Raw genomic sequence first — 111,118 nt, 5'->3', positions numbered from 1 at the left:
AACACTAAAAAATAATGTTATTATCAAAAATAAAGACCTAGAAAGCAAACTGATCTGATTGCGCATATGAGGTATTAATATTTTCAGAGTCAAAATGGAGAGCGAATATAGCCGTGTTATTTTTTCTCTTTTTAACTCCACACTACTGGATAGCTGTTGAATCTTGCTACATCTTATGTCACCTATTTTGCTCCTCAGTATGCATTAATTTCATTTGCCTTTGGTAGTTCTTTTTTCTTCTTAAATCAGGGGCAATATAACTACAGGTTTTGAAAATAAGTGCATGCTCCTTTTACGTAAAATTTAAATTATCTATAGATGTATAGATAGGTACAAAACAAAATATATATATTTATATATATTTATATATGTATATTTTAAATATTTGCATGGTCCCACCTCTGTCTTAGTAAAGGGGAGGGAGGTCCAACAGGACGTACCGCACCACCTAGTCAACAGAACAGGGAACTAAAAGTAGCCAGGGGCCTAACATACCATCCTGTGTGCGTGTGTGTTTGTGTGTGTGTTTAGTAAGATTTTGTGCCAAAGTGCAAATTCTAAGCTCATGGATTTTCGCATTTCAATTCCCCCACAAAGCTTCATCGTCGGGGGGAACACTAGACGATGAGTTCAGAGCTGTGTGCTGTGAAGAAAGTCCCATGTGTTTGATGGTATCACTTCTGCCTTTTTTTTATCATGAGGTGTTTGTGGGATGCAGGGTGGATGGATGGGGCTTTGGGGAGGAGGGTTCCAGCGCTGTCCCAGGCTGCAGGAGGATTTTTTGGGGGCAGGTTGGCGTGGGTTCACTGGGGAGGAGGGGCGGGGGGTTAGGCAGGGCTGGCTCTTGGACTCAACCAACTCCCTCAGCTCCAGCGGAAGGACACGTGTCGAGGGCGGTCGCCCCCTTCCTTCACCAGTGGCTTGTGAAACTCTCGGCCGGCTCGTGAGTGGATGCTGGCCCAGCAGTACTCGCAGTAGTACTGCAGGCAGGTGACGTTGGCACAGAAGAAGGGGGCGAACTTGCCCCCACAGCGTGCCCCCTGGCACTCGTCGCACATCTGGTCGTCCAAGACGTACGGCTTGACCTCCACCTGGCAAAAAAAAAAAAAAAAAATCTAAACAAAACCGCATTTTAGGTTATCATATCCAAAAAACACAGATTGAAGTGGCGTACGCTCAGATTCATAAAAAATTCACTTCCTGTTCAAGTAAACAGTCTTTGAAACAAAGGGCTCAGTAATACTGTATTCACGGCGACTGCTGCCATAATCTGTCAGCCTCAACAATGTTTTAAAGAAAAAGAAACCAGCTAATGCAATCGTGTTCACTGTGAATGAGAACAGATATTTTTAGATATGAAATGACAGACAAATCAAGGAAACCTGATAAAACAGATCAGCTGCAGCTGCCTCCCCGTCAACGAGCAACGAGAAACGGAAGCCCGGTTCAGTGAAACTACCATGTCCTCTGGGTGTCATTGCATGATAATCAAAAAATAGGGCTGCTATGAGTCACTGATGGATTTTAAGCAATCAATAAATAACTCCAGGCTACATCCACGATCCTTTCCACAGGTGTGGGGTCAAACAATTGGTACAGATCTACCGTTGCCATTAAACAGTCTGCATCGATTCCCAGTATAAAAGATGGGTGTATCCATCATGGCATCTCCCACTGGTTCATGAAACCACATGAGACTAATGAAAGGTGGATCAGTTAATTAATGTCGTGTTTTATTCAGTGATTCAGTAAAAGTAGTGATTGAGCCCATAAAGTCAGGAAAATGTTTACCAAGGTAACAGAGCAAAGATTCAAGGGCCATTTTAGCATGGACTGCTGTACTATCAGGTCTTTTTGCAACCAAAGAAGGCGCCCTCTACTGGCCATTAAAAATAAAGTATGCGAGCTGCAGGTTTTTTTTCCCCATTTCCTCCAGTTTTTTGTTGTTGTTGTGTATATATGTGATTTGCACAGTAACTGTGCTAGAATAACAGCTGGTTTTCTCCAGATGTGTTGCCCATTTAAGTCATAGTCCAGAACCCCCGTTCATTGTGATCCGTTTGACAATTTCTAAAATAAAACAGGACAGGTATCCACCCATCCACCAATATAATGAAGCCAGGAGACAAGAAATGAGAGCTCAGTCACCATGGAGACGCCTCAGCATACAAGCAGGCAGAGGTGGATGTTAACCTTGTTATAGTGTGGCCACAAAATGAAAGGTTATCAAATCCTTCAGCAGTGGGAGACTGTGCTTAGCCAAACTCTGCAGCAGCTACAGTGCTGAGAGCAACGAGCTCACGGAAGACAAAAAAGCAAGAAAGCCAGAAAGAAACGGCCAAGCTGCCAGGCCATTAAACACCAATTTCATCTCGGTGGACACAGAGCTGACCAGAGGTAATTAGCTCACATGTGCTATCATCAAGAGCCATTTACAGTTAAGTGAGTCACAGACAATGAAGGCGAGAAGAAGGACGAAGAGAAAATGGCACCAGCTGGCATCCTAGTTTCTCACCACAACTGAACATGAATTTCAAGAATGCGCTCCACTGTCTGTGGTCTGCAGTGAATATAAATCCTTTCAAAACTCTTAATTCTTTCAACTTGAATCCTTTTGTTGCAGCCTAATGCCTAAAACAACAAAACAAATGTAAGATGGACATCTATTTACCGCATAAAAGGAAGTTCAAAGACATGAAAATAAATATTTTGTTGTGTGAATGTTTTTGATGCTGTAAAGTGGTGTTTTCGGCAAACAGTCCAAGTCATAATAAAGACACCATAAACCCCCGACTGAAGATAGATGGTGATAGCTGAGGTGGGTTGGACAGCCCCGCCCTGCAGAGGCTCAGCTTCCTGGCTGACAACCAGTCTCCCTCGGTCACGATCTGTCCCGCTGCAATTGGCCGGCGTGCCTAAAATAACCACCCAGCAGCACAGCTCCAGTGAATATACATGTATAGGGAACTACTATAATTAAACCATCCCTATGTGTCGGGACTCAGCCAAAGGCCATAGTCATTACACATCCAGGCATGGCCTTTCGTTATTGTAGGCTATGTTGGGTAGCTGGCTGAAATCCCTGCTATAATGAAAACTCTGATACATGGAGGACTCAAGCAGAGTTCAGCTCCACAGCTCGCCATAGGAATGACTGTGAAAACCTCACTTGTGGTCGAGACGCTGCTCTCTTTCAGAAGAGGGATCGCTGTGAACGAAGCTCACGAAGCTCACAAACTCACTCACCCTTTTGTCGATGTCATTGTGCTGCAGCTGAACGAAGCGAGCGCTGATGGCAGCGATGTAGCTCTGCTGATTGGAGAAGGCCACGCGGCCGGCTCCCTTTGGGTATTTGAGCTCTGGGTCCGTGTCGATGCCAGCATAGCAAACACCTCCGTACAGCCTGTCCATGATCATAGCCAGCTCCACTGCGGAGAAAGGAAGGGAAGAGAGGTGGGGGTGGGGAGAGAGATGATTAGTGCCACAAACTCCTCTCGGGAGTTTCTGTGAGTTTGCAAGTTCTGAGTTTAGTTTGTTCTTCAAATTGAAAGCCTTCAGTTACGCTTGAAAAAGCAAAAGAAGTGTCCGACATAAAAATCTGCCCTGCTACACTACGCATCAGAGCAGCAGTCTCAACTCAAACTGCTGGTGTAATTAGCAGGGGGTCACATTGCAGACAAGCCAGCAATGTTTAGCCCAAGAAAAGAAAGACTGAGCCTTCCATTACACCATGAATTCTTAACGTGATGACCACTTGGCCTCCGTCCTGGAAACCCAAGTAGAGGATTGTTTTCTCACAGGAAGAACTTTCATTATAGCCTCCAGCCTCTGAGCTCCATGCCAGCCAATGTTATAAAGGCAATTTAGAGGCTCTGGGAGCTTGCTGGGGAAAAAAAAAAGATGTCCTCTCATTCATATTTCTGACTTACCTGCACGCAGGGGCCGTGGCACCCCCCCAACAAAGATGGTCTTGCGGGGATCCAGAGGCTGGGAGCCATCCATGACAAAGTCACTGTCGCTCAGGTTCCAGGGACGGATCTGGACCTTTGTGTAAAAGAAAAATGAAATGTTCCCACTTAGAAGTCATTGTGTGGTAAGCTGGTTGTGCATTTGGTTTTAACTAGATAGCAGTGTGGTATCAATCAATTATGTTAACTATACATTAGTTTAATCCAGAGTAAATTAGAAAGATAGTAGCCCACAATCTTCTACAAATCAATGGTCCACAGACATTGTCTGAACAACACACCACACAGTTTATCTCAATACAAGTAAACTATATCTACATATATCTCCATCTCTCTCTCTCATATATATGTAGATGTAGATGTATAGATGGATAGATGGATAGATATATATCTCTATCTTAATGTTACACAACTTATATGATTTCCATATAGAATGTACACAACTTAATGTTAGAAGCCTTAGAGTCTGTGCTAAAATAAGAAGGTTAACCAGCTAAACTTAAAAACATAAACATGCTGGAATTGGCACTGAGAGCCAGACAGCATGCTAATTTTAGCAGTTGGCTCAAAGCACTACTGTTAACCTCACAGGCCACTAGCATGGCACTTGAATTTTTTTTTGGTGATCAACTGGACCCAGCACCAAATTTGGATTCAGGAGACAAACACCCTCTCTACTTTTAAGGTTGTGCTGAAATTTTATAAATATTAAAAAAAAAGAAAAAAAAAGAAAAAAGAGGGCTGCATCAGGTGACCCTGAACATTCCCTTAGTTATTTATTCTTTTCACTCTCTGAATTTGAATAAAAGACAGTGTGTCTTTTATTCTGTAAAGGGAGTTTTTCCTTGCCACTGTCACCAAGAGCTTTCTAACAGGGTCTAAGGCATCATTTGATTGTTCAGGCTTTTTGTATATTTTAGAGTCTTTACCTTACAATATAAAGCACCGTTACACACTTGTTCTTGTGATTTGGCACTATATGAATAAAACAGAATCAACTTTTTTTTTAAGAACCGTGGGCATACTGTCTGGGCAATTTAAATAAGTGAACTCTCATTAATTCAAGAAAACACATGTACCCCAAGAAAATATGGAGGGAAATGTGGTAGCCATGTCAAAGTATGTTGCACCATTTCAAGAACTTTGTCTTAAACTTACTGGTTTGTCTTTGATTGTGGGACTGGATACACACAGGTAGAGTTTTCCATCTTCCTCAATGCAGGCATCAATCAGGGCCTGAACAGAAGATTCTTCCTGGAAAAGCAGGAAGGCATAGCCTAAAAAGGAAAAACAAAAACAGGGATTTTACAGTAAAGAGAGAAAAAAAGAGTTTCCACAGAAACTACATTTCCTGTGTTTAATAGTCACAACCTTGTGGCCATGACACTTTAAAGTCTGTCTTCAAGGCAAGAATTCATGGATATCAGACTTTATTTTTTAAATACAGTGTCACAATCCCATGACTAAGCCCCACACTGTTTTCCTTTGAACTATTCATAGATTCAGACAAGCAGGGCTCCAAGTGCACAGATGACCTTGCAGCCTGTTCTTCCATACTCATCAGCCTTGCATTCATATACGAGACATTCAGATGTTCCAGGCACCTTGCCGCCTGCACAGCCTCAGATTAAATGGCACGGAGTGCTTCACTCCTAAAGGAACCATGCAAAATTGATCAGCCTAACGCACTGCAGATCTTCCAGAGTCAGGTAGAGAGAGTTTGGTGATGTCTTTGAGAGGCAGAAAGAAAGAATGAGCAATTCAGACAGTCACTCTGTACTACTGAATTATTTAGCACGGAGAGCAGAGACCTCATCCAAGGTCAGAGCTATTAAGCCACTTCAGGCACCCAATTCAATAGGGTACATCCATCACGCGGTGCTACGGGGATAACGAGCAACAAAGATCTGATTTATAGGCTGAGCATCATGAGCGCCATATATTGAGAAAAGACAAAAAAAGAAAACTTTTTTGACAGATGGATAATGAATACAGGATGCATGTCTGAAACTGATAAAGGTAAATATCCAGTGCAGCACATCAGTCAAAAAAAGGCAGGAGATAATGCCACACAGTCACCTCTGAATAACACTAACCTATTCATTTATTGCTCTATTTATGCCAGAAAGGACCCGGCAACACCTGTGGCACCCATGAGTCAGAGGATTACGAGCTGCTGTCTGAGGAGTTTGAGTGGGTTTCTACCGGAGGACACTCCGACTCCAGTCACTTCACCTATTGCGTATCTCTAAAGGCCATTTGTTCCAGTGAGAACCCAATTATCTTTGACATCGTATCACCCTAACAAATGCAAAACCCAGTGACACACACTGACATGGACAAATGCACGAGTGGCAATGCGACTTTGATGTTTTAACATTTCTGAGTAGAGTTGCTACAGTTTAGATAAGCAGAAACTGGAGGAGCAAAAAAAAAAAAAAAAGGTCTGACTCAGCAGACCCCGTGGTGTGTAGATGCATCTGCGTGCATGTATTAGGGAAGGGGGGATAAAAGCAATGCAAGAAAGAAAACTGCCGCCAGTCTCAAAGGTAAGCTGAAAAAAAAAGCAGGTGCGTAAGCAGATGCGGGTTTGTCCTTAGGAGAAAGGGTTTTTGTCCGACTGCGACTGAACGTGAGGCATGTGCCCTGATGCATGTGACGCGTCTCGCCATCGCAGTGATGTGGCACTGCTCTCCCTCTAGCAGTGGTGACTACTGCATCTTCCTGACATCGGCATCTACAGCAGCAGAAAACACTGCAGCAGATTTCCATGCAGTGTATGAAGCTTCAGGATTGTGATCTGATGACTCTGAAGAGCGAGAAAACTGCGACTGCGCAGAAAATACTGAAAAGAACCCAAAAGCAGCATTTTTGCAGAAGCCACCAAACACAAAACTGTGTTGGAACTTAAACTGGTCAGTAGATGGGAAGAAAAGTAGTCCTTCCCTGAACGCCACACTCAGGATCTGCAATACAGCATGTCTACCACTTTCGTGGTGAAAACCTGAGTGTGTTTAAGAATTCACCTCGTACTTTGTAGAGCTACCTTTTGAAGCAGTTAGACTTGCAAGGTTCTCCGGGCACGTCTCTTTCAGTTTAAAACATCTGGCAACTGGGATTTTCGCCGGTTCTCCAAGGTGAAACTGCTCCGGCTCTTTCAAGTCAGATGAGTCGTACTGGTGTAAAGCAGCATCTTCAAGTAATGCCACAGATTCTCAATTGCACTAAAGTTTGAGCTTTACCTTTAAACCACTCCAATGTGGGATTAGAGTTGTGTTTAAGGCCATTGTCCTGCTGATAACAGACACTCTTGGCCTTTCTGGCAGACTGAAACTGAAAAGTTATGCTTTATTGGGGATTTATGAATCAGTGGCTACAACGTAACGTCAGACCCACCTGAAACCCTACGCTATGATCTACAGCTATTTGATGTGCACCTCCCCACACGAGTCTAAATCAGCTCTTAGTTTTGTCTGATCAGCAAACTTTTTTGGAAAATCTGCCACTTACCCTTTCCAACTCCAAATGTTTTTTACGTACTGGCAACCTTTCCATATAGATCCACTCCATGAAATGGACAGTTTAATGCTGATCTATGGACCGATACTCCCATCTCCACTGTGGAACTTTGCCACTATATCAGTATTACCTTTCGTATCCACATTAAATCTCTGAGATATGGGTGAGATATTCTTTCCATGTTCTTTTAATAAAAGAGTCATTTGGCGCCGGTTTATACTACTAATCCACGTGACCTCTGAAGTTAACTTGTTGGCATTGCATCTTATTTAGGGATTTACAAAGTAAATCAGATGAATCCATTAAGATTTATTTGTTCAATTCCAGGTTCATTTCACTTTGAAATTCATCACTAAATGATGGTAGGTGGGGGGGAGAGTTTTCCAAGACACCCCAGATGATTTTTTTTTCATTTCGTCTTCTGACAAATTCTTAAAAATGAGATATGTATTAACAGTATGTCAATTAGATAAATATCAGATTTTGCTAGCACAGCAGCAGTACACAACATTAAGTCTCTGTATGCATCTAAGCTTTATGCAAATAACCCCAGGGGACCTCACTAATTAAAGGGTTTTAGCTGTTGGTTTTGCAGGCTAATAAGCTCAGCGGGGCTATGATGTGTTCCCCAACAACAAACTGTACCACTGTGAGCAAAACAATAATATCCACAATGCAAAACTAATTAAAATCAGCTGCTTGAAGCGACCAACTAATCTCTGCCTTTTTTGTAACTGGTCCTTACAGAGCTAACCCCCGTCCGCACCACACACAGGAAATGCACAATCAGACATGACATAAAGAGGATTTTTGTGCATCACCATCTTCCTGCACGTGCCTCATCATCACCCGACATAAGACCCCCTGTCTCTGGGTTGCAGGCTTACATAAAGAGGGTTTGTCATTGGGAGAAATCATGTGGCTTAGTGCTGACATTCCCCCTCGGAAGAGAGAGAAAAAAAAGGCAACTGCAGTCGTGCACAAGAGGGGGGGAGGCATGAAAAGGCAGAGCTAGCCAGCAGCTCATACAGTCTGAAGGAGGGAACAACGTGTTCCATGACCCAGGACAGAAGAGAGAGGCGGAGAGGGAGAAGGAGGAGGGGGAGAGGAGCAAGAGAGAAGTTTTTTTTTTTTAAAAGTGAGAAAAGGTAGGAAGAGAAGGGAGAGAGGGTGCATGAATGGCTGCCTTACAAACGGAGTTTTAAAATAGCAGAGGCGGCTGAGGCGAATGGGAAGCTCCTGCTTTAATGTACCCGGTTAGGAAGTTGTAGAGTTGATGCAAAAGACCTAAAAGTGATGCAGTCATTTCTATTTGCTACACCCCACTTTGCACTCCAACCAATACGTGAACTCCTGTCACAGCATTACACCTGTCGGAGGGGAAAATCTCTCAGCAAACATCCCGTTAATACAAACAAAAAAAAACTTTATACAGTCCTAAACTAGACTTCCGTGGTTGGACAGCTTCACCAGAATAAGAGCCTCATAATTCTACATGTCACGATCAAAATAATACTTCAGCCAAGGCTGCTTGTTAAAGTGGCCTGCGCAGATTCCTCTGGCCACTCTGTCCCCCTCCAACGCTCAGACATCTGAATGGTGCTGAGGATTTCTCTCTTTTTCCATCATCCTTGCGCAGTGCAGAGGCTTATGCCGCGGGAGGAGAGCACAGATCTGCATTGGCTCATGCCTGAGATTTATAGGGCTTTGCTGCTGAGCTCCGAGCACTGTCTAGCGAGCGGGCTGGGGGTGGGTGGGGGGTGAGAATATGTACACCAGCAGTATTTCTTTCCTCCTATAGAGCGCAGTTAACAGACAAACAAAAGGCCCCCTCTTGGACAAACCGATGACTTCACGCAGGACCGAGTCTTTCCAGCAAAGGAGGCCAGCTGATTGACTCATGTGGAGAGAAAGTGTCACGTCAGTGGCAACAGGATGACATTTTGTGGAGTAAAACAAAAGACGTGAGCTGCTAGTTTGACCTTTTTGGGAGATCAGGTGGGAAGACTGATAACAATTTCATGTCTGCACAGCTAATATGAATACACTAAAGTGCTGAGAAGTAGTTGGAACCTTTAGTAAAGTCACAACAGTCGTTGTTTTCAGCCGTCGATAGAAAACGAATGCCGACATCTCTCTTATTTTTAAAAGAATGGCTCCATAATGACTGCTCTCTGAACTAGTTTCTACTCGATCTGCTTTCGTATCTTTGAATTTGATAGCGTGAGCTTGGACTTTAAGCAGTGCGCCAACATCTTTCCACTGCTACATCAAAGTCATACAGTGCAATCCTATTCTGCCCATTATCTCATCAATTCAAAGTTATGTTGACTTTGCTGAAATCCAATCCGCAATGGCTAGATAAGCTGAGCGAGCGTGGTCACAGTGTGCACCTCTCTGGCTTTAATGGGGACATTTAAATCCAGAGCTTATCATTAATACTCTCACAAACAGTGCTCTTGTGCACATACTTCAAAGACCTGGATGAGATGCAAAGGATAGAAGATACTAAACCTCCATGTATGCTATATGTGCTGTGAGAGAGGAAAGGCTGCGACTCTGACACAAAATGTAACGAGACAGGCCGCTGACAGCAAGAGGAGGAGGAGAAGAATAAGTAGGGAGAGGAGGAGGAGGAGGGCTTGGCTGGATGGATGAAGGGGGACACAAACATCTGCTCTCCTAAAAACAAATACAGGCCCCTGAGGCTCTGAAGCAATTGCAGAGTAGTCGGCGGTAGAGCAGAGGAGCGGCGAAGTGAAGCGTCACTAATCATCTCAATTTGAGGAAGTCACTCACTGGATATAATCCCCACACGAGTGCGAGAAGATAAATCAAGCCCTGAGTATTGGCGTGCCTCTGCAGCACTTCTCTGCTGCCATTATTTCAGCCTTTCAGCATTTAGATAAAGAGGGGGATGTAGATGACATTCAAACAAGTCTGGCACAAGGTAACTACAGGATGCAGAGCAGTATGTTTGCAGTGCTCAGGCTATGCCATGCAAACAACAACCACCTTCCTCCTCCTCCTCCTCCCTGGTCACAGACAGAAATAGCTCCCTAACATTTGACGCTCATTGCCAACAATAGTGATGACAGTGTTTAGGCGACAGGAGAGGGTGTGAGCGGCAGCCCCGCACTGACCAGAGCTTACTGTTCACACCCCCTCCCACAAACATCAAATAGGGATGTTCCATTTAGTTCATAAAAGCAAAATACCAGTATCATATAAAGCTGTAAGAGCTTGCACGCTTAAGGGCATCAGAAACACAAACATCTACCTTTTATCTATTTAAAACTGTTATGTGGAACATCAGGCATGCAGCTAACTCAGTGCACCATTTGCGATGGTTTGGGGTCTTGTGTCTGGCCACCTGATAAATGCAAGTGTAACTGTTAAGGAAGGTATGTCTGTCTTTAAAGAACCAGATACTGCACTATAGTAACCAGTAGGTAAATGTGTCCTCTGGTACTGAGGATAGCATCCTAGAGATCAGTGTATAAATGATCTCCAGAATAAGGTGATAATTGAACAAACTAAAAAGGCCTCTTTAACATACCGTATTTTCTGCACTGTAAGGCGCACTTAAAATCCTTTATGATCAGCGTTGCTGCTTTACCATGTGTAATAATTACGTTTAACATCCAGGCATCCATGAAAACAGAATTTATTAAATTTAACGGAGTTAGAAGTTAGCAGGAAGTTAGCTCGCTAGTTTCCACCTAAACATGATATAGCATGTTCTGACTGAGAGATTTCTGAAAAAATTAAAACATACGGCTCTGCTATCACTCCCAAAATAAATAAAGACAGAAAATTAAACAGCAGTGACGTTTGTAGGGTTACTGAAGTTGGGCTAGCTGGTATAGAGTGATGTGCTACGTGATCGCTAGCGACATAACATAAACAGTGAAGCTAGAGGATGAATGCTAACGTTTTTCGACGCGATAAAAGTTAGCGTGAGGGTTCCCGATGGTTAGGGACAAATGCAATCGCATGGCAGGATGCTGTAAACGGACCAAGCTTCAGTTACGAGAACAACTGAGATAATCCATCCACAATACGAGGTTAGTCATTAATATACTGCAACAACATGGGAATAGAGCAGCTGCAAGAGAATTCAACGTTAATGAATCAATGGTACGGAAGTGGAGGAAGCAAGTTTTGTTTCCCTTAATGCACCTTATAATCCGGTGCGCCTTATCGTCCAAAAAATACGGTGAGTCTTTGAATCCACTGTAACTACAACAATATTCCTTCTCCATAAAAGTGCCATGAGAATAACATGGCAGTCAAAGTAATTTCAAACTCTTTAAGCATTTTGGATCAGATTTGATTCTATACATGCAGTTCGTTTGTTTTTTTTTCTCTGGTGACCAAAGAAACTAAAAATTAAATTAAACTCTAAAATCAAAAACAGAGAGGCCAATAATAGACCCGTTACAGCATAGGAACAAAGAGCACAGCTAGTTCATGTTTGTCCTTACTCCAACCCTCTCCTTGCACCAAGAGAGTATTACCCAGCCCCTAAATTCAGTCTCGGCCACAATATGAGTCATCCCTGAACCAAAACGCTTTCATAACTGTAGTCACATACTCCCGGCAGTTAAATGTGAATCAAGGCGGAAAGTGACAGCCATCTTCCATTCGGTCAAGCTTGGAAGGACGTTTAACACGGGGAAAAAGGCAGATGACCTCTTGATGCCAATCCCACATTTGTAAATCATTCGTCGCACAGCGAGATGCACACACACACACATACACAAGTGTGTGTTCTTACTCTCACGCCCGGAGCTATTAGTGCTAAAATCTCTGTCACCAGGCATGTGTCCAAGCTCCCTCTGCCAGTTAATACAGAGAGTGTGATATAAACAGAATATTTTAGCGGTTTCTCTCTGAGTTTTGGGAGTGTGGTTTAAAATTAGAGCAAGAGATGAATTCCCTCTACTTACTGATGAATTCTACACAGATCCCCAGTCCTACATGTCTCCTCCCCTTACATGGCGGCATCCTAAGCTCATTCATTCCCCTAAAAGGATGCTGCATTTTTTCCCCCCGTGGTTTTGGATATTAGTAGACCCAAGCCTATTCAAAATAATCCTCCCAAGCTAAAAAAGAGAGGGGGATGTTGAAAAATGGGAGTGGGGGATAAATTGGCAGAGATTTTTGCAGGTCCTCCAGATGCAGTGTATTACCATCTGCCTATGGAATGTCAGTTATTTCCAGAGCGTCTTTAATAGCTTCCCTAATATGACACACTGTAGCTCCCAGGCCAGAGGGAGTGATGTAGAGGCTTTGAGGAGGGAGGCGCGACTCTGATCCGCTGCCAGAAAATGACACCCGAGAGCCTGTGCAGAAAGGCGAAAAACTTTCACACTCCTCAGGTGCTCACTCGAGCAAACACTTCTGGGGTTAAAACTCTTGGTGGCCAGTTATAGAGTCATTACACGCTGTATGTGTCTCTCTGTGCGATGCCTAAAGGTGGTTGCTAACATAAACAAACACCTCTGAGGTTGCCCAGCATGATCTGTGGATTCTGCGTAATACGAATCTTTGCAAAACTCCAAAATGGCGATGCACCTGAGGTGATATTTATTGGTCTACACTTTGATGTCTGATGGGAAAATAGAGATTATGGCATGAGAACCTACTATTACCTTTAGGGGGGAAGTAGGATTTGCTCTCAGCTTTGTGGGGCCAGTCTACCACCAGGTGCCCATAGCGACGGAAACTGTTGGTGATTTCATCTGCGAAAATAAAGAAAAGACAAGAAGGAAACATGAAATTGAAAGATTCTCTCATGGTTGTTCATGTAAAATGTATGTAAAGGAGTGTATGCAGAGCTGCTTTCTATTTTTTGCGCTATTCCTTCTGCAGTAGTCGCTACTGCATTAAACGGGAACAGAAGCCGAGCACATCCAGTGTGCACTGGAAACTCATGCATTTTTCATTCTGGTTAGGGCAAAGTATTGTGCAACAACTCAGTAGCACATATGCTTGTTCACTATATGGACACAGACGAAAGAAAAAAAAAAAAGACACAAAATGGATACATATAAGTAAATATCCCAAATTAATGACAGGTTGTTGTTAGGTCATAGATGTTAAAACATAGAAATCACCATCATTAAAAGAGAAACTTGGGACTAAGAGACTAAAAAAATGAAATCAAAATCAAAAGTAGATTAGCTCAAATATGATAAGGATTGCAGTGTCCCCCACCTCTTCCCTATAGAGCCAATCTGTAGCCGAACTGCAAAACATAACTAGTCGTTTTGTTGCAGTGATGCATGTGCACAACCGAGGCTGATGGTGACAAGGGTATCTAGGTTTTATTATGGTAAACATAAAGGTAAGTGCACCTGCTGTTTTTCTTGGTAAAAGCCCAAAGCCTTTAACCAAGATGGCTGCCAAGTGGTGAGACTCATGCTAAACCTGTTAAATGCTAGAGGCTAAACTAGCTTCACTAATGTTTAGCATTTGATCATGAAACAATATTTTCACTTCGACTTTGATAAATTGGTAAGATTCCTTTTCTTTTTTTTTCCTTTTTTCTAAAAAAAAAAAAAAAAAAAAAGTGATTTATTGGGTCTAAATATACGGCAAATTTAATTCTGCATTTTTACTGAACAGGGGCTAAAATTCATACACTTAGCAGGTACTTTCTACGGGTCCATAAAATAATACATTGCGGGAAATGCATTCATTCATTTTCTCACAGGGAGCTTGATAGAAAGAGTGTGTGTACAATAAATATGATGATATGACTGGAAGCTAGTTAGCTTAGCTTAGCACAAAGACTAAAAACAAATGACAAATGTTAGCCTTGCTGAATTCATTGTCTTTCTAGTCTCTTTGCTAAACTAGTTTTACAAACTGCTGGCGTTCGCTTAATATTTTCTGAGCACTTTATATGTTTTTATAAAAAACCAAAACAATAAGAGCATTTCTCGGTATGTGCTATGATTAGGGAATGGTTAAGTGTGACAGTGTCAAATTGTAGAAATTGTAAAAGTTTTAATAGTAGAAGTTCAAACTGGCGGTGTGTAAATTATAATCCTCAACAAGGAGTGTCAAATTGCCCTCAAGTACGACTCGCATATGCCAGTTTAACTTTCAATGGCAAACAGCCAAAAACACAGTCTGCAGTTTGTGAAACTTGGAAGTTTTAATATATCACAGAGTGGTGCTGACACACAAAGAAAAAAAAAAAAAAAAAGAACCTGTCATTAAAGGATTGTGTTTCTATAAATGAAAAATAATTCTTCCTCTACCTTCGTCTATGTCAGGAGGGAGGCCTCCAACAAAGACCTTCCTGGAGTAGCGCTCCATCCTCTCTCCGTTCTGACCACGGGTTGGCGAGTTCAGGCCTGGAGTTAAGGAGGGATCACCATGGCCGTCGTCAAGAAAGCCATCTTCATAGGGAAAAAGACAGGAACGACCTGGGAGAAGAGGAAGAGAAGAAGGACACCAGGAAGACGGACGGGGGAAAACACAGGAAGATGGAAACGTAAGAGAGAGTGTTAAATACGAAAAAACAGAGGGAGGATGTGAGAGATGTGGTTTGTAGTAGCAGCAGCAATTTTAATATTGGAGATTACCACCATAATTCTGACTATAAGCTCTGTCTGCCGGGCAGTTTTCTTCCACCTCTTATTACGTCCACTCTGACTCTTATGTGATAAAGACGTTATATAAACATGCAGATTTATATCTGAACTATCAGAAATTCTGCAAAAGTCTCAGATTCTGCTGTAGTGTTACCTAAAAGGCTAATTGTAGCTTTTTGGAGAATTTAGGCAGACATATATGGACAACCATGCTAATGGTCTTCAACATCACCATATGGTTATAATGTCTGTGTGTCCACATACTTTTGGAAACAGTTTCCAAATCATGTTGTCACAATGTTATGCTAATCATTATTACAATCAGGTTTGCTAGCGTTCAGACACCACACTGCACGGCTGATAATGAGAATAGGTGGAGCTGGAACTGGTGCATTACTTTAGAGTATTGTTTTAAATTGTGGCATTCAGGAGAACCGTTCGCAGCGCATTATCAGACCTTTATTTGCGTCCATGTCTGTACTTAGGGAACAATTACAAAGCAATTTTATTCAGGCATGATTCACTGCATGTCACTGGCTTCACCATGCTAATGCTATAACCTATAATCCCCAAGCCCTGTGCTGCAGTGACCTTACAAATGTCACACAGTAGCTTTCCTTTTTACTCTAGAAGAAAGACAGAATTGGTTAAAATGCACATCAAATCAGAAATGAACCCTGCTGAAAGCACCCATCTTTGCCATCACGATGATTGGGTTACTTCTGAGTCAGTGTACTCTGTAAGGAAACCCTTAAAATCGATTTTGGAAGCACTTCAGCCAAACATGCTGGAAGATTGTTTGATTTGAATGATACCAAAGCAAAAACTGCTGATACTTTTCTTTTAAGATTTGAATGCATTTGCATACAACACCAATAATTTCACTACAGATCATATCGTAAATATTAAAGATGGAAATCTGACTCAGAATAGAGAGAGAAAAGAAAATTGTCGGATAGATTTTTTTTTTCCTCTCACCATCAAGCAAAATAAGAGTCATACAGAGAGATTTGATGGACCCCTGCACCCCTTCCTAATTAAATGCACAACATGGAAAACACTGTGTTGAAATTAATATGATTTCATTCCATCACAGCACAGGTGAAAAGCAGATAGTGACACCACACTAAGACCCCCCTCAGCCTCGGAGAAAGAACACGGCCGACATGGCAAGCAGAACCCCCAGAGAAAATGCCACACGTTACCTCTTCTTCGGCCATAGCTCCGGGCTGCTTGTCAGCACAGTGGGGGAAGGGGAGAAACACAAGGAGAGACAGAGGGTTGGGGCAGGAACAAGGATAGGAAAGAGATATAGAGACATGGGTATTGTAAAAGAAGAAGGAAAAAAAAAAACTAGGAACATCTCTAAGGCAACAGTGAAACCACAGATGGCCACACCTAAGCTTCAGCAATGGGACGGGAGTGATTATTACAGCCTGGCACCAGCCTTCAGTAAACCTGCTGCACCTGCCTTTGCAACAGACAGATACTGCACGGCAGGCAGGGAAGGCGATAGGTGAGGTTTGGCTACGGAAATGACCGAGATACCCGACAGCATAATGTAACGCCCCAGAGCTGGCGATTGTAATCTTGGCTTAATAAACCCGCAGTGGCGTGAGTCCGTCCTAATCTTCTGTGAATATTCACAAATGAGGCCATAAAGTGGAGTGCATGCAGAACAGCAGGTAAAGCAGGTTAGTCATTATCATGGCCTTGGTAAAATATTAAAAGGTGTTCTTAGGTCTGGGCTTGCAGACCAGGTCCAAGTGGAAACTTCCCACAGGATAAGAAGAGTGTACGGACGAGGTCGGCAGCGTTGGGGTTCTGAAAAGGATGGCATGCAGACGGGAGCAGTGGAAAGCAGGCTGTGATGTCACAGCTCAATTGATCCAAATATACAGAGGCCAAAGTACAGCACTGTGATCAGCTAGATCCCCAGCTAGACACGTGCGCCAGCTTTTAAACTGACCTCAGTTATTGTTTTTTTACATTTTACTGCTCATTTTACTGCCATGAAATGATAAGCTGTAAAAATATAGATAATGGAGGATATTAACAGAATTTGCTCACGTTTAGCCTTTAACAAACTGAATTAAGAATAAATTCATTATTAGAGTCAGAAGGGAGGGGTATTCAGGATATGTTCACTCACTAATGTCAATCACAAATGGTCAGCCTGTGAGTGTTTTCAGTCTTTGATTTGACAGCCACCCGTCGTTCGTCACAGAGTTTTAAAACACCAAGACTGTAACAAAATTGGCATCTTCTGTCCTACTTCTAACCATTTTAAAATTCTTTACTGATCAGAGGTCATGTGATAATGTCTCCATCAACCAAACCTATTAAATGTGGAACTAACTAACTTTTAATGAAACAGTCGTTGTCTTTACGTGTGTTCTGTGGTTGAGTTTGTAGACATTTGTAGCATTTTCTATTATATGTTGTCAGACATTTGAAAATGTGAAAAAATTTTGGCATTGGTACAAATGCCACTTAACAGTGTTGCTTCTAAGTCTACAACCTGCTGTGTTTGATTTTCATTCACCATACAAGTCTGTAGTTTACATACTGGCCATACTGAAGATAAAGATGCTGAGACACAGTGACAATAAAGCTACCAAGTAGATCTAAGGGAGGAGAGCCACTGACTTATAATACTGTATCTGAGGCCAAAAATTAACTTTCATGCTTCATATCGTTAGCTTCATAGCATAAGGGCCTAAGTCATTGACTTAGTCAAATGACTTAGGCAATTATGCTATGAAGCTAACGATATGCTTCATAAGTTTTGAATGCAAGAAAAAAAATATCATTTCAGGACTTAATCTCTGAAAAGTTCCCACAAACAATTTAGCTTTCAATCTCGCTGTGATCCAAACTGAAGCCACAAAGCACAAAGTAGGCAAAATGCGGTGCAAATGCCAACAAACAGCAGGACACCCTCCTGCCCCTCTAAACTCATCAGTCACAAAGCAGACCTCAAAAACCAATATGGGCCTTTGCATTGTGAGAGCCCCATTATGCGACTTGCCCCTCTGGCTCCTCTCAGGGAGTATATATTGTCTCTGAGCCTCTTCTTCCTCGCTATGTTTTCATTAAGAAAAGATCTGGCTCACCAATCCAAAAAACCTGGGCAGTGTCTCTACAGCTTTGCCCTCTCACCGTCTGGCCTTGGCAGAAACAAAGTCACCTAGCAACCAGGGCAAAATGAAAAAAACGTTGTGCTGGGAAACCGTCAGATGCCTCTCTGAGAGAGAATACAGCCAAGGAGGGAGAGGAGGAAGGAGAGGAGTGAGGGGTTAAGAATACGTACAAACTTCAAAATGTGTGGTATCTGAGAGAGAGAGAGCAAATGCTTGACAGGAAACTCTTTGTTTCCTCTGGGCATGATGAGTTTGATGCATCCTTCTCTACTCTGCTTCAAAAGCCTCAGAGACACTTCTGCTAAGCTGTCAAGTGAACAACACCAATAAATCCGGAAGGAGGACCTACAGTCATCACTTTCCCATCTTTTGTTTTTCACTTCAAGTTCCAACGCCATCTGCAGAAAGCAGAACCCTTGCAGGTTTTTACAGCCTGAAGCCTCAAAGCTAATGGGATGAAATGAAGGAGAAACACAGAGTGAAACTCTCAAAGTTGAAACCAAAGCTTCCCCTGTCTACACCGATCACAGGCTGCGGAGTCAGCTGACAGACGAGGAAGATATGGACAGATCTGTGCTCGCCTGAGCGTTATCCCATGACACAACAGTTTAACATCAAACCGAGGCATGTTCTCCAAGAATAGAGATGATGAAAAGAAGAAAATGGGGAAGGAGCATCGGCGTTGTCAAGATGCGACAGTAAAAACTGCTTAGCTGAGAAATTTCCTTCTGCCTTTGCCCATTTCTGCACCCTGTAGGCTGACTGAAAATATCCAGAGAGGAAACCAAGGCTTCTCGGATTTGTTCTGATTACCAGTCATGAGAGAGATCCTGTATTTTTATTTTTTTTACTGAGGTTTGTACCCAAAAATGGAAAAAAAAAATAGATACTAATGATAATGATAAAGAAATATATCTTTAATAATCCAGGAAATCTCATCCCAGATCTCATCAAACAAAGACCATTTAGAAGGAAAGACCTCGGCTGAAAAATTCTGTGGTATTCAAGTAGCTGCATATGAGATAAAGAGTTGATTTTCCTCACTGTCTCATCTCCCGTCACTGTTGGGTCATCTGCCATCTGTTGGGACACTGAATCTAGCCTTTCGGGGTATTTTTGGATGTGTTTTGAGTGGTTAGTAAATAGCACTTCCTACAGTGTTAAAAGGTTTGTCTTAGGTTTATGGTGTCAGGGAATCCAGGGCTTCGTAGAGGGTGGGCAGGTGTACCCAGCTCATACTGTCAGTGGCCCCTGTGGCGAGGTCATATGTTTAACATGGAGGTATCAAACAGCGTGCCTCCCACTGTTGGTTATTTTTGAGCACAGAGGACAAAAAAAGCAATGGTGACATTTATTTTGAGCAATAATGATCAGCCCCTACAATGAAAATGTGACTTACTGTTCAATGACATTATGTGGTCCGCCCCAGGATGATGAAAGTTGAGGCCCATACGTCCTGCCAAAGAAAAAGAAAAAAGAAAAAAAAAAAAGCACGCTTTTTACAAAGAAGGGAAAACGTGGAATTTTCTGATAAAAAGTCAGCCTGTCGACAGACATTCATTTTGATCTTCCACTGTACTGTGTGCAATGGGAAAATGCCAGCCAGGATGAGCATGACACAAACAGCAGACACATTTACACAACTTGGTAGAATGGCATAAAAGACAAACACAGACAACAGATGCGGGAAAACGAGGTTGAGACACACATCCTTTTGTTGTCACATATCTCATATGCACACATGCTCGAGCAAACAAAACCAGCTACAAGGCTAAGAATTCATCAAAGCTGCTATGGTTACAGTGTGCGCATGTTACAAGAACCATCTATCTTTGCTTTCTTGGAAGTAAGGTGTCTAAATGAAAGACTTCCTGGTTATCGTCCTTCTTGTACAAAAAACAAACGACAAAATGCACTACCTAAAGAACCTACCCATTTTAAATAATAAAATGTTACCTTACAGCCAATGTCATTCACAGTGACAGCCACAGAAACTCAAAAATATCAGCTCTATATTTTAGCAACAACTAAAGAAAAAGGGAAAAATAAAGCAACATATTCACAAACTTACATTTCACACATTAATATTAAGAAAATACCCTTTTGGTCCTTTATTGTTCACCTATGCAAAGTGTTATTTCAGTCACTTCAGCGACAATTTGCAAAGTGCTGGGGTTGGAGGGAACAACTATGTCCCTATAGGTTAAGTGAACTTTGACTTGCTTACACCATAGCCAGTCTCTTAAACGCTTCAAAATGTGCCCACAAAAGACAGATACTGGGGACAGCGAGGGGGGACTTTTCCTGGCTCGTGAAGAAGAGTGGAAGACGCAGATAGACCTGGTTGAAAACCAGAGAGGCAGGCTGGAGGGAAGGATAAGGGGGAGGCCACCCTGTAGCTTCACAGATGTGCATTTCCAAACTCCTCAAACCCAGTCAGAATCCAGCAGACATTAGGAGCTTGGAGACAAACAAAGCCAGTGCATTCACATTCAAGTGTCAGTAACCAATGATCATGAAGAGGTAAACACTAAAAAAAAACTAGTATGTGTCCCTACAGTGGGGGGTGTTTTTGTTTTCCAACTCTTGACAAAGTTCTCTGATCATCCACTACGTTCTCTATCTCCCTACCCACAGTCAAGTCAGGCTGTCATCAAAGTTCAACAGCCCCAAGGGATAGCTGCACAGAATCATGTATCGGTAAACGTGTGGGTGGTCTATTTGTTAGTTCTTCGACCAAATTACAGGGTTTAAACCCAAATGTCTCGCTGACTAAAGTGTGCTTGAGAGGATCCAGTTCTACTTTCTAGCAGGCCGTGCACTTTAACCTAGTAATACTGCCAAGAAGATCAAAAAATACACACTAGATACTGGAGACTAGAGCGCGCGCGCACACACACACACAGAATACAGAAACAATAAAATGTTGCTGATTGGAGGGCAAATGTTGCAACAGGTCCTGAGGGCTCTTGCCTTTCTGCCGAGATTAGTCATTTTGGGTGACATGGGGGTACAGTTACCCTTCTGAAGCCTTAAAATAACTCTGGGCAGGTGCCATCTGTTTCCCCTAGGAGAAGAGTGGCAGGGCCAGAGGGGCCCCTGAGTTGCTGCTGCTGCCACTGCTGTTCTGGTGACATTTCCTCACAGAGAGCTATTCTCGATCCGTCTCTCCCAGCCGCTCGGGAGAGATCCACTACATTAGGCACGGCTCCAAAAGCACCTCCAATTCCCTCGCCTGACCTGATCCGCAAAATGGAAAATTACCTCACATCGACCACTTAGGTAGAAATGGATAAAGAGTGGGCTGTGGATAGATCATCAAAAAGCAAGTTGGCATCAATTTAGTATATGGCATCTCTGTCTAAGCAGAGCCATCGTGTTTAAAGTCGGTGAGAAACCTAGAAAATTTTGGTTAACAGTAAAGTAACAGCTATCATTGCTGAAACTACAAGAATCCTGTTCTGCAAGTTTTCACTAGAGTCCACGTGGCTCATCACCACATGTCTCACATGTCAACTGCTTTGCTAATGTTTTGCTTGTTCGTCTACCTTATAGCACATTTTTAACTGTGTGTAAGCGATATGTTTTTCCCCCAGTTGCCAAGACATTTACTTAGCAGGAGGGTGCCCCAAATCTACACTTCTTGCTGACTAATGCCAAAAAAATACAATTACCAGTACTAAAAAGGGAGTAAAACACTTTGGGGGAAAAAAATGCATTGACTTAACAGATGACTCAAAAGACGAGAGGAGTGGATGTTTTTCTTAGAAAACCTAGTCAGAGTTATTTTGTGTCTCTGTCAGAATAACCTACTTCTTCCCCTTCACACCAGCTCAAGCTGACACTAACAATCCACAAGATGATTGCAACAGGGTCAAAGTTCCTTTAACTATCACGCCATAATGTTCAAAAAGAAAATGGTGAGAACGTGTTTCTAGTGGTTAAACCCAGTGAGTCAAAACTGCTCCCCACTGTCATTAATGTCTCATAAAATTAATAGCCATAAAACCATGATATACCTTTCCAGCAATAACAGAGGATTTCCAGAATCCAGTTAACTATGATGCTCTACTTGTCTGAGGAATTAAAGCTTTCAACACCATTTCATAGTTTGTGAGATCTGGGCAAACCATGATTTTAATAAACTAAACAAGCCCAGGCTTGTTTTGTTGCCTAGGCAGGATTAGCTCAGTCATGCTTGCTGGAGTCATGAATTTTCCACCACAACAAAACATAACACTCTGACAGTGCAATTTATTGGAAGCAAGGTGTGATCTAACCTTTAACACAACCAATAAATACATCATCTTATCTCTATAGAGTCACCACTGTCTGTTTAAAGTACAGGGTTGTGCCTTTTAAGTTGAAATCATCTGGTGTGTTACGAAGGGTTGAAAGTTTAAGGGGTCAGAACAAACAGTTGCCCAACAAAGCAAAGTCCTTTAACCTTGGGTTAATTTGGTTCAACCCCTACCTCCGAACCCAAACCAAAGGAAGATTCTCATACATGACGGTTTCATACCAGTGTGATATTAAGTAAGAACAAACTTTTATCTTTCCTGGGGTCCTTCAAAGTAAATTTTCCCCTTATATAGGAAACAAAGTCCAACATTTAGGCTCAACCTTTAGAGGCTTTCAAGAAAAGTAGGAGAAAGGGTGGGTGGGTCTCCTGCTTTTCTTCAGTTAAGTGAAGAAGTGCACAATTAGATTGTTAGTCATCTCATTTGTATTATGTTTCCACTTTGTGTTTTCCATTACACAGCCCACAAAGTCAAACAGCACTAGTGTTTGCTATCCCTCGATTACTTTCTCCACTTGACTAAGTCTTAAGTCAAGATTTCAACGAAATGGTGCCAAAATAATGAAGGACCAGCATTAGGGTTCAACGTTGATTCAGTGAAGTTAAAGTTGACACAGCGATGTTGACTGAACATCGTTCCAGTGATTGTTTACTATCCGGTTTATAATCAATCAACCATCATAACATAGACAGTACTAAAACACAAAACTGTCTATAAAACCTCAGTGGCAAACTGCTCGCAGTCTAAACTAGTTTTTTCTTTAGGACAAATGCTCAAGAAAACATTTCAAATGTGCAAATTAGCTGATCATTTAAATAGTCTAAGAACATCCAAACATACTGTAGCAACACGTAACCCCACCTCCCACTCTATGCAAAATCACAATTACCTGATAATATAGCTGGTAGTTTTTACGTTTCCAAAGCCCAGACTCATCAGGGGTGAAAATGGTGACACAGACTGGACCTTACTAACGTAGCCCAGGATCACCCTCCTCTCCCTATAACTAATGTAAGCGACTAACTACAGGGGTAGTGATTGATCTCCTGTCTCTTCTATTCCAAGCCACACTACACATGTATAATAAGGGGGATCTGTTCAGGATATGGCAACAAAGAGTGCCGAAATGGACCCAGAACGTACATTGTATCGGCTATTCAATAGAGTTCAAACAAAACAAGAACACAATAAACACAAAAACTGACTAATCTTATCATTTTATCGGTATGCATGAACAACCTTATGGTCTATGCTCTTTACAGCTATTGCAACTGCAAGACTGGGCTTAGACACGATGCTTTAAATGCCTACAACAATGCAAAAGCAATTTTTTTAAATTAATTGTGGTATCGATAGCATTAGCCTTCCGAGGATGAAGAAAACCAAACTATTAGCAGTGAAATCACATTCACCCAGGACCTTATAGTTATTGGCAAAAATCGTAGCTGTAATGTAGCATAATCCCAGAGCTAGCTTATCTTAAACTCTGTGGAAATAATGCTAAACCGACAATGTGATACTTTTACCCCCACCCACCCCACAGTCACTGTCTGTGTTTGCTTGTAATGCATGCCCCCATAGGGATCTTTCCTTTGAACGCAGTTTAGTCTAACTTCAAGCACCTAAAGATACATCTAAGTTATGTTCGCTACCATTTATTAAATCAAAAAAACTCAACAAACCTCAGAAACTGACCTTTCAGAGATGGCCCTCTTCAGTTTTTTGTACCAGGGCAGAGGTCAGGGGCTTTTTTGAGGGTTGTTTTTGAGAAATCAGAAAGCACGGTTTTATGTTTTCATAAATATAAGTATTTTTTTTTAAACTCTTCAAAACTATAGAAACACCACAAATTTGGGATTCTGAACAGTTCTCCCCCGTCATAAGGTGATAGATTTGTAACCATAATGCTAAACTAGAGCAAACTACAGCAGCTGTTTCAATAGCAGAGCCTATCTTCTAATTGAAGTCTCAGAGGTGAATAAAGCCAGCACATTTAGCAAATGCTGAACCAACCCTTTAAATACACAACTGAAATAGTACCTCGTTATGAAAATAAACTACTTCCAGTCTTCTAAAGGCTGCTCTCACACACTGAAACTGATGCAAATTGTAACTGATGCAAGATCGTGTGATTCAGACCAGCTGAGGCAATGTGTGTGCGTGTGCATTAGGAGAGACACATTGTGGGTGGGGTGGGATCTACACAGCGCTTCCACGAGGGTTATAAGGACTTTCGAGCATCTCAACTCATTAGTGACAACATCTAGAAGTGTGTGTCTGTGTGTGTTTTTAAGGAGTGGCTGCAGTCACACCATCACACCTCTTGAGCTGTCTGATCCATAGACAGGAATAAGTGACAGCTCAACAGAAGAGTATATGAGGTGAGAGTGCTTTGCATGGAATGCCAGAGCTGATTTACATGTCAGCAAGAATTTGAAAGTGTGTTTCCTTCGTGTGTGCATGCACGTGTGTGTGCATGTGTGCATCAAATGCTACCACTGGCAGCAGAGGTAGTGGTTGTTGTCAGAGTGGTGGTGTTTTTCCAGCACATGTGTGTGTGTTTGTGTGAGTCTTTAGTCCTCCACACATGAGCTCAGCTGACCTGTGTGTGTGTGTGTGTGTGTGTGTGTGTCTGCAAAAAGGGTTCGTTTTTTCAGATGTCCCTGTGGCCCTGCTCCCCTCAACCAGGAGTAAAGAGCTTTTAGAAAGTTTAAAACATTGACTGTAATGGAGCGTGTCTTTGAAGCAGAAACTTCTCAAAACAAGAGCTCAGAAGAAACAAAATGAGGTGGTCCCACCCCTGTCTTTAAAGGGTGTGTGGATGAGGTCACCTCACTGATTCACACATCACAATACTGAGTACTTTTTCTTCTTAAGAAAGAGAAGGCGGCGCAGGGACTCATAAAACACTCAAGGAAAAACAGCTATTCCAGGCACAATGAGAACTATGTGAGAAATGTCTTTGATGGGATTGATGTGGGCGGTACCCATTCGGTTGGGAATGCAAAACTGAGCCTACTGGGTTAATTTGTTTTGACTGGTGGCTTTCAGCTGGTGAAGAGTCTCCCTAAAGTAAGATGTTGGAGTCGCTACAGCAGTAACTTGCCTGTGAAACAACAATAAGTGTACATTCAGTTAAGATTTACTGATCAGATATGTGGATTCTTAAGTAATGACAATGTTGTCGTGGATATTTTTTTCTAGTTTTTCAGAGATACTCTCGTTCTGAGTGTCAGAAAGTTTGATCAGGTTCGACAGGTCAGGCCTCAGTGCCTCTGGAACAAAACCTCCTGTTCCTATTGCCATTCATGCTAGCCTGGCACTACCCAAATGTGAAAGATGATCTTAATCCACAGACTAATAAAACTTAAAAAAAAAAAAAAAAAAAGCAACTGCACCGTTTACAGCGCACAAACACACAAACTTTCACAAATTTAGAAAGTTACATATAAAAATGAAATTTTCTTCCTCCACTCAGAAATGATCAACCAATCAGATTTGAACAGTCAGGGTTAGGATCTTCTACCTACATGGCTAATTTTCTAGGTAGCCTTAATCAAGGCATAAGCTGCTTTTAATTTCTAGTAATGTCTAGTTGGGGTATTTTCTCAACGTTATTCTTGATCACATATTGCACTCAGCAGAAAACAAACAAGTTTGCCATTTAAAATATTCAGTATGGTTTCAGCCATGGAAGGCAGCCCACATTTTGCCCACTTGCCAATAAGGATCTGCGGGACTAGTCTACTACATGTTTAAATGTTGCTGCCCTTAATAGTCAGTGACAGAAGAGTAGTCTGTTAAATGTATTTCCCCATTTCCTCCTTAACAGGTAGGCCAATCTGAATGAAACATTGCACAAACATTGTGTAGGTTAGCTTTGTCAGAATAAATTGGAATAAAACCAAGCAACTGTGTAAACATATTTTGTGCTGACACGAAATAAACCAAGGCTATTGCTGCTAACACTGGTAAGATTAGCCAAACTCTGCAAGCTAACCAAACAGAAAGTATTACATGCAGATTTTAACATGTGAGCCAGGAAGTTAACAACTAGCTAATGTCTGACATGAGTACATCTTTGTTGGCTGGTGTCCAGAAAAGATATGCAAAACCTTAAAGTTGTAGCAAAATTTAGAAAATTTCGTTACAACTTCATTGTTAACTAAAAATGATATTTCTGGGCTAGATACATTTTCTTGCAACCAACCAGTCAAAACCAAACAAAAAACAGAACAAAAACAGAAAATCAGCTAACATGAGGTTTTTAAACAGAGGAAAAACAAAACTGCAATCTGTCAACTTGTCACGCTAACCTGAACATGACCCCATATTTGGAGCACGTACCAAGTGATGCTTTCAAAATTTATGAGCCAAAGTTACATTTTTGCAACATTTCTTCAATTACTGGAATTTTGCTCGTCAACCCATTTGGGAAATCCTGCCTCTTACCCTGTTCCCTCTGGACCTTACACTTCTGCTTGCAACAAATGCTGCACATGACCACAGACGCAGAATTTCTTAATGAATTACTTTTGAAAATGTCACAACTGAAAGATTTACACAACTAAATGGCCCTGAATTATCAACACATTATATTGCAAAAAGGTTTCTTTACATAATGTGGTTGTATTAGTGTTACTTCAATACTAATTCAGCATTGTCAGGAAGATTTCAATCTAGGATTACACGGGTCAGATAATTGGAGTTAAAATACCTTCTGAGCCAGAAAAAAAAAAAAAAAAAAAGCACCAGCAACAGATTATTCAGCAGACAGGGCCGGGGCACAGGGCCCTTTTCAAACAGTGAGAAGGTACGCTAGCAGGGTGGAGCTGCTCTGTGGTTGGCACCGCAGTTTACTACAGCCCCGTGCTGTCTACATGACAAAGTGAGGGGTAAACAAGCCAGGAGAGAATCAGGAACACACACACACCCATTTTCATGATCCACCCGCCCTACTTTGCTCATATCTCCTACGTGTCCGTTGTGCTTTCACAAACAATCCCAAGAGAAGCCCTGCAGGACATTACGACACCTTTCCAGTAAAGTTAAGCCGGGGATGTGATGAGCGCGCAACAATGCTCGCTCAGCACAAGATTAGGAAAACAGACTTTATGCATGGGAAAATGACATTCTCCGCTCATTATGTACCCCTCCCACCAACCTTTCCATTGTTAAGATAGGAGGACAGAGAGGGTATAAAAAAATTAAAAAAAAAACCTACACCCAACCTGACAGGGCCCCATCTGGGAAACAGGAGTTTTTACAATTGACACGTGACTGGTGCTACAAAAATATTGACTCAGAAGACCTGACCTACACCACACGGCCCAAGAATTCTACGAAGAGGAATTTTTAACCTTGATTTCACAATCTGACAACACTTTTGAGAAATGCAATTGTATTTTTTAAAAAATACATGTTAGTCTAAATTCATCTTTGTGTTGTGTTTCAAATCATCTGATATGCTATGTCTCTATTTCATCTATGACACATGTAAGTCCAAAATTACAGGCAAATAAAACATTAACCACAAATACACTCAATTGCGCAACACGTTTACCAAACAAAATACGAGTCTTGTGACATTATCTCTTTATCCATTGATTGTTATCACCATATACAGGAGGCAACAAAGACAAAAAGAGGAAGTAAAAGAAAACAACAAAACATTTGTACAAAGGACCACTAGGTTCACCTCTGGTTTAGAGTGCACACACAGACACAGACACACAAAACATATGTGAGGTTTTGCAGGTAAGGTTCATAATGATTCAGATTCACTTTAATTTTAAACAGAGTGTAATGATTCATACTGGATTGGTTAAGAGATCGGCAAATAGAGCAAATGAAAAACAGATGTATCCAGAGATGACATATGCCCAAGCGCAAAAATTAAAATTAAAAAAAAAAATTAAGCAACCTAAAAACTGCAAGCATGGACGTATGAATATTCCTAACCTGCAAAATGATTCCTCCATATAATATCAGCGATAGTCATTGGTGGGCCACCGGCAGGGTGTGGTTTACCTTTGTCATGGTCAGTCCTTATCATATCCATTAAGGAATTCTCCAAAGAGTGCAAGCTAAAAGCATCAAAGGGCCGATTCCGGTCCTGCAACACAGCAAAACAGGAAGAGCGTTCGCATTAGAGTCATCACAGTAGATCGCACGCAAAACAAAGATGGGAAAGTATCCTGTAATGCTACAATGGGAGCAGAACCGGTACTGTACTACCTGTTTAACACACATTTGAAAATGATAAGACAGTAAAATTATAAACCTGAAAAAAAAGGACAAATCAAAAAACTATGATTTGAGGTGACAATTTTTAAAAATGTACTGAAGATTTAGATCTTGCAGATAGTTATTTAGAATAAAACTTGAAATAAAAAAAAAAAAAAAAAAATATATATATATATATATATATATATATATATATATATATATATATATATATATATATATATATATATATATATATATATATATATATATATATATATATATATACACACACACACACTCTGAAGAGGGACGATAGGTTTCTATTTCTGCCTCGTCATCATTGTGGGAACAGCCCTGCATTCCAGTCGTGATCTGCTTTACCTTCTTCAAAACGTGGCAAACTTTAACTGGCATGTTTAGCTGTTGAATTTCTGGTTAGGTACCCTGCTCAAGGGCACATCGCTAGCAACGACTTGCATCTGTCGGCAACTCCCTTTTTTGTGTGTTAAAAAGAAAGAACATTCTTGCTTTCCCCATTCAAATGCAGCGTGTCTTCTGAGTCACAGGACTAATGGAAATAAGGGATCCAGACTTGAACTTAAGTAGGTGAAGTAGGCCCTGGAGATGCCAGTAAACAGGTGATACTAAGCAATGATCTATGAGTCAGTTGCTGGGCTATCCTGAAAGCATTTTAGTATTTCACATTTACTGTTTTCAGCCTATGGTTTCCAGTGTAGAAAAATAAAATGTCACTATTGTGTTGTTGAGATGTTCCTTCATTTTAATAGTCTATTGCTTGTTTGCACAAGGTGACACATGCACATCTTCTAGTCTTTTTCACTTTCACAACCAATTAGGAAATCAGTCAACGCTTGACTCAGCTCTTGATTCAACAAACAGGATCATCCGTGAACAGATTCAGACCTGGTGCTGGGATAAGATCCAACTTTCAACCTTTCACTTTCATACTAGAGTGACACTTTTTTGGATACCATATACTGAAGAACTGTGAAGTTGTTTCTCTGTTTATGAAGCTAATGAAGCCAATAAATCTAAATAATAAATCAAGCATACAAGGATTTAAAACAGTCTAAAACTGAACCCCAGATTATTATGTAAAGGTTATAAAAGCTGTCCCTTCTCGTCAAGTCAATCAGACAGGAACTCAGCTTCACTTGAGAAAACTGGTTTTGAAACCTCCCTCAATAGTTAAAGTTAGATGCTGCAGCTGTCATGAGGTACTGAGAACTTTTGTTTGTGTGTCCTTTGGTATGCATTTCTGCCTGACTGTTCACGAAACCTCTCAAACTTTCAGATCTTGTAAGGCAGGTCGTTCTACTACATCCCAAACAGTCGGATTAGTACTATATCAGACACCTCAAGGTTAAACAGCTCCCTGCTGATGAAGTGCATGTATTCCTGTTAGGTGTGAATGAATTCATGAGAACAACATGTGTGCCAAAGGTAAGGCCTGAAAGCGCCCAACCGGAGCTAGAGTGGCGCGGCCTTGGCAGCTGTGTCCTGTGTCCGCCGCCTGAGCTGGGCCTACATTGTTTGCAAACCACAGCTATTGTTGCCCATTCGGCTGAGCATTCAAAAGTGTTATTCCCCTCACTCTGGACCTGACAGCGCCACACAGATAAAAATCTGCCCACTTGGTACAAACCGTAAACACTTAAAACGCTGAGCTTTTAGTTTCCTCTCCCACCCCTCCTTTCTGACACATATGGATGGACGCGGTGATGGGTAGCAGGTCGGAGAACTCGCAACAGTGAGATATTATGCACTATAAATCGCAGACAGAGCTCATTCTTGAACTCTTTATGCGAGTTCCCAGAGCGTGGAATGCAGGGTCGACTTCATCTAGCTTGACTATGCTGCAGCTCATCTTTCCTTGTGATCCACACATAAGACATAAGAGCATTTATCGGGGAGATCAAGATAAGAAAAAAGCCAAGCATGAGTATCTGTTTGTAATAAATGAAGGGTGCTCATAAGGTAGAGGGCTGGCAGATTTATCATTAATATATTTTTTATAAGTTATGCATTATTGTGACCTTCACAACGTCTTCTCTATAGCGCAAGAAAGCGATCGATGAGAAAAGTCCCAAAGGTAACAAGAGAGCATAATCGTTATGATTAAATTACAGGCTCCTGTTTCTCTTGAACAGCATTATAATGAGCCTTCCTAATACTGAATTAAGAATGATTAAATTCAATATGTGCTTTCCACTGAGCAACATATTTTACATAGGCACAATAAATTCATGAACTAAATGTCTGCAGCACATGCAGCAGAGTAGCATCACATTTATGCAAGTGGATCTGCTGAGTCATGATGTCATCATGATAAGCAGCTTTCTAGTTTATGCAATACACTACTGGAAAGTTAAACAATGACTCAAATATTTCCCCTTTTCAGCAAAACTTTACTGTGTATATATACTTGGTACACTGTAAGTATACTGTATACAAGTATACACACACACGCGCTATAATAGACAAAACTAAAGTGAAGTGTACACATTACACCTGTAGGAGCTGCTTGGCTGTGGAAACCAATACCATGAAGCTCCCAGTGCAGTTTTTGTGCTGATGTTATTGACAGGGGTGGTTTGGAGCTCTGCAGTTATTGAGTCAGCAGAGCGTTGGTGACTTTAATGCACTGTGCGCCGCAGCACTCGGTGACCCCACTCTGTAACTTTACGTGGTCAGACACTTCGTGGCTGAGCTGCTGTGGTTCCTAAATGCTTCCACTTTACAATAACACCACTTACAGACGATCACAGAATGTCAAGCAGGGAAGAAATATCAAGAACTGACTTGTTGCAGTCATGGCATCCTGTTACACCATGCTGCTCAAAATTCGATGAGTCTTTTAGGATGAGCCATTCTTTCACAAGTCTGTCTGGCATATGAAAAGGGAACACTTGTTTTTACATGCCATGTGTGCGCACAGCTATACCCCATCATAAATTAATCTGTTGTGCGGTTTGTTCTACAATTCTTTTGATTTGATTGTTGAATTTAAGACAGAATAAAATAAAATCAAGCAAATACCGATCTATCAAAACGTTTGATTACTCAAAAGAATGAAGTTTTGAGAAGATACTTTGATTTCCCCCAGAAATTTAGACCCTAGTCCTTTTGGTCGAAGCACAAAGTTGCTTTAAAGGTTCTTAATCTCGGAGGAAAGTTCCTAGGGTGGAGGCCTTGGAGTTGTCAGTTAACAAACGGCATGAACCTTTTATCTGGCTCAAGCTGCCATGGGGAAAAGAAAAAAAAAAAAAAAAAAAAAAAAAGGAAAACTCCATGCCAGCTATACCTTTTTAGATGCATTTGAATACAAGAGTCCACCTGTCCGTCTGTCTACTAACACCCTTCTGAATCTGTATGTGATTACAATCACAGAAGGCCAGGGTATCGCCCTGGACGATCATGTGAATGTGTGTGTCAGGGTTCACACTGACATATTAAAGTGAATTCCACACATTCTTCTGCCTTCCGAGCAGCAGCCAGTGTCAGGCGCACATGTGACTGAACCTTCAGCCTGCGCTACATCGGGAGCATGTGAGTAATACCGAGGGAGAGCTAAACTATGACAGCAAGCACACCTGTCACCAGCTGTCCGCGTGGTTACCACAGGGTGTGTACCCTGCCTGCTGCTCATGCAGCAATTTCCCTGAGTTTCACTTCGGTAAACAGGCCAGTCGACATGTGGCATTCTGACCTTGCATCCTGGTGATAACTCCTCTCCAATTATGACGTTATTGCCAAACAGCTAAGTGTGAACAAAACACACGAAAGAGCAATGAGCCTGTCTGACTAAGAAATTCTTAAAATAGCTTAAAAACAACATTACTGGTGCAATAAAAGTCACTGCCACAGGAGCTGTGAGTTGTAAACATTTTTTGTTTTGTTTCCTGAAGAGAAACCTTGATCATAATGACCAGATATCACAATACATAATATAACAAAAAACGAACTAGAATCAGCTGACTGTATTTAAGTCACTACCCTAATTATTCATCTGGCACCACATGAAAGCACAAGGCTGCTGTACTTCATCTCTGCGGTCTGCCTGAGTTTCACTTCAGTAAACAGACCACTCCATACAGCGTGACATGTGGCCCCCTGACCTTGTCTCCTGGTGATAAGTCCAGCTGTAATCCAGCCAAGTCAAGAAAGCTCAGGCAGAGGCTCTCGGTCAAGGGAACCGAGTAAAAAAGCCTAAAGAGTCGGACTGACAAACACAATCACTATCTCCTGAAAGGCCTATACATTTCAAGCCGGCTGGAATTTCACCCCGTGTCGAGTCACATTTCATCTGTCCTCTCTGTTCATCTGCATGTACCACTCAGGTCACATGCATCTGCGGCTACTTATCTGAAATAAGCGGTCATAATGTGCAAATACTCATGACTCACGACTTTGTGTCTTTGAGCTTATTGCCAAGTTGCAACTTGAGTAAAATTTCAAATCTTTTGTAACCCTATAACAGAGACCAAATAAATGTTTGCTGCTCATAATTAGGCATGTCATTTATTTGATCACAGGCCGGACTGTAGTACCGGTAGTTTCCGGCGTTTATCTGTCTTTTCCCGTGTTTAATATCCTTGCCTGGATTTAAAAACTAGGGTGTAATGAATTAATGTTTCACGACTCCTTAGCGTGCACCATCTGCATCATTACCAGACACACAATTTATACAAGTGTGCAAACTCCGGCATAGTTGTCACACTGTATTAATTGCTCTGGTATTTACATACAGGAGTTTGCAGGTTTTATAATACATGGTTAACATTACTGAAACTGTCTCCTATCCAAACCATGATCGTATGTTAAACCTACCCAGGTAGGTGTTTTTTGTTTATTTTAAACAGCTTCAGTACAAATTGGTTACGTGATTGAGGATGTATAGACCTCCTGTTAAGCTAACTCTTGTGTACGGTCTGTGAGAATCTCCAAATATCCCACATTTTATGAAAGATGTGAGTCGTAGAAGTGTAATATAGAAATTGGATGACTGGGAAATATGTACAGTGAGTCCAGTTACAGTTATATTGATGCAGCTTAAGCCAAAACAATGTAATATATATACACAAATTGAGCTTGGGTCCTTCAAGCTCGGGTCCTCTACCAGAGGCCTGGGAGCTGTAGGGTCCTTACAGACAATATCTGATCACATTTTAAGTTGGCTTACTTGGAAAAGAACAAACAAGGCAGACACGTGATTACCCATTTGAGAAGGTAATGCAGTATTTGGCAATGTCTCGTCTTCCAACAGACAAGTTAATGAAGGACGGCTCAAAGAGACCCTGCTCTCTAGTTTTCACACATACAATCTTAAGTATGGGCCAAGCGACGGGAAATAACACTGCTAACATGCCAGTGCGGAACATTTCACTTTAAAGCCAGATATACAGTCTTTATGTGGATGTTTATGCCCCTGATACCTTTACCCGTTTATCTGTTACCGTTACTGTGGCTGATGCTGGTGGTATTAATCTACAGCCTCAAGTAGTAGTGGTACGTTGTATTTGGACTTTTTAAAATAACAATTACTGACAGTTTTCTGTCTTAACATAAGAACTAATTCATTTGTTTAACCCGCCCCGCCCGTGCGGATTTTTTGACCCTGAATAACACTCTTGCTATCTTCCGGGTTGGACCTGTGAGTCATTTTCATACCGCCTACTTTTCCATCACAGGCCAATCAAATCCTTGTATGTTACTTTCAAGTACTGTGAAAAATGTTTGCAATAATGACGAAAGCTTACATTAAAACGAAGACGGTACTGATACATATTTTCTCAAACATAATGCAGCCTTCAGTTGCCAGCATTAGTTACGACATATTATTTACTGACTTAAACACAACATGTCACTTATTCAGTGATCAAGCGGACACGACCCCGCCGCACTGAAAGTCTATAGCGCTGCCGTAAATATGAGAATATAGAGGATAACGAGGAGCACTTGAATGCATCGTGGGTCCTTTAAACCCCACTGAGCGTGAGCTGGCGCAGGAAAATTAACTATTAAGTCCAATGAATCGTGTCTATTTCTAGCACTGATTTGGCATGTTTCTTTTCGACTGCATAAACAATCCGTGATTAATACTTAAAGGTCACTGTTGTATTTGACTGTGAATTGACCTAAACAAACACAATCTCCCGGCACATACAAGCCACATAACGCTGACAGCTACCGGCAAAACCCGACTTTCAAGTAAACCGCATTAAGTCGCTGCTTAGAAACTGTCCGCATTTAACGTAAACGTTGAAATTGATATGGGAGTCAGTTTTTTTTAAACCAACAACAACAAAACCCACAGACATTTGACCACGTTTATGATGCATGTGGGGAAGTAATTTGAATAACTAAAAAACATTCACCGTACGCTGATAAATAGACCTGTAAGGACTTCGTGGTGCTGCTGAGCTCAGGGTGATCTAACTTTTCTGTAGTTCTATCTCAGGCACTGGTGGCTTATTTACATAGACATATATTTATATATATAAATTGACCCTCACATGGCACTTATAGTGCCAGGGAGAGCAATCAGACTGAAACATAAAGCCTGGGCCTATACTGGGCCTTCTCTTACACCAGGGGAAGTGTTTACCTGGAAAGGCAGTATGCTGTTGCTGTTGTCAGTCCTGAATGCGCCGTCCTCCACCCAGGGTTTGGGGCCGAGTGGACCGGGTCGTGGGAATTTTGGGGGTGCTATAACATTGCTGCTATAGGGCTTTTTCATTGGGGAGATTGGGTTCAGGGGTGACGGCACTCCGACACCAACTCCAACCCCGACCCCTACCCCGACACCCACCGCTCTGCGTGGGTCCCTGCCTGGCTGCAGCCCGCTCCAGGGGTTCGAGGCTGTGCTCCACGCCGCGTTTTGGTGATTATTCCAAGCGGACGACGAAGGAGAAGACGACGACGAGGTCCCCTTGCTGTTATTCATGATGGTCTGATAAGCGTTTCTCTGTGGGAACGGCCCTTGGTTGGGGCTGACGGGGGATCTCCTCTGCTGGGGCTGCTGCTGCTGCTGCTGGGCTTGCTGCTGATGCTGTTGCGACTGGGGAGCCAGACCGATCTGCGGAGAGAAATTACCCCCGAATACCGGGTTGACGTGGTGGGGGAAGTTCTGGAAAAGCATCGTCCCGTTCACCGAGGGTATTCCCTGGAAAAAGCTATCGTCCACGGCATTTGTGGTTCCAGTGGACCAAGTGCTCCCAAACGATGACGGAGGGGAGGAAAGGGGGCCGCCGGTCTCCTGCGGCTGGTGGTGGAAGCTCAAGCCGGGTAGGATCGGCGACTCCATCGGCGCTTTGTCCTTGCTGCCGCTGCTCAGCGCTGAAGCCGCTTGGTTGTTCCCGGTCGACGGACTCTCCGACTCGGATGAAGAAGAAGCGTGCTCCGATGACGGGGTCGGTGTGGAGGGAGGAGGGTCTGCTTGTGTCGGATCTTGCTGATGGTGAGGCTGGGCTTTGTTTTTGTCCATCAGTAAATCATCCTGCATGGTTTGCTGAGCTGCAACAGGGGGAAAAAGATACGAGGAGTTATTATTATTATTGTTGTTGTAACTCAGGAGCTCATGCACCGGGCTTGCCGGGCTTCTGTAGAATCTGATGAACTGGGACAACTCCGAGAAGGATATGATGTTAGAGGGACCAGCCAGCTGCAAAGCGAATGCGTGATCACCCATTTAGACGAAAAGGAGAAGAAGGAGAAGAAGACGAGGACGAGGAAAAAGCCCCACTTCCCAAGACCAGAATGATTCAGAAATCCCGCAAATTATACACGGAGCATAGTATGGCAGCAGATATTCACCAGATTTCGCCACGTCTCGTTTTTCCCTTCCACACAGGAACTCCGGAGCTGCAACGTGAAACTGATTCAGTGTGTGTGCCTGTGTGCGTGTTTTTGCCCAAGAACCTCCCCTATATTCATTTACATACGTCAGTAAATACAGCTGTCCTTCAGCAAGGTTAAAGCCACTTCTACCTTGACCTACACACACACACACACACACACACGACCACAGAGGGTTTTTATTTTTAATTTATTTTTTAAATAATATCCAAAAAGACGCACACGGTCTTTTTTACGCATCAGAAATTAGGTGACGCACCTGAACCAATTGAATCGGTTGTCATAAAAAATAAAATGTCCCTAGAATAAAAAACAAAGTGGATATACAATAATTTAATAAAGACGACGAAGTTTACTGAGCAAATTCGATCATAAAGAAATAATAGCTTCTGCTTTAGACTCCTAGAAGGGATTTAATAGAGCGCAAAGAGAGACTCTGCCCGAGGTCCGCATTGACACAGCCACGGGTTGGCATTTACATAGTACAATATGTACCTTGCATTTGCAGTCAATAACTTTTAAACTAGGGCTGGAATTTAACTGAAAGTCTACTCTGTCTAAAGTAAGAGGCTTTACCTTTCATGCAAAATCATCCCCTCTTTGCATTTGGAGACAACGCCTTGGAAAAGCCCAATTAACATACACGACCTGCACTATTATCCCGTCAGCAAATTTACATTTAGAATTACATTAAGTGCCAAACACGCCTGGTAATCTCAACAATGAGCAGGCAGGGCAAGCAGAAATGTCAAACACAGCAAGATACTCTGATCAGGGAAACGAAATTAAGCAGCTGAGTATATATTCTGCCAGCTGGAGCAAAAGGCACAACTATGAGATATGACACTTTGGTGTCAAATCATTGTCAGACTCATCTGGTCTGTTGATCGGAAACTGTCTCCAGAGAGCTAACATACAACCTACACACAGGCCTTTCAATAGTAGTCTCTAGACTGACATAACAGATCATTTCAGTGCTATAATGACAGCAACACAAGTAAGAATTTCATATTTAATCGCAACAGCATTCGTTACACATACACTCTCACCCACCCCACCAGTTAATCCGTGTTTTCTCCTCCAGGATCTCCCGATTCCAAGGTCATCAAAGAAGCACAATCAGTAGGCTGTACAGTGGCTCACCTCACCGGCTCTTTACCACACACACAAGGCAAAACCTGACCCTTCAGCTGCCTGTTTATCGCGCTGATCGAGGCACCCGATATACATTTCATCAAGCTGTCTTGTCTTGAAATCCCTCTGTATAATCCACATGCTCCCCCTCCCTCCACAAAAACGACAAAACAGCATGCACACACAGCCTGGTTTTCTCTTTGCCTAACATGAAGTTTGAATTTACCTTTATCGTTCACCTTTTGGGGACTCTGTAAATAAAGATATTTCTTGTTTGCCTCGTCTGGGTTTAGATATGACAAACGAGCTACCCTTGTGCCGAGGTAGTCAGCAGTTGCTTGAACAGCTGATTGACTGCGGCGCATGGACGCTGGCGAGTAGCCTGCTGGGAGTTGTAGTTTCAAACGATAAAGTGGCCGGTAAGCAAAGGTGTCTGTCTTTCTGTCTGTCAGTTCCATTGAATTTAGTGTAACTTATACTGTATACTTTTTTTAAACAGGCACATTATAGGAAAACAAACGAGCACAAAGGATAGAAAAACATTATATTTTAAAAATATGTTCTCACATTCACAGATTGTCTTCTAAATATGTATAATCAGTTCTCACGCAATCACATTATGGATGAGGTTTCCTCTCTGAGATTATTGGACCGTATTTGTCACATTATTGCATTTGTCGTGGTTCACACTCGCGTACACGCATGTGCGTACGGGAATAACTACATTCGCAGTGCGTACTAGTGATGGCTATACACCTCTAATAGTCTTTCTTGACAACTCTGGAGATGATTCAGAGCTTTTATTTGGGCATTCGGCGAAGAGATAAAGAAAGCGAGAGGAGAGAGAGAGAGGGACATTGTGAAACTACATTTCCCATGCTCGCCTTTGCGGCGCTTGCTTTGTTTTGATTACGTAGATGCGCACCGACGTGGTGTCTTTGCGTTACCTCAGAGACAGCCTGTCAATGGAGTCAAACGGTCACGCCAAACGAGGCCGTGGCAGATGTAAAGAAGAATTTTGCCCGAAATAGCCTATCGAACGCATATAAGTGTTACGTAGACTGCGGCGGCGGAGGAGGAATATCTTTTTGATTAAAAAAAATACCGGTTCGTTTGCGGGTGTTGCGCCGCATCTCGACGAAGGCCTATGTAGCTTGTTAGCATTAGTTCAACAGCTAACTTGCTAGCAGGTGTTTTTTGTTTTTTTGTGGGGGGTTTTCTACGTCGACTTTAGCTGCAACAAATTAACGAGTACTAAATTTCGAATGTTTTACCTGTAACGCAATTAATTTCCTCCAAGAAGACAGCATCTGAACCTTTTTGGCCTCTACGACAATGGCGGAACAGAACGCAGTTGGCATGCAGCAGAATTTGGACAGGTGAGTTCAAGTTTGGGGCTAGCATGCTAATGGCAGCCACATAGCTAAACTTCAAAACAAAACAGTCGTCAAGAAAAATTGTGGGATGGTATTGTCAGAATACCGTCCCCCAATTTAGGCTTTAAGTGAGACACTATCATTTTTTAACAGGACACGAACTTTCAACTCAGCTCTGGATATCATTAAGTTTGCCTGGCCAGGGTATTTTTAGTTTACAAAGGAAGTCCTGGACTCCTAGCTCTGCCAATGAATTGGTGGATATTGTGTTAAGTAATCACTCTAACTTTCTATGGCCAGTTCTTTTGTGTTCTCAAACTGGATACAATTCATAAGGCCATGGAGAAATGTCCAAATATTTGGCTTATTAACTATTGACCCTTAGGCAGGACCCCGCGTCCAGTAAAATACCTGAAAATGTCACGTTCATAGTTCAGAACAAACCTGCTTATCTGTGTTACATCAGACACTGAATGTAATTTCTGTGGCAGCTGAAACGTTGATTAATTTCGAGGAGAATCTTTTCTTTAGTAAGATGTCTGAACAAAGTTTGTTTTTACGTACTTGTACAAAAGCGAAAATCAGATACAGGGTGCTCTAAAATGTTTGCGGTCAAGTAGAACAAAAGGAGAACACGTGAATGTAACTGAGGAGCAAGATCAGAACTCCACAAGTTCATATACTATATACACTCATATAAAAGAAAAGAATACAAAACACTTACATCATGGGGAATCATTTTATGTTGTACAATCAGCGTCAACAGACGCAAACGTAATTGGAAGCAGATATAAATGGTAAACGGTAAATGGCCTGTATTTATATAGCGCTTTACTAGTCCCTAAGGACCCCAAAGCGCTTTACATATCCAGTCATCCACCCATTCACACACACATTCACACACTGGTGATGGTAAGCTACATTGTAGCCACAGCCACCCTGGGGGCACTGATGAGAAGCTGTTTCTGTAGCCAGCAGCAAAGCAAGTCTGCTTAAACATATTTTCATCAATGCTTTATCGCCATGTCATAGCTGGGATATTTCACAACAGAAAGAAGAAGTTCAACCATGGATTCTGTCAGGCAGCATTCTGGTCAAAAAGGGTCTCCTTTCACTTTCATCATGACAGAGTCGAAGTTTATCAACAGGCCGAACTTCAGTGGCATTATGGAGTGTAAAGCCACAGAATAGAAAGCTTTTAGTTCACTTGAAGCTGTATGAGGTCTACACTTTATCAAAGGTACTTTTATTCTCTAGTATAGACACAGCTTCCCTATAGTTTGCCTTCAGATCCTCACCTTGAAGGCATTTTCAATATTTGTGATCTGCCAAACTCCTGCAACGACAAGTTAATTCCTTTTCAGGAAAGAATTAATCAGCTTGTGTTCAACTTTGTTTTTTTTTTTTTATCTTACTTTCAGCATTTCGAATTGCTTTTAGTCATTGCTTATAAAGGATTAAGAGAAAAGATAACTTTACGTGGCAAAGTGTAATTCATGATGCAATTCTTAAAACAGAAGTTAAACAATTTCCCTGTCAAAGCAGCTATACTTTTGCTTTGCAAATACCTACCATATTGTAGTTTAAGTAATGAGGTTAAAGCTTAACTCGCCTAACAGGTTTATATACTGTAAGACTACCTTCACACTACAGGTCTTAATGCTCAGTTCCGATTTTTTGATCAAATCCGATTTTTTTATTTATTTTTTTTGTCTGCTTGTTCACACTACAAATAAAATGTAACAGCAAACACGCTCTAGTGTGAACCCTCAAAGCAGCCCGCATGCGCAAAAGAAGACGTCACACTCTGTTTAGACCCAGAGCAAACAGTATTGACTGATGGCCCTTAATATAAAGACTTGTTTCGGACTTTACGTTTCCCAATTTTGCTTTAAGTTATAAAGTTATTTTGGTATTTACATATGGCCTAATAATTATCGTTATTGCTGTTTTAGAGAGGAGTAGTGCTTCAAAGGATAGTTGCAGATTTCTGTCAGAATCTGCAGATTATACAGTACAAATAAAATGTTCACGTTTCTCCAACATTGTCTTCCCAACAGTTTCACTGACATCTACACTGGATGGCCAGGAAGCGTTCACGATGTCTTCTTGGGCGCTGATAATTGGCGTCTGTCTTGTGTCAGTGACGTAAAAGACGGATTTCATGCGACATGACCATTCAAACAGCAGTCGCTTTCTAAAACACCAGCTATGTATCGGATTCAGTACCACATACAAAAGTGACCCAGGTCGGATTTGAAAATATCGGATTTGTGCTGATGATCGGATATGGATCGCATAGGGTCAAAAAAGTCGGATTTGATGCGTTTTCACCTGCAGTGTGAACGTAGCCTAAGAGACATTTAATGAGACACAAAAGAAGTATAAATTTTGCATGTGTTTGGAGCATTGTGTTGGTGGCCGTGGGTTGATGTGATGTCGTGTAGGTTTGGCTCCTGCTGCCAGATAAACTTTCTCATTTGCAGTGATTTCTTACATCACCAAGTTTTTAGTTAAAAACCCCTGCATATGTACAATAGGGAAAACTCTATTTTAGTTTACTGACTTGGTGGCCTTTATTCGTACTGTACTCAATTCAACAATTCTAGTAAAAATTTAATCAGCTGAACAAACCTGAGTGGGTAGTTGGCGTCTCGCGGCCATCAGTTAAATCACCTTTTCAGAGTTGGGATCTCATCTGCCCAGAAAGATCGGTCAACAACAGCACTTGCTTTGTGATATGTTTTGAAATACAAAGTAATCCAAGTCAGAGATTTGTAGGAGTGTTTTGTTAGGGTTACAAAATGTCTGTGAAAAAGGCCAAGTCATGCAAGTCTGTAAAAGACTTGGCACACAAGTAACGCAGCAATATTGAGTCAATATTGAACATTGGACTTTGAAATCATTTCCCAGGAACATAGTACAGTGGCAGAAAGAAAGGAAGGGCCCATGATCATTGTGAAACGTGCTTTAGCTGTGTGCTGCTGGTGCGTAGCAGAGGCAATAACCCGTGCAATGTTTGAGTAGCCAAAGGCAGGAAGATGTATGTCATGTCTGCTTACTCCTAGACAGTTGTGTACCCAGCCTCTATCACTGACAAACATGAGGCTCCAGAGGCTCTTATCTGGACCTGCCACAAACAGCCAGCTGCCTCTGCAATGCAGTGTTTCACAAATGGAAGTAGGAAGCACATTTTAATCCACATTTATTTATTTATACAGAACCTACATGTTTTATTCTTTTCTTGCTGACCCCATTGATCTCTGCGTGAATGGGTCGATAAATATGTGCTGTGCGTGCGCTAAGAACAACTGACCTTACAGTCATGATTTTGCAGTTTTAATATGGAACATTGTCAGCTTCTGCAGGCTCTTTTTCGACCTTTTCAAACGGTTGAGTGATGATTTGATTTTTTTTTCCTTTTAATGGAAAACAACTGCAGAGACTTTGTTATTTTGTTTGCATGGAGTAGATTAATGACATGTTCCAAGAAACAAATCAGTGGCTGGTCAGCATGTCTTTCCTTGGTAACCCACAGTTTGCATAAATAAGCTGTATTAGCCAGCATTAATGCCAGTGGAAGCTCATGCCACATTTTAAGATAGCTGGTTTAGATAACAGGCAGAGTTATTTAAATCACAAACTAGAGCTGGGCGATATGAGATTTTTTTCATATCACGATATGTTTTTTTCATTTCAGGCGATAACGATATATATCACGATATAAGCCAAATAACTATATTTGTAAGATTTAAATGTGCCGTTGCTCACAAGTAAAATGTGAAATAATCAGCAGCTTGTTTTGATTTAAATATTTATTTCCCATAATAAGTTCAACAGGGTAGATGTACTTAAGGAACATGAGACTTTTTCAGATAAATAAAGGCAAATATTGCAAACTACACAAAAGGCAGCCGCTAAAGCGTTTAAGTTTCAAAATAGAACAAACAAAACAGACTACCGGTACTAAATTGTCAGTTCCACTTAGAAACAAAATATTAATTCTAGAAATAAATATTAGTTTGTTTTACAGAAGAACAGACAGAATTGACTAACTTTTGTCAATATCAAATAAACTGAGAACTAAAAGGAAATTCTCAATCTCTCCTTGTTGTATATAGGGCTGCCACAAACGATTATTTTGATAGTCGACTAGTCACCGATTATTTTTGCGATTAGTCGACTAATCAGATCATCATCCATTGGACGTACAGCGTACAGCTTATTGCACCAGCAGCATCTGGTCTTATATAACTATCATTAGCTTACAGCTTGAAGTGTTTGTGCTAACTAAAAATAAAGAAAAGATGGTAGTTTATTAATTTTTAATGAAATTTGCAGATTGTTTCGGTGAAGTTTAATAAACTCCTTGCTTTCTAAAATATAACAGGACACCGGAGTATATTCTCCAGCGTCTCACACTTCTGATAATCAGCTGTCTGCTTGACAGTTTTAGCTGTGCAAAAACTATAACTTTAATCTCAGCCAAACCGATTTACTCAGGAACAAATAAAATACTAAATGTAACAAGTGTCACCTGGCAGTTTGTTGCTCTCTGCCAGGTGATTGGCTGAAGAGCTGTGAAAAGGTAGTGGGTGTGTGGGGTGAAGTCAGCGCTCTTCTGTGGAAAAAACCAGAGGCAATTAATTCACTCAGGTGCGAGTGGGTATACTGTCGGTAAGAGACTTTTGCCATTTTTTTGTTTGGATCTTTTGCTATTGCATGTGCCTATTTTTAATGTGTCATTGGACTTTTTTAGTGTGACCACGAATTTTAATAGAAGAATTGATCAAGCCCTAGATCGACTGCACGCAGGGAAACTGATCAATATTGTAGGTATATTGAGTGTTTGTTTTAGTTTCATGATTTTGAATGGTTTTATAAAATTGCTATTTTATTGGGTAATATTTTAATTGATAATGTTGTTTGTTTTTCAGCTGTGCTGTCTCTGCTGTCCTTTTTTTATTTTAATTGTTTGTGCCACTTCCCTTTATCTCTCAGATCACAGGCCATACATAGCACTGATTCCCAGCTGCGCTGAGACCCGAATTGTTTGCAGTGTGTGCCACGATTGCAGTGTCACTAAGCGGGGTGTGACGGGTTGTAGTGTTATTTCGCACAGTTTGTGTGGTAAGTCTCATGTGCAGCTGGGATATCAGCAGGATGTGTTGTAAGTCCTGTCTGGAAACGACTGGGAATTTGTATGTTTAACTCATGTAATAAATAAATGATCAATTATTTCTTTGCCCCGTTTACTCATCCCTTGTCCTCGGTTACATAAAGAAAGCCAAACAATAACATTTTTAAGTTATCTAAGTGACTTATATATATGTTTAACCTGACTAGCGAAAGACGGCGGTGGGTTTGAAAACGATTTGCCGGGAGTCCGGTGTTCTCACGGCTCTAGTTAGCCTTGCCCCCGCCTAGCTAACGAGCTAGTGGGTAACAGACGTCTCCGAAAACGTGGGAGCGCTTTTGAAAATATGTGGTGTCTTGATAAACTGAGCAGATATTTGAGGTTTACACAGCTACATTCTCGCCTGAAAATATGTTAAACGTTTATTTTGTGACCCAGAAAGAATAATAGGAGTAAAGTTAAAACTAACTAGCTGCCGCCATTGTTGACAACTGCGCTGGGCTGCGCTATGAATTCTGGGACACAGCTTCTTCTTCTTCGGGGTTTAACGGCAGCTGGCATCCTTGTACATGCAGTGCTGCCATCTTCTGTTTCAGTCCGTTATTACACTCTTAAATCCTACTACTCATTCCTGCGTCTTTTGTGATCTTACAAAGCTTCAAACGATGCGTCGACTATTAAATTAGTCGTCGACGATTTTAATAGTCGACATAATCGTGACTAGTCGACTAATCGTGGCAGCCCTAGTTGTATAGCTGAGCTTTTCAAACCGTTTTAACAGTTACTTTAGTCTGACAAAAGCCAAATGACGAATTAGCGCTTCCAGTCAGAGATTGAGCATGCACCGGTTTATTGTATTTCCAGACTTGCTTTCAGCACAATTTACAGTGAACGCTACTCTGTTTTTTTCAGACTTGAAATAGCCGAAATACCTTCACACTACAGAACTTCTATGGCTCTCCCGTTCGACAATCTCTCCAGCATTGGAACCATCATCTGTTTTCTCTTCGGTCACGCTCGGTTGATTTTTCTCTAGTCGGCACACTCATTTCCTCCATTACCCGGGCGGCACGGCAGCTGGCTGCTTCCCAAAACAAATACACATGTGCGGCATGGCACTTGTGCTGTACGTAACAAGTTACGTGACGTGACACTGCGGCTGTGATTGGTTCGGCTTTGCACTACTTAATTTGGATTGGCTGTTTTTTTTTTTTTTTAAAGAGGACAAGAGCGGCGAGGTCTATCGCAATAGTTTAATTTTTCTATCAAGAAAAATTTATTTCGCAATACATATCGTTATCGTTCTATCGCCCAGCTCTATCACAAACTAACGAGAATATCCTGTATATGTTGTTTGCCCCAAAGCAATGCTTTCTCAGTGCTGTTTGAGCCTTCATAGCTTTTTATGTACCATCAAAAATTACATTTAAACATTGAATCTGTGGCACGTCACTGCAAAAGGTTTTTATTAATAAAGTGGAGTAATTCACCACTTGGCTTTTTTTTTTTTGTGTGTGTGTTAACTTTAAGCCACTCAAAGGCTATTTAAAGCATGAAGTCCTTTTGCTTTGTCGTACACCACAGATCACAGTGCTTTGTGGCGATACTAAAAGCACATGCATTTTTTTCTTAGGTAGTGCCCTCAGTTTGTAATAGTTTCTTTGTTTGATATTTCATTGAAGTGAACTTTGCTTAAATTTGAGATTCTGCTGTGTTTCATGTCAGACTCTTACACACTGGACATTAATATAAATAAGCCCCAGACTAATAAAATATCTGTAATGATTGAAATGTTTTTCCAGAGACTGTCATTGAAGTGTTGATTGGTATTGGTATTTTTAGAAGCTGAAATTGCTACATTCAGTTGCACAATATTGAAAGGAGGACACTGTGTTATGTTATCAGACTTGTTTATTAAAGACCCATCACTCTAAAACCATGGAGACTTTTAGAGTCATTATTCCAGCTAATGACTTGTTTAACCCTCTGGCGTCCAGGGTTTAATTGGCTATTTTTCACTACTTTTGATAGTACATTTATATTTCACCTTTAAAAGTATTTACGCGGCCTTGTTTGATATTATTCTTTTCAGCACAACCTTACATGTGTGAAGTTACCCTTATGTTTTTTTTCGTTTTGGTATACTGCATTAACACAGTTGGTCTAAAATCGCAAAGAACTCAACCACAAACATGTTTAACATATCGTTTTCATAACTTGGAATGCAAATATAAATTTAAAAGATAAATTTAAGAGCACATGAAAGGCCTAAAACCTGAAGACCTGACAACACACCTCGTGTTTTTTCTCCTGGAAACAGCGTTTACATTGCGATCTGCCTTTGGTGGCTTTTTGGCTGGAAAGTAGTGCCCTCATTGTTTTGACACTCAAACAACCGCAATACACTGAATACACAAGACAACAAAACACACAAGCAATATTCCAAACACACCAAACGTCACAAATCTCTCTCGTCTTAAAAATCGCTATCCAAATCCCTCACTCTCTCACTCGCTCTCTCACTGCCATCACTCTTCCTAAACAACCAAATGTCACGTGTCACCTTATTATTTTTTTGATTGGTTGACATTGTAAATTTTTCCACAAATGGAAAAGAGGCGTCATGTGTGTTTTTGTTTTGTTTTTCTCGCAAGAACTCGCTGTCCTTACAAAATGCCGTATTTACCGTTGCGATAGTATTCAGAAAAAAGCATTTTATACATACAGAATTTAAAAACTAGCATGTAGTTTGAAGTCTGCACTTTCAACACAAGTTGAAATGGAGACTTGGCGTGCATCTTGTTGCTATGGAATTTTAAATTGGGTATGTGATTTGGACATACTGGCTCGTCTATTGACCCCAGAGGGTTAACTTGATACTGACACACAAAGTTTTTGAGCTGTTATTTGACCAGCTTGGACAAGACAACATTGTGATTTCCCACAGCCACATGATCATTGCTGAGTTAAAGGAGCCTTTGTGGGGTGGCTTATGCTCTTCTTGAGGACAGGAGCCTGGCTTGTGAGACGATGAGAAAGTCACACTTAATACTAATATTAAGAGTGGCCTTAATATCTCAGTGTCAATCACATCATGGCCATGTCTGTGTCATCTTGGAGCTTTCTTCTATTATCAGAATAAAATCCACAGCTGAGGTGAAACACGTGACAGTGTCCACAGTGCCTCTGTGCTGCACATTCTTTTGATCCCGCGAGCTTGAAGGGTTTTCAAAATAACTGCCGAAATAAAAATGATAATATGCATTGCTGCTTGCCTGCCCTTGAAGTTTCAAAGCAGTCTCTGTGCATTAGGTGGATTAAAGCTTTATTGTAAAAACAGCAGAGACCCACATGAGTTTGCCTGTTTAACATGTAAATAACTTGGTGATACAGGAGGTCACCTTCCTTCAGTGGATTTCAGGCACGTCGCCATCATCGAGTCTCTATGTTCTTGAAAGTCCTTCAGCAACTTTATTAGCAATAATTCAGCATGTCAATCTGCAGATTTTACATCATCGTTTCAACATTTAAAATTGATCTTTTCATTGCATATCGGGTTAACATATTTAGAAAATTGTTGCATTCTGATATACAAGCCTGTTTTGTTTTTTTTTGTTTTTTTGTTTTGTTTTTTTTAATATATCAGACTGCACAGGATTTCTCAGTATGCAGTCGTCATTTTGGCTTATCTGGCTGACTGTTCTGTTAAACAGGGCTGAGGCGACGGCAAGCCAGAGATTAAGGTTTCGCACAGAAGATAGTGTTTCACTGCTGTTGTAATAGGTTCTGTCATGCTCTGGGGCTGGGTTACAGGAACAAGAGCCAGTGAATCTAAGGTAGAGATGGGTTTTGTTCTCCGCTGTCGTGTTTCTGTGGAGACGTCTGTCCACCGTTCTACTCGGCGTCTCATCATCGCTTTTTTTTTTTTTTTTTTTTTTTTTTTTTTATTTTAAACGGCAGCCTCATTTTCAGTCTGCAGTGTCTTTGAAGATCCCGTGGTGTCGCACATAAATTCCTATGATGCATTTTTTATATTTGTTTTTTTCAGTTTTGCATTGCAGATCAATGCGAGAACCCTATTTGAATTAAATTGAGTAGTGTGATGCCAGTACACATACATAGGGAGGGGTCAGCTATAGGGTGAACCGCAGTAAAGACTGTAGATATGATCTTGAATGGGGGGTGATGTTTCCATCACACCACACATTCTCACTGACATGTCATCTGATCACCTCGACCTGGACTGTCCTCTCCTGCGTTGTCATATTTTATTCAACACCAGGGGGGTATTGACAAATAATTCATTGGAGGTAGCTACCTGAGCAAATAATTCAAATGTTGGTCATGCTGTCTTTGACAGAGGACCCCCCCCCCCCCCCCCCCCCCCCCTACTCTGCTGTGGCCCCAGTAATGGAGCACATCTAGCTCTCAGTATGGTGGTGGGAGTCCACAGATTTGGCATCCATTATGGTGTTACATAGGGATATGCTGAGTGTTGCTAGTGGTGGTCAACAAGGAAAATGTCGCTCTAAGCTAACCAGTTTTACTTTCCCCCTCTCTTGACTAAAGTTAAGGAAAGTCACAATTGTTTCCATGCTTCATCCCTGCAATGCATGCAATGACGTTCTTTTTTAAAAAAATAGTACTTCTGCATGCCATGAAGGGATTCAACAAATGGAGCTGAGGTGGGGGGGGTGTTTCTAAAATTCCTGGTGTAAGAAACATTTTTTACTTCCTTGTGAGAGTAAACAGGTTTTCCCTGTTCCTGTTATACCTGTGGTTTAAAAACAGGAAATGGAAGAGTAAACTGCAGCTACAGCTTATCAGGTCAGACACAGGCACCTTCTTTTGCAGTGTGCTTTGGTTAGGTGTCTTACTGTTGGGTTGACCTTTGGAAAGTAATCTGCTAGAATTCTGAGCACAAATAATTCATAATGTGAATGATACCAAAATTAGATCATCACAAACTATGGGTGGGAAGGGGGCGTTCTTAATCAGTGTTTTGTATGCCAGAGATTTATGGGAGGTGTGTGTAGACTAATCATTTTTTCATTCATCCAGTGAAATGCCAGCTGTTCAAGGTTCAGAGTAATTATGAAAATGAGATCATAAATCTCACACACAAATGGGTCACAGGCAGCAGTCAGCTACCAAACCAGTGGATCACCTGGCAACAGGCTAGTTTAAAAAAAACCTAAACATTTTCCAGTTTTTAAAACCACATTTTAAGTGGTTTTCATTCATTTCTGCAAACTGCCAAATAGAAGTCTTTGTCTATCTGTTAGCTCTGCGACAGACTGGCAACCTGTCCTGGATGTACCCTGCCTCTCGCCCTAAGACAGCTGGAATAGACTCAGGCCTCCTGCGACCCTGAAAAGGATAAGCGGAAGTGGATGGATGGATGATTAGAAAACCATAATCGGTATATTTTGATGATATGATATGTACCCCAGACAGTATCAATAAGAGGAATAATTTGGAAGGACCCCCCCTCTCGCCGATAAACAAATCCACGAGAGCTGATTATTTTGGGATATCTAAAGTAATTGCACTCTGCTTTTAGGTTCTTTTCAGGCGGACAGCGCAGATCGGTGGCATCAGCCTTGTTTCTTGCTGACATTTCTCCTCCGGATGTGCATGTGTGGCGCAAGTTGTTTGACAGGTTGTCAATGAGGAAAGGAGATGCGCACAGCAAGATACTGTTCATAGGCAAATGTTCATGGTATGATAGCCATCAAGTTTCATATCATGTTAATACTTGAAAACCAGTATACTGTTGCAACCGGAGAACCAGTAGAACTCCCTTGAGCTTGGCGGAGTCGAGACTCTAGACATGCTGTTGATTTACTTACATCAATTATTCAGATCTAACCTGTGAAGGTTTTCATGAGTTGATGGCAGCTGAAGTAAGGTTCTGCGGATTCTCAAACTGAGCTATATGCAGTGAGACACCCTGGCGGTGACCCATCCAGCCAGTCGCACGTTGCTGATTAATTATGGAAATGCAATATGTCACACTAGGTGATGTGCTTTGTTAAGGTCAGGGAAGTTCGATATCAAATTGTCTTGCACATGTTGCGTTGCTTTGCAGTGGAGGAGGGTAAGGTTGTAAAAGACCGGCAGAACCTTCCTAAGAGGTAAAGAGAAGGTTTACTCCCATCTCTGTATGTAAGGGAACAGAGAAGGAAGATGTCACGGTATAAAATGTGGTTTGGCTTGAATTACGTTGTCATAGTTTTCATCAATTACTTTTTTTTTCTCACAACAACAACAAGACAAGCTTGGGGAGGAAGAGAAGAGTGGAGATATACCCACATTTCACATTTGAAGTCAAGGAAAATAAGATGCTTTGTAAACTGTGTGGATTCACTCTCACCAGTAAAAACACAACAAGCTTTCACACTTTATATTTTAGTCAACTGAATCACTTTAGATTTAGGATAATAATACTATAGTTTGAGTAAAACTAAAAAGAATTCAAATAAAATCAGCTGTCAAAATGAACACTGACCTGTTGATTCAGTGTATGAGTAGCATTGTGAATAATACTGGCGTCAAAGTCAGAAATGTGTAGCTATGGCTAGGATCAACGGAAGTAGAGAATCGGTATATGTGGAGCATAGGTTGCTTCTTTTACCAATGCTTGTTAGAAAAGGGAGCTGACACTGATGTGATCTGAAATGCAATCCTTTGGAAATTGTCTTGTATTCTAATGGCAGGGTGAAGGGCCTGTTTGTTTGAGCTGCTGTGTGTCCATTGAACACTTCTTGTCAGATATGCTTGATTCAGTCAGCATTGCAGCTTGTTTGCCTATAGGGTTTATGTATTGATCGGCTGATTTCTGATTACTGGTAAAGAGCTAGCAGGAGTCCTTCATCAAAGCACTTTGTAGCTGCTCCATCATCTGCCGTTTGTTTTACACAGAGAAAAATCTGCACCAAGTCTCCAGAAGCTGTATTAAAATATGCAGATGAACTGATAACTTGGTCTGATAGCATGTTTAAATGATACAGCTTAATGAAGGCTGACAGCAGCCATCCTATTTTACATGAGATACCTGCAGCAAACAGGGGTGAGTCTAAAGGGGGGCACAGGGTGTACTAGACTATATTAATTTCAAGACTTTTGTAACATTTTTCAGATTAAAAATGAAATATTATAAAACATTATATTCATTAAATTGCATTAATATTTAAAAATATAAAAACACCAACGTTTTTTTCACAAGCCAAAAAACCCCCAAACCATTAGCCATTAAACTCTGAGCCACTGACCTGAGGGTTGTTAGATTGGACACTGAATTATTAGATTATAAGATTACTCGATTACTAAAATAATCAATATTTGCAGCTCTATTTACAACCATGTCTTTCTTTTACCCTTCAGCTGTACAAGGCTGATGGGGCGCAGAGAATGAGGTGATGTAGGAGATTCGAATTGATACCATAGGTGTATCTACTAAAAATCTCACACGAGTTCAAACCTCAGTGACCTTCACCTCAAGGTCAGAGTAAGTTTTCTGAAAATCTTGTGAATGCGATAACTTCAGAACAAGGTGACGTACGATTTTGAAATTAATGGCATAAGTGTGTCTACTAGGAGACTGAGGGGTACAGCTGGTGGCTGCTAGTATTTTTATTTATTTTTTGCAGCCATGTTTGTTTCAGTGTCTCATCCTGAATTTGGGCATGTGTGTTTGTTTTAGGAGCTGCTGGGTGTGCTTTGCCACGGACGAAGATGACCGCACGGCAGAGTGGGTTCGCCCGTGTCGCTGCCGCGGCTCCACCAAGTGGGTTCACCAGACCTGCCTGCAACGCTGGGTGGACGAGAAACAGCGAGGCAACAGCACAGCACGCGTAGCCTGCCCACAGTGCAATGCAGAATACCTCATTGTCTTTCCCAAACTGGGTGGGTTGCATTTCTCTGAAAATAAAACCTTGTGGAAGCGTGATGAGATGGCCTCGAAATGTCACTAGCTTTTGTTGTCTTGTTGGGCTGAGAGGATTCTGTGCTTGAGGAAATTAAGAGGATAATTATTCCTTCAGCTATGTTTTTCAAGGTCTACTGCAAAACTTTGAGTGATTGCAGTACTCCAGTCTTTGAAGCTATGTGTGATTTATGTCTGTGGCATAGATTTTCAAAATGAGGATCAGGTATATTCAGGATCATTTAAAATTGAAAGGCTTTAGATCCTATAGAGTAGTGTGTGATGTACAGCATGGTTAAAATATAAGGATCGTTAACTTATAGCCCCACGCCATGCTGAGAAGCTGAGATAAATTTCTTGTTCACAAATCTAAATTTAATATAGTGTATTGCTGAGCTCTCATACAGCCTTTCTGGCAGTTGTCAACATCAAAGCAGAATTACAGAGAAAATTTCCATGTAAATAAACTCCTGTTTGAGTCACTGCCTGCAACTGTATCCAAACTTTGGGAACTGTTGAGTTTGTCTTGCCTCAGTTTATTTACTCGAGATCCAGCATAAGTTCTGTGGCGATCTGGGTAAATGTTTCATTTCATTGTGACAACGAACAGGGGCGTGCTCGCTGACTGACCAGCAGCGGCTGCCTCAATTAGCTCGACACGTCAGAGTGGCGAGGGCTTCGATTGTTCTCAAAAGCTATGACTCAACCAGTGAAGATACAGCACGCAGAGCTGTGCTTATTTGGACACAAGCTGCTCACAGCTCACTTTCTCAGATCTCTTCATAACTTTCTAAGACAGTGAATGACTCTCACAGAACACACTGCAGTTGCATCACAGGAAAGTTGGTTTTATCTGTTAGATGTTTTGCTGCTGGATGTGAAGACTTGGGCATATTTGAAGTTGTATACTTGTCACTTGGTTACCCATCAGCCTCTGGCCCATTGCCATTTCATAGAGAGTGAGACGTTGAAATTTGAGACAGAAGCAAACATAGTGTTAGCCTGCAACAGGTTGGGCCCAACTGGTAAACAGGTTCATGTATATTTATAGTGACCAATGCTGTGCTGTCACTCACTTTGGTGCTTTAAGCTGAGCTTCTGTGCATGCTTCTCCAACCTCAAGTGTTTGTCTGACCTCTATCTACGAGCTCATTATTGGAATGTGGTTGCTGGGTATATGTGAATGTGTCTACAGCCCTTTTGTATTTGTATTGACTCAATTCCTAGAAGCACAGTTAATCAGTACTTGGAAGTAAAAAAACCCCCAAAAACATTCAGTAGCACAAAGTTTTATGGACCAAGTTTTATTTATTCACAAATTTGAAACATTTCTGCAGACAACAAAAGCATGCAGCCAATATGGGGCAATTTCTACCAAGGTTGGTTGTGAAATTGGTAGAAATTGTGACAAAATAATCAGTGGATAACAAACAAGTTTGATCCCCTTCCCTCAGGAATATTTATTTTTGTAAAATATGTGAACGGGGAAAGAATGGCCAAGAATGGCATCTTTGCAAAACCATTGTTAAACCAGTTAAATTCTCAATCCTTTTTGCAGCTTCTTGGCCACTGCTGTTGAGGTTCAGTTGGAAATTGTTCATTTTCCTGTTACTAGATTTATGGGGAGCCACATTAGACAGAGGAGGAAATCGCCACAGGTTTGAGACCCCTGCCCCAAAGCATAAAAAGAATACAGATAGAAATGGATATCATAGTTTAGCTTTCACTGGGGCTCTGACGTGGTAACGTCTTGTCCATGTGCAGCATGTGTAGCAGCTGAGTTAAAGTGAAACAAAATATCCATACAGTAAGTTATAAAGTCAACTTCTCATAGTGTTTCAGTTCTCTTTAAACAATCTTTAGGATTGTTGGCTGTAACAGGCCCTGCTCGTTCTGTTTGTGAAATCAGAATTGTCCTAATGGATCTGTTTGATCTGAATTTGCTGTTTATTGAAATTTTGTATATATAAGTATGTTTGTTATCTAATGTTAGTGTCTCACATGTTCTGGCTTTGAGGCACTTTATGAATTGAGCCTCTGTTGTACAGTGCGCCAGTGGAATTTACACTTTAGACTGACTGCATCAGTGTTTCTCACACTGCCGTATTATTATGATGGCTTTGCGGCTTGTTATTTTTGGACAGCTCTTTATAAAAAAGTCAGTCATAGAAGTGACTTGTGGCTAAATGTTTACCCTCAGTCTCCTGATGCCCACTCCACAGTTTGTTTTTTAGTCATGTGTTCAAATACTGAAGTGGTTTAGAGCATGGTGATGGATAGGCCAGCGGTTTATTTTGAAAGAGCTTCCTCGTTTCTGATCTGCTGGGTGACGTTGCCCTCGGAGAATGACACAGAAACAGCGTGCCACCATCACTCTTCATTTGCTGAGGTTGGTGTTGCCTTTGATGTAACTTTCTTTGGTTTCCCTTCAGTTTAGATGACAGACTGTGAGGATGTGTGGTGGAGTTTTAGCCTCAGGATGTTTTGGGAAGATTTCTGCAGACGAAGTAGCCTAAACTTTGTTTTGCCACTTATTCCAATTTCTGGTTGAGAGTTGGAAGTGAATTAATAGGCTGCAGTTAGCACACTGTCCACCACAGCGCGTGTGTGTGTGTGTGTGTGTGTGTGTGTGTGTGTGTGTGTGTGATAAGACGTTTTTTTCCTGCAATGTACTATAGCAGCAGGCAAATGTGTTTTTAGGGGTTTTGTTTTTTCACTTTTGCATTTTTTTAAATGCTGAAAGTGTTTGAATAGGAAATGGATAGTAGAGTAGTGGTTGGTTATGTGCACAGTGTTTGTTGAGTTTACCTCACCCCCACCCACCCACCGACCCCCAAATCCCTTTAGTGAGGGTCAGACGGAGGTGGTGTGCGGGGATGTTGGATGTGTCTGGATGAGAGGGGTGGGAGTGAAATTGGGTCACGGAAAGAGCAAACAGAGCAGCTCATCAAAGGCCCACAGCGACAGAGGAGATGAGCAGAGCTGCTGATGGATTCATGAAATCACAGCGTTTCTAGGTGATGAGGAGAGGATGTACCTCCATGTTGTCCTTTCCAGCAGGGCAGCACATGCAAACATTAAGTGGCGATTCACGGATTTGCATTCGTGGCACCGCGTGACGTCAGACTTGGGTCAGACTGAATTTGCAAAGCATTTGGATTTGTTACGCAGGGTTTTTACTGACACGACTGCTTTGTCAGGCTTTGAATTTCCATGAGATTTTTCTTTGTTCTGACTGAGGACTTGAGACGCTGGCTGCAGGATACGCTGGGCATTAGTCCACTTCAAAGCAAGGCGGAGGAGTACAGCGCTTTTGGTTTTGCTGCATCATTGCTGCAGTGTTCCTCTCACATAATTTTTATTCTAGCCTCGTTCTCTTTATTATACAACGCCATGTCTAGTACAGAGACCCAGTATCTTTGGTCACCTAATGCACAAAAACTGTTAAAGCTTAGATGCACTCCTTTTTTGCGGTGTTTGCTCTGGTTTTAATGAACCCAATGAATACTATCAGTTTTCCAGCCCAGCAATAACAGCATTCAGTCTGGGCGGATGGAGTTAAATCTGTGGACGGGTAGAGATGGGGAGCACTGACCGGTCACTGAGGCCAGCTCATTTCTAGAGGCTGGATAGGGTTTGGTCACAGTATTGCTCTCTGCGCGGGGACCCCTGCCTGCTCTTGGAGCAAATGAGTGGGTGGATTCTGAGATACACATCATTTTTTTCTCTTAACTCAGGTCTTGATTGTTTTTCACTTGCTTACAGCCCCGGAGGGGGGGGGGCAGAGTCATTTTTCAGCCTTCAAAGAGCAGGGCAGCTATATGCTGTTCTGGCTGCACTCCCACCAGCAGCTGCTGCAGAGCCAAAGCTAGCCCATCATGCTAATTTGGCTCGCTATATAACTCCTGAGGACGGCGTGTCCTTGCTGCTCCTTTTCTGACACTCAGCCCAGAGAGTAAACAAGTGAGCTGGAACAGCGTGCCAATGTGCGTGCCCACTACCGAGGTATTGCAGTTGCACGGGGCCCCCTCCTAACTTTCCTCTCCCTCCCTCCTTTTTTAATAATCTTAATTATGGAATCTGCTACCAGCAGCCATTAAGGGCAGTCTAGTCCCCTTTGCCCGGGATGGCGTAATGCTTAGGCACGGAGAAAGCGGAAGAGATCCCAGTGCTGTCATCAAAATATGGCATATTAATGCTCTCGAGCATTGTGAGGTCAGTCCCAAAGGCAAACACGGGTGCAGTAACAGGAGGCCTGAAAGCATCAAATGGCTGCTGGCAGATAAGAGACAGCTGCTGCATTAAAAACTGTCTCAGACTCAGATACTCTTTAGAAGTGATAAATGCACCTCGCTCACTTTGAGCTCTTTCCTCAACAAGTGGACTGCAGCGCTGCAGTAAAGACATTTAGCACAGACCAGCACAGTGAATGCACTCAGCTGTAGAAATACGTGCACTGCTAACAGTGGATGGATTGTATGCCGCGTGTGGCAGGTACTTACGGGCACCAGCCTCATAGTGGCCAGGCTGCACAAACAATTTAATGAAGCCAGTCCAGAAACTGTAAAACTCCTCACGGCACCCCTGGAGTTATTTCAGGAAGCCGAGTCCTTTTACTCTAAGCTCATGTTGTTAAGGTTGTAGTTAGAGATGTGTCACCACTTTCCCTTCCTTCAAAAATGTATCTGCTCAGGTGTTTGTTTGAAATCTGTCCTTGTGTCTGACTGGGCCCTGGCAGTAATCCTTTTCCCAGTAACGGCCTGTAACCCACCGCCCCAGCTGTCCTTAACTCTAAGTGATGGCAGCTTTCTGTGCTATAAGGTCAATCAGGCTCTTTTTACTTGCTGTGCAATATATTTATCAGTGAGCTGCTGACATGGCCTGAGGAAAGGTGTTCTTGAACAAAGTCCTGCTTTCATAATGAGCAGTGACTCAGCACTGTTTCTGAAACAACTTGACTGCTTCATTTCTAAACTAGAGAAGAGATGCAGTGGTATCTCTGTCTGAAGTAGGATTTCAGTCACCGTCTGCTGGAAATAAGAACCGTGCATGTGTAACACTGATATTATAGTAAGGTGTTTGAGAGTGTAGGCTTTTCAGAGCCTGGAAGCCCAAACTGCTGTGCTCTGTGGATCTAATTTTGCAGTTTACCAAGTGCCAAAGCAGCACGCACACAGAGGCCCAGCACTGTCTTGCGCTCAGTCCCTCTGGCAGCCTCCCCGCTCCCCTCCCACTGACTCCTGGGCTAGTTATTAATAGGATGTGGATGGCTCTGTCTGGGTGAGGAAATCAGGTTGCCTTCCTGTAAATATTTCATGATTTCCCTCGAGTGGGCCCAGAATGCAAGAGACGGGAATGCAGCAGAGATGTTTTTTAAGGTCCTGCTCCTGGTGTCAGACAGGGATGTCACTACTCCAAAGGCAAGTTTGAACTTCAGATTAATTTCTTATTACATGCTGGTCGAGAGGCATCCCAGTTCTTTTTAATCTCAGTGGGCCCTGCCCTTGAAGCTCCTCCTTAAGTGTCAATAAACCTGCAAAACAAGGCGTGCACCTTACACAGCCTGCTTTAAACTTAGGAAAAGTCTGAGGAAGAAAGTTTGCTTTTGATGTCACTGCACTGTCGTAATGTGCCTCCAAGCATAGCACACCCAGTAACCCTGTTTCTGTAGAGGGGAGAGAGATGCATCTAATTGGTTGGAAATGAGGATATTTTGACAACTTGAGCTGTCAGGGAAAATAATGAGGGACATTTTCCTGACCTTTTGATGCACAAAATGATCATTACATTAGGAGGATTATCAGATCAGTGGATAATAATCCCTGAAGTTCAGATTCTCAGTCAGAAGTACGCAGTAATGGTTGAAGTAGCTCTCTAAAACTACGGATAACAGTTATATTTATGTTAGCCAACAGTTTTACGTGTTATAGGTAAATATATTTCTCTTAGTTGTGACTTAAGTCTGGTGATGCCTCCATCAGGTCCTGTGGTTTATGTGCTGGACCTGGCTGACCGCCTCATCTCCAAGGCTGGCCCCTTTGCTGCAGCTGGCATCATGGTGGGCTCCATCTACTGGACCGCTGTCACATATGGAGCAGTCACTGTCATGCAGGTAAAGATATACTAGATAAATCTAGTATATACTTGTGTGCAGCTGTTTGCCACTCTGACCATCTCCTGTGCCTCCTCCAGGTCGTCGGCCATAAGGAGGGCCTGGATGTTATGGAGCGGGCTGATCCTCTGTTCCTTCTCATCGGGCTGCCCACCATTCCTGTCATGCTGATCCTCGGCAAGATGATCCGCTGGGAAGACTACGTCCTGCGCCTGTGGAGGAAGTACTCTAACAAACTGCAGATCCTCAACAGCATCTTCCCCGGTCAGGACACACTCCTTACGTTTGATCCTGAGAATGTGGATCTGTGTTTATATTGTGTTTGTTACGTGTATGCTGCACTGTGTGAGTCTAACCTTACTCAGGTGTAACTGTCAGTATGAAACGATGATGCTCTAATGTCTGCTGCTGCTAAAGAACAGCCATCACTGCTGGACAGACAGGATGTCTTTTCAAAGGACAATAATATAAAACCATGTAAGGAGCTGAGTCAGAAACTTGATTATCATAACCTGATGATAGCAGAAAAGTTTCAGACAAAAACAAATAATATGGAGAGTTACTAACACCTCAAACACCGTCTCCTCATCCATCACAGAAATCCTCACTGCAGCTGGTCGGTGTTCACTTCATCACAGCCACAAAACAGATAAATAAATCAATCCTCAGCCTCTGAAACTCAACTGTGTCAGCAGCTGCGCCCTCAGGTTTACACAGGAATAAAACTAATACTTGTGTGTGTGCAGGGATCGGCTGTCCAGTTCCTCGGATCCCCGCAGAGGCCAGCCCCTTGGCAGACCATGTGTCAGCCACACGGATCCTGTGCGGCGCCCTGGTCTTCCCCACCATTGCCACCATCGTGGGGAAGCTCATGTTCAGCAGCGTCAACTCGAACCTGCAGAGGACCATCCTGGTGGGTCCAACCAGACTCGCCGTATGACTCACCTGACGGTAGCAATAGTTCTGCAGGGGATTCGATGAGCAGAGTACAAACAACTAGTATATCCACCCCCTTGTTTTAGCCCTACTATTGAGTAAACGACCTCCTCTAATTTGGCCTAATTGTGCATCGTATGAGCCATTTAGACATAAGAGAAACCTTAAATGGGAGGACAGAAAGGTAACCAGAGCGGCTCATGCGATCTGGGCTGCACTGATACTGCTGAACACTCTGTCCTCACCTAGCAAACCTGCAGGAAGGAGAGCGAACAGATGAGCTGCATCATCAGTCAAACCTTTATTTGTTCTCGGCGTGATCGATCACTGTGAGACAAAAAAGAAAAACACACCACTGTAAATAATTAACTTTTAAAGCGCAATTAATGAATATTCCCACAAGATGGTGCTTCGTTCCTTTTGTGTTGAGCCAGAGTGGCGACGACTGAAACTTCACATCAGTATTTATCACATGCTGTATTAGTCAAAGTGCCAGTGTGGACGCCTCTGTTTACTTTTCCGACACACTTGAGTTAGTAAGTTAGCCCATGTTTGTTTAGTTTTACACAATCACAACCACTGACAGCTTGGACACTCCTGCCTAATCTAAAGGCCCTCAGCTCGGCGGGTTTGGATGGTTAGTATTGAGGTCAGGATTCAAAAAATTGTTTCCACTTTTCTTCTTCTAAATAGATTTTTGTAGTTTAAATTCAGTCTTAGCTTTTAAATTTTCAACAGTAAATACTGTTTATTTAGAGTAAACGATCACTATAAGCATTCATTTTTATTGCTTTTTAGTCTGTTATTAACCGTGTACTCGAGAAATTGTGAAAGTGCCCCTAGCAGTCCAGCCATAAGATCACAACTAATATAAAACAAAGTGAAGGAAGATTTTCAGGCTTCCTGTGACGATTAATGAGTCATCACATTTGCTGATTGAATGGATTCATTTTTTGTTTGCGCTCAAAGGCACATACTGGAAGAACAGCCCCGGCTTGAATATTATTTAGATACACTGTAATATTCATTCAGGTTGGCCGTTCAGACATCCACACACCTTTGTTCAGACAGACTGCCATAAATGAGCCAGTTTCCTGTTTGGGTTGGAAGGCTTCACTCTCCAGAAACCTCCACCTTTACTCTTGAATGATCCTTTTTAACCAAAATATCTGTAAGTGCTCTAGCATTCCTGGTCACAGCTGAGCAGGAAACAGACAGGAATCATCTGCATGTTTGTTTATGAGATGCAGTCGTGTGTGTGATAGTCGGTGTGAAATTAAAGTAAATCCTCCTAGAGTCCGCTGTGGGGGGAGAGCTTTGATGTGTTGAGCTGAATCTGTCTTTAAGTCCACTTTCAACACCATTTTGCTTTCCTCCACCTACAGGGAGGTATCGCCTTTGTGGCCATCAAGGGGGCGTTTAAGGTGTACTTCAAACAGCAGCAGTACCTGAGGCAAGCTCACCGCAAGATCCTCAACTTCCCCGAGCAGGAAGAGGCCTAAAGGAGGCCGTCAGAAGGGAGGACAGATGGATGGAGGAACTACACGCCTCCGCTTGAGGGGGTGGATGGGATGAAAGCTCAGTGAGCAGGAAGTGCTGGTGAAACAGACTTTTGATCGTGTCATCCTCATTACCACCTCTTCCTCCTCCCCACACCTCGCCCCTCTCACCGCCCCGGTGTGACTCTTCGCTGACATTTTGTGACGCTGGCTTAAAGTGAAGATGGAGACGTGCGGACTGGAGCATGTTAGCAGTTGATGTGCAGTTACAGTCACACAGTCTCACACACACACACACACACACACACACACACACACACACACACACACCTGTTTCCTGAGTACGACTGCAGGGTGGATGAGCTTCAGCAATCACGTTAACTATTGTAAACCTACTATATTTTAAACAATTAAAACGTGGGGCATGTGTAATTAGTTTTATAAAAATGCAAATTGTTTTATATTGTTTATTTCGCAGCACCCCATTGGCTGATGATAGTGGCTTATGTTCAAAGAAGACTAATGTTGAGCATAAGGAATGTACTCGTGAGCAAACAGTAAAATGATGTGAATCCTGACGCAGAACAGAAAACTAGCCTCGCCACGTCATTGTGCCACTGCAGCTGATTATCTAACGGCGAACACGCCGAGCGCAGATCAGAAGCTGATACACAGCTGTTTACTTTGTTCACGTGCTTCGTCCAGTATTCCTCATCTCTACTTTTCAAAACGCTGTCATGTGATGTGTCTTGAAGCCTTGTCACCCGTCACAGTGCAGGTGAGCACTGTGCCGTGATGTGTGGATAATACATATATTAGAAAACCTTGGTGCCTGACTCAACATTCAGTGCAGCGCTTACAGGAGACGGACACTTGAGTTAAAGCCGTTGCCTCCAGATTTTAGAGGCAGTTCATACCCTCCACCCCCTCGGCCTGCCATGATGGGACTTCAGTTGCCTGAGCTTGGACCAGCTCAGGTCAGACTCAGGTACTTCTCTCTGAATGACCTCGGACACTGGTAACTAAAGATGACTCACTGCAGCAGCCAGCACTTCTGAATGGAAATTAAAGGGTCAGTTCACTCAAATACCGAGCCCTATTGTCCTGCCCAAGTGGTGTACAGACACTTTGATTTTTAGTCTTCAAGTAGGATTTTATTGGTTTGAAACGGTGGAAAAGATATAGGGAGATGTTCAAGTTTATCCACAATTTCTGGCAAATGTATTGAAATGTTGAGATATTAGGACGGATGAATATAGAGCTCTGATTTGAGTGAACTGACCAAAACAGTTTGGTTTATAAGACGTGAAGCCTAATGTATCAAACTCCTTTGTTCATGTGTAAATAACGTGGCTTTGAATTAACAAGTTATTGCTGAGATGAGAATCTGAGTGAGAGAGCCTGTTTAACACACTGTATAACCAACCACCTGGAATATTTAACCTGCACATGTCAACTTCTGTACAGGTGTTCTGAGATCTGCAGACTAAACCTTTCCCATCAGATCTCCTCTCTGCCGAGAGGCTGAACTGTTGTGCACACGATGCTTCTAACGTTAGACTTCTACAGTATGAGCTCTGTAAATAAATGTATTTTCCAAATGTTGACGTGCACGTGTTGAGACTGGAAAAGTGGGACAGACGAGCTTCCATTCAGCTGTTTATTAATTAGAAACACACAAGAAACATAAAAAGACCAAACTCAGCACTCTTCACCTGCCCATGACCCCCACCAGCCAATCACAGTCATTCAATACATCCAGAAATTAATAATCTGATTTTCTAAATGAAAACCACTCACTAGGTACTTGAAGTTAAACAGTGCTCGGCCCGCCCAAGCCTGATATGTAACATTGATTTCATCTAGAACGCTGTGTGAAAACTGCTTTATCACCGGCTCTCCTGAGACGCTGTGGAGCTACATGCTGTGTAAATAATAGACTAAGGCATGCTTCTGCTGCTGGTTCTTTGGATCTTCCAGGGTTGTGCCTCACATCAGACCAGGTTACAAACTAATGTGAAGGTAGCAGCTGCAGAAAGTCTCTCATGCAGAGTGAACGGATCCTGACGACCTCCCCAAAGCTTTGGGAGAGAAACAAAAATGTCTCTACAGCCGTTACTTTTCAGTTTTCAGAAACCGATCACACTGTAAATTGAATAACATACTGATGTAGATGACAGACTAAATGTTTTTATTTTAATTACTAATAAAATTGAATAATAATAAAAGGCAAAACAGCATGGACATACCCCTGAGATGTCTGAGTGACATACTACTGTGAAACGCATTAAAAAAGAAGAAATGTACGGGCATGGTTTAGTGGTTAGCAATTTAAAAACAGCTCCTCATAGGATCCCAATATTTTAGCAGTTTACAGGCAAACACGTTAAAATTCAGAAATTTGACTTAAAAGATTTCATTTTCCCGAGTGCATCTTCTGGGATTTCTCCCCCCCAGGAGAGCTGTGGTTCCTCTCAGAGAGTTACAAACACACCAGTCCAAACAAATAAAAGCAAAGACCTTCATGGAGCTACTGTCTTTAACCTCAACAGCTCATCACAATAAACCCACAATCCATCCTCAAAGCAGGATGTCTCTGAATAATCCAAATAAAAAGCCTCCTACTGTGAAGCTTCTGCAGTACACTTGAACTCATTAAAGGGTCCTGGCCCTCAGCTTTTTTCTTTTTTTTGTCGTTTTACTTCTTTTTCGTCTACAGCAGCCTACACAGTGCTGTGAAGCGTGAGCTTACGTCTCCTATTAGAGACGTTACATGAGGTGATTCTGGTGTTACCTCTATAATTATCACAGCTACGTCAACAACTTTGTGATTCTTTTGTTTCCTCTTTGAGTGGCTCCTCCCTGCTACACATGCACACACCCGCAGTCAACATGCATCCACGCAAACAAACACACTCATGCAGGTCTTCCTGATGGCAGGAGCCACCCTCCGTGCCTCCCTGCTGTGTCGACCTGCCGGCTTCGCTCACAGTTTGGCTGCCCTGAGGTTGATGTGAGGTTTGACCAGAGGGAACAGAGGCAGACTCCTCTTGAACTCCGTCATGTCCTGAATCACTGTGGGCTGCAAAGAAGAAAAAGATCAGAGGGAGGCTGACAAATGTAAAGACCCCTCTACAAATCAAGTTCAACATAGCTGGACTTTGTATAAGTTAGCTGGCTCAACCTATCACAGCGTAATGGATATGAACGTCTGAGAGTGGGTTGAACGTTCTTATTTAACCCAGGCTTCTTCTGTATGCCTTCACATAACTGGGGCTTTTAACACATCGTTTTCAAAACAAAATGAACCAATTAGGAGCTGCCTACTTTGGTCACATGAACAGATCATAGAAAATTATAAGAGCATAGAATTATGAAAGTCAAATGTAACACACACACACACTGCACATGAGCCAAAAAAGCAGGATGGTGTGTGTGACACTGAAGAAATTACACATAAACTCACTTTAAAGGTTTGATTCACAAACATATTTTTAAGGTTTTTGAGTTGAGTGACAGGTTCATTATTTGTTGTTTTGTTTGTATGAGAAACAGGCCTCCCATTCCAGTCAGTTATTGGTTAGACGTATTGGGATATCCTGGTTATTGTCACCGTTTCAGGTCCTTTGGGTTTTCACCTTCACCGTTTCACATTTAAGCTGCGCATTTATAGTAATGTTAAAATCTGACTGAATATCAGCAGCTGGGGAATCTGTCAGGTTTACAAATAAAAATAAAAGTTTGATCCTTACCTGTGGCAGGGAAGGAGCAGGAGCCAGGTTGACATCATTCTGAGCGGGGAACTCTCCCACTACTGGACCTGATGTACACACAGACAGGTCAGACTGTCAGTGAGCGACCTCAGTGGGTGTCTAAATGAAGCCCATGTTATCATCTTGTGTCTACAGATACTCACAGGTGTCCATCTCCCTGGACAGCACGTGCACCGACACTTTGTGTCTCTTTGGGGCTTCGACCGTCAGTCGCTCCTGGATAGACAGACAGACAGGTGAGGATGATACATGGAGGTTGTCAGGGAACATCATCACCAGAAACTATTCCCTCCATTAATGGAATGACTCATCACTTTTGGGAAAGAGCTTTGCTACCACAGAAAAGAAACCCAGCACAGACAGGATGGCTGTGTGTGTTTCCCCACTGAGTGTGTGATCAGTTGTGACAGCCCTGTGGAGATTTAGCGACACAGTCGGGCTTCATCTCCGACTCTGGATGGAGGATTATATTAGACTGAACATTTGGCTCATCTGCAGTCAGACGGCGTCAACTGTGGCAACCAGAAATTAAATAATAAAAAAAGAAAAAGAAAAGACGCAGCTTGTGCGATTGCTGCTGATATGACATTAGAAATGCATTAGGTTTATTCTGCATGGGGGCTGTAATGGTTTCTGCAGGGCTCCGATAATGCCAATTCTTTCTGGGGCCAGGTGTCCTTGGGCTCTTTATCCCCCCGAAACAAGCCGGCTGGCTGTCATTATTGCCGCTGATATGCTGTGAGCGTCCTGTGTCAGTGTCACCTCCACAGCTATGAATAGAAGCAGGAGGCTGGATGAGATGAAAGCTAGGAGGGCAGAATGAATGCAGCGGATCTGTGTATGTGTGGACACACAAACAGAGTAGGTGGTGCTGAGAGCAATTTTTATCCTTATTTTACACCATAATTTTCTTGTTAGATAAGATAACCTCACAAATTCAGATTTGTCTGACATTTATCATTTCAGCGCTGCAACATGCGGGGTCGAGTATATCCAGTTTTACTAGAAACACTGCAAGTTCCTGCCACTTGAGGCATCTCAATCCCCCATACAGTCCCATGTTAAAAAAGCCCGTTGAGAACAGGATGGGTAGGGTGAATTTTTTCATGACACTTTCTTGATCAAGGCTTACAGTGAGTGACAGGTATGCTGATCGAGGAACTGCAGATAGAAGCTCCTTGATCTGAAGTGATCCTCATCTGTGTTTGTGCTTTTGAGCTTTTGGTCTGCAGTGAGGTACGGCCCATCCAAGAAGTCGAGGTCTAATATTTTATTAGCATGTTGCAATTTAGAGATCCAAGTCTGCGTGATGCACTCATACAGTGCACAAATGCTTCCAGCTAAACAAGCCTGCTAGAATTAGCCATAACATAGGCTCCTACGAAAGTGGTCACTTATGGCTCCCCCCCCCCAAAAAAAATGTCAGCAGCCAAATTGCTAAAGTTCAAAATGTTCAAGTCTATCTTTTACATATAGTCTTTGATTATGAGTTTCCATAGTTACCATTGTCTTGTGCTGTTAAACGTCTACGAAACGTATTCCAGTGAAGAGGCATCATGAGACATAAAGCTGTACTACTTACTCTGTAAAACTCCATTATGTTTTCTTTTGTCAGAGTCTTCAGATACACCACTTCAATGTTGTCTGCAAAACAGCAGGAAAAATTATTTAGTAAATTATTTAGAAACTTTTTAAAGAGTGCAGCCAGCATCCTAAATACTGCAGCACCAAACCAAAAATTCAAGAGTGACCCATCACGGTGAAAGTCAGCTACTTGTGTCAGTTATTACTACAGCACTTGGATGTTTAAAATTGAGTTCAGTCTTTTGCCTGTGCAACATATTGATATCAAACATAATGAAACTCAAATGAGCAACTTTTGGCCCAAATGTTCATGATTACATTTCACTGGAAACATGAAACTAACAGCCACTCTTCTGCGCTTCCATGAAGCAGACCTTGTGTAAGCTCTTATTCATAAATTGTGTTGCATGTTTCTCTGAGCTCTTGGTATTAAGCCTGTTAGCATGTTCTCCCGACACCCCCGTCTCCTCTAACACAGCTAGTATCACCACTCCCTTGGCAGCACTACAGTGTTGCCGTCACTCGGGGCTTTAGGCAGATTACTAGTGAATCAGGCCCATTACAATCCATTACACTCAGCAGAGTGCTGGATGGGAGAGGTGTGCTGTGGCTGCAGATTATTTCAGGCTTTAATCAATCTCAGGTTGTGCTTGTCGAAGTAACATCCCACTCACCTCGGGGAGTGTCTGAAATATACTGAAATATAAGAACTTGTACTTAAACACTTAGGCAAGCAATCAGGAAAAACCCATTTGGCCTGCAAACTAAACATAATTAAGAGTTATTCAGGAGGTGAAGAGGACTGCTGGGAAGCCTCACCTCTATCAAAATTGTACTGCTGAGAGATGATCTCTCCCCAGTATTTAGCACACTCAGCAGACAGCTTCTTCGGTTTGTCCAGGCGGCGGATGGCCAGGGCTTGGATGTGTTTCTGGAAGGCTTCCTCGCTCATCTCCTCCACAGCTTTCTCCATAGTACACAGGAAAGCTTCCACTCGGCTCTCCAGGTAGTGGGGCGCCTTCTCCGACTGGATGAGGAAGTAGAGACCTTGCACTCCGTTAGCCCGACGTGGCCCACTATGCACGCTGTAGCCTTTTAGGGGATTAAGAGAAAAAGTATGTAAGAGCTTAGGAAATGGAGTCACAGTGCAGAAAAACTACATTTATATTATCATTAATAATAATACGCATGCACACAAAAACACGAATAAGGATGAGTACAATAGGTCTACTTTTTTATTGCTTTTTATAACTCTCATTACAGTGATACTTAAGATGTGGTTAAGAGGTGCAACCCATTCATTCTCAAAGTTAATAAACATTCCCACAGCTGACAGCACTTTGCAAATTTCATTGCACTGTAATTCTCAATAAAATGCATAAATATTAAAAGGAATAAAACATCTAATTTAGCAAACTTAATACAGCTGCCACATTTTTTCTGTCTGTATAAACACTCCATCTCTGGAAAATGGTACCCATGTTATATAATGGCAATATTGCCTTATTGTCTGTGTTTTGCAGCCTCACCCAGCTGTTCTTTGGTTCTCAGTGTACTATAGCAGGGCTCAGAGATGATCTGAGCGAACAGCTCCAGCAGCATGTTGTCGTGTGTACTCTGCATGTCTATTTGGTAGTAGATATCGATGCCACAATCATTGTGCACCTCGTTCTTTTGCTGGTAAACATACCAGCCACCTGCAATCATGAAAAACAGAAGCACATCCACAGTGAGAGAGGAAGAAAGGGCCGGGTTGCTTCATGTGGCCTTTAACCCCATGTACTCACCTTGTTTTTGTACTTGTGCAGTTATATGTAATATTAAAAAGACTAAAAACAGGAAAGAGAAAGACTAGATGTAAAAATATGAGCACCTGTAATTCTTCTGGCTTTGCTTTTTGGTCTGTGAAGGTTCAACAGGACCTCACTGAGATACGCTGAGAACTAAACTTGGCATGTGAGTGAGCAAAACCATCTGAAGTCATTTAAAGCACAATCCTTTTCATTAACCCAAAATCCACTGACTCATGAACTCTGATAAGCTTAGAAATGAATTTCACCAGCTGTGCTGTACAACTTAATACAATCCATCCCTGCACACTTAATCAGGTCTTTCAGTGCTGCATTAGAAACTTGCACAAGCAATTCCTACAAAAAGCACATGAGCTGTTTCATTGTAGTTTTACAGCTGAACTTCAGTACACTGCTTGAGCCATAGATAAGTACTGTACAGTAAAACCAGCACAGTTCAGATAGAGGACAGGGGACACTTCAATAAGACAGAAACAGCCCGTTGAATGCCAACAGCAATAACTCTAGTTTGTTTAAATCCACTGTGATCAAGTCTGCTCTGAATGCAGGACGAGTGCAGGCTGAGTAATGCAGGTGTCTTTATGCACATGCTGACTGAGCACTCTGGACCTGACACTCCCTGTCAAAAGTTCTACTCAGCAGCACTAGTGTAACTCACTGGGTTGAGCAGGCAACCCATATGCGCAAGGTTAAGAGTGCCCCCCAGAGGGAATGTGAAAACTCCAAACAGAATATGTGTATATTTAGCTGTTTTCTAGTCTTAGTCCATCAGTGTAAAAGTGACAGCTGTCTGAATTTTAAACAATGTGCTATCTTTGCTTATCTGCATTTAAATTACACAGTACCACTACCAGTGATGGATGTCTGACTGGCCACATTTATGACAACTTTCTGTTTGAAGCTTTGTTTGAAGCCTGTATGTCCTCTTGCTCTGCGTCTTAATGGCAGTCTGGAGCCCAGCCTGGAAAGTCCCTCAGAGAGACACAGGATTTCTCCAGGTGGCCTCGCACAGCTCTGCTTTTCGCCTCCACATCATTCAGCTTTCCTAATGTGATCTGAAAGGCAGTGCAGGTTTGCCTGTGTGTGTTCATTGTCTGAGCTGCTGACAGTGAGGTGTGTATGTATTGTAGCCAATGACGTCCATTTCCACTCAGTGACCATTATGTTCCTTTGAGGTAAATGTGGGATGCTGAATTCAATCAGGTCTTTTCTCAACAAACGCATGATGGTGCCACTGATGACGAGGGCGAGAGCGTTGGACAAAAACCCATCTGCACGGTCGCCGTGGAGACAGTCATGACTGGCAGATGAAGATTTAGAGAGCTTAACCTGTGTGTGTGTGTGTGTGTGTGTGTGTGTGTGTGTGTGTGTGTGTGTGTGTGTGTGTGTCTGTGTTCGTGTGTGTGGTTTGGAGGAGTAGAGAGGACCTACCGTCTGGAACCTGCACCTGTCTGTAGCGAATCAGCTGGCTCGGGAGGAGAGGCTTTGTGTGAGCATGCTCAGTGAGCGTGTCCTCCACCATTTGCATCATGCCAAGAGCAGACTAGAGGAGTGACAGATGGAAATGAAATTCAAACATTTCAGTCCACAAACTCTTGAGTAACACCAGCTGAACTCTCAGAAAAACATTTTGTAGAGATCTAAGAATTTAAAATTTTTCTATGTACATTACTTAGAATAACCCAACTGGCTCTGTCCAAACTGGACCCATTTATACAACCAATTTCCAGTGATGGCAGATGTATATAACATTGATTTTTCCATGACCACCCCCGAACCAGTCAGTACTGTAGTTCGATGATGATCATTAGTCGAAGGGATCATTGGTCTATTTTATGAGTCTAATTCTCCCTCCAGCAGACTGTGACACTGTCATTACATGATAATGTTGGAGCTGTATAACAAAAAGTGCAACTGGATCACAGGATCTTATATGAGACAAAAATCCTCTGAGATATGAACAGAGGACCAAATAAATGTTGCGAAGGCATAAAAAGTGTAGTTTGTCCCACAGAGACAAATTCTTACACATCACTAAAGCAGGCATGAAAGGAAAGCTGCATTATTACAAACGTAGACGCCACAGATTTAGGAAACTTTTAACTTTAAACTGGTAGTAAAATAATAAAGTAGTGACTCCAAACACCAACTAACCTCCTTGGTGATGTTGCCATGAAGAAGGACTTTGATATGTAACCGCGACAACAGCTGAGGTATGAAGATGTTAAGGCGTGGGAGAGTTACATCTGCAATACAGATCACAGGCAAAAGCAATCAATCAAAGAGTAATTTTCCAAAGCTGGTAACAGACTGATTAAAAGAATGACTGCTGAGTGTGGTGACAGTTGGACAGTCTTCCTGCCACTAAGAAATCAGCACATCACATTTCATGGTGGTAAAAATCATACTTAAAGATTCAGTTACATGTGCATAAAAGTTTAAGCAACTGGTGGATGGGCTAAATCAGCACACAAACACTGATTATTTGCCTGTAGCAGCACCAACACAGCAGGAAGCAGGAGACTCGCAGCGTCTCAGAGATGAGAGGAGGACGGCGGGCTAAAGGGACTGATAACAAAAACGAGCTGTGCTAATTGGAGGCCCAGGTGACTGAGCTCCAGGTCCTGACCCAGCAGGTTAATTGAGTCTCGTGTGAATCTGAGGATACTCTGTGTAAGCTCTGTGGTTAAAAATATAACAAGCTGCCCTGCAGGCTCCAGACTGGCACTGTGCATTGGAAAGACTGCAGCTAGGGAAGCAACTGCTAGAGGACAGCTTCAGCATTTAAAGGAGAAAAACTGAAAAGAAAAGACCCAAGGTGAGAGGAGAGGCCTCTACTGTGTGCAGAAACCTGAAAACTTCAGTGATAGTTTTACATTTTTCACTGCAGCTATTATGTTAACCTCATGCAATTAATTCAAGCCTCACTTTTCATTTCCTCAGCTCTGGCCTGAAGTAAAGCTTAGCTATGTGTTTATTCTGTGTTTTAATTAACTCTGTTTGGTCCACAGATGAAAAAGCAGCCAGTAAGCATTCCTGCTGAGACAGAAGAGAAACATTAAGAGTCTCACCATCTAGAGCCTCTCTGAGCTCATCTTTGGTCCAAACAACCTCGGTCATTAGAAGATGGAGGTAGTACATAGCATGATAGTTAGGCCTCTCAGCTCTGAAGTTATTCAAAGACCTCATGTACTGCAGAAAGAAAGAAGGCAGAATCAGATCACCATTAAAACTGAGACTGGAAGCTAAACTATTACTGAGTCAGTGAGTCTGAACTTACAGCTTCCTTGATGATGTCAAAGCGCTTCTCGTCTATCTCAAAAGTGGCCATCTTCTCGATGATCTTCTTCAGCAGGATGTGCTGTTTGTCACTGTAGCCTTTAACAGACAGCTGCAGCACACAGTGACAGGAGACAGGCGGCACATCATCACAAACAAAAGGATACATTAAGCTTATTAGCATAACAGTTAACATTTGTTGTTATGAAGGTTTTGCATTCATTTGCTACCATGAATACATGAATGTGTTCTCCATTTAATTCAATCGTGGGCTGGCCAAACTATTGTGAAGAAAATCTTTCCAGATTAGACCGACTCCTCATGGTGAAGAATAATCTGAATCTCTAGAGACTCAAAAACAAAAAGAATGTCAATGTTCTGCCTGAGTTCACTGCACGTGCTTGGGCATAAATGAATTTTCCTGCATCACGCACACCTAATGGCCCTTCAGGATTCAGCATAACCTCCCAGGGCTTCGCTGTCACAGCTCACCTCACCTTGTGGCCAAGCCCCTGCAGTGACACCTGTTAAAAGTAATCTCTCCAAACATCGTTAACCTTGACAAACGGCCAGCATCCACACTAACACTGCTGACTCAGATCAATTACTTGCAGCCCATCACACAGCTATACAGCCCTCTGTAAGGACACACCACAGTCATGAATTCACAGGTGAGAAGGGAGCTAATGAATGCAGGGTAGTTGGTCATTATGACAGCTGAAGAGTTGTTAGAAGTCAGCAGGTTTTAAAGAACAGTGGAGAGACAACACCACAACAAACCAGCAAATATCACTTGAAAAAACAACAAACAAACAAACAAACAAACAGGGTATCTGCATCAACTGACCTTATCCCTTATATCCTGTGGCACAGATGCCTTCTCATTCACTGTCTGGTATTACATTTACAATAAAAGTGCCAAAAAATAAGAAATAAAAATAGATGGCTACTTTTGCCTGCTCTGTTATTCACAAGGGGCCTCCCTCTGGGTACCTCCGTTTCATTTAGGGAACTTTTGCTTGTTAGGCAAACGTGTAGATAACCGTAATAATGGCAGCAAAAGGCACTAAACAGAATTACATAGGCAGAGTTTTGCATACTATTAAAGTCTGCACAAAACTTGACATTTTATTATCAGTATACTTTTTTAAAATAAAGATGTTGGCACGCCATAGAAATGTTAAAAAATGAAAAGAAAGAAGTCAAAGATTTATCCTTAGATGATAATATGAAGATAATATGCCAGTACGGGGCTTTACAGCAGTGGCCCCCAACCTTTTTTGCACCACGGATGGGTTTAATGTCAGACAATATTTTCACGGACCGGCCTTTAAGGTATCGCAGATAAATACAACAAAATAAAATGATACGGCCAAGACAAAAACTGTGGTACTTTTGTAAATATAATAATAAATGAGAATTCACTGTGTAATTGTGTAACTTTATTAGCAGCGTCCTCCTGAAATGCCCCAACAACAATTAGAGTAACATCCTCCTCTCTGCCCCTTAATGCTCTCTGGTTGCTATGGTAACGCATAAATATAAGACACACAACTACAACACGGGAAAAGACCCAGGGAAACCGAGTTAACAATAAAATCCCAGAAAACCATAAATTTCACAGCGGAGCCTCAACTCTTGCGGCCCGGTACCAAACGACTCACTGACCGATACCGGTCCGTGGCCCAGGGGTTGGGGACCGCTGGGTTAAAAGGTTTTCTGAAGTGATATAAAACACACGCAGGTTCAAAATCTCTACAAAACAGTCTCTAATGATCAAGTATGTCAAACAATAAAAAACTTTCAATATACGGCAGTTTCCTGTTATTGTAACTTGCAGTCTGGCCACAGACGCGGTCAGATTGGAAGGTTAAAGTCGCCCATCAACCCAGGCCTGCCTGAGCCATTGTAGCCCCGTCTGAGGATAATAAAGGGAAGAGAGCATGAGGTCGGAGACGGGAAGGGGTTATGAATACTTACATGCATTCCATAGGCGGTATTTTGGAGTTCATAGTTCAAGCCAGCTAGCTCAGCTGCATATGCATACTCGTTGAGGGAGTCCTTGAGGAGCTCCAGGTATAAATATGCCATGTTACAATGCAATGGGTCCACGTACGCAAACGGGCTGTAGAGAAAATGCCACACAAAGCATACAAATAAAGCTGCATGAGCTGATGCAAACTGCAACTACTGTATAGCATGTTTCACAATTTATGAACATATAATTAATTGTAGCTATCAGGAGTGTAACAGTGGAATTACTTACAGACTAATACTGTCTAATTTCAGCAGGGATTGGCTGTAAAATGTTGGAAAATATGGCTAAAAGCTGATCTAAGCTAATCCAACCTATCCTCTGAGGTGGCAAAAGTACAACAGTACAACTCTATTTGCTGTTGCCTAAATTTTAGATGGGGGGCTTTGCCTCTACACCAAACAGATAAATGAGTATAGCCAAGGGCTAAAGTGGGATTCAGCTCTTGGGGTAACCCTAAAATTGGCTGTAGTGGGGCAGTGTGGGGAAAAGAAATGCTTGCACCAAATATAAGCGGATATCAAACAAGCAATCATGCCAGATTTCCCACCACTAGGTTTCAAATGTCTAATTAGCATTATCACCTTGAATTACTTTGATGTCTGCTACCCCTGATGTAAACTAACATTCACTATTAACACCACAGCCACTCTGGACCAGTCCAACACAGTGCATTACTGTAATCGTCACCACAGCACCGCAAACTGACCAGTGTAGCCTGCACCTAGTTGTTGAGTACTTTCATCAAACCAGTAACCAGTATGTTTTGCGACATATTTCACAATACGAAAAAAATATAACTTCAACACTTCATGTATAGATTAAACATCTGTAAAACAAAACAAAACGAAATCTCTCTTCTTCCTCGCTTTCTTCTTTACTTCCTATGCCTTTCTCCACATCTAAAGTTATCTATCAGTATTTTCTCTCTCTGGGAAATAGAACAGCTGTACATGCACAATTATTAGAGGCTTTTTGCATATTTCATCTCTTCATGTGTAACAAGCACTGGCACTGGTTATTATTCCATTTAGGTTTGAATTGGATTCATATCAGCTACAGGGGTTGCTGATTTACAAACCCGATAACACTCATGCATAATTCGATATTTATTTTTGCACTTTGTTATCTGATTACTTTAAAACTTATTATGCACTGTTGTAGCAGCAGTACATTTATGATTTCTCATTATTGAGTTAATCTTAAGAGTCACAATTTACTTGGTAAGAATTTGTGTCCACACTCCAGCTGCAGAACAAATCCTCTATATTTACTACTCACCTGAAGAACTCAAAGTTCAGGCAAGCCTTGGGGAGGAAGAATTTGTCATCCTGCTTGAACCACACCTTGCTCATAGCAGTGTCCTGGAAGAAATGAAAACCAAACTTAATTTCATATTCATGGGAAGTCTTAACAAAGTAAAGCATTGAAATGCAAGCAGAAGGTAAACTGTACAAGCAGACGACGCTCATTTAATCACAGAAATCTAACAGTGTTACTTTGATAGGTCTCTTAGCAACAAACAACAAAAGCCATACTAACTTTTATTCAGTTGTTCCAACAGAGATGGGAAATGTAAGCTTTTATTAGCTGCTTAGTTCCTCTGATCCTGACACAACAACAACTAATGCTTGATGTCTAAATCACAATACCACATTTCCATATGAAAGCATAAGAGACTTAAGAAGAAGCAGGTAAGCAGGGACCGTCCAACGCAGTCAGACAATGAAAAGTGACAACACTTTGATGGAGCTGTGCAGAGAAAACACTTGCCTTGATTAAAGTGGGAACTGACGGAGAGTCTTTCTCAAGAGGGTAGATCTCGAAGTTGGTAGGGATGAACTCATTTTTCATTGGCAATTTGAATTTGCCGTTGAGGTCTGCATTTGCCCATTTCTACAACAGAAAAAGATAAACAATCAGAGCCTTATATAACTGATGTAGTGGTTATACGCTGATTACACAGCAGAAAAACTGGACACAATCATTCACCTTGATGGTCTCCTCAGAGATGGCCTCCTGTTTGTACTGCGTGCCGTACCACTCTTCTGTTATGTCTGTTTGTCCTTCAAATGATTTTGACACAACTATAACTCTGGAAAAGTAAGAAGACAACAGGTCACATTATAGATCTATACAAAAAGCCCTCTGTGCTACTTAGTGCCTGTTAGCTGCACAAGATGTGAGTGCTTTTCCATTTCGATCATGTTTCAGGTGGTGCACAGCCATTGACACATCGTTTGGCTGGAGCTGTCAGAGTGCAGGTTTTTCCTAAGTTTGAACATTTATCCCATCAGTATGTTTTAGTTAAACAAAGTTCAAGGACTCAGTGTAAAAGGAAATGGTGTTTCTCTGTAAGTTCTCTTGTAGCTGGAATGAGATGGATAAATAAAGAAGCATTCGTTCATGAATTTAAAGCAGTTTTGGCAGAAGCCCAGAATTAAATGGCCACTTCAGTAAAGGAAGAGACTGGCATGCAAACTGTCAGGGTCAACCAATGACTGCATGCTGTCGTCTCCTTAATACACATTAAGAAATGGACCGGTTACAAGTCTGGACTTTGCTTGGCACAGCAGCTGCAACCCAGTAAATGAATTAAAGCTACACCAGGCCCACTTTTATTTCAGTCCAGTTATCCAAGTGGGACTGCAGCTGTAAAGTTTAGCTTAAAGTTTATCACACCATGTGCCCACATCTTCCTCTGAGAGGTACTTCATACTTGGTAACAGAAAAAGCAAGGTGAGCCTGACTACACATCACCAAGTCACACTGACCTGACGTGTTCTGGTCTCAGCTTATCCAGCACCATCTCAATTAGATCTGGCTTGAAGTCTTCCAAGAAGTACTCTGCTGATAGAACTTCTTCAAGAGGGTAGTGCTGCAACACCCAAAGAAACTTGTTAGCACTGTACTGCTTGAAAACACAAATCTTCAATTCTGAAATTTTTCTAAAGACCTCCATAAATCGAATCTTCAGTTTCAACTGGACACCTGATAAATTGGCTGTTGGACCTACCTGTAGTAAACCTGCTATTTTGGAAGTGTAGTCACGAGGGCGCTCCTTGTCTTTAAACCTGAAAGCAACTTTTTTTAAATCCTGCAGAGAGAGGCAGAACGGTTGATGGTATAACAGCTAAAGTAACAAAACATACAATTGTTACATTCAGTTTGTACCCTTAATAGAACTCAATCAATAATCCATCTATATTCTATTCTAATTTTTATGACTTTTTAAACTAGTTTTTACAGTGAGGAATAGAAAATAAGTTTATACTGCCCTCCAGAAACAGTATTACTGAACTGACAACATAAATCACCTTGTACTCGTTAAACACCCACTCTTGAGGCCCTTCAGAACGGAGTTTCTGGATGTACTGGAACATGTGGAAGATTATGTCCTCAATGTTCACTGCAATGACACACAGATCATGCCCCAAGATTTAATATTCACGTATTTCTTGTTGCTTTATTTCTTTTACTTGTGCATAGTGAGGAATGATCATAATCACATGCAAAACACACAAACTAGATACAATACATGTAAAGTAGTGGGATGCATGACTTACAGAGGCCCTCCTCAGTCAAGTCCATCTTGATGTTGAAGAACATGAATCCTCTGGCTCCCTCTTTGTGTCCTCCAAGGATTGTGTCCACCCAGCCTTAGAAAGTAATTACCGTTACAATTTAGTAATGTGTTTCTTTTATTTTTATGATGACAGAAACCATTACTGTGAATGTTTCTGTACTAAAAGAAAATTAACTTCTATCCCAATCACTAAATTAGAGGCACACCGCTCTGCTGGGTAATGTTGTGTTACATTTTATGGTCGCAAAACACATAATTAAGTAACCTCTGAGGCAATAAACAACACTGAGTCAATTATATATTTTAGGATATGGTGTTACTATGTGTATCTCTTTCTCCTTATAATATTTGTCACCAGCTTGCAGTCTGCTACCTTTAGATTTTAGCTCAGAAAACAAACTTCCAGGTCCTTCATGACCAATCAGATGTCCCAGATAACGTCCTGGCTTCGATTTGTAGTACTTCTGTAGATCTGGGATGGGGAAAGTCACATAAAGTTTCCTAATGTCTTTGACAGGAACCACTTTGTAGAATTGCTGTAATAAACAGAAGCGTGTGTGATTCCCACAGTAACATGATAAAAAACGTTGACAGTCATTTTGCAATGCAAAAAAATGTAAAGGAGTGATAGGTAAGCAGCTCACTTTAAGGTGTTCTTCTTGTAAAGGGTGTTCAGGGAATTCTGGAATAGGCACATTCTTGTTTTCCACTTCTCCAAATAACTTAACCACCATGGCCGTCAACTCATCCAACGACTCTGTCAGCAAAGGGTTAAAAAAAGCAGTAAGGATGTGCTGTTCAAAGAAAAGCTTTAAGGATGTCAGTACTCATCATAATTACCCACAGTGCCCTGGTCCTTGGCTGGTAAGCAAGCTAGTAAATATATAAAACATGTTGTGATGCTACTAAGAATCTGTAAAATCTTATTTAAAATAAAATTAAAACTTAAAATGTATTATTTTTATTTATTATATTGTCCAAAAGCAATTTTGAGTCATATTTACTATTCGTTTAAAGTGTTTTAAGAATTTTTAAAAGAGTTGTTTCTGGCAGTAAATTACATTACGCCGTTTCTTAGTAGGTTTTAATACTAATCACCGTTACTCTACCGAGTGGAGGCAACAACATTTTTAACTCATTTACCATTTATCAATTCATTGGTTAGTATGGTAGGCATTAAGAAGCCAGGACCTCACCCATAACAACATCCTCTTTAATAGTATCCAGTTACTCGCTGCATAGGTTGGGTGTAACCATCACCCATGTGAACAATGACATCTTACCTCTTCCTAACACACACAGTCCCATGAGGTTGGATGAGTAATACGTGGAGTGGAACTTCAGGAGCTCCTGACGGATATCAATCCCCTCTTCAGATGGTCTTGTCTCTAGTGTCATTTTATTACCTATAAGAAAAAGTTATCCCTTTTATTAAGCACACACATTTTCCAATTGTACAGTTAACTAATGATTCAATTCAATTCAATTCAATTTTATTTATATAGCGCCAAATCACAACAAAAGTCGCCTCAAGGCGCTTCATAGATACAGAGAAAAACCCAACAATCATATGACCCCCTATGAGCAAGCACTTTGGCGACAGTGGGAAGGAAAAACTCCCTTTTAACAGGAAGAAACCTCCGGCAGAACCAGGCTCAGGGAGGGGCGGCCATCTGCTGCGACCGGTTGGGGTGAGAGAAGGAAGACAGGATAAAGACATGCTGTGGAAGAGAGACAGAGGTTAATAACAGATATGATTCAATGCAGAGAGGTCTATTAATACATAGTGAGTGAGAAAGGTGACTGGAAAGGAAAAACTCAATGCATCATGGGAATCCCCCGGCAGCCTACATCTATTGCAGCATAACAAAGGGAGGATTCAGGGTCACCTGGTCCAGCCCTAACTATATGCTTTAGAAAAAAGGAAAGTTTTAAGCCTAATCTTAAAAGTAGAGATAGTGTCTGTCTCCCGAATCCAAACTGGAAGCTGGTTCCACAGAAGAGGGGCCTGAAAACTGAAGGCTCTCCCTCCCATTCTACTTTTAAATACTCTAGGAACAACAAGTAGGCCTGCAGAGCGAGAGCGGAGCGCTCTAATAGGGTGATATGGTACTACAAGGTCATTAAGATAAGATGGGGCCTGATTATTTAAGACCTTGTATGTGAGGAGCAGGATTTTGAATTCAATTCTGGATTTAACAGGAAGCCAATGAAGGGAAGCCAAAACAGGAGAAATATGCTGTTATAGTTTTTCAAAGAGTCTAAATGAAATTGCCAGCAAACAAATATTTGTGTTAAATTCTTCAAAGTTGTAGTAAAAATTGCTTATTAACTACAAGCTAAAGCGTATGTAAATAAACTTGATTACAGTCTACATGTAGCACTGTATTTGTTAACACAGACACCATCAAAGCAGCAGTCAGAAGAAGCTTATGTTAGTCTGCTGAGTGCACTGCTTTCAGGTCTGTTTGATCCTCTCCTGTTCTTAATGGGAATACAGACGGTATAATTCAAGACTGCCATCAGGTGGCTATTTTGAGCTCACAGCTGCTCTGAGTATACCTCACTTTATTCTGTTAAAGTCATCCCAGATTAAACTCTTTTCTCAAAAAAACTTGACTAATGGCATGTTCATGTTTTTAAAACCAAAGCCATTAAGAAGTCTTTCTGGGCTAAAACAGCTGTCTCATAATAAGTAGGCTGCATGAATGTAAACCTCATTTAATCAAATATTAGCCTGCTCCAGTAATTTCTCTGACCCCTTAACATTAACATATGTGACTGGATTCTGCTCTAGATTAGTAGTCTAATACAAAATCTAAAACACATCATATCGACCCTATGAAGGGAATCCTTGCTTAAATATTCTGTGCAGGGCGGTTTTGCTCTCCAGTCAAAATATTCTGCTATAACAACTGAAATGTGATGCACTAAGCAGTCAGAATGAATGATGTAATGATATAGTTTCAAAGTGAAGTCTGGCAAGAACAGTTTCTACCTGTTCCAAATTTACTGAAAGGGTGTTTTGGGTTGCCAGTGGCCTTTTCCAACTGAAACAGCCTCCAGGTATCATTCTTCAGGTTCTTCTCGTACTCAGAGTCCACAGCGTTCACCTCGCGGTCCTTGCAGCTCTCGTCAAACAATGGGCACAGAAAGAACTGGGCAAACCTACAAAGGTCAGAAGTTGCTGTTATAAATGAGTACATTTCAGCATGTAGAAAAACCACAGGGTGTGATAATAGTTATGACCTAGCCGGTGGCTCAGTATTGTAAAATGCATAATCTTGTTTATTTTAAATAAAGATTATACACTACAAACATAGAGGGAGAAATTCAAATAAAAAGCAGTCTGCCATGATTACAAAAAATTAGGCACACAGATATTATGAAAAGAGATAAGAGAATAAGGCTAACTAATCGACACATATGATCCTTTCATTTTCCAGAAAGGAATCATCATCAATAATTCAGATCACTCCTCACAGTTCTTTCCTACCACTGAAGCCCAGGTGGCCTTCACGATTCAGTGGTGGAAGGGAACAATTAGCCTATGCGACAGAAACAGATGCTTGCTAGAACCATCATTCATTTCTAATTAGGTAAGCCTACACTGTAGGTTAATTTCCGACCACCAGAACGTCCTTTCCAAACCTTGAGTCCCAAGGGCTACACTTTATACTGATAACTAGATATTTAGACACCTCCCATAATTTGAAAAACACAGGTAACTATCAGTGCTATCCCTCAGCCTTTAAGTAGACACACCTGTGGTATCACTTTACAAATCCTGTGTTGCCTTATTCTCAAGTTATCACATTCAGATGATTTTCAGAAAAATTATTTTGTCACTGAGATTCAAACTCATCTGAGATTTTTAGTAGATGCAGCTATGGTACCAATTTGAAAATCCTAAGTGACTTTCTTCTTGAGTTATCGCATTCACAAGATTTTTTAGAAAACTTGACCTTGACATTGAGGCTGAGGTAACTCAGATTCAAATTACTCTGAGATTTTTAGTAGATTCATCTGAGATTGATACCTACAGTATCAATTTAAAACACCTACATCGCCTCGTTCTCAAGTTATCACATTCACAAATGTAGATGTCCACGGCACTCACCCCCCTGTCCGGCATTGCAACAACATAATACCCCATCAGCTTTTTACAGCTAAGGGGTGAAAAGGCAACCTAAACACAAACAACCCTGAGCTTTTAATAGTGCATTCTCTATCACTTTGAAGTTTCTGCCAAAATTAATACTATCAAATGAACATCAAAGTACCTATCTAATGCTCCTTTCAAGTGCTCATGGGAAACATCAAAGTAATAGTTGGTATGTTCTCTGCTGGTGAAGGCATTGGAACTGCCTGCGTGCTCACTGAGGAACTGGCTGTACTCGTTCTCCTTGGGGTACTTCTCTGTTCCCAGGAACAGCATGTGTTCACAAAAGTGTGCCAGCCCTGAGATGTTTGGTGGGTCAGACAGAGAACCTGCAAATTAAGAGAAATTCCCAGAGAAATGTAGTTAATGGTGCTGCTTCTCTTTGATCAGAGAAATTTGTTCAATGCAACAGTTGTGACTTTTAAAGTTTGCCAGGTGAGAAAAACAGATCTGTAACGGCACCAGAACAGGAGGATTTATAAGCAATGAGATGCACGCTGGTAAGCTGGTCATCATTTTCAATTAAACACAGAAACTATTTCACACGAATTCACATTCTTCACGCACTCAAAGTATCTGTCTAATGCTTAATAGAACTGCCAAGGAGGTTATTTTTGACCCCTAATCCCATCCCGCCATCTAATATTGATGAATTTTCCTAAATCTGGTTTATTCATTAGACAGTGAATTTTGCAGCACGAGGAATAAAAAATTTTTTAAAAAATAAACAAAACAAGACTTGTACCACAGAACTGCTGAGGGAGTCATTTCAATCCCATAGAAATCAATGTAAAACATTTCTAGCATAGCTGGTTGCTTCGCAGCATGTATTGTTTACAAACATTTTGATATGAAGACTGCTATAACACGACCAAGCGCTAGCTAGATGTGATCAACTGATAAATATATAGGAGACTGTGGTTTGATAAAAGAATAAGTACTGCAGAGCTGAATGGCTCAGAGATGGTATGTTGAGCCACAGCAGATCAGAGATGATCAGACAGTTTTATTGCAAAATGAGATCAATGGCTTAGTGAGCTATGTCAGGCAGTTTTCTGCATTCACCAAACTTGCTCTCTTTTCACCACAATAACTTATGCTGAACATAATCTGGTCAGTGGCAGGTTATGTTCCAAATTTCTTTTTTGCAGGCATACGGATCATTTTGTGCAAAAGAAGAGTCATAAAACCTGAAGCCCGAAGCACAAAGCCCTGCTCAACAGAGAAAGATGATAATCAGTCAAGAAACCAGTTATCTTGAACTGGAGTTTTAGGGAAGTTAAACCTGGAGTTAAACCAGCTAAGCCAAAGAAAGCCTGACTGTGTTGAGCTTTGCCCTCGGGGCAGACTATGAGACCAGACGAGTGAATTGGACAGGTTTCTGGCTGTGCTGAGCGGCTGAACTGAAGAGTGTAGTGTCCTATTTCAAGCAAATAACGAATGAAAACTGGAGGAGAACAAGTGATTCAGACAGTCTCAGATCTGAGGAGAGGCCCTGCAGACTGAGGCAGAGCTGTGAGGCTGAAGGTTTGGTGAAATGGAGGAGATGATGATGTATTCAATTCAATTCAATTTTATTTATATAGCGCCAAATCACAACAAAAGTCGCCTCAATTATAAACTTCTTAAAATGTGTTTCTTATTTGCTTTAGCAAAGTGTGAGGGCAGTTTTAAAATGTAGCCAATGACTGATTCAATCTGCTTCACAGTGCTTTTTATACCTTCTTTACTTTAGGCAAATACCACAGGTATTCACTGGTAACTTTTCCATAATGCTCCTCATCTGTTATTATTAAAGTTACTGCATTACATGTGGTGTTGTTTGTACCTGCTGTTTACTAGTATCTGAAACTAGAACTGAACTATGTTACATTTACACACTGTAATGAAATAAGGTTTCCAAACTGGTAGGGACTCACTGTTTGAGAAGTGCAGTTTGCAGATTTAAGTATGAGCATATAATAATATACTTGCTATTATAAACAGAAATACCAGATAATACAAAAAAAATACCCATCCAAAGCTTAAAGGAAGTTTGGCAACTGAGCATCTCTATGAATGGAATTATCCTGTTCGGCAAAGCACAGTTAGAGTATGATGGGGAAAATTTCTTCCTTTTCCATTTGTTTTCCAGATGTTCTTTGTGTAGAAAGCAACATAAAAAAAGGAAGTCATGATCACCTGGCAGGACAACAGCAATGAATGCCTAATTACCTATGTGGACATCCAAAGCAGCTGAAGATTTGTCTGTGGTCGGGTCACTGATGAGCATTGCCTTCAGGCCATTGGTAAACTCCAGGCCCCTGTACTCCCGCTTGTCCTCAGGTGAGCGAATGACATCACTAACTACCCTCCTCACAACCTGGCCGGTCATTCTGAGTGACAAGGATGACACCAGCCTGCAAGCAAAGAAAACCAACTCTTGGAGTTTATTATATTCTGATTTAACGTGACATAATGGCCAAAGGGGATTTTAGTACTAAACATGCCTCGAAATGCTGGCATACTACACTGTGGAAGCACATTATCAGCCGACTCTTTCCTATTATTTTTTCAAGTAGTAGTCCTCGCGGACTTCCGTGTGCCTCTCAGTTTATTGAATAGAAATTATTTACTTTGCCGTCCAGCTAACCGCAATAATATGATCAAGGTCTAACACCTGTAGTGCTTTATAAAACGTGAACTGAAGCACAGTCTTTCTATACAGCCTACAAAGTAATTTAAAAAGCAGTTATTATATTATCATGGCTCCCCGGGTGTAGATGCTACTTAAAAAAAAAAAATCTAAGTACAGTAATTGAAACAGCAAAAACAGGTAAAGGCAGTCAAGACGAGGGGAAAAAATCCCGCTGAACAAGAAAAACAACACACCTGCCAGCGATTAGCTACAGTAACTGACTAGGGGACATTAATTAATTCAACAAAGAAACTTTATTTTATCGTATTAAAGACAAAAGCTTCAGAAAGGTTCGCAATGTTGAAAAGTGTAATTGTTAATGTGAGCTTCTAGCCTCCACATAAGGTAGGCACGGCTAACAGTATCGCTTTAGCGAGGTTAGCTGGCTAACGGCACGAGCTGCTAGGATTAGTTTGGTGTAAAAAAAAAAAAAAACCAACCCGCTTATTTTTAAATAAAAGTAACAATTATTATCTGATAGGGCTTACCTAACAGTTCGGTTAAAACAGAAGAGGTAGCCTGCTGACTCTTGTTGACTGGCGCTTTTGGTAAATGCACCTATACACACTTTGAAGCCTGAGACAGTATGAAAACAGTTTTGAACTGTTTGGATTTATGCATATAGAAAACGAAACCTTAATGTCTGTAGCGTCATCGTTTAACAGACGCAAGCAATCGATAGCAGAAGAGCGAGCGCCTCACTAGGGCAGGATGTCACATTTCTGTAAATGTGTCTTCAGTAAATTCTGACACTTACATCCTGGTATAGTTGAAGGTGAAACAGACGGGAAGCATCAGATCCTACAGAGTAGTAGTTCATAATATTGCGCACTGTCAGTGAATCTGACATCGATTACACTGCCGGGGTGAGGAGTTCAGCGTTTTGTATGGGTGAAAATGAAAAGTTGCGGAAAAATAACGGGAAAACAAACAAACAAACAACCACTCTCTTTTCAGTGATTGTGAGCTCATGTGCGCACAACTTTGTTTGTGTTTATATGCATGCTTGTGCACATACAGAAAGGCACACCAGCAGGCACAAACAAATAGCCGAGAACAGAACTCAGGTGGCCCATTTTCTGTAACCCGTTAAGGTTAATACATAATGAGCACTGTTACTTTGTTTTTTAAACATAATAATAATAATAATAATAATAATTATGTTTAATGTTCCGGGATTTTGGAATCATTCTTATCTGTGATCACGCAATCGCTTTGCAGCTGGCTGGTCCCTCTAACATCATATCCAAGTTCATCAGATACTACAGCAGTCCAGGAATCCCGGTGCACGAGTTCCTGAAATACCACAATAGCGATAATAATAGCTATCCTTTCCCCCAAATCGTAGCTCAGCAAACCATGCAGAATGACTCACTGATGGACAAAAACACAACTCCGTCTTCTGAGTAAAATCCGTGAACTTCAGCATTGATAAAGGGATCATGGTGGGCTCCATCTACTGGACCGCTGTCACATAAGTGTCTACTTAAGTTAAGTTGAGTAAAGGCAACTGAATTCACAGTGCACAAAGCAGTTTCATGCATCAGGCCTGCTTTCTGTTTCTATTTTTAGATGTAGTGATGTTGAATTCACAGTTCAACTAGTTGGACTTGTGTGCAGCTGTTTTCCATCTCCTCAGGACACACTCTTTACATTTGATCCTGAAAATGTGTATCTACATTTATATCTTCATACTTTTGTTCATTAGCTGTATACTGCACTGTGTGAGTCTAACCGTACTCAGGTGTAACTGTCAGTGTGAAACGATGATGCTCTAATGTCTGCTGCTGCTAAAGAACAGCCAATAATAAATAATAAACAGACAATAATATAAATCCATGTAAGGAGCTGAGTCAGAAACTTGATTATCATAACCTGATGATAGCAGACAAGTTTCAGACAAAAACAAATAATATGGAGAGTTACTAACACCTCAAACACCGTCTCCTCATCCATCACAGAAATCCTCACTGCAGCTGGTCGGTGTTCACTTCATCACAGCCACAAACAGATAAATAAATCAATCCTCAGCCTCTGAAACTCAACTGTGTCAGCAGCTGCGCCCTCAGGTTTATGCAGGAATAAAACTAATACTCGTGTGTCTGCAGGGATCGGCTGTCCAGTTCCTCGGATCCCTGCAGAGGATATTGGAAGACCATATGTGGGCCACACGGATCCTGTGTGGCGCCCTGGTCTTCCCCACCATCACCACCATCGTAGGGAAAACTCATGTTCAGCGGCGTCAACTCAAACCTGCAGAGGACCTGGTGGGTCCAAATACACTTACACTGTCAACAAGCATGATCAAAATTGTTTTGCACATGGCTTTGATGAGCAGGATAAAACCCTGGTACCTAAGTCATCTCCAATTTTCAAAATCCATCACAGTGCTCCTGTTTCAGTTAAATACTGTGAGGTAATGCTCAAGTTTAGCCACAATTTCTGGCAAATGTATTGAAATGTTGAGATATTAGGACGGATGAATATAGAGCTCTGATTTGAGTGAACCGACCAAAACAGTTTGGTTTATAAGACGTGAAGCCTAATGTATCAAACTCCTTTGTTCATGTGTAAATAACGTGGCTTTGAATTAACAAGTTATTGCTGAGATGAGAATCTGAGTGAGAGAGCCTGTTTAACACACTGTATAACCAACCACCTGGAATATTTAACCTGCACATGTCAACTTCTGTACAGGTGTTCTGAGATCTGCAGACTAAACCTTTCCCATCAGATCTCCTCTCTGCCGAGAGGCTGAACTGTTGTGCACACGATGCTTCTAACGTTAGACTTCTACAGTATGAGCTCTGTAAATAAATGTATTTTCCAAATGTTGACGTGCACGTGTTGAGACTGGAAAAGTGGGACAGACGAGCTTCCATTCAGCTGTTTATTAATTAGAAACACACAAGAAACATAAAAAGACCAAACTCAGCACTCTTCACCTGCCCATGACCCCCACCAGCCAATCACAGTCATTCTGAGTTGCTAAATACATCCAGAAATTAAAAATTTGATTTTCTAAATGAAAACCACTCACTAGGTAATTCACGTCAAACAGTGCACGGCCCGCCCAAGCCTGATATGTAACATTGGTTTCATCTAGAACGCTGTGTGAAAACTGCTTTATCACCGGCTCTCCTGAGACGCTGTGGAGCTACATGCTGTGTAAGTAATAGACTAAGGCATGCTTCTGCTGCTGGTTCTTTGGGTTTTCACCACAAGGTAATATAGTGCCTTTTAAAGCAGTAGAAGTTGATAATGGACTTGTTTGAAATTAAAAAAACGAAATAGTTTGGATCTAATTGAGACAGTAAAATGCCGGGACATATTTAAGAAACTTTTGAAAAAGCAGGACTATTCATGAACTCTACCTGAGAGCAGATATGTTAGGGGAATGGGAAAACATAAATTAAGATTTGCGGCTCCACCAGCAGTAGTTTTTACACTGTGAAACTGGTTAGCACCAAGAGAGCAGGTCACGTTAGCACTGCACCAAGCAGGGCCAACAAAGCAATCAGGCTGGAGGCGGTCCTCTCTGGGGTTTAGGCCCACGCTGTTTCCTCTGCACAGCACTGAGTTTATTGCTTAGTGAGAGAAGTGCATATATTTCGGTAAAAGGATCCAGACTGGAGCGTTTTACCAAACTCTCGCCTTCAGACATCAATATGAAATGTTTTCTTGTTTTTAGAGAAAAAGTTCGAGCTGCTTTGTTTGACATCTATGCTTTAAGAGCTAATGCTCACCCAGAATTATGCTGGGGACAGAATGGATCCTCCAGGATTGTGCCTCAAATCAGACCAGGTTACAAACTAATGTGAAGGTAGCAGCTGCAGAAAGTCTCTCATGCAGAGTGAACGGATCCTGACGACCTCCCCAAAGCTTTGGGAGAGAAACAAAAATGTCTCTACAGCCGTTACTTTTCAGTTTTCAGAAACCGATCACACTGTAAATTGAATAACATACTGATGTAGATGACAGACTAAATGTTTTTATTTTAATTACTAATAAAACTGAATAATAATAAAAGGCAAAACAGCATGGACATACCCCTGAGATGTCTGAGTGACATACTACTGTGAAACGCATTAAAAAAGAAGAAATGTACGGGCATGGTTTAGTGGTTAGCAATTTAAAAACAGCTCCTCATAGGATCCCAATATTTTAGCAGTTTACAGGCAAACACGTTAAAATTCAGAAATTTGACTTAAAAGATTTCATTTTCCCGAGTGCATCTTCTGGGATTTCTCCCCCCTAGGAGAGCTGTGGTTCCTCTCAGAGAGTTACAAACACACCAGTCCAAACAAATAAAAGCAAAGACCTTCATGGAGCTACTGTCTTTAACCTCAACAGCTCATCACAATAAACCCACAATCCATCCTCAAAGCAGGATGTCTCTGAATAATCCAAATAAAAAGCCTCCTACTGTGAAGCTTCTGCAGTACACTTGAACTCATTAAAGGGTCCTGGCCCTCAGCTTTTTTCTTTTTTTCGTCGTTTTACTTCTTTTTCGTCTACAGCAGCCTACACAGTGCTGTGAAGCGTGAGCTTACGTCTCCTATTAGAGACGTTACATGAGGTGATTCTGGTGTTACCTCTATAATTATCACAGCTACGTCAACAACTTTGTGATTCTTTTGTTTCCTCTTTGAGTGGCTCCTCCCTGCTACACATGCACACACCCGCAGTCAACATGCATCCACGCAAACAAACACACACTCATGCAGGCTCCGTCAGATGAAGGTCTTCCTAGTGGCAGGAGGAGGTGAAGTGGTTAGATGTGAAACAGAGCAGGGCCGCCCTCCGTGCCTCCCTGCTGTGTCGACCTGCCGGCCTTGCTCACAGTTTGGCTGCCATGAAGTTGATGTGAGGTTTGACCAGGGGGAACAGAGGCAGACTCCTCTTGAACTCCGTCATGTCCTGAATCACTGTGGGCTGCAAGAAAGATCAGATCAAAGGGCGGCTGAAAAACGACCCCCTCCATAAACTCCAGAAATAGTCCAGAAACAAACAAATGCTATTCTCTTTCTAAATGACATGTTATAATTTGGAGCCTAAAAGCAGGCTTTGACAAAGTGTTAGACACTACAGAACACAATGAACACTGTCATCAACAAATGGAGAAAAGGAAAAACTGATCAAAAGAGGCTGCCAAGAGGCCTCCAGGACATTAAAGGAGCTGCCTGAATGTCTTCACTGAGCATGGCTAGAATAGCAAGAAGAAGATGCAATTGAAAGGTATGTCCACCTCATTTGACACAAGCTGATGATTAACAAAAAAAAAAAAAAAAAAAAAAAAAAAAAAAAAAAAATGTCAGCGTGAAGAATTTTAATTTATATTAAAAAAAAGAAAAAAAAAGAGATAATAACATCTATTTGAGCAATTCGGTGTGTGAGACAGTGACAAGCTACAAATCCACACAGGTTAATGGTGTGGCAGTTCTACCCTTCAGTTATTGGTTAACGAGATGTATTGGGATGTCCTGGTTATTGTCACCTTTTCACATTTAACCTCCTAAGACCCGAACTCTTTCATGGCATGCATTTTTAATTTCTCTTTGCTTGGAAACAAAGAATTACCAGATTTTTTTTTTAACCCAATTTTTGTTTCTGAGAAAAATGAGATCCACATATGAGGACATTTGTTTTATATTTCAATAGAACAGTGGTAGTATAATGTCCTCGTCAGTGCATATCAAGAAAAAATAAAAAGTTTGATCACCGTTCACCGTTTCACATTTAAGCTGCGCATTTATAGTAATGTTAAAATCTGACTGAATATCAGCAGCTGGGGAATCTGTCAGGTTAACAAATAAAAATAAAAGTTTGATCCTTACCTGTGGCAGGGAAGGAGCAGGAGCCAGGTTGACATCATTCTGAGCGGGGAACTCTCCCACTACTGGACCTGATGTACACACAGACAGGTCAGACTGTCAGTGAGCGACCTCAGTGGGTGTCTAAATGAAGCCCATGTTATCATCTTGTGTCTACAGATACTCACAGGTGTCCATCTCCCTGGACAGCACGTGCACCGACACTTTGTGTCTCTTTGGGGCTTCGACCGTCAGTCGCTCCTGGATAGACAGACAGACAGGTGAGGATGATACATGGAGGTTGTCAGGGAACATCATCACCAGAAACTATTCCCTCCATTAATGGAATGACTCATCACTTTTGGGAAAGAGCTTTGCTACCACAGAAAAGAAACCCAGCACAGACAGGATGGCTGTGTGTGTTTCCCCACTGAGTGTGTGATCAGTTGTGACAGCCCTGTGGAGATTTAGCGACACAGTCGGGCTTCATCTCCGACTCTGGATGGAGGATTATATTAGACTGAACATTTGGCTCATCTGCAGTCAGACGGCGTCAACTGTGGCAACCAGAAATTAAATAATAAAAAAAGAAAAAGAAAAGACGCAGCTTGTGCGATTGCTGCTGATATGACATTAGAAATGCATTAGGTTTATTCTGCATGGGGGCTGTAATGGTTTCTGCAGGGCTCCGATAATGCCAATTCTTTCTGGGGCCAGGTGTCCTTGGGCTCTTTATCCCCCCGAAACAAGCCGGCTGGCTGTCATTATTGCCGCTGATATGCTGTGAGCGTCCTGTGTCAGTGTCACCTCCACAGCTATGAATAGAAGCAGGAGGCTGGATGAGATGAAAGCTAGGAGGGCAGAATGAATGCAGCGGATCTGTGTATGTGTGGACACACAAACAGAGTAGGTGGTGCTGAATAAAGTCCTTTTTTCCCATTAGTACCTTCTCGCAACTCAGCTCGACTCGTTTTCCATTACAACCGAGTACCACCTAATGTGTGTGGGGTCATTATTAGCAACGCAATCGAACATCCCGTGACGTCACGTATGTGACACGAACGCTACAACAGAGGTGGACCTGGAGGCGATGTTATACCTGCTGCTAGGTCTGTGGCTTTCTGTCAGACATGGGGACCACAGTGTTGTTTCTGTGTAGCCATTTCTCTTATGCCGGGTTTCAGAAATGGTAAATATGGTTTTCGTACAGGAGACACTCTCGTGACTCATCGAGTGATGCCACTGACTGCCCAATCGATGACATGCAGTCTATTGACGCCACATTTTCAGATCGCCTCTGATCGCTATGAACTCCGGTTGAAAAGGTACTAAAAAAAGTACCTAGTACCAGGTACTACCACCTGATGGAATACCCTCAAAACATGTCGAGCCGAGTCAACCTGAGTAGATACTAATTGAGTTTTGTCTGACATATATTCTTTCAGCAGTGCAAAACGTGGGGGCGAGGATATGTGACCTTTGAAAATAAAGATGCTGATGAAAAACTGTAGTTCTTTGAGTGGCCAAACTCCCACAGAGTCCCATACTAACAGCCTCAACTTCACAGCATTAAAAAGCATGTTGAGAACATCTGTAAGTTCAGTGAAGTCTTTTCATAATGTATCCTTTGAAACTTCATCAGGCTTACAGTGAGGGGCGTGGCCACTTTGACAGGTATGCTGACCAGGGACCTGCAGGTAGCAGCTGAGTAAATGAACTGAACCTCATCTAGTGCACAAATTGATCCTGCTTAACGAACCTGCCAGTGTCTAAACTATGATTAGGAGTTGCTACAGTTACCCTAAAAAAAATAAAAATAAAAATAGCTACAAACAGTTTTGTCTCAAACAGGTGTCAGACTGAGCAATCCAGCATGACACAAGGACATGTCTCATGCTGTTAAAAGTCTTCCAAGGAAGAGGCATCATGAGACATAAAGCTATACTACTTACTCTGTAAAACTCCATTACGTTTTCTTTTGTCAACGTCTTCAGATACGCCACTTCAATGTTGTCTGCAAAACAGCAGGAAAAACAGAAGTAAATTAATTAAATTAAAAAAAAAAATAGAAAAAAAGAAAAAGACAATAGTTCCCGTTTGCAATGCTTAAGAGATGGACTCAAGAGTGAATCCATGATTAAATAAGGTAGGCTATTATCCTTTTATATATGATTAAAGGAAGAAACCTCTGGCTGAACCAGGCCCAGGGAGGGGCAGCCATTTGCCACAACTGGGCGGATTGCTGTCTTTTTGTGTTACACAAGCTGGTAGATCAGGAAAAACCCATTTGGCCTGCAAACTAAACTAAACATAATTAAGAGTTATCAGAGAGGTGGACTGGACTGCTGGGAAGCCTCACCTCTATCAAAATTGTACTGCTGAGAGATGATCTCTCCCCAGTATTTAGCACACTCAGCAGACAGCTTCTTCGGTTTGTCCAGGCGGCGGATGGCCAGGGCTTGGATGTGTTTCTGGAAGGCTTCCTCGCTCATCTCCTCCACAGCTTTCTCCATAGTACACAGGAAAGCTTCCACTCGGCTCTCCAGGTAGTGGGGCGCCTTCTCTGACTGGATGATGAAACGCAGCCCTTGCACTCCATTAGCCCGCCGTGGCCCGCTAAAGACAATGTAGCCTTTTGGGGGATTAAGAGAGGAAGTAGGTAAGAGCTCCAGACTGCTGTAAACACTGTTCCAGAAAGGTTTTTGTAAACCATTCCACTATGGACCAACTAGATGCATGAATAATATAAATAATAAACTTGATAAAGCTGACACTGTTTGTATAAACTTGAAATGGTCTGGAAAAAGGTACCCACGTTCTGTGTCATGCCCTATCATGTGTGTTTTGCAACCTCACCCAGCTGTTCTTTGGTTCTCAGTGTGTTGAAGCAGGGCTCAGAGATGATCTGACAGAACAGCTCTAGCAGCATGTTGTCGTGGGTGGTCTGCATGTCTGTTTGGTAGTAGATTTCGATGCCACAATTGTTGTGTACCTCATTCCTTTGCTGGTAAACATACCAGCCACCTGAGAGGAACATAAGAACATACATTTATGCTGTAATCATGGAAGACAAATCGCTATGAAAAGATGACCACAAACAAACATCACCAAAATAATCCCCGCAAAGCAAAATAACTGGACCGCCTTCATTCATGTGGCGATAAAACCATTTCATTTTATGGGGAAAACTGAATGACACTTCACATCAATGTATTTTATTAGGTTTTTTTTTAATATATTTTTTTCAACTTTAACCCCATGTACTCACCTTGTTTTTGTACTTGTGCAGTTATATGTAATATTAAAAAGACTAAAAACAGGAAAGAGAAAGACTAGATGTAAAAATATGAGCACCTGTAATTCTTCTGGCTTTGCTTTTTGGTCTGTGAAGGTTCAACAGGACCTCACTGAGATACGCTGAGAACTAAACTTGGCATGTGAGTGAGCAAAACCATCTGAAGTCATTTAAAGCACAATCCTTTTCATTAACCCAAAATCCACTGACTCATGAACTCTGATAAGCTTAGAAATGAATTTCACCAGCTGTGCTGTACAACTTAATACAATCCATCCCTGCACACTTAATCAGGTCTTTCAGTGCTGCATTAGAAACTTGCACAAGCAATTCCTACAAAAAGCACATGAGCTGTTTCATTGTAGTTTTACAGCTGAACTTCAGTACACTGCTTGAGCCATAGATAAGTACTGTACAGTAAAACCAGCACAGTTCAGATAGAGGACAGGGGACACTTCAATAAGACAGAAACAGCCCGTTGAATGCCAACAGCAATAACTCTAGTTTGTTTAAATCCACTGTGATCAAGTCTGCTCTGAATGCAGGACGAGTGCAGGCTGAGTAATGCAGGTGTCTTTATGCACATGCTGACTGAGCACTCTGGACCTGACACTCCCTGAGCACCGAGCCACAGCTCCTCTCACATTGTTCTTAACATGTCAAAAGTTCCACACACACTGAAGCAAGCAATAGCTCAACATTGCTGTCGGACGCATCCTTTGAATACTCAAAATACTGATGTGATGTGTGAAAATGTGAGTTTCTCATTGTAGACTTTGAGTCACAGGGAAACCGTTGATAATTTTCTGTATAATTTATAGCTCTGCTTTTCGCCTCCACATCATTCAGCTTTCCTAATGTGATCTGAAAGGCAGTGCAGGTTTGCCTGTGTGTGTTCATTGTCTGAGCTGCTGACAGTGAGGTGTGTATGTATTGTAGCCAATGACGTCCATTTCCACTCAGTGACCATTATGTTCCTTTGAGGTAAATGTGGGATGCTGAATTCAATCAGGTCTTTTTTCAACAAACACACGATGGCGTCACTGATGACGAGGGCGAGAGTGTTGGACAAGAACCCATCTGCGTGGTCGCCGTGGAGACAGTCATGACTGGCAGATGAAGATTTACAGTGCTTAATCTGTATGTGTGTGCGTGTGTGTGTCTGTGCGTGTGTGTGCGTCTGTGTTTGTGGTTTGGAGGAGTAGAGGACCTACCGTCTGGAACCTGCACCTCTCTGTAGCGAATCAGCTGGCTCGGGAGGAGAGGCTTTGTGTGAGCATGCTCAATGAGCGTGTCCTCCACCATTTGCATCATGCCAAGAGCAGACTAGAGGAGTGACAGATGGAAATGAAATTCAAACATTTCAGTCCACAAACTCTTGAGTAACACCAGCTGAACTCTCAGAAAAACATTTTGTAGAGATTCAAGAATTTTACATTTATTGTACCTACCAACATTTACTACATTACTCAAAATAACCAGCAGGTGCTTTTTAAGAGCACTTGTATAGTGAACTGTGATAGAAGTTATTCTCAATATGCGTGGTAAGCATCTTGACTTCACTGATATACAGTGTAGACATTTTGCCAAAGGCATTTTTAATTTCCATAAAAAATTAAACATTGTATATTTTATAACATTAATTGTGATATGATTGGTAATTTATTTCAACATGTGAACAATATACAGGTACATTTAGAAAAGAAAAGAAAAGAAAAAATACTATATAAAATACATACAAAATGTTCTAATTTACATGTTGAAAGGGAGTGGGAAGAAGTAAACACTTATTTAATCCCACCCCTTTGCCATAAATTATCAGTTAATATTTAGTCAGCTTCCTTACTGATATAACTTGTAATAAAAATAGTGAACAGATTTCTGATATACTATATACTATAATATCACATCATGAGTTTTTTGTTTGTTTGTTTGTTTGTTTTTAAATGGAGACATTCACTTAATTTAAATATTTTCCTTTTCTTTATAGTTCGAGAAGATCATATTTTTATAACTCTTTTTGAACAGTTTTATGTTCGGACATTGCTTTAATTCCATATTCAGTTTGTTCCATAGTTTCACTCCATGAACAGAAACACAAAAGCCTTTTCTTGTAGTACGTCCCTGTTTTGAAGTTACAAAAACCCCTTAAATTATAACTTCCTTCGTTCAAAAAAAACACATATTCAGAATATTACCTGGCAGTTCTTTATTTTTTGCTTTGAATAGAATTTGTGCTGTTTGGAATTTCACTAGATCGTCAACTTTCAATATTTCAGACTGCAAAAATAGTGAGTTTGTATGTTCCCTATAACCTGCATTGTGGATGATTCGAATTGCTTTTTTTTAAAGAGTAAAAAGTGAATGTAATGTGGTTTTATAGTTGTTGCCCCAGACCTCTGCACAATAGCTTAAGTATGGTGAAACCAGTGATCAGTATAGAATATGAAGTGATGTTCTGTCGAATATTTGCTTTGCCTTGCTTAGTATTGCAATGCTACGTGATACTTTGGAATGAATATATCTTACGTGAGCTCTCCAGTTAAGTTTTTCATCTATTATTACCCCCAGAAATTTATTTTCACTGACTCTTTCAATATCAACACCATCTATTAGAATCTTTGCATTTGTATTTAAACTACTATTTCCAAATAACATAAGTTAAGATTTATTCAAATTTAGTGATAATTTGTTTTTATCAAGCCAGAACTTCACTTTACTTATTTCATTAGTCATATCCTCCAATAAATTCTGCAGATCATCACCAGAGCAAAAAATGTTTGTATCGTGAGCAAAGAGAACCATTTTTAATACTTTGGACACTTTACAGATGTCGTTAATGTACAAGTTGAAGAATTTTAGACCCAAAACTGACCCTTGGGGTACACCACAAGCAATGTCCATACATTAGGAGCAACCACCATTTAATTTCACAAACTGCTTCCTGTCACCTAAATAACTCCGGACCCAATCTAAAGCTACCCCTCTGACACCATAACGTTCCAGTTTTCTTATTAATATATCATGATCTATAGTGTCAAATGCCTTTGTCAAGTCTATGAATAACCCAGCCACATATTGCTTTTTGTCTATGGAATTTGTGATGTATTCTATTGAATCTAATAGTGCCGATGATGTTGATCTGCTTGATCTGAATCCGTACTGACTCTCGGTGAGTAGTTTATGTTTATCTATAAATTTTTCCACTGATATAACTAAATCAGTTTTGTTCTCTCACATAAACCCCTCAGTTAGTTCATCTTCTGCTGTTAGAGAAGCTGGTCATTATTATAATTTGATGATCACAAAAGGGATCATTCCTCCATTTTAAGAGTGTTATTCTCCGACGAGCAGGTTGAAGTGCAGGATCTGATGAGACAATAAACCTCTGAGATATGGATAAATAAGTAATAATAAGTAGTGACTCCAAACAAACCTCCTTGGTGATGTTGCCATGAAGAAGTGCTTCAATATGTAACCGTGACAACAGCTGAGGTATGAAGGCCTTAAGGCGTGGGAGAGTTACATCTGCAATACAGATCACAGGCAAAAGCAATCAATCAAAGAGTAATTTTCCAAGGCTGGTAACAGACTGATTCAAAGAATAACTGTTGAGTGTGGTGATTTCATCGGGCAGTCTTCCTGCCATGAACAAAGCAGCAAAGCAGCACGTCATATTGCAGTAGTAAAAATAATACCTAAAGACTGAGTTAGATGTGCATAAAAGTTTAAATTTAAGTCATGACACTCACAGCGTCTCAGAGACCACAGACAGAGGAGGACGGCGGGCTAAAGAGACTGATAACAAAACCGAGCTGTGCTAATTGGAAGCCCAGGTGACTGAGCTCCAGGTCCTGACCCAGCAGGTTAATTGAGTCTTGTGTGAATCTGAGGATACTCTGTGTAAGCTCTGTGGTTAAAAATATAACAAGCTGCCCTGCAGGCTCCAGACTGGCACTGTGCACGGGAAAGACTGCAGCTAGGGAAGCAACTGCTAGAGGACAGCTTCAGCATTTAAAGGAGAAAAACTGAAAAGAAAAGACCCAAGGCGAGAGGAGAGGCCTCTACTGTGTGCAGAAATCTGAAAACTTCAGTGATAGTTTTACATTTTTCACTGCAGCTATGTGATTTAACCTTTACAGTGTCTGGGTTAAATTTGACCTGTTCTGAGACTTGACTACAATAATTCAGGTCAATTTGATTGCTTTACTGGGTTTAGTCCACACGCTTCAAGTACTTCACATTCATGGCCACTTTACCAAAAATGCATGTCTTTGGACTGTGAGAAGAAGTCAGGGAGCACAGGGAAAACATGCTAACTCCACACAGAAAGGAGTTGGAACCTTCTTCCCAGGAACCTCCCTGCGAGGGGGTGGCGCCAACTACTGCACCATCCTGGGACCTGAACTGACCTTTCAGTGAGTGTGGAAAATGCCTGTGGAAGTTCCACACATGCTTGGTTTTCTACCACTCCAAAAACAAGTTGTTTTTTTTAATGTAAGAAATGCTCTGTATTATGCGTTTTAATTAACTCTGTTTAGTTCACAGATGAAAAAGCAGCCAGTAAGCATTCCTGCTGAGACAGAAGAGAAACAAGAGTCTCACCATCTAGAGCCTCTCTGAGCTCATCTTTGGTCCAAGCGACCTCGGTCATTAGAAGACGGAGGTAGTACATGGCATGCTGGTGAGGCTGCTCAGCTCTGAAGTTATTCAAAGACCTCATGTACTGCAGAAAGAAAGAAGGCAGAATCAGATCACCATTAAAACTGAGACTGGAAGCTAAACTATTACTGAGTCAGTGAGTCTGAACTTACAGCTTCCTTGATGATGTCAAAGCGCTTCTCGTCTATCTCAAAAGTGGCCATCTTCTCGATGATCTTCTTCAGCAGGATGTGCTGTTTGTCACTGTAGCCTTTAACAGACAGCTGCAGCACACAGTGACAGGAGACAGGCGGCACATCATCACAAACAAAAGGATACATTAAGCTTATTAGCATAACAGTTAACATTTGTTGTTATGAAGGTTTTGCATTCATTTGCTACCATGAATACATGAATGTGTTCTCCATTTAATTCAATCGTGGGCTGGCCAAACTATTGTGAAGAAAATCTTTCCAGATTAGACCGACTCCTCATGGTGAAGAATAATCTGAATCTCTAGAGACTCAAAAACAAAAACAATGTCAATGTTCTGCCTGAGTTCACTGCACGTGCTTGGGCATAAATGAATTTTCCTGCATCACGCACACCTAATGGCCCTTCAGGATTCAGCATAACCTCCCAGGGCTTCGCTGTCACTTTCATCCCACAGCTCACCTCACCTTGTGGCCAAGCCCCTGCAGTGACACTTGTTAAAAGTAATCTCTCCAAACATCGTTAACCTTGACAAACGGCCAGCATCCACACTAACACTGCTGACTCAGATCAATTACTTGCAGCCCATCACACAGCTATACAGCCCTCTGTAAGGACACACACCAGTCATGAATTCACAGGTGAGAAGGGAGCTAATGAATGCAGGTTAGTTGGTCATTATGACAGCTGAAGAGTTGTTAGAAGTCAGCAGGTTTTAAAGAACAGTGGACAGACAACACCACAGCAAACCAGATTGATTCAGGCCATTACTTTGATGTACAACATTAAATCTCACACATACGCACACAAGCAAATTGCTCATTCATAAATCAAGGAAACAGAAAAACACCTGATTTAGTGATACACTCCTAATGATGTTAAACCTCCTAGATAAACCTGCACAGATCTTTAAATTTAATGCCGCATTCTACATACCTAAGAACAAAAGGAGTGATGTCACTCCCAGTTTTGTTATTTGCAAGAAAATGCATATTAGACTTCTCTCTCAGATTGAACAAGCAGGATTTCACACAATCAAGAGTGTAGAAACCACAACCGCCAAGTTATTTTCACTCTGTTAAAGCCTCAAAGTGCAGCCTTCACTGGCACCCCATCTTCCCTCCAGACTTCAAACGGCTTACTTACGAGGATGGCATTCATCCCTGAGGCTACACCATACACCAGCCCAGCCAGGCGGGCTGCATATGTATACTCTTTTAAATCATCCTTCAGTAACCTGAGCAACAAGTAGGTCATGTTGCAGTGCAGGGGGTCTGCGTAAAGGTAGCGACTAATGGAAGGAAAAAAAGAAAGAAATGAAACAAATAAATGTTTGTTGGGAATCAAGTGTTGCCCAACACTAAATAAAAACACATATGAGAAGAATGATAATGAAGAGTATGTATATGCAGCCACATGACCGGCTTTCTGTTCTGCACTGACTAACAAAAACTTTTTGATGGAAGAATAGTGGCTGACTTTCAAACCTGATGCCTTAATTACAGGTGTGTGTTTAACCCCAGCACACCTAAAGGATGATTTGATATGGAGAGAATAAAAGCCCTCGCAGGTAGGCATGGTGTTTTAACAGGAGGTTGATAAAAGAGTTGATAAAAGAGGGAGTTGTAAATAAAACAGATACTATGCCAGCCGGGTACAGGTTAGAAGGTGATGTAAAACACACGCAGGTTCAAAATCTCTACAAAACCGTCTCAAATGATCAAGCATGTCAAACAATAAAAAACGTTCAATATACGACAGTTTCCTGTTATTGTAACTTGCAGTCTGGCCACAGACGCGGTCAGATTGGAAGGTTAACGTCAGCTATTGACCCAGGCCTGCCTGAGCCACTGTAGCCCAGTTTGAGGATAATAAAGGGAAGGCGGCATGAGGTCGGCGATGGGAGGGATTGTGAATACTTACATACATCCCATAGACGGTATTTTGGAGGTCATAGTTCAAGCCAGCTAGCTCGGCTGCATATGCATACTCGTTGAGGGAGTCCTTGAGGAGCTCCAGGTATAAATATGCCATGTTACAATGCAATGGGTCCACGTACGCAAACGGGCTGTAGAGAAAATGTCACACAAAGCATACAAATAAAGCTGCACGAGCTGATGCAAACTGCAACTACTGTGTAGCATGTTTCACAATTTATGAACATATAATTAACTGTAGCTATCAGGAGTGTAACAGTGGAATTACTTACAGACTAATACTGTCTAATTGTAGTCCCACCTAGAAGGGTTTGGCAGTGTTTGTCAAGAAGCTGATCCAAGTTAATCCAAACGATCCTATATTACACAGTAGCTAATTCCAGAAGCATTTAATCCTACTAAATTAAATCAACACTGAACAAGGGAACAGCCACCTACCTTGAATAAAGAAGACAACCAGTAGAATGGTGTGTCCATTTATGTGGAGTTACACATGGCACTTATTTAACTTTGTTGCTTTTAACATGCTGACCTGTGACCATCCACAGTCAAACCTGGACTTATTTTCCAGAAGATCTGCATTTTAAGTGTAACCAATATGAGATTTACTCTCCGGTACAGTCGTAAAAGCTACTTTTAGTTGCTCCCTTGTCACAATGGGTCACCAAAGTAGGTAACTTTGGCAATTTTACATCTTACACAACTTCAAAGAAAATGTGTGTCTCCATATCACATTGGGAAACCTGATGACACTAATAAATGAATATTTTGATAATTATTTTTGCACTTTGTTATCTGATTACTTTAAAACTTATTATGCAGTACATTTATGATTTCTCATTATTGAGTTAATCTTAAGAGTCACAATTTACTTGGTAAGAATTTGTGTCCACACTCCAGCTGCAGAACAAATCCTCTATATTTACTACTCACCTGAAGAACTCAAAGTTCAGGCAAGCCTTGGGGAGGAAGAATTTGTCATCCTGCTTGAACCACACCTTGCTCATAGCAGTGTCCTGGAAGAAATGAAAACCAAACTTAATTTCATATTCATGGGAAGTCTTAACAAAGTAAAGCATTGAAATGCAAGCAGAAGGTAAACCGTACAAGCAGACGATGCTCATTTAATCACAGAAATCTAACAGTGTTACTTTGATAGGTCTCTTAGCAACAAACAACAAAAGCCATACTAACTTTTATTCAGTTGTTCCAACAGAGATGGGAAATGTAAGCTTTTATTAGCTGCTTAGTTCCTCTGATCCTGACACAACAACAACTAATGCTTGATGTCTAAATCACAATACCACATTTCCATATGAAAGCATAAGAGACTTAAGAAGAAGCAGGTAAGCAGGGACCGTCCAACGCAGTCAGACAATGAAAAGTGACAACACTTTGATGGAGCTGTGCAGAGAAAACACTTGCCTTGATTAAAGTGGGAACTGACGGAGAGTCTTTCTCAAGAGGGTAGATCTCGAAGTTGGTAGGGATGAACTCATTTTTCATTGGCAATTTGAATTTGCCGTTGAGGTCTGCATTTGCCCATTTCTACAACAGAAAAAGATAAACAATCAGAGCCTTATATAACTGATGTAGTGGTTATACGCTGATTACACAGCAGAAAAACTGGACACAATCATTCACCTTGATGGTCTCCTCAGAGATGGCCTCCTGTTTGTACTGCGTGCCGTACCACTCTTCTGTTATGTCTGTTTGTCCTTCAAATGATTTTGATACCACTGCAACTCTGGAAAAGTAAGAAGACAACAGGTCACATTATAGATCTATACAAAAAGCCCTCTGTGCTACTTAGTGCCTGTTAGCTGCACAAGATGTGAGTGCTTTTCCATTTCGATCATGTTTCAGGTGGTGCACAGCCATTGACACATCGTTTGGCTGGAGCTGTCAGAGTGCAGGTTTTTCCTAAGTTTGAACATTTATCCCATCAGTATGTTTTAGTTAAACAAAGTTCAAGGACTCAGTGTAAAAGGAAATGGTGTTTCTCTGTAAGTTCTCTTGTAGCTGGAATGAGATGGATAAATAAAGAAGCATTCGTTCATGAATTTAAAGCAGTTTTGGCAAAAGCCCAGAATTAAATGGCTACTTCAGTAAAGGAAGAGACTGGCATGCAAACTGTCAGGGTCAACCAATGACTGCATGCTGTCGTCTCCTTAATACACATTAAGAAATGGACCGGTTACAAGTCTGGACTTTGCTTGGCACAGCAGCTGCAACCCAGTAAATGAATTAAAGCTACACCAGGCCCACTTTTATTTCAGTCCAGTTATCCAAGTGGGACTGCAGCTGTAAAGTTTAGCTTAAAGTTTATCTCACCATGTGCCCACATCTTCCTCTGAGAGGTTATACACTCAGATTAAAGTAAAAGAAGCAAACAGAAATTTGCCCAACAAGTTCACTGCTGCAGAAATGATCTAATCAGCAGGTTATTTTTTGCTTGATAAACACAAAACTCAGTCTTCTTTTACAACTGTTGTTATTGCCTTAATCTACTTCTAGTTTTATGCAGTTTATTACTTGGTAACAGAAAAGGTAAAGTGAGCCTCACCACACATTGCAAAGTCACACTGACCTGACGTGTTCTGGTCTCAGCTTATCCAGCACCATCTCGATCAGATCTGGCCTGAACTCTTCCAAGAGGTACTCTGCTGCTAGAACTTCTTCGAGAGGGTAGTACTACGACACACAAAGAAAGCTGTTGGCATTGCACCGTTTGAAAACACAAATGTGTAAAAGGCCTCCATAAAGTAAATTCTAAACTTCTACTTAAAAGGACCGACGATGAATCTCATTTACTATTAAAACCTCGCTGTGTTTTTGGAAGCACAGTAGCTATACAAAGTTGTTACATAATATCTTACAATGACTGCAAGCTCTCAAATGTATGGAGATGTGCATGTATTCCATCTTAAATATGCAAACACAACCCTTTGTATTAAAAATAAAATAAAGGACCAAGGCCCCACTTTGGAGCCATGTGCTTTAGCCCATGGGATCCAGCTGGCCTTTGCCCAAAGAAGCCTACATGGGTCTAAAAGGGCTGTAGGGGCCCATGTTGAGTGGGACCTTCAAAGGTGAAGGTCCCAACACAATCCCCGGCTTCCATGTACTTGCTTGTGGTACATGAACTGGATATAGTGGGCTCGCCTCAACACATAGCTTGGGCTCTGGAACAAAGCTCCTGGGGAAGGGCTGGACTCTGTTCCACTTGGGAGCTGCACTAGGTGAGAAACAGCGGCAGGGGTGGGTATTTTGCATGCATTTGACCGCATGCCCTTACCCAAGACTCACTGGAGATCTCCTGTCTGACAAGAGAAGGACTCTTTATCTCCCTGGATTCACAGGAAAAACTGTCTAATGTGAGATAAGTCTTGGGTTTCCTCCTTAGACTGCTGTCCCCAGAACCCAAAAAGTAAATTAAACATTTGGTACCTTACTCCACCTGCTGCAACAATCACATACTGTGCATTTTGATACAAATAAAAACTAGCTTGATTCTGACAAGGCTGCCTGGAAACAATGACTGCAGATAAAAGAAGGACCTACATGTAGTAAACCTGCAATTTTGGAAGTGTAGCCACGGGGACGCTCCTTGTCTTTGAACCTGAAGGCAACATTGTTTAAATCCTATAGAGAGAGACAAAAAGGTTGACGGTATAACAGCTGAAATCACCAAACATACAATGACTACATTCATTTAGCTTATTGATCCAGATCTATTAACTGTGATGCACATAATGGAATCCATATGCTATTCTAATTTCTTTTTTAAAACTAGCTTTTACAGTGAGGAATAGGAAATCCGCTTATACTGACTCTTAGAAAGTATCACTGAACTAACAACATAAATCACCTTGCACTCCTCAAACACCCACTCTTGAGGCCCTTCAGTACGTAGTTTCTGGATGTACTGGAACATGTGGAAGATTATGTCCTCAACGTGCACTGCAGTGACACACAGATCATGCCCCAAGATTTAATATTTACATTTCTTTTCCCTACACATACTGTGATTGATCATAATCACATGCAAAACACACAAACTAGGTATAATTCATGTAAAGTAGTGAGATGCATGACTTACAGAGGCCCTCCTCAGTCAAGTCCACATTGATGATGAAGAACATGAATCCTCTGGCTCCCTCTTTCTGACCTCCAACAAGTGTGTTCACCCAGCCTTAGAAAGTAATTATTGTGAAAATTTAGTAAGGTGTTTCTTTCATTTTTATGATAAAAGAAACTGTTACTGTGAATGTTTCTGTCCTAAAAGAAAACTGACTTCTATTCCAATCACTAAATAAGAGGAACACAGGTCTCCTGGTGTTACATTTTATGTTTTTATACATTTTAACACATAAGTAACCTCGGAGCCAATCATATATTTTAGGATATGGTTTTACTAAGTGTATCACTTGCTCTAATAATATTTGACACCAGCTTGCAGTCTGCTACCTTTAGATTTCAGCTCAGATAACAAACTTCCAGGTCCTTCGTGACCAATCAGATGTCCCAGATAATGTCCTGGGTTAGATTTGTAGTACTTCTGTAGGTCTGGGATGGGGAAAGTCACATAAAGATTTCTAATGTCTTTGATGGGAACCACTTTGTAGAATTGCTGTAACAGGAAAAAAGAAGAACACCAACCAGAAATGTGTTACTAAGGGCTCTTTCATCTGACACTTCAATGACTGTAGTAAACAGAAGAATTTATGAATCCCAAAGTAACATGTTAGGGGAAAAAATGTTTACAGACATTTTGCAATGCAGTAAAAATGTAAAGGAGTGAGAAGTAAACAGCTCACTTTAAGGTGTTGTTCCTGGAAGGGGTGTTCGGGAAATTCTGGAACAGGCACGTTTTTGTTTTCCACTTCTCCAAATAATTTAACCACCATGGCCGTCAACTCATCCAGTGATTCTGCCAACAAAGGGTTTAAAAAAAAAAAAAAAAAAAAAAAAAATCACAGATACTGAATTTACAATAAAGTTCCCCCCCTTAAAAAAATAAAACAAAACCCCAAAACAGTTGATTGGCTAGCTATTAGCATTTCAAGCCTGTAACTTTTAGCTGTCAAACAAACTGGCTCAAGTAAACCTTGCTTGCAGTCTGTATTTTAACACTAAAGCAGATTATAGGCCATTCTTAAAGGCCTATAATGGAATGGAAAACAAATGCCACAAAGAACTGTGTGTATCCTGGTTTGAAATTAGACACTGTTAAGTTTTAATTTAAAAGTACATTGCTGAACATTTGGCACTTAACATTTGTATTTTGTTTTGTTTTTTTAAATCTACGTGCTCTTTGTCTAAGAGTATTTGAAGTAATAGTTCAGCTTACTAAAATGTATTAATTTGGATAGGTAATACATTTTAGTAGTGTTTGAGTCATATTTATAATTAACCCAAGGTGTTCCTAGGTAATATAAACTCTATCAAACCAACACAATTTTTTAGTAGGATTTAATGCTACAAAATATTTCTCCACAAAGTGAAGCTAACAACTTTGATTTCAAACTGAGTCTTGAAGTTTTAAATATTAAGAACGCTCACTGATTAATACAGCTTAGTACAGGAGGACAAGAAAAGAAAAATAAATCTGTATGACACCACACCCACATGACTTATAACACATCTTTACTTCTAATTACTAACTACATGCGTGGGTGAACTGTGGTATGCAGGATCATGTGTCCTGTATGGACTGGAAGGATGGTGAGTCTACAAGTCCAGCATTCATTTATTCATTTTAAAGCTTTAATTTCAAGTTATTTTGCAACTTTAGATTACTTATATAAATCTATTAATAAATGAAAATACATTAATATAGCTTACTTTATACAAAATTAGCTCTTTTTTTAAGGCATGGCAGCAGCACTTGTCCATGGTACCACTAAGTCAAAAATGTTCGACAACAGGTTTAATGTCCCTAAAAGCCAGTAACTCAAGTCTCTCATCACTTTCACGTTATTCGATGGAACGAAACAGATATGTTATCTTGAAAGTCTCTCGTTTTCGGCAGTGACACCAAGGCACATTATCACAGCTGATTTGAGAACAACACATCGTTTTGCTCTACAATGAAATGTGAAATACTAGAATTCAGGCGACATTCATGCATGACTTGCACATTGTTCAGGTCAGATGATTATTTTGCAACATTTAAACATCACATGCGTGAGCAATGTCATCTTACCTCTTCCTAACACACACAGTCCCATGAGGTTAGAAGAGTAATATGTAGAGTGGAATTTCAGAAGCTCCTGACGGACATCAACCCCCTCTTTAGATGGTCTGGTCTCTAGTGTCAATTTATTTCCTATAAAAAGATCAGCAATGTACATTTTAATGTAATTAAGAAAAGGCAACACACTCCCGTAGTGAAATTCAGTGAAATTACATTCCATAATCAATTTCTATATTATAAAATCAACCCCCTAAAACAAGTGCTACAGTCTACATGAAGCACTTCTAAGGCAAATTAAGTGGGGTTTTTGTTTTTCAAAAGAGACACCATCAAAGCAGCAGACAGGAGAAGCTATGTTAGTCTGCTGAGTGCACTGCTTTCAGATACGTCTGATCCTCTCCTGTTCTTAATGGGAATACAGACGGTATAATTCAAGACTGCCATCAGGTGGCTATTTTGAGCTCAGAGCTGCTCTGAGTATACGTCACTCTGATCTGGAATGACTATCAGAAAACTCCTAAACTGCTTTCTCAAAAAACAAACTGAAATTAGTTCATGTTTAAAATAAAAAACCAAAGCCATTGAGAAGTATTTCTGGGCTAAAACAGCAGTCTCTTATAATAAGTAGGCTGCATGAATGTAAACCTCATTTAATCAAATATTAGCCACAGTTAACATATGTGACTGGATTCTGCTCTAGATTAGTAGTCTAATACAAAATCTAAAACACATCATATCGACCCTATGAAGGGAATTCTTGCTTAAATATTCTGTGCAGGGCGGTTTTGCTCTCCAGTCAAAATATTCTGCTATAACAACTGAAATGTGATGCACTAAGCAGTCAGAATGAATGATGTAAAGACATAGCTTGAGTGAAGTCTGGCAAGAACAGTCTCTACCTGTTCCAAATTTACTGAAAGGGTGTTTTGGGTTGCCAGTGGCCTTTTCCAACTGAAACAGCCTCCAGGCATCATTCATCAGGTTTTTCTCATGCTCAGAGTCCACAGCGTTCACCTCGCGGTCCTTGCAGCTCTCGTCAAACAATGGGCACAGAAAGAACTGGGCAAACCTACAAAGGTCAGAAGTTGCTGTTATCAAGGAGTACATTTCAGCATGTAGAATAACAACAGAGGTGTGTGATAATACTACTAGATTTCAGATTTTCAGCATTTTCTGGTGTGTACAATCTTGTTTATATTAAATACAGATTATACGTTATGACTGTTTGGAAAATGAACAAAAGCTTTGCAAGAGTACAAAGTCAGAGCAACTGCCATGCAAATGAGGAAATGCTAAGCACACTAAAATTCATAGTGTGCATCTAAAGATGTACACAGCAAACATTATACTGTAAAAAGTAATCACTGTAGTTCTGTCACATCATAAGACTGCTTAAAAAAAAAAAAATCAACATTATTGCAAAGGAAATGGACCATGAACTTCTTTTAATAGATGTTGTATTCTTAACATACAAACTCCAAAATACTAATAATCTTTCACTGTTTACCTCCTAAAACCTAGAAATGTTGGTTTAATTAAGTAACTATAATTTTAAAAGAAAAACCATAATATTCAGATATCTAGTTTGTATATATTTTTAATAAGAATAGGAAAATTAGGCTGACTAACTGAATTATACGATCCTTTCATTTTCCACAAAGGAATCATCATCAATAATTCAGATCACTCCTCACAGTTCTTTCCTACCACTGAAGTCCAGGTGGCTTGAACAGCACAAGGGAACAATTAGACAATGTCACCAAAAATATATATATAATTTTTTTTTAATCTATCTACTAGAAATGTAAGACCACTGAGCTTTTAAATGTGTATCATGTATCACTTTGATGTTTCTGCCAAAATTAATACCATCAAATGAACACCAACATACCTATCTAATGCTCCTTGCAAGTGCTCATGGGAAACATCAAAATAATAGTTGGTATGTTCTCCGCTGGTGAAGGCATTGGAGCTGCCTGCGTGCTCACTGAGGAACTGGCTGTACTCGTTCTCCTTGGGGTACTTCTCTGTTCCCAGGAACAGCATGTGTTCACAAAAGTGTGCCAGCCCTGAGATGTTTGGTGGGTCAGACAGAGAACCTGCAAATTGAAAAGAAATTCCCAGAGAAATGTAGTTAATGGTGCTGCTTCTCTTTCATCCATGCAACAGTTGTGACTTAATGTTTGCCAGGTGAGAAAAACAGATCTGTAACGGCACCACAACAGGTAGATTTATAAACAATGAGATGTACATGACTAAATTCTTTATCATTTTTATTCAACATATAAAAAGAATGTCACAGGAATTTCACAACTTCCTCAGACATTCAAAACAACTATCTAATGCTTAGTCAGTGAGAACTTTAAGCTGTGAGTCCCAACAGTTACATGTTATTTGCTGGTGAAAAGCTATAATAGAGAAACCCGATAAGTACATAATGTCATATCTAGTTTGCAAACAGAAATACTAGATAATAGACATCAGAAATACCCATCCAAAGCTTAAAAGACATCTGGCAACTAATGAGGCAACTCTATGCATGAAAGTATATTGGTCAGCAAGGCACAGTTATATTATGATGTGGGAAAATTGCTCTGCTTTTCCAAATGGTGTGATAGAACACGGAAAAAAAATCATGGTCACCTGGCCAGGACAAAGAAAATTAAAACCTATTTACCTATGTGGACATCCAAAGCAGCTGAAGATTTGTCTGTGGTCGGGTCACTGATGAGCACTGCCTTCAGGCCATTGATAAACTCCAGGCCCCTGTACTCCCGCTTATCCTCAGGTGAGCGAATAACATCACTAACCACCCTCCTCACAGCCGGGTCGGTCATTCTGACTGACAAGGATGACACCAGTCTGCAAGCAAAGAAAACCAAATGGACACTTACAATTAAAATTGTAATATGTTTTGATTTAACGTGACATAATGGCCAAAGGAGATTTTAGGACAATAGATGCCTCTAAATGCAAGTGAGCTTAGAAGTCTATATTTGGTATGACCACCTTTATTCTTAAACACACTGTCATGCTAAAAATGAACCAATCAGACACCTTCCAGATAGTACTGCATAGTTTGTTAAATAGGTTAGTAATAATTCATCAGTTTTTACATGATTGCCAACATCAGTCCCAAACCATGACATAGCCTCCAACATGTTTCACAGATGACTGTAGAAACTCACAGTTGGACCTCTCCCAACCACCTCCATATATACTGCTGACGACTTGAACTGAAATGTTCAAATTTGGATTCATCACTGTGTAAGAATATTTTGTTCTTCCACTGGTTTTAAGTCCTGTTCTTGTGTAATTTTGCATTCTTTAAGAAGTGAAACATGGTGACATCCATTCTTCAACTGAGAACGTTTCTAATGAGAGTGCAGCGATGAGCAGATGGATCATCTGAAGGTCCCAGATGCATCTTTCAAGTATTGACAGGATGTCTTTTTCCTCTATTCCTTAAAGACATGGCTTTAAGATACAGTTCGTCTGTTGCAGATAAAAGTGACAGGTCTAAAACTTCTTTTAACCAATTTCCTCAAATTGCAGGATACACTGCACAAGATGTTAACATATGTCATACATTTTCAGCTAATAGCTCTATGGGAATCACCTGGTTAGTGTTAAGTGTCTTAACAAAATTTAAAAACCAACATCAAAAAGATTATTGTGAAAATGATCATGTACAATGGCTAAAACCGACTCAAAAAGCTGCCAGAGTCCAAATAAAAACTTGTGTCAGAAAAATGTAAGAAAGCCTGGAGAACTACTGCTCAAGACCAATAAAAATAAATAAATAAATAAATAAATAAATAAATAAATGAAAGAAAGTCTGGGTCCTTGGAAGCATAAAGAAGTAAAGCGTTTCTAGATAGTTGTGTATATAGAAATGATCTGTCTGAATGAATAAGAAGGAAAAAAAAAACACCCATAAGGATTTAGCTGTGTTTTAACAGGTGCCGTGACTCACGTAGTTTCCACACATCACTGTAAGAGCTGTTAAGCAACACATGGCTCGTTTACTGCAGTTTTACTGAAATATTACATGAAATCTTTAATGATTTTCGGGAACACTGTTTTTGAACAACAAAAAAATCAAACGAAACCAGCAACACAGTTTAGATAACCAACTATTATTACTGCCTTGGTGTAATTGCTACTTACGTACAGTAAGCTAAACAGCAATGACAGTTAAAAGACAGCCACGACGTAGATGTGTGGAAACATTACATCTCTCTGGTACTGAGCACAACGGGGATTACAGTGTGCTACAGTGACTCAGTAGAGGACACAAATTAATCCATTACGCAGAAAGCAAAGTCGCGCTAGCTTATTTAATGAGGGATAAAAGCTTCAGAAAAGTTACCAAGCAACCATGTGAGAAACGGGATGTCTTGTCTAACTCGCTGGCAAACATTTGGTTCCGCAAAGCTAAAAAGTGTATTGTAAGCGATCACGGAAGCGCAGGACACAAATACACAATGTAGGATCAGCTAACATTTCGCTTTAGCTAGTGAGGTTAGCTGGGTCAAAAAACCGGCTCGAGCCGCTAAGATTAGTTTGGTGTTTAGCCAGCTCGCTGCTCGGTGTAAAAATAACTCTCCTATTTTTCAGTTACAACACTTACCTAAAAGAGCTCACCTAAAAGGTCGGTTAAGACAGAAAACGTAGCCTGCTGACTGAAGATATCTCGTAAACTGGGCCGTTCGGTTAATGCACTTAAACATACTTTGCACCCATGAAAAACAAACCTGGGCTGTTACGGCGCCATCTTTGACTAGACACAAACAATCGATAGAAGAGCAGAGCGCACCTCATAGAGGCAGGTTGTCAAATATTTAATAGATTCTGCCACTGACGCCTTAGACCACGACAGCGTCCGTCGTAAAGCCAAATACTCAAGATTATAATGGCAACGAAGCGCCAAACTGGCTAGAGTAGTTCAGAATATTGAGCACTGTCATTGATTCGGAAACCGATTAGACAGTCTGCGTGTAGATTTCCTTTTACGTTAAGCATGACAGATCAAGTTTCCAGCCCTTTGTCAGAGTGAAAAATGAATAAAGCTGCTATGGAAAAACAGGAAATTTTATAATTTGGTTTTCCTAAAAAAATATTATTATTAATAATAATTTTTTTTAAAATCACAAGGCTTGTCCGTGGTCCTCCATCTCCTCTAAATGTATAATACAAGCAATCGGTAGTTAATATTTTATTTTAAAGTCTCAAAAGAAATTACTATATTAGCCTATCTACATTTGAAAACTGTGTATGACTATAAGTGTGCATAATATTATGGTTGTTGTGTGTAAGAAAATATGACTCAGTCGTTAAGAATG

At 41.2% G+C, this 111,118-nt stretch overlaps 4 protein-coding genes across 19 annotated transcripts; 1 reads left to right on the top strand and 3 right to left on the bottom strand.

The window, feature by feature from the left end:
• Positions 1 to 734: 734 nt before the first annotated feature.
• Positions 735 to 38,128, bottom strand: cpeb3 (cytoplasmic polyadenylation element binding protein 3). 11 transcript variants are annotated; one of them, XM_085297547.1, is made up of 12 exons: positions 37,701 to 37,719; positions 36,606 to 36,653; positions 35,398 to 36,305; positions 28,503 to 28,656; positions 19,640 to 19,696; positions 16,303 to 16,329; positions 14,762 to 14,929; positions 13,145 to 13,234; positions 5,127 to 5,245; positions 3,930 to 4,044; positions 3,247 to 3,428; positions 735 to 1,091 (listed from the first exon to the last, which is right to left on the bottom strand). In XM_085297547.1, the coding sequence occupies exons 3-12, from the start codon at positions 36,292 to 36,294 to the stop codon at positions 864 to 866; spliced, it is 2,037 nt and encodes a 678-aa protein (XP_085153673.1). In that variant the 5' UTR covers positions 36,295 to 36,305; positions 36,606 to 36,653; positions 37,701 to 37,719; the 3' UTR covers positions 735 to 863. The 11 variants fall into 11 exon arrangements, with proteins under 11 accessions (XP_085153673.1, XP_085153672.1, XP_085153674.1 ...); XM_085297546.1 differs by lacking the exons at positions 36,606 to 36,653; positions 37,701 to 37,719 and adding an exon at positions 38,008 to 38,128; XM_085297548.1 differs by lacking the exon at positions 36,606 to 36,653 and having other exon boundaries at positions 37,706 to 37,812.
• A 312-nt stretch (positions 38,129 to 38,440) lies between these two features.
• marchf5 (membrane-associated ring finger (C3HC4) 5) lies at positions 38,441 to 62,369 on the top strand. The gene is made up of 6 exons (XM_085297539.1): positions 38,441 to 39,160; positions 52,000 to 52,202; positions 58,203 to 58,333; positions 58,414 to 58,597; positions 59,080 to 59,246; positions 60,655 to 62,369. The coding sequence occupies exons 1-6, from the start codon at positions 39,117 to 39,119 to the stop codon at positions 60,769 to 60,771; spliced, it is 846 nt and encodes a 281-aa protein (XP_085153665.1). The 5' UTR covers positions 38,441 to 39,116; the 3' UTR covers positions 60,772 to 62,369.
• A 45-nt stretch (positions 62,370 to 62,414) lies between these two features.
• LOC146561437 (insulin-degrading enzyme-like) lies at positions 62,415 to 84,661 on the bottom strand. 2 transcript variants are annotated; one of them, XM_085297537.1, is made up of 25 exons: positions 84,164 to 84,661; positions 83,213 to 83,397; positions 81,120 to 81,327; positions 79,835 to 80,004; positions 78,120 to 78,242; positions 77,481 to 77,593; positions 77,210 to 77,372; positions 76,817 to 76,909; positions 76,568 to 76,659; positions 76,267 to 76,347; positions 76,025 to 76,128; positions 75,243 to 75,345; positions 75,024 to 75,146; positions 74,532 to 74,614; positions 73,196 to 73,340; positions 71,217 to 71,327; positions 71,008 to 71,128; positions 70,091 to 70,182; positions 69,368 to 69,479; positions 67,655 to 67,822; positions 66,945 to 67,217; positions 66,124 to 66,185; positions 64,685 to 64,757; positions 64,521 to 64,588; positions 62,415 to 63,850 (listed from the first exon to the last, which is right to left on the bottom strand). In XM_085297537.1, exons 2-25 carry the CDS (start codon positions 83,370 to 83,372, stop codon positions 63,755 to 63,757), a joined length of 2,937 nt encoding a protein of 978 aa, XP_085153663.1. In that variant the 5' UTR covers positions 83,373 to 83,397; positions 84,164 to 84,661; the 3' UTR covers positions 62,415 to 63,754. The 2 variants fall into 2 exon arrangements, with proteins under 2 accessions (XP_085153663.1, XP_085153664.1); XM_085297538.1 differs by lacking the exons at positions 81,120 to 81,327; positions 83,213 to 83,397; positions 84,164 to 84,661 and having other exon boundaries at positions 78,120 to 78,557; positions 79,835 to 79,972.
• A 1,890-nt stretch (positions 84,662 to 86,551) lies between these two features.
• On the bottom strand, positions 86,552 to 110,571 carry ide (insulin-degrading enzyme). 5 transcript variants are annotated; one of them, XM_085297532.1, is made up of 25 exons: positions 110,421 to 110,571; positions 108,451 to 108,635; positions 107,665 to 107,872; positions 106,673 to 106,842; positions 105,783 to 105,905; positions 104,395 to 104,507; positions 104,045 to 104,207; positions 103,677 to 103,769; positions 103,446 to 103,537; positions 103,139 to 103,219; positions 102,165 to 102,268; positions 101,219 to 101,321; positions 101,000 to 101,122; positions 100,508 to 100,590; positions 98,784 to 98,928; positions 97,598 to 97,708; positions 97,389 to 97,509; positions 96,220 to 96,311; positions 93,998 to 94,109; positions 92,345 to 92,512; positions 91,848 to 92,120; positions 91,441 to 91,502; positions 89,677 to 89,749; positions 89,513 to 89,580; positions 86,552 to 88,610 (listed from the first exon to the last, which is right to left on the bottom strand). In XM_085297532.1, exons 1-25 carry the CDS (start codon positions 110,504 to 110,506, stop codon positions 88,515 to 88,517), a joined length of 3,048 nt encoding a protein of 1,015 aa, XP_085153658.1. In that variant the 5' UTR covers positions 110,507 to 110,571; the 3' UTR covers positions 86,552 to 88,514. The 5 variants fall into 5 exon arrangements, with proteins under 5 accessions (XP_085153658.1, XP_085153657.1, XP_085153659.1 ...); XM_085297531.1 differs by lacking the exon at positions 98,784 to 98,928 and adding an exon at positions 99,561 to 99,705 and having other exon boundaries at positions 110,421 to 110,570; XM_085297533.1 differs by lacking the exon at positions 98,784 to 98,928 and adding an exon at positions 99,561 to 99,705 and having other exon boundaries at positions 110,407 to 110,565.
• Between the last annotated feature and the right edge of the window lie 547 nt (positions 110,572 to 111,118).

The sequence above is a fragment of the Mchenga conophoros genome, linkage group LG13 (assembly GCF_057382185.1).
Source record: "Mchenga conophoros isolate Kocher_MC1m ecotype Shallow Benthic linkage group LG13, M_conophoros_male_GT1.1, whole genome shotgun sequence".
Taxonomy (NCBI): domain Eukaryota; kingdom Metazoa; phylum Chordata; class Actinopteri; order Cichliformes; family Cichlidae; genus Mchenga; species Mchenga conophoros.
This window is presented reverse-complemented; position numbering and strand designations above follow the sequence as displayed.

Bases quoted from the DNA above. Each gene is read 5' to 3' on its own strand.
- cpeb3 (XM_085297540.1), bottom strand. From the start codon at position 36,480: ATGGGTGATCACGCATTCGCTTTGCAGCTGGCTGGTCCCTCTAACATC. The intron at 13,235-14,761 runs GTAGAGGAAGAA...TTATTTTCGCAG, and splicing joins CCCTCCTGACATAGACGAAG to ATGAAATCACCAACAGTTTC. The intron at 3,429-3,929 runs GTAAGTCAGAAA...CTTTCTCCGCAG, and splicing joins GCCACGGCCCCTGCGTGCAG to TGGAGCTGGCTATGATCATG.
- marchf5 (XM_085297539.1), top strand. From the start codon at position 39,117: ATGGCGGAACAGAACGCAGTTGGCATGCAGCAGAATTTGGACAG. The intron at 39,161-51,999 runs GTGAGTTCAAGT...TGTTTGTTTTAG, and splicing joins ATGCAGCAGAATTTGGACAG to GAGCTGCTGGGTGTGCTTTG. The intron at 52,203-58,202 runs GTGGGTTGCATT...TGCCTCCATCAG, and splicing joins CATTGTCTTTCCCAAACTGG to GTCCTGTGGTTTATGTGCTG.
- LOC146561437 (XM_085297537.1), bottom strand. From the start codon at position 83,372: ATGACCGGCCAGGTTGTGAGGAGGGTAGTTAGTGATGTCATTCGCTCA. The intron at 78,243-79,834 runs GTAGAAACTGTT...TTTTTCTTATAG, and splicing joins TTTCAGTAAATTTGGAACAG to GTAATAAAATGACACTAGAG. The intron at 64,758-66,123 runs GTAAGTAGTACA...CTGTCTATCCAG, and splicing joins ACATAATGGAGTTTTACAGA to GAGCGACTGACGGTCGAAGC.
- ide (XM_085297532.1), bottom strand. From the start codon at position 110,506: ATGTTTAAGTGCATTAACCGAACGGCCCAGTTTACGAGATATCTTCAG. The intron at 108,636-110,420 runs GTGAGCTCTTTT...CTTTGCTTGCAG, and splicing joins TGTCTTAACCGACCTTTTAG to ACTGGTGTCATCCTTGTCAG. The intron at 103,538-103,676 runs GTAAGTCATGCA...GTGTCACTGCAG, and splicing joins CTTGACTGAGGAGGGCCTCT to TGCACGTTGAGGACATAATC.